Source organism: Sciurus carolinensis, chromosome 1, assembly GCF_902686445.1.
Source record: "Sciurus carolinensis chromosome 1, mSciCar1.2, whole genome shotgun sequence".
NCBI classification, from domain to species: Eukaryota; Metazoa; Chordata; class Mammalia; order Rodentia; family Sciuridae; genus Sciurus; species Sciurus carolinensis.
In genome coordinates this window covers 105,695,239-105,839,417 of record NC_062213.1, presented here as the reverse complement: position 1 = coordinate 105,839,417, position 144,179 = coordinate 105,695,239, and the positions used below count along the sequence as shown (strand labels likewise).

Sequence of the window (144,179 nt, the reverse complement as noted above, 5' to 3'; positions counted from 1 at the left end):
ATAATTTGCTCAATTCAGTTTCCAGTACTTCCCCTACCCTCTTCCTCTGTTCCCTTCCCTCTACTCCATTGATCTTTCTTCTATTTATTTATATTTTTTAATTAGTGCATTGTAGATATACATAAAGGTAAAATTCATTGTGGTTATTCATATATGTACATCGGAAAGATTGGTCAGTTTCATTCCACCCTTAGTCCTTTTTCCTGTCCCTCCTTCCTCCCCCTCAATCCCTTCTACTACTTTACTGATCTCTCTTCTCTTTTCTTGGAATCTGCCCCCGCTTTTATTTTCTCCCTTATTTTGGGGTAGCTTCCACATGCGAAAGAAAACATTTCACCTTGACTTTTGGATCTGGCTTATTTCACTTAACGTGATGTTCTCAGTTATGTCCGTCCATTTGTCAGCAACATGCCATAATTTCATTCTTCATTATAGCTGAGTACTACTCATTATGTATATAATACCACATTTTCTTTATCCATTTATCTGTTGGCAGGTTCCTACACTGGTTCCATATCTTGGCTGTTGTGAATTGTGCTACTATAAACATTAATGTAGCTGCAAGAAAACCTTGATCTTTTTATAAAGGTCAGTCATTTTGGATGATCTTTTGTTGGGTGAGCTGGTCCCAGGTGCAAGGCAAGGAGTCAGTATACCTCCAGACTCATCACACTTTTGAGTGAGTTGCTAGACTGGTTTTCCAGGTGTTGTGTAACAGTGCACTTGGATTGCAGCAATGCGTTTGACAGATACAGACTCAATCCCTGGGGATGAGATACACCCATGACGAGGGCTAAATGCAGCCAAGTCAGGTAAATGAACAACTGATTGGATGCAGAGTTCTAATTAATGGGATTGATGTCAATTTCAATAAAGGATCTTTCACACCATGGGTATCTGGCCTCCGTCTTGCCTTGTTAAGCATTTTTATTAATGTCTTGGATGAAGATAGTGATGGCCTAGTGATAAAAATTTGTGGGTGACATGAAGCTGGAAGGGATAGCTAATACGTCGGACAGCAGAATTGCAATGCAAAAAAGATTTGACAGACTGAAACAATGGACCAGATCTAACAAGATTATGCTTAATGGGGATAAATGTAAAGCCTTACACTTGGTTAAAATAAACAAGCAAATAAGATGAAATAAGCAGCAGATGGGGGAGATGTGGTTTGATAGTAGCCTAGGTGAAAATGATAGAGATGTTTCAGCTGATTATAAGCTTAAAATGAATCACAAACACTCTAAGCTTGCAGTATAATGGGCATGTAGCAACAGAATACAAGGGAGGTGACAATCCTTTTGTACTCCAAAATGATGCCCACGGGGTCTGGTGGCGGGGGGCGGGGGAAGGGAACCGTCCCTGTCCTCATATGTGTAACAAGCTTAGATCATCCCTCCCTGGGGGCCAGGAAGGCAGAGCCATGGCCAATGGGGTGAATTATAAAGAAGTATATTTAGATTGCAACAAGCTGAGACTTTCTAATAATTAGAGCACTCTGACAACAAACTGACATCTCAGCAAGGAGTGAGGCCCCATCACTAGGTGACCTTGAGCACAGGCAGATTAAAATGTTTTCAGGACAAACACTGGACCAGGTGACTTTAGTGTCCTCATTCCACAGAAGGGTTCTGTGCTTACATCTAGACCAGAGAGTCTGGGCATTTTTAGGCACAGGGAAATTCTAGGGGTTTTCCATGTATTTTATTTCAGTGATCAACTTTGATAATCTGCTTTTCTTCAGGAAGTTTTGGTTTGGTTTGGTTTGGTTTGGTTTGGTTTGGTTTGGTGGAGTTTGTGCTTTTATTTCTCAGTAGATGAAGGAAGTAGGAAGTAGGTGTTCCTCTCTGCTCACATAACAAATGTCCCTCAACAGCTGTCCTAGGCCCACTGTGGAAGATTGAAGGAACCTACAGGGAAGAAAACAAACAAAAAATACTCTTGACTTCACTGTGGTGTGACTGTCTTCTGTCTTATGATCATCACCTTATCAGATTCTACTTTTAATTCAGTCAGGATTTTACTTACACCCAACAGTCTTTCATTCCATCTTCCTCTTCCCAGAGCTGGTCTTTCTAAATAGTTTCCTCTGTTTTACCATGGTCTAGTGAAAGAGAAAACTGATACATGAAAAATTAGAATTACAAGTAGAAGATGAGTAATAGGTTCAGAGCAAGGAGCTGAGGACATATTCCATCCATGAATGACTTCCTGTGACCTATAATACATTGACTTTGGTCCATTCACTTTTTGTTTTTGTTTCGTAGCTGTAGATGGACAGAATGTCTTTATCTTATTTATGTTTATGTGATGCTAAGGATTGAACCCAGTGCCTCACATGTGCTAGGCAAGTGCTCTGCCACTGAGCTACAGCCCCAACCCTGGTCCATCTATTTTGATTGCTTAGAGATCTCCTTCTTCCCCCTTCCAAAATTCTGGAGTATTTTCTTTCTTTGTCTTGAATAATTAAGATCTGTGGACCTCTAGACCCATATATAAAATGTTTTAAAATTGTGACCTACCCATTAAGGGAAGAAACAATGACCAGCAGCGTGACTGACATTCCATTCTGCACCCAGCTAGCAAATTCAAAGGAATGGCTCCTATCACTCACCTAGTAGTGGAGAAATCAGGGCTGCCCAGCATAATGAGATGACGCTAGATGCCGTAGGTGAACATGCTTGTGACAGTAGTCGACAGTCCCAGGCCACGGTAGCGTTTTCCAAGGAAACATGCACCATCTTAATCATGCTGCCAGGGAAGAAATTCTTATCTCTCTCTCTCTTTTCCCCACGACATATTTCCCCTGTATCATTTAAACATATTAAATCACTGTTAGCACGCAGAGTGGGCATCATGTTAGCATAAGATCTAATCAGAGTGAGTCTGCAGGTCTCCAAAGGCTTTATTCTTTTTGTCTCTTTCCTCTGTTTTCTTGTTAGACTGAAGAGGCTTTTTTGACATCCTCATTTGTTCTGCTGTGTAATAGCATGGGATCTTTCAGAGCTGTCGACATCTGCTCCACTCTAGAGAGCTACAGAACCAAGCCAGCAGAGCAATAATAATTATGCCCAAATGGACTGAAAAGGATGCAGGAGAGGAGAAGGAAGACAAGAAAAAACATACCCGTGTAATCTTGTACTAGCCTGTAAGTGTGTGTGTGTGTGTGTGTGTGTGTGTGTGTGGCCTCTGTGTGCATGAGTGAGTGTGTATGTATGTGTGTGTGTGTGTGTGTGCATATACACTGAGGCCATCTACTTATGTGTGTGCAATGGGGACACAAATCATTTTCCTGAGAGTGGTAGGCTGGGAATTGATGAGACTCAGAGTCCTCCAGATTCCCCAGTTCTTCCTTCTCCAGAAGGCCATACTCTACTGGGTGCTGCTCTGCAAGTAGGACACTGGAAAGAGGAGCCTTTCTCCTTCTGTCCCTGACCCTTACATGCAGCTAGGTAGAGAAGGCTGCAGATGTTTCTTCTTTGCTGGATGCCATTCTCTGAGGCTAAATTAGGCACACTGGGAATATGTTGTAGTCTCCTGATTGTCATGATGCTAGTTATCAAATAACTAGTCTACCAACCTTATTCTAATATTCAAAATAGCAACTGGCATCTATTAAATGCCTAGTGTTTGCCAGGCACTGTATAAACCCTTTGTGTGCATTATCATTCATCCTTCACAGAACTCTGAAAGCTAGGAGTTTCTATTATCCCCATTTTAAGTTGAAAAAATTAGGATTACCCATATTCCCAAGGGCCCTGCTTGCACTTAAGAGAACCTAGTTTCTCAAGCCTGAGGTTATACAAGAACAAAAGATTGGTCATGTCATTCCTCTGTGATTCTTCAGCAAAGCAGCCAGGCTGCTCAGTGACATACTTACTCATTTCCAAGAAACAGCTTGTTAGTTCAGTCAAGATAACAGAAGTAAAACAAGGTCCCCAAATCACAGAGCCCAGCATTTTTTCACTGGGTTAAGAGACTATTATGCAGAAACAAAGAATCTTACCCAGACCATATGTCTTGAGATCCTATAGGGTCCTAGATGAGTCATGCCCCTGCCTGAGTCTCAATCCTGAACACCAATGTTTCAAGGGTGACCTGGCCCTCAGCAAAGGTGGGAGGTAGATGAGGTTTACTATGGAGAGCATATTCTGCCCTCCTGTGCCTTCCACCTTCCCCAATCTAATTCCCACTCTAGCACTACTTCATAATTTAAACCATAGCACTCTCCTGACATCCCTCTTCAGGACTTCTCCTTAGAAGGCCAGGTGACTCATACTCTGAAATGAGCCTTCTTGAAAAGATTCATTCCAACAAGGGAAAACACCTTAATTAGGCCAAAGTGCTATATCTCCTGTGGTGGCATCTTAGGTGTTCTGGAGCTAAAAAGATACCTGAGAAAGTCTCTATAAGTCAGCTTTGCATCACTGTGACAAAACACCTGAGATAAACAACTTAAAAGGAAAAAAGGTTTATTTCAGAAATTTCAGTACATGGTTACCTGACCCTGATGCTTTGGGCCTGTGGCAGCATGGTACATCATGGTGGGAGTGTGTGGCAAAGGAGGCCTGCTCACCTCACATGGCCAGAAAATGAGAGACAGTATGGGGGTCAGGGATCCCTTCAAGGGAACATCTCACAATGACTTAACTTCTTCCACTAGGTCCCACATCCTAGTAAAAGGTTTCATTACCTCCCAATAGCACCAAGATCTGGTAACAAAGAGTTTATTTAGCTACTGGGCATTTGGGGAACATTCAAGATCCAAACTATAACAGTTCCCGTGGCATTTTTATTATCATACTCCTGTAGAAATAGGATAGAGTCCTTTTGCATCTACTTATATGGCTGGATCATGGTGGGGATGGACTAGAAAGAGACAGAGATATAGAACTTTGCCCAGGGATCATGCCCAAGACTTGACAGCTGGGTTTTGCATGGGAAACACTTCACAAAGTTCATATAAGACACTCAATGAAGTTTTAGTGGTGAAAGGGAGGAAAAGTCTAATCTAAACAATGAAAAGAAAAAAAAGTAAGAAGGGATTACTCTAGGGAGAGAGAGAGAGAGAGAGAGAGAGAGAGAGAGAGAGAGAGAGAGAGAGAAAGAAAGAAAGAACATAGAGATAAAGAGGGGGAAAAATGGCAATGCCATGTCTGTCAGCAGCTGTGCTGCTGAAAGTCACCCAACGGGAAGAGCAGGCAGTCAGCGAGATGGAAACTGCCAGGGCAATAAAGCTTCAGGAGAGCCAGGGCTGATTTGGAGTGCAGAGAAAACTGGAGCACACCTGGGACCAAGGAATAGCCGTTCCCTTACCACATGACCCGAGCATCAGCACACATATGATTAGGCCCAACTTGGTTCAGAATTAACATTAATTAACATCGGTGGTCACAACATGCTTATAAATGGCACACATAAGACTACAGGGGTCCATGGGTGAAAATGCACTTAGCTAACCAGACTTAAGTTGTAGCTTATTCCAGGAATCTTTGGGATGGTTGGTTTTTCAATGCCAATAAAAACCTTTCTCCTCTGTAGAAAGTTCTACACCTACAAGGACTCTAACAACAACTGAGGAATTCATGAGGTCTTTGGAAAATTCTGCATTGCCTTCCTGAGTTAGTCATGTAGATCTAGCAGATGAGTTGGAACATTGCATCCAAAGTGCCTCCCCTGGCCTCTGCACCAAGATGGAGAGGCCTCTGAGACTCCCCGGAGAGAGTGGACACCATGCCTCTGTTCTCCGTACTGTGAGATACACAGGTGTGCACAGAGCAGCCCCTGATATCCTCCTTCGCAGGCCTAGCTCAAGCCTATCCAGATCAGCAAATCTGTATACTGTAGCTCTGTGGGGACTGCTGCTCTTGATTTAATTAATAGTTTGTTTGTTTGCATAATTTTCCTCAGGAAGGACTATTAGCACATCAGAACGATGTTAAAAAGTATCCTCAGTAATGATAGAATAAATACAAACCTAGTTTATCACTTTTGTCGATTTTAACAGACACTACTCTGATGTGCTAACCTTTCCCAGAGAGGCACTCTACATAAGTCAATATCCAGCAATCCTGGGAAAGTTAAGGCAGGCCCAGCTCATGATCTAGCCATAATAACTTCTAGAATTGAATATGTTTTTTAATTCCAAAAATTCTGAAAAATGCTAGAAATCCTTGCACGACTTTTCTTTCCTCCCTCTCTCCAGGGAAAAGCTCTTGTTGAAAACCTGCCAGAGCAGACTGTACTTTTCTTGGTATCTCAAGGGATCATTTTGAAAAATGTTTTCAGAACACTAATTTTCATCATATGCTGGGGAAAGAAAGAAATAAGGGCGGTTTTCACACAGTCAAGGGTTTCTGTACACCTCCTTTCTGCCCCACCTCTCAAAGAAAAGAAAAGAGGGAGAAAGTCAAATCTTCTTTAAAACATGGGAGCCACCTGAAGTTAAAATCAAGAAAGAAAATGCTCCTAAAGGCAGAAAACAGAGAATGAGAGACAGTGGGAGAGATCTTTAGCTGCTCAGGACATCTCAAGGCTCAGTTACCAACAACCTGGGCTGAGGATGGAGCTCAGCGGTCGAGTTACCTAGTACATGCCAAGTCCTGGGTTGGATCCTCAGCACTGCAAAAAATGAACAAAGCAAACAAACAGTGCTCCTATCATGTACACTTTGGGGTGGAATTAGGAAAGTTTGCTTTCTCCAAAAGTATACTCTGCAAAATCCCTCCATCTTTTTTAGCAGCTGAGGGCTGGGGGCTATTCTCAATAACTAAACCTTAACTCCTTTAGCTTAAAAGATTATTAATTTTAGTTCTGTAAGTAATACCATCAAGCCTTGTTTTCTGAGGCAGAAGATACTGAACATAATCTGAATCTTTTTTATGGTCATCAGTTGGCATGTATGAGACTGGTCTTATTACCTGGAACCTAGAGAAATAAGTTCAGAAATTACCAAAATATCCTTAGGGCAACCAGAATGACTTCTGAAGTAGAAGGAGGTTATTGCCATGTTCATCTCCTACATCTGTTTCCACTTCTTCTTATCCAGACTCTGATTATGTTGGGCATTCCCCCCTCTCCAAGGAAGTTCCTGTGCCTGTGGGGAATCCTCCCCAAACCCTGACTCCCACCTGTCCCTGCCCCAGAGGGGACAGCTTCAGTCATGTCAGTCCACACTAGTGGTTGGTTCAGAAATAATCACGTGATAGCTCAGGCAAATGAGGCTCTGGGAAAATTTTTCTGGTTCTTCAGCGATGCCACAGGAAGAGTCTCTCTGGACTTTGCTGTTCCTGGGCATGAGGTCATCTGCTACAGTGGTCCTGCTACTGGGCTGAGGATGAAATTGTGAGTAGGAAGAGGACAGAGTGAAGAGAACTGATATGGATTGGGGTCTAAGACCCCAACCCCATCAACCTTGAAGCCTGACATTCCTCTGTGAGCCATACATGATCTGATCTTACAGGCCAGTTTGAGTTCCTGTTGCTTGCTTGCACGTAAAGGATTCTTAACTATAAGTTCTCAATAGCTGAAAACTTCTAAATAGTACTAAAAATGAAGATTAAAAAATTGCCTACGTGAAGAAGGAATGTAACATTAACTACTGAATGAAAAGGTGAGAAACTGTATTTTGATATGACTTAGGCACTTCTTCAGTGTAAAGCTTCTTCTTGGTCAAGCTGTGAAACAGTTTAGCACTGACTCTGAGCAAGACATTGTCATCATTCAGGATAGTTCGAAAATGATCAGGTAAAATAACATGTTAGAAACAGATATTACTGTGTCCTCGGCACAGGACCTTTTGAAAAGAGTAAGGGAGGTGCAACCAGTTTAAAATGTCTGTCAAGATGCCTGGACAAGAAACCAAAGACTGTTCTAGAAGTCCTAAGAATAATAGTATAGTTCCAAATGAAGGTGCAAGGGCCGGACAATGGCCAGTGTAATTTGTGAAAGCCAAGACCAGTTCATGCCTAAGTAAAAATGGAAAGATTCAAGGAATTGGCAAAGTGCTCCTTCCCCATCTGAGATGGCTTCCCAGATTCCTGATGTTTGGAATTATGTTAACACAGGAATAGGGACAGCCCTTTAACAAGAGATGTAAAAGTTCAAATGCAAATTTCCATTGGAGCACTAATGTGATACTGAAAACCTGGTCACTAAAAAGGGAACATTAATTTACTTTCTATCTTATTAGTCCTAGGATGTAAACTTTCTGAGGCCAGGGATGTTGGTATCTTATACATTTCCTTATCCCTGGTTACTGAAATGAGGCCTAACTCATAGTATATGCAAAATAAACATTTTTGCATGAACAAATGAATCACAGATATCTGAGTCTTTATCAAGAGCAAACTTACAAAAAAAAATAAGAAAGTCTTCAGAGGGCGCTGTGTGACTAAAAGAGATCAAAGAGAAAGTGGACCATGAAGAAGGGAAGGAGCAAGGACATGAATAAAAGATGGAAAGACTTTTTTTCTTACTTTTTATAGTCTAGAACAGTCCTTGACTCAGTTCCCACTCTAGAGCCCACATCGGGAGCTGGAAGACTCTTTTCCATCCTAAGGACAGAGAATCAAAACAGTACTTAAACCAAGTAGCAGAGCCACATTGCACCTCCATTCTGACCACCACCCCCCTTTACCATGTTCTCCCATTTTTAATCCCCCCCAATCTCCATAGGGAAATTTATCATGAAGCTGTTGAAGTCTAAGCTTAGGGACCCTCGATTTAATAAGAGAAACCCTAGCAATGTATTCACTTGCCCATACGTGCTTGCAAAATTGTAAAAGTTAGATATTTTAGTCACAATTGATTAGACTGCTGTCTTATTCTACTCTAACATTTATCAGGTGGTATCAGAATGGCTGCAGTCATTTTGGGGTGCTGGCTAAGGCAAGTGGAATTGGAGATGTGTTATTTTGGGTTTAGTGGAATTTATGTATGTGATTCCTAGTCAAATGTATGGGTAAATATTTCCATGCATCCTGTTGTAGGAATGATTTTCATCAAAATTCCAAGAGCTCACTATGAAAACTCACCCAGTGTTATAACACAAAGTGGCAAATCTCCATGTTATATCACAATATGAATATTTAAAAGACCCTAGTAGAAGAGAAGCAAAGTTTGAAATGGATGAATCTAGAAAATAGTCTGTGGAAAATTCTTTCCAATCAATTGTAACAGAGGATTTATTTAATTTATTTATTGATTTTGTGCTGGGAATCGAACCCAGGGTCTTGTGCATGCTTGGTACACACTCTACCACTGAGCTACATCCCTAACCCCAGGAGATTTAATTTTTATTGACACCTAAACAAAATGAAGTTTTCCCCAATTGAGAATACATATGGAGATACAGTAGTACACTACTGTGTTTCTGTACTATACAATAAAATGTATTTTTCATGGACTTGCATATAAAGGCAACAGAAATTATTGTGACATCTAGAAATAAACTATGTAACAAATAATATACATCATTCCAAAAGTAGGAAATAATTAAGAGGAGAGATAAGTTGCTAACAGAAATAACAAATAGACTCTTAGATTAATTACCCAATCAATGAAGAAGAGGGCATTCTATGAACATATTTGAAAATTACTGAAATTGCTTTACGATACAACAAGAATATTCATATTGACAAAGATAATATAGAGGCTGCGGTGGTAACTCAGTGGTAATTGTGTGAGGCCCTGGATTCCATCTCCAATGCCAACACAGAATAGAAAGAGAGAGAGAGAGAGAGAGAGAGAGAGAGAGAGAGAGAGAGAGAGAGAGAGAGAGAGAGAGAAAGAGAGAGAGAGAGAGAGAGAGAGAAAGGAAGGAAGGAAGAAAATATACTTTACAATATACCACTATGAAGAGGATATTGACAGCAAATCAGTTAGTAGTGAGTGCCATCATTCAAAGCATATTTAAAATCAGGCACTAAAAAGCAAGGACAAATTGGAAATGCTCTGAGATATTACAGTTCATATATAACAAAAATTTGGTAGAAGTTTCTCCAAACTGACTATCATCCTAAACATTTGTGTAATGATGCCAAAAATGAGTTATGAAGCTCACAGATGGTTTTCTAAATTATTAATAAAAAAACAAATTTGATCAGTCATGCTATAGGAAAGACTGATTTATTTTTATACTTCCCTGACAAGATATATTATAAAAATCTTTGTCTTATGATGAGGTAATCCACCATTCTAGACCCAAAAAATGAAGGAAAATTTTTGCAGAGCTATCAGGAAAGTTAAATAACAAAAGTACTATGGTATTTGTTGTTGTTGTTGTTGTTTGTTTTGGTTTGGATTTTGTGATGGTTATGGCATTCAAATATTTTAAAATGTGTAATTTATAGCAATTTCTTTCCACATTTGAAATACTCAAACTTAATTTTGTGTAAGTGATTTTGTCTTTTTCTTCGAAAAAGCCTCCAAAATTATATGAGTGTCAGATGCCAAAAGTAATCATTTATAAATAGGAAGAGATCCGGGATCTATCTTTGCTTCTCATTCCAACTTTGGATTGATTAAACCATCACTCAGGTTTTAAAACACACACCACACACACTAAAATACAAATAAAATTTCTAAAATGGATGAAATGAGCTACAGTGGATTTTTCATATTCTCTGTCTTTCCTCAGTAGCACAGAGACACTGACCCTCCTCTGGTTTGGTAGTGGAATGGTGGGTACATGTTGAGGGTTGGAAAGTAGTTAATGTTTCTGGAATTCAGAAGCCCTCTTAGGGTTTGGAAAGTGAAAAGAAAATGAGAATTACTGCCTCTCTCAGTATGTTTGGGCTGCAGTAATAAAATACTATACTTTATTATTTATACTAAGTACCACTGTGCATTTAGTATAACCACTGTATACTTCTCACATTTCTGGGGGCTGGAAAGTTGAAGGTCAAGTGATCAGCAGATTCAGGGTCTGGCGAGGGCCCACTTCCTTATGTTTAGATGGCGGTTTCTCTGTATCCTCACATAATGGAGGAAAGTTTTCATACAATTTCTACAAAGGCACTAACCTCACTCATGAGGATAGAGCCTTATCACCTGGGAAAGCCCTTCTGATACAATTAACTTAGGGGGTGAAGACTTCAACATAAGAATTTGGAGGGACACAAATATTCAGACCATAGCATTTTTCTCCAAAGAACAAAGAGGGAAAAAAGGGAAGTCTTGGGTTTAAATCACAGTCATGATACTTAAATAGTTTTGTGACCATGAGCTATGTGAGCCTGGATTTCAAAATTTGCAAAAATAGGCAGAATATTGTGTGCCTTTTAAAATTTTTCTGAAATTAAATGAAGCTATAAGAATTAAATGGTTATGGCTGTTTTAAAGAGTAAATGTGCTTAATAATAGATGTTCTGTAAATGTTAGCTTTCTTCTGAAATATATAGAGCAGAATATCAATTTATGCAAAGAATGTAAATTTGTTCTGGTCATAAATGCCAATGCATTTTTATCTTACAATGTCGGTAAGTCTGCACAGACTATTTGGTTTATGTTTTGCTTTTTTGCCTTACCCTAAAGCTAATGCTAAATAGGACAATGACACATATGTGCAATTTCCAAAAGGAGAAATAAGGATGTCTGGAAGCATAGCAAAAATTGTTTAACATAGTTGGTCATCAAACAGAGTAAGAAATCAAGAACTGTTTCATTCTCAGCCTGGCAAAGATTAGGAAGAAAGAAGAATACCCACTTTCTTTTGGTAAGAGGGAAAAAGAAGGCATGTCCACAATAGGTCAAGTGGAATTCAAATTGGTACACTGTTTTGGAGACCAGTTTTAAAAGTAGCCCTTCCCCTGCCCCCACAAAACCCAATAAAAGTATTTGTCCTGCATTTAAAGCTAAACACATGCTCACTCCTGACCTGCTAATTCCAATTCTAGTCAATATCTACCCTGTGATCTTGAAGTTAATATGAATGGAGGTTCAGTGTCTTCTTTTGCTTCTGACTTCTTCAACTAATGTCTGTGGGATTCGTCCCACTGAGGTGTACAGCAGTAGCCCATTCTCCTTATTACGGTGGTGTACTCCATTTTAAATAAACTGTTCCTTATTAATTCATATCATTTTGAAAGACATTTAGGCTCTTATGAATGAAGGTGCCATCAATATTCTTATACATTTCTTCTAGAGTTCATATGCTTATAAAAGGGTAGGTCAACCACATGACATTTAAGATTTAATGCTATATTTGGTTAATTCAGTGTCTCTGTGTATGCATAGAACATACACATATATAATGTTGCACAGTATACAATCCACATGCTTATGTTTATGTCTGACTAATGGAATTGGAGGTGGGTTTTCTTTTCTTTCCCTTATTTTTAACAGTGTCTGACACAGTGTAAATTTTAGTGTTACATTAATCTGAGACACTGGCTAAGAATCCTAGGCTACCAGTGCTAATTTAACTGTCCTTGAGCATCTGTGGAACCAGTTGTCACTTCTTTCTGTACGGAGTAACTAGATCATTGCTATAGATAAGGTGACAAACACATCAGGTATTGGCACATTTAGTTGTCTGCAAGGTCTCATCTGATCAGGGACACTCATTCTGAGAACCAGGTCTCGGAGTATTTTGCAGATGGATCAAATTCCAACTGTTACTGACAGCCACAAGGACACCCTTGTGAGTGTCCCTCAGAGAAGCCTCAAGGCCCAGGTCCTGTACCATTCATTGTCACTATTTGAGACCTAGGCAGAAGCAGAAGGTTAGGGCATGGCTGATTGTCTTCCTTTATTAGGTTTTCTTCCTACAAACTCCGAAGATATATTGCACAATGGAGTTTCAGTTTCATTTTTTCCACTGTATTTCCTCTTTCCTTTATTCCTGCTTTCCTTGTTTTCCATTTCTATTTCTACTCTTTTCTAACAATTTTCTTGGCCGGGGCCACTTCTGTGCTCTCTTCCGCCCCACACCAAGTCACCCCCACCTCCTCTCCTTTCTCCCTCCTTCTTTCCCTTTCTCTTCCTCTTCATCTCTCTTGAGACAGGTCTAGTGGCCTGGTTGCCATCTGCTGCCTTTTTTTTTATGAGGTTGAGATCAGATGGCATCTAATCGATCGTCATGGTCTCCATGGTTACCAGGGTGACAGAGTACTTGGGAGAGACACATTCTCCAGCCTGGGGCTGTCAGACCATTCCTGAGAGGGGGAAAGAAAATAAAACCTCTTCCATCATATTTACACATTTACATCTTTCTCAAATGCAGTGAAACACATGCTCTGTTCGTATTTTACACAGTTACCCAGTGACTTGAGGCTGGGGAATGCAGTGTGTGTGTGTGTGTGTGTGTGTGTTCTTTCTCTATATATATATTTTAAAAACACACAAGGACAGAAGTAAAGAATTTTTTTTTTTGAACCTGAGAACCCCATCCCCCATACACAGGGATCATCACCTTTTTTAGTTTCCCTTTTCCATGTTTGAGAAATAATTTAATCATTCTAATGAGTTGTCATTCTACCAATAAGTCACAGTATAGTTGTAAAACTGACAATTGACAATTATTTGCTTCAGAAAAAAGAAATAGCTACTTATATAATTAGCAGTACTTTAACCTTTGATTAGGATCAATGGTAATGTAAATGTTAGTTGTTCTTTGGCCAAGAATTATTTAAAATACAGGAAGCTATTCTTCCCATGAAGAGCAGCCACAAATGATGAAATCTGAGGAAAATGAACCCATTCTTAATGCAAAATGTCCTGACCACAACCAGGGTCTATAAGACTGTTCTGCCTAGGGGTGGGCGAACTCAGAAGAGACACCCGGGCCTTACTATAATGGAATATGATGGTGTTGATAACCCAGGTCTGGTTGAAAGAAAAAGACCTTGATTCTGAGGATATGAAACTAATGAAACAGACTAAATTTTGAAGTATCTCATAGACAAGAAAACTAAACTAACATATCACTAAATAAAGTTCAAACTGTAAAAGGAATACTGATTTATTTATACACTTTCAATGTTAGACATGGATGACTAGGAGCTACAGGCTGTTTTGCTTCCTTTCTGGTAATATGTTGCATTTAATAACACTTACTAGAAATTCTGCTCTTTTTTGTCTTCTTGGAAAAAAACAAACTTAAGATTTCAACACAGGTATGAGCCTACCTAGAAATAACCTTTTTATTTTCATCTGAAGAAGAAAGGTAGCACCCATCTATGGGCAGTCCTCCCTCCCTCCCTCCCTCCCTTCCTTCCTTCCTTTGTGCTTCCCTTCAGACCTCCTGCCTCTCCTTCTGTACCGAATCTTAGAAAGATTCAGATAGATTCATCTGCAGTGCTTTGGCTGTTAAGCAAATATCACACTGATATTTGAAATAGAAATGATGCCATCAATTGGAGGAGAGACTTTAATATAAAGGGAGAATAATTTGTCATGGACGCAAACCCTCTTATTCATTTCGTACCTCTGCATCTTTGCTAATGCCTGCCTCTTCTTGCTGTCTGCACTTCTTCCTACTCTCCCTCTCCTTGCCGGAGGATCTCCATCATAGAATGGCCAGGAAAATGGTTTTATTTAAGTCTTGCTTCCCTAGAAAAGCTTTCCCCAAACTCCCCATCACACAGACCTGAACTCCAAATGCTCTTTGTGTCTCTCCCTCTCATTCAGGACCTTCCAGGGCTACCTTATACCCTAGCTTATGTATTGGTTATGTGTGTCTGCTGCCTCTTGTTTAATTTGTAAGCTCCAGAGGGTAGAGACTGGGCTTCTTCCTTACTTCGTACCTAGTTAGGCCTCACTAAATGCTGAATAGAACAGCAGTCTGTGGTGCCCACAGGCAATGGGTGGCTGGCTTTCCTTTTTAAGATGAGGGACCAAATGTGGTTCTTAGCAGTTCTTCGACAGCAGTGCTTTTACTGCAAATCAGTCAAGAATCCTTCCTTACCTGCTTGTCTGCTGTAATCTTGCGTAAGCACGCTTCCAGAGAAGGTGAGTTCTACCTGGGAATGAAATGAGTCGTTTGCTCCCTTCAGGACAACTGCCACAGCATGGTGTCAACTCACGCTTGCCTTTTGCAAATTGAGTTTGTCAGTGCTCAGCCACACAGCTGAGTGAAATGTTGTGTGATGCGGGCTGTCTCCTGGGAGAGAGAAACTGGCATAAACCACATCCTAATGGGATCCAGAAACAAAGAAGCGTGAATGAAGTGTTAATTGCATTCATAAAGACATTAACAAAGGAATTAAAATGGCAGAAGCTTCCGTCCCCCACTCAGGATTCACAGGAAAACATGTTATCCAAAGAATGCTTTAACAATAATCATCAAAGTTTATTGCTGGCCCAGTGCAGAGATAACTCTCAATAAATATTAACTTTTCAGAGAACAAACGTTTTATGTCCATTATCTTGAGTATATTAACTAACATATAGTCTCATCCACTCTCATCTCCAGTTCACTTCTTGCTTTTGTATGATTTAAGTTTCCAAAGAATCAAGAGGCATTTTCAACACTGCTTCATTAACCACAAGGATGTCTCTTAACAGTTTGAACCTAATCAATCCTACAGTTCTTATTAGAGCGAAATGCTCATTATCTGGGAGATTTTTTGCTTTTTGAAGTAAAATTATAAGACTGGGGGCTTATTGTACAGTCCCTTTTGAATATTCCCAGGATAATCTGCATTGTGGGCAACCTGGGGCTGCCTCCCCTGCCCTTCCGTGGGGACCCCCAGCTGCTGACAGCAGGCCTAAGCTGGCAAAAGGTCAGGAGGCTGCATCTGACTGAAGCTAGATCATTCGATGAATACTAAGCCTGCTTAATGAAGTCAGGGCCACAGATTTGGGGCCTTTTATGATTCTCCTTGTTGCACTCAATCTCACCTTCACAGACCGCACCACTAATCCCAGCCCATCATTTTGTGTCTGTGTGCAACTGGTGACTGAGGGTCTAGATAAAGGTGAGTGAATCTCATCTAGAAGCCAGGGACTCAAAACCTCTGTGCCTGTAACAAAACTGGAACCCAAAACTGTGTGCACATGGAGTGAGTTGCATGACATTCGCAGTGTGAGATCACAGAGCTGCTCTCCCAATCCTCATTCATTAAGAAAACAAAAACTCAAAGCCATTAAGGAAAGTCCCAGAATTAGAATTCAGGTATTTCTGATCATTGTTTGCTCTTCCTACCAGGGGAGTCTAACTCTCTCAGGATCTCATTTGGATTCTCACAAGAATCCTGTGAAGGAAGACAGACTGTAAAAACAAGTGGGTTGATTTTACCTGGAGCTATAATGCCTGGAGCCCAGGGGAGCACATGCTCTCCAGCCCATCCCTAGGATTTGGTCACATCCTCTGGTTACCTAAAAAAGCATAGTGTTTGCTCTTATCTATGGCATATTCAAAGATGTGGCACCAACTGAACAGCTACAGATTCAAAAGCAACAAAACTCTACCCAGTTGTGAGTCTGGGCTGACGGACACACATCAATCAGTGGAATCACACATTCATCATCTCAGGAGAGCCCATCTCTAGTCATCAAAACCAAGCAGATGGAGACTGTGGTTGCTTCTACCTCTAGTGTGGTCAATGGGAGTTTTTCCTCCCAGACACATCCTTTAGGCTAAATTTGGGGACATCACAGACCCTACAATAAAAATTCCTGTACGATATGCTGTTTTGTTTGGTGCTTAGTCTCAAAGAATACATGACCATATACTCAGGAGAAGATTGTCTTTATTTTTTATTAGAAGACATGATTGACCGAACTTGACTTCATAATTTTCAAATAATGGCAAATTTAACCCCAGTGTAGACATGCTACAAAGTTTGCTCAGCAGCTTTGTCAAACAGTATTCTTAATTATCTAGAGGTTATTAACATTATTTGCATTTACTTGATATTTAAAATTTTTTTTTGTCCTGATTAGAGGGTCCTTTATGTTGATCCTAATATTAAAGACTAGTAAACTTTAATCTTACTTGTCTATGGCTGGGTGCGGGATGAAAAATGTAGAATAAGTGGGAAAAAAGTCAAAGTAAGCATTAGTTAGTTCTACATAGTCAATTTAGAAGATTGAGATTAAAGTTTTACTCTTTCATCATAACAGAAGAGCTGAATATTTGTTTTCTAAATTTCCTGGATCTGAATGCATCACTTCTTTTTGCCTAAAATTGCTAATGGAGGACATGGAAATGTCTTACTCTGTAATTATCTACTGATATTCAAAGTACTGAGGTATTCATCTGGCAAAACATCTAGTCCTTTAAAATTATTTAGGTATTGAGGGAACACAGCCTGAGGAGCCACCTGAATACTGGGAACAAAAGATTTCAGACTTTTACTCATTTTATTTGTGTTGAAATTGTGATAATTGTTTTTCATGTTTCCAAGTTAAAATTGTGTTGTTACCATAGAGCGATCGTTTATTCATTCGTACTCATAGAAATCCAAATGGATAAAGTTATTTTCTACCATTGTGGTGGTCACTAGCCATATGTGACTATTTAAATTAATATTAATAAAAATGAAATAAAATTTAAAATTCAGTTCCACATTTTAAGTGCTCCATAGTCACATGTGGCTAGTGGGTACTGTACCAAACAGTGCAGATTTATAGAACATTTTCATCATAGGGAAAGCAATGGTAGAAGGTGCTGTTCTAGAGCAAAAGATGGAACTCACAAATACCACAGAGAGACATCCTACATCTGATCATATCATGATTTGTAAAACACTACATATGGTTCCAGTGACAGTGACTATGGGGCCAGCCTGCTGGGGTGTGGGCACGGAGGGGTGGCCTGTAGCCTTCTTTAGAGTGTGAACTAGTCCTGTGTGTCATGGGAGAGGATGAGCCAAGTCTCTGGAGAAAGGGCAGGTGCAGATGAGCCATTTCCATTTTCCACTCCTGCAACTCCCACAACCTCCAGTCCAGACCTGCCGCCAAGACGTGCTTGTACAGAAGCCCAAACCGAAGCACATTTTGGATTAATTTTCTGGCCGTTATTTCTCTGCAAATCTATCTTGTGCCTTTGATTAAGGGTTTTCTTTCTTTTTGCCATGAATTTCAATGAGTCTGAAGTTAGCAGTGTTTTCTACGGGCCACGACATTTAGCACAGGCATTGACCAAAAGAAATAAGGCTTCATTCAGACAAGCAAGGATTATAGGAGAAACCAAAAACCACGAAGCAGACCTCCTGCTCTGAACATCTTGAAGTGAACGCCATTGGCCCATCACCATGGACACTGAGCAAATGAAAATGTCCACAGTCTGAAAAAAGGTCTCTTCCTAGAAGGAAAAGTGGGGGGATAATGTCATAGCTTTCTCCAGTCAGTAACCACTTTAAACTTGTAAATACTGAAATCTCTAATAGATCATCAGTCCTACTCCATTCTCCAGCACATCTCACTAGGACTAGCTTCTGTATGTTAAGAAAGAGATTGAAGAATCTTATCACGAGATTGCTCGAAATCAATTGTAGCAAGCTCATAAGATATGCAACTCATTGCTTTTATCACTTAATTCCTCAAAGTAGAATTGGGCACATGTTTTATCTTCTTGGTAGATGGAAAGTCCCTTGAAACTGCTAATTAGGCATCCCACCAGTCCCTGATACAGGGGGAGGTACTCAGCACTTTGGTTCAATCCTATCAATAAATATTAACAAATTAATGTGCAAGAAAGGAAAAACAGTAACATTTCTTTTGCCTGAATTATGATATCTTTCAGTCAATGGCTATAGAAAAGCAGGAAAGAACAAAGAGGTACAAAATTTGAGGGGGAAAAAAAAGACCCATAGATTTTGAGCCGATTGAAAAGTATATCATGTCAAAGATGCCCTTGAATCTCAATAGGGACAGGAGAAAACATACTTAAGGGCAACTGCATGTTTCGATGGAGCAGAGGTTCAGAGGTGTTCACTCAATTCATTCTCTTCTCTACAGAATACCCTTTCTGACATTCCTCCTGGAATGAAGGATACCAAAGTGTTGCAGTAATTTATACCATATTATTTTGTATTAATAGCAAAATGGGACAACAATGGAGTTAACTAACATTGAAAATGACTAATGAATCCAAGCCCACATGCTTTTCTTACAAACTGAATGAAACTAAAGTGACCATAAGAAAACCTGGTAATTCATTCCCATGCTTCAAATCGTCCCTTATAAATTAGGATCCCATCTGATATTCAGTGTTTCCCAGAAAAAAGAACCATGGGAGGTTAAAGGTCATAAAAGGGGGGTTAAAAATATATTTGTAAGCTCTTTTGGGTTTTAACAATGATGGTCACCAACTTAACACACATATTTTGTGATGTAATTTTCCAAGTCATGTATCTTTAAATCACCATGTCTCATATCTGTCCCTGTTCCAACTGTTTTCTGGTGTCTGTCTTGCTGAAATGGTTTCAATTAGAGCCTGGAAAGAGTTGATACAGAACTCTTACACAGTGCCTGCCAACATGGGAATTGGTTTTCAACATCGCTGTTTTTCATCCAAAAAAAAATTCCCCCTTCCCGCCCTTGAGTTAGAAGAGATTATTCTCAGACAGGCGTTTAGCTGATTTTTAATGTCAAAGAAACTTAATTTGCAAACTCGTTAGAAACTCTTTAGTAAAAAGCAGCCTAGTAAAACAGATGATTAATATTGGTAAGCTCCTCATTTGCATATTAATTAGTCTCTACACTCAACTAATTAAAACTGTGCTGCTTGTTTGAGGACTTTCTTCTAGACTGCTGGTCTCATTTCTGTATAAGCTCGTATTTTAACTAAAATAAGGGTTAGTGGTTATTTTGTATTTTCTTAATGTATTAATTTTTCCATCTGTGATACTTAGGACTCCTTGAGGTCCTACTATGATCTCTAAGCAGTCATATCATTTGCCCAACTCACTTTTATCCCTGTTATTTCTGTGCTCTTTCAGGTGTGGATGTGGAAAAAGCGACAGGATTACCCAGGGGCTGGTAACGACTAAGGATACGTAAGAAAGGGACGAAATTATATTTCTATATGTTTCTTTCCAGTCTTGCTATATAAATGTAAATTTCTAGTATGTGTGTATGTATATATGTACACATTGTGCGTATGTGTATATGCATGCCGAGGATTGAAACCAAGGCCTCAGGACTAGTATAATCTTTTTGTTATATTTAACCGTAGCTACTCTAATGATTTTTTTCTACTTTTCATTTTTTGTAAAGAACTACTGGGTGGGAAAGTAGGCTAGTCTGCTTTAGAATCATGCCTGCAGAAAGTCTAGTTGTTTGAACCATAAGAATCTAGCTCCTCAGAGGCTGAGGATGAGGCTCAGTGGAAGAGCACTTGCCTAGCAGGTGTGAACCCTGAATTCTATCCCCAATACCGAAATGACAATCATGATAACAACAAAAATAAACCAAGGACCTAGCTCTTACTAATGAGAATGTATTTCCATTACAGGAAAGACAAAACCAACTAAACAAATAAGCAAACACCAAAAATACTTATGGAAATAAACAATCTCTGAGAACAGAGTCCTCAACTGAAATTCAAGAGAAATTAAGTTAGCGTCAATACCACTGAGTAACATTGGATAAATGGCTGAGTGTTTTATCTATGCAATCAAAAATAAATATGCATCAAGAATCTGCCCCAGGCATTTTCCTGTGACATCTTCTCCCCAGACTGTTAGGTTTTTGGTCCTTCTACAGTACCTTGTGTTTACCTTTTCAGTTTTTTAGTAGCAGGGGTTGAACCCAGGGCACTTAACCAATGAGCCACATCCCTAGCCCTTTTTTATTTGTTACTTAAAGACGAAGTCTTGCTAAATTGCTAAAGTTGACTTTGAACTTGCAATCCTCCTGCCTCAGCCTTGGGTGTTTACCCTTCTTTTTCAAAACATTTTTTAGTTGTAGATGAACACGATACCTTTATTTTATTTATTTATTTTTATGTGGTGCTGAGGATCAAACCCAATACCTCATGCACACTAGGCAAATGCTCTTTCACTGAGCCACAACCTCAACCCTGGGTGTTTACCTTTCTAATACTGGGTATCTCACAGTATGACAATCACATCTTTACTTATTCATACCTCTTACTGGATGCATCTTCACAGGGTCTCTGTCTTGTCCATCATTATATCCCCCAGTGCCTATCACAATGCCTGCAATATAGCAGGTGCTAACTAAATAGGTGAAAAAGTGAACAATAAACAAATTAGTTAATACATGGATAAACAGTAAGTAAGGCATGTGTTTCAATTGCCTATTACAAGCTAATAAAAAGCCCCAAAATTTATAGACTAAAAGCAGACAAGAATTGACCAGTTCTCATGATTCTGTAAGTGGTTTGGACAGCTCTTCTGCTACTCCACCTGGGCTCACTAATGGCATGGCATTCACTCAGCAGGTCTCCAGGGGGCTGAGCTCAGGTGAGACAGCTGGGAATCTGGAACTTTCTCTTCATGTCTTTCACTTTCTAGTTGGCTCCTGGGACTTCCTACCATGAAGGTAGCAGTGTTTCAATATACAAACTCTAGTTAAAGTTACATAAGTTTGCTGATAAGGCACTGACAACAGCAAGTCAGATGACCAAGCCCAGAATCAATGTGGAAAGGGCATAAATATTTGGAAGACCCTTTGCATAGTCAAGCACATGTCTCTTTTGACTTTAAGGGAGCTCCTATTCAAGGCAAAAGAGTGAATACACAACTAACCCAATGTGATAAATGTCAGACCAGAGGTGCCAACACATTGTTTAGGAGAAAGTATAGCAGCATTAGAGTTCGATCTGAATTAGAGCTTTTCCCCTTTTATTAACTTCCTGTGTCATCTTAGGTAAGCTGTTTAACCTCTCGAAATATCATCTTTATAATTCTAAAAATGAAGATAACAACCCTCTTATTTTCTCCCAGGGATAGAGTTTTCTATCCTGATTCTATCAGGGCAACAGTAATGACTGGAAACCACTTTACATTTCTATTTTAAACACAATTTTGAGCTTTATGTAGACATGAGTTTAAAACAAAATTTATTTTTGGAGAAAAGTATGAACATGTAAAAATTTGATTGGATCTTATAAGTGAAGTAGATGCCAGCTAGAATTAATAAGGCAAAAAAAATTGTAAATCTAAGCGATTAATTATTAAGCACCTAACAGCCAAATATAGTACCTGTGGGTACAGAGGCCCTCTTCTTTGAGAAGGCGAAAACTAATTGCAATAGCAGAGTTGCTAAGAAATCACACTGGGAAACATGGGGTGCACATAGCAGTTGTCTTTTCCGTTTGCTGAACCACATTAAAAGGAAAGGTGGAGATCTAAGAAGAAAAGTATTTAAAACCCCTTGGGAAATCTATTCAATAGCTAAGCATGAAAAAAAGTTAAGTGATAATAAGAGCCAGGGAGAAAGGCGGTAAGGGGTGTTTAATCTGGGTTGCAGGAGCTCTGTGAATCCTGAGGCTTTCAGTTCCTGAAAGAGCATAGCCTAGGCACATAGTAGGTGCTCAAAGATAATTGACACAACCAGCTAATGAGTGAACGGATGGATGGGGTTCCCCCCCAAAGTATGAGAAAAGAGGAAATTTGAAGTTTGTAAATATTATTGAAAATAGTGCCCATTGTGGGCTGAATGTTTATCTCCCCAAAATTCAGATATTGGTACTGTAGCCTCTAGTGTGGTGGTGTTTGAAGATGAGGCCTTTGGGAGGTTTTGAGGGCTAGATGAGACTGTAAGGGTGAGCCCTGCCCTGATGGAATTAGTGCCATTAAAGAAGAAAAGCTGGAGAGTTTGTACTGTCTCACCATAAACACACACACACACACACACACACACACACACACACACACACTCACACAGCAAGAAAACAGCCATCTGCAAGCCTCAGCAGGGACATTATCAGCTTGCACCCTCATCTTGTACTACAAATAAGTTACTGTTATTTAAATCATCCAGTTTGAGGTATTTTATTATGGCAGCCAGAGCAGACTAGGATAGTACCTATACTTAAGTTTTTATATAGCTTTAAATCTTGTTCTACTTGCATACACATGTAATATACAATAATACACAGATAGATAATGCATTATGTATTATGTATCAATCAATTTAACTTATAGAAAGCAAAGTTGGGCTGGAGGATGAGTAGTTCAGGGGTGGAATATGTGCTCAACATGAGTAAGACTCTGGATTCAACCCTCAGCACCAAGAAAATATTTTAAAATATGAAATAATGAAAAATAAGAGCCAGGCATGGTGGTAATACTAGTGGCTTGGGAGGCTGAGGCAGGAGGATCTCAGGTTTAAAGCCATCCTCAGCAATTTAGCAAGACCCTGTTTCAAAGCAAAGAATTAAAAAGGGTTGGGGATGTAGCTCAGTGGTAAAATATCCCTGGGTTCAATCCCCAGTACCATAAAAATAAATAAGTAAAATTAACCTTTGAATAGAAAACAACTTCCTAATTGAATGAGAATCATATATTTTTTTTTTCTTTTTAATGACTCAGATGACCACAGCATCTGAATGGAGAAGTCAATATTCAAACCACGGGGTCACACCCATGGTGTCCCAGTTGACCTGGTGGTAGAATATCCAAAATATAAGTGGCACACCAAGGGTGGAAATCAAATTTCTACACCTCACTATACCATACTTCAAAACACACTTTTTCTCTTCCTCCTTCTCCGCCACCCCACACTCTCTTTAAAAGCAGAAATCGTCTCAATTCTGCAGACTAGAAGTCCAAGATCAAGGTGTCAGGAAGATTAGCTCCTCTGAAGACTGTGAGGAGCCAGTCCTCATTCCTGGCTTCTGGTGGTTCACTGGCAATCTTTGGGCCCTGGTCTATGGACTTATTATCCTAGTCTCTGCCTTTGTCTTCACATGGTATTTCCTTGTGTTTGTATCTCCGTGTCCTAATTTGCCTTTTTCATAAGGATCGTATTGCATTGGAAGCTTCCCCTGTTCCAGTATGACTCACCTTAACTAATCACATCTGCAGTCACCCTATTTCCAAATAAGGTTCTGTCGAGAGGTGCTAGGGGCTAGGACTTTACCACATAAATTTGGGGGGAAAAAGAATTCAACTCATAACATCTAGTCCCTCCTAGCTCTACTAGAAACACATTTTTAAGTCCATGATTTTTGTGTTATTTACTTAATATATATTTATTTTTAGTGCATTATAGTTAGTAGTGGGGTTCATTTTGACATATTCATAAATACCCAACAGTTTTCTCCATTTCAATCCCCAGTACTAATCTCTTTCCTCCCCATAATCCCCTTTCTCTACTCTGTTGGTCTTTCTTCTGTTTATTTATTTTTTAATGGTTGCATTATAGTTATATATAAAGATGGAATGCATTGTGGTATATTTGTACATGCATCTAGCTAGCATAGTTTGGTCAGTTTTCTTCCCCAGTTCTTCCCCTTTTCTTCCCCTCCTCCCTCCAGTTTTATCCTCTGCTTCTACTCTACTATTCTCCCTTCTATTTTCATGAGATCCCCTTTATTAATTCCTTTTTTTCTTTAGTTTCTACATATGAGGGAAAACACTTGACCTTGATTTTCTGAGTCTGGTTTATTTCACTTGGCATGATGATCTCAGTCCCTTCATTTACCAGCAAATGGCATTTCATTCCACTTTCTCTTGTTTTCTGTTTTTCTTTCTTCCTTGGGACACATAATAGAAGAGTGGACAGAGCCTAGGTGGCCACAAACTGGGGCGTCCTAAGGGTGCTGTTGGTTACCATGAGAGTTTTCAGAGGGGAATTAAAGTTTCTGGCAGCAGGGCCTTGCTGGGAGCTTTGGAACTGGATTTCTCTCTTCCAGCAGTTAAGAACCACTCAGAGAGTGCTAACAAGGCCTAGCTGTGAGAGCTCACTTACCTGAGGAGCTGTCCCTTCCCTGCATAGACACAGTCAAGGGCAGGCAGCTTTTAAAATATCTGTCATAACGGTGAGTGTCTCCCTGGGAGCATGGTATGATAAAAGGGTAGCAGGGAATGAATATATAACAACGAATCTCACCATTATGTGTAATTATACTGCACCAATAAAAAATTAATTAAAAAAAGAATGAAAGCAAAAAAAGGGAGGAGCAGAATTCTGGAGACCAAGGTTAGATCTGATTTCCATTTCTTATTAACTGTAATACTTAGAACACCATTTAATCCTTTCGAGACTTTTTCTTTCACTGTAAAATGGGGTTAATAATTTCTGTCCTAACTGCTGCCTTAGTGAGTTGATCTCAGAAATAAAGTCACGTATGGACATGCAAAAGCTTTGGATAAAATAAAACATTTTATACTAGCAGTTGGCAGACTGCCCACAGATCAAATCTACCCCACTGCCTGTTTCTGTATGGGAATGGTTTTTATAGTTTTAATTGACTAACAAAAAGAATATATTATGAGATGTGAAAAACTTAAATGACATTCAAATTGCAGTGTTCATAAGAATGAGCAGAAATGTTTGTTAGTTTATATATTTTTGATTGTTACTTGTGTCAAAGTTGAATGTGGCTCACAAAGTCCAAAGCATTTACTGTCTAACTCTTTACAGAAAAAATTGGTCAATCCCTGCTCTACATAATTGTATTAGTTAGAGTTCCCAAGAGAAACAGAACCAGCAGAATAAAGAGGGTGTCTATGAAGAGATTTTTTTTAATGGGAATTCACTCACACTAGTAAGGAAGCCGAGAAGCCCCAGGATCAGCCGTCTGCAGGGCGAAGTACCAGGGAAGCCAGTGGCATCAGCAGACTGATGCCAGACTGAAGGCTCAAGAGTTAGGAGTGCTGATGTCCATGACTGGGAGATGGCTATCTGTTCAGAGTGAACTCCACCTTCCTCCACCTTTTCTGTTCTATTTGAGCCCTCGGTGGGTTGGATGATGCCCACCTGCCTGGGCAAAGCTGGATCTGCTTTACTCAGGTTAATAATTGAAATGTTACTCAAGAGGCTCAGGAATAACCATGGCCATGATGATAGAACCAGACCCAATACACTGCCATGGTGTCTCACACAACCTTGGCTCTGACCAAGTAACCTACTTGTCTCTGAAGGAAGTAAAGCAATGGGAGTTTCAGGACTGGTTCCCCTTTACCCAGAAGCTGTTGGCCTTATAGAATAGCAACGACAACCAACAAGCACATGCTGGGCACTATTCTAAGCACCTCCCCTTTGTTATAACCCTTAAACCACCTTTCAAGTTAATTACCATAATTATAGTAATTTCCCAGAAGACACAGAAGAGAGAATGGTTAATAAACTGCTTCTGGTCACTTGGTTAGCAAGTGGGGACTGAGAACTGAATCTGAACAGTCCAGCTCCAGAATCTGTGCTCATCATTAATATACTGCAAAAAGCAGACTAGGGCAACAGCCCATCCATGGCCCAGTTATGGATCTGTATGAGAATCAAAAGCAGGAGAGGTTGCAATATGGTCCTGGGGAATGGAGTTGATTCTCTGAACTAGTGGCCCATGTGTGGTACCATTTGGGAATACACTCATCTGGGAATCAGAAGGCTGGAAAATTTTCCACATGGAAAATTGTGTTCCCTGCAACTCAGGGCTCCTGTCACATAGAGGTTTGAGAGTCAAAGGAGGAATAGTCCAGGGGATAGAGCAACAGCTCCTTTGAATTAGAAGCTGCAACTGCCACTTGGTCATTCTAGGCTCCTCCTGACCATATGAACAGGCAAAAGAGGAGCTCTAGTGCAGGTCACTGACCAGGATGTGCTCTCTCCAGAAGTGCACCAGCAGTCTTCTTCCCTGGCATTCCCATTTGGCATGATTTGGGTTGTGACTCTCACAATTCTCTCCATTTGTTCCCGGTCATTTTCTGACCCTGATTCTCCAGCCTCCCCCCTGAGTCAATGAGATACCCAATATCTCTTTGCAATATACACCTGCCCCGGCTACTCTCAGCAAGATTTGATTTCTGTTATTTGTAGCTAAGATATCTGACTGATAATATGGCTGTTTAATTCATTCATTAAAATGAGATTTTTCTATTTGTTGTTGCTGTTCTTTTTGGTGTTTTCAATGGGTTTCGAAAGATGATCAGAGAGTAAATACACCCTTTCTGAATTCAGACCATCTTTACTTCATCTCTACTTAGTTTATTTTAATTTTTACCTCTCAGTAAAAACACAATTTATTTCAGTTTTACACTAATTGCCACAATTGGTGAGCACTGGACAACTTGTCTGAAGGTCATTAATTTATAGACTGTCATGTGTTTTTTGCAGTCTGTCATGGCAAGATGGACTGTTCAGATAGCTTTTATCCTAATTACAAATGGAAAACTGGGAAATGGAAGTTTTCAGTAAAGTTGAAGGCAAAGGATGCTCTGTCAAATTGACTAAAAAATCGCATGAGGACAACGGAGAAGCCCAATGGTGGAGCAGGGGGCAGGAAGGACGGAGAGGGAGAGGAGGGAAGCAGAAGTGCTTAGAGAGAGACCTAGACTTGGAGCTCCCTGGTTTTTCTGAATTTCCCAGGAAACTTGGGTGATCTGTTTCTTACAACCACACCATGCTGCTGGAAACTCTTTTCCACCAATCTTTACAAGGAAAACTTGCAAATCAATTATTCTTATCTCTGTTTAATTCTTTCTCTGTGACCTAAGTAATCCAAAGGCTGCAACTAAGAGAAAAGTGGAATAGAAAAGTGAGAAGCCTAGACAGTCTACAAACATAAAAGCCAGACATGAAGAGTAGAACTTGATTATTTCGTGCAAACACCCAGGCTTTTATAATCGCTCTGCTTCCCTCTGTGGATACAGACTGAATTGAGAGTATTATTCATTCTATAAAGTTCAAAAGCAGAAGTAAAATGCAATTTTTAAATTTTTTTTCATGACTACCAACTAAAACATTAGTTCAGTTCCTTATTAAAAAATATAGCTATTAGACATACATGTATATATATGAGTGTATATATACATATATACATTTATATGTGATCATATATACATATGTGTGTAATATACGTATATATACATGTGTGCATATATACATATATTGTATATGTAAATATATCAGTGTATATATAAAAATCAGTGTGTATACACACACACACACACACACACACACAAACACATTCAAAATCCACCCTATTTAAATCTAAGGTGTTCATGCACACACATACCTGGATCTTACCTGTAGAATGCCAGGCAGGTGGTTTGAGTGGGAAAGCAGAGGGGGCAGTAATGTTGCTGAAGGTTTTTCCCTAAGACTCTTCACGAGGAACTCTCTCAGATCAACAGGGTGCCAGCTAGTAAACTGACATGAAAAGGGAAGGCCAGTCCCCCTTTTGCTCCATGACAATGACCCTGAGAAGTTGCTGGAGGCTCTGAGGACAGCTTTCCAAACCTGTCCTCCCACTTGCAGACAAAGGGGCTCCTAACTATTGTCCGCTGCTCTTGGCTATTATTACCTTGTCTGGCACAGGACAGAATGTGGGTTAGTAAAAAGGAACTGGTCAGCTCCTGGACCCTAGAGACAAGCTTCTCAGGTTCAAATGTTGTCTGTATGACTTACAAATAGATTGATCTCTCTAAACCTGTTTCCTCATCTGTAAAATGTGGATAATATTATCAGCTTCTGCCTGTTGGACCAAGTGAATGAATTCACTAAGTGCAGTAGTACTTGTAAAGGGTATAGAATAGTACCTAGTACTTAGTGCCCCGTAATGAGTTGTTTGCTATATCAGTACATAAGCTTACTCCAAGAAAAGCAGAATCCTCCACAAAAAGAACAGCCAGACTGGTGGAAACAGCTGAAAAGAGCTGAACTATGCTTCTTGTAACAGGGATATTTTTTCCTTGCGGGAAACTCCCAATTTCTAATTAGTCTCTACACGTCCACTGAATATTTTAAAGTAAGAGAGTGTTCCAATTTATAGGTGACTCACTTTGTGAAAAAAGGAAATTAAACACAGAAGTGTACCATTTCAGTAGGGGTTAATTAACTGGTCATTTCAACCACAAACATCAGCAAAAACAAAATGAATGAAAGACTTTGCAGTAGTTGTGCCAAAAGACCAGACTGGATCCCAGCTCTGCAACTTATGATTCTATCACCTCTGGCAAGCAAGTCCTTTACCCTCCAGGATCTTCTGTGTCTGCAAAACGTGGACCCTTGTGCCTGTCTCTGGGGAGACCCTGAGGTTGAAGTAAGATAACGTGGCACCATGGGAGCCACAGCGTGTGCACCTAATGACTGCACATAGTATTTGGCTCAGGATCTGATGACTTTAGGCACAATTCTACAGAGCTGGGTCATCTGATTTCCCATCTGCAAGCTGCCAAAGTGGCAGACAGTTCAAGAATGCTACAAGAGACAACAAATACATAAAGAAGGAGAAGACAAAAATGTTTATAAAGACAGGGCAAAACAACTCCAAAATTTAGTGCTTAGGAGTCTTTTAGAGTAGGGAAAAATAGCCCTTCAGATCCAAGTCACCTTTAGGGGACTTGCTATATCACAGCCTACTGTAATGATTGACATTCAAGTGGTCTGAAGACTGTAGGGCACAAAAAGTGTCCCTGAGAATATGCCTGCACTCCAGAGAAAAGACTTCAAGGGGGGATTATATTGTGCCATGTTACTTGAAAAATAAACCTCAAGAAGATTAGGAAAGAAAGAGAACTAGTTCTTCACTGCTGGACCTTCAGTCATTTGAATGGCCTGGGAGGAAAACTTGCCTTAACATATAGAAGAGTCACTTGGAACCTAGTAGAGTTCTGCTCCTATCTACTGCAGGACAAGTTGACACTGGTTCCCTTTGAAGAGGAAAGATCTGAAACATAAAGGACTGCCCAGTGGGAATGGTCAACAACCACAGGGCAGGTGTCCTGCACAGACTCGCAGGACAGGAGGCAGCAGCCCTTCATCATTGGTAGCTCAGTGATTAGCTGTTGGAACTAGAGCAAGCCCAGCTCTGGCTCCTCCTGCTTGCATGATCTCCAGCTTAATCTGTCAATCTCTTCCATGTAAAATGAATATCTCAGAGTATTGTTGCGAGAATAAGTCTGCCTGGCACACTGCAATCATTTGACCAACGTTAGCTGTCACTGAATGTATCCTTTGTGCTCATCTTCCTTCCCGTGTCCCTAGTAATGGAGGATCATGTTGCTTTACTTCTACTCACCACAAACGATGCTACAATGAACACCTTTATGCCTTTATTCAACATATTAAATAAAGGAATACCTAATCTGAACTGGATAATGTTTCTTTTCAGACCCTGCAAAAGTTTACCAGAGGCATATGCAATTTCACATTTCACCAAAGGCTGGCTACCTGCTCACAAATTTACACATGTTCTGGCAGTTCTTGCTTTCCCGCATCTTTGTCAACACTCAATTTTGCCAGACTTTTTAATTCTTCTCAATAGTACCAACATCAGACGTTACTTATTATGTCAAAAGCTACATATCCTAAAACACCCAGGTGGAGATCAGATGTTTTAAGATTTACTGAGCTTTGGTTCTACTGCAATGTTTACATAGCTCACATTCCCTTGATTCATTTATTCATGATTTTAATACCCTTGACTAGCTCTTTCTATATGCTAGCTGCAAGATAGAAATGACGTAGGGTTAAGGAAGACTTGCAGGAAGGAAATGGAGGATTGCTTACATTAGCCAGTCCCCCTTTGTGACATTTCATCAGTGAAATCAATAGGATTTGGCCTGTGGAAGCAGCATATTGAGGCACATTTCCCTCAGGCACAAAAGACACAGTATTTACAGTCTATAAGTTTTTTAAGAACTTTCACAAGTATTTGAGACTTGAAAAATTCTCTCTAAAATGACAAAAGAAAATTATTATTATTATTTTTATTTTTGATTTGTTTTGTTTGGTACCAGAGATTGACACCAGAGGCACTTAACCACTGAGCCACATCCCCAGTCCTTTTAAAAAATATTTTACTTCAATACAGGGTCTCAACAAGTTGCTTAAGGCCTCACTATGTTACTGAGGCTGGCTTTAGACTCATGATCCTCTTGCCTCAGTCTCCCAAATTACTGGGATTACAGGCAGGCACCAGGACACCTGGCTTAAAAAATTATGACTCTGATATGCTAGGGGTCAGGGTTAGCAGAACATGAAAGGATACAAGCTTACAAAACTATGCAAGCCCTAAGCCAGCCTCAAATCTTTCTGGAAATGATCTCTCATCTACTTTTATTTGAGAGCTTTGACTCACTGAGTACAATGGAGAGTGACAGAATTAGAATGTGTACTCTTGAAAGCTATAGTGCAGACTGTCTATCCAGGTTTGCAAACTGTGCCTCCACTGTGGAAGGAAGACAGAAACAGTCGAACCCTGGTCCATTCTGCTCCTGTTCGTATCTCCCCCCATAATTCCCTGTTCTTACTGGTATCAGAGCAGCTCCACTTGGTTCTGGTCAAATGTATCAGGATTCTCTGTAACATTTTGTTTGGAAAATGAGTTCATTGCTTAGTATTAGAAAACCATTGATCTATTCCAACTTTATCATTTTACTAATGAGGGTCCTGAGGTTCCAAGAATTCATATAGATTGCCCAAAGTCTCCCAACTAGCTGAGAGAGTCATGTTTTTAGAATCCCAGTTCAGGACTATTTCTCCCAGTAGAGTCTGGGAAATCATAGATGTATGGAGGTAACTTTGGTCTAAAACTCAGGCCAGAGGCTTATGTAACTTTAGGGAGGGGTCTTTACTGTTCTTAAGTGTTTCTTGACTTTACCCTGGAGTTACATAGTTTAGAAGGTTTTCAGGGTTAATGTATAACATTCTAAAGGGCAAACACCAACTAAATTGATTTTCAAACCTCAATTTGTGGAGTTGAAGCAGAAAAACACAAAATTCTCTGTTGTGAATTTCTATTTCACCTAGGTAAGTGGAAGTAGATCTGGGAGGACCAGAAACACACTGGAAAAGGTGTTGCTCAGTATTTTGCCAAACGGAAGTCTCTGGAAGTTTTATCTTGTGACAGCTCTAAAACAGATCTTTAATTAGACAAAGATTTATTTAAGTTAGCTTTATTGTAGACACTTTCCAAAGGAGACACCTGACCAAACAAAGCTGTACCCTTTTTTCTTATAAAAACAAAATTTTGGGTCTTGTTGCTTATAGTTGAAGTTTGACTCACATTGAAAATTGCTGAAACTTTGAAGAAAAACAACAATTATAAAGCACCCAAACCGAAAGCAAAATGCCCGTTTTTGTTTGTTCGTTTGTTTTGCTTTTGTTTTTAAAAGGTAGTATGATAGAAATTCAAGCTCAAAATTGACCCATGGTAGGCTAGGTAATGGCCCTCAAAGATATCCACATCCTAATCCCTGGAACCTGTAATTGTGCCTTACCACCTCCTTGTAAATATTAATTCATTTATTCATCAAATGCATATTAAGTATTGAATATGCCTTAGGCACTGTGCTAGATCCTGGATTAAACAGCGTTGGGCAAGGTTCCTCCATTTACAGAGTTGTAAGTGAGAGAGACATAAATTCACCAGCTGACATAAGAGCGATGACAGAGACAGGGAGACTGCAGTGGCAGGAGTAACAGAGCTGGCCTCACCTGAGAAGTGGTATTTCTGTTGTTCAGCGGGTGAAGGAAGAATCCCATACAGAGGGGAGAGGCTTAGTGTGGTCAAGCAACTGAAATAAAACTCATCTGGGTGGAGCGTGGCAAGAGGTAGGGCACTGGCACAAGATGAAGTGAGAGAGGCAGGCAGAAACAGATAGCTTAGTGATCAAGAGTAATGACCAACTTCTTGGTTCCTTTTCTCTTAATGAACAGCCCTAAGTGTCAGAACTAGAGAGACTTTAGGTGAAAAAAAAAAAAAATTCCAGCAATTGGGGCTTAACCAGTAAGACATACACAGCTTTAATGATGGAAATTTTATCTGAATCTGCTCCACCTTCTAGGAAGCATTTTAAACCATTTCAGTTCAAGTTTTCCTGGGAATCAGCATTCTGGACTCCTTTCATTTATGCAACATTTTTGCCATGCTGTCTTCTTGCCAGACGCTCTGACTGGGGTGTTGTGTGTGTCCTGGGTGTTAAGAATAGGTGAGCCCCTGCCTCTGCTTCCATGGAACACAGATGTAGCAAAGTGCTATGAGGTAAAATGACAGGGAACAAATGAAGGTGTGTCCCAGTATGTCCCTGTCTGATGTAGGCAAAGGATAAAGGCTTTAGGGAAGAAGTGGTACTTAAGTGGGGACTGAAGGATGAGTCGGAGTTGACCAATTGGTCAACAGGTTGGTGTAGGCATGACAGAGGGGTATTCAGAGGGAGTGGGTACACTAGAGGAGGTGAGAGAAGTGCAGAGTACTGCACGTGGGGCAGAGAGAGTCCTAGTAGGAATGGAGGAGAGAGGCCTGGAGGGGTAGCTGGCTGGCTGAAGAGTGCAGGGTTTGTCGGGGGTTTTTTTGTTTTTTGTTTTTTGGTTTTTTTTGTACCTGGAATTGAACCCAGGGGTGCTTAACCACTGAGCCCCAACCCCAGTCTTTTTTAATATTTTATTTAGAACCAGGGTCTAGCTGAGTTGCTTAGGGCCTTGCTAAGTTGCTGAGGCTTGATTTGAACTCTGGATCCCCTTGCTTCAGCTTCCTGAGCTGCTGGGAAGAGTGCAGGGTTTTGAAGGCCCTAGTCAGTGAACTTGGTCTTTAAGAACAAAGAGAAGTTGTTAATAGGTTCCAAGTAGAGGCGTGATGGGATCAGCTTTGCATTTCAAAAAGATCCTTTATATTTTGGAGTGGTAAATGAGACTGCAGGTAACCAAGAGTGGACTGAGAGAACATTTAGGAGTGACTCCTGGCATTCAAGGAAGAGATGATGCTGGCTTGGAAGCAGATGGTGCAGATGGAGACTTCTAATTATAGGACCTACTTGATCTTTACATCTGGTTAAATATGGTCTTTACCAGTGGTATTGTTCATACACTGAGTAGGATTTCTATTCCTTTGCAAGAAATAGAAATTTTGAAAAGGTGTAATTGAAGTTAATTTCACTTTCAAGCCCCCATTCTTCTGGAAGTTAAAATCTTGACTTTAGTCAGTTTGAGATCTCTCCACCTCTTTCTTGGTTTTGCACCTAGATTTGGGTGAAAAGTAGGCTGAGATCTTGTACAAGGTGGGTACGGATGGGCACTCCTGTTTCCTCATTCTTGTGCCTAGTGTGGATCCACTGTCACAGCCTTGGAGCTATCATCCCTGCAGGCAAAGGCTCACCCAGGCTTCTATAGCACCATCTTGACACCTCTGGTCAATGATTCCTCCCATGGCTGAAGAGTTCTCCAAACAACCTAGAAAATGTTCTTCTTCCAAAACAATCTGACTGTGGACAACACCCTGAGGCTATCTCTTACACCATCAAATGCCAAGTTTATCTCTTCTTCTAAAGAACCAGGACCATTGTACAGGATCAAGATTTTCCTGTTGGATCTTGGGGACAGATTCAAGTGATATTTTGGAGAAAAACTATGATTATATTTAATAATTCAAATTGGAATTCATATCAGGAACGAGGCTTCAGAAATGATTCCTAGATTGTTTTGCATGAGGAACTGAACACTGCCTTTCAATGAGACAGGAACCTTGGAAAAAGAGCAGGTGTACATCAATGACCTGGAATCATTGGAATTACATATGAATTATCACATGTGTTTGAAATATCCAAGAAAAGATATTGAGGAAGTAGTTGGTAATGGGTGGATGTTGAATATTGGGGGACCTCTGGGATAGAGAAAACACACACACACACACACACACACACACACACACACGTTTTTTGTTTGTTTGTTAGTGTAAAATAGGTGGTAGTGGAAGCGTTGGAACAGAAAGGGATTCCCTGGAGAAAGAAAAAAGAACATAGCAAAAAGAGGGGGCACTTGAAAAAAACTTTGAGGAATATTAAAGGCTGAAGAGAAGAAGGAGGACCTACTTAATAGCCATGGAGGGAAGAGGAAAACCAGAAGTATATCAGGAGACACAAGTCACACAAGAAGAGAATTTCAAGAGCATGAGAGTGTTGACAGTGTTAAATGCCATCGCCAAGAGGCCAAGTAATACAGAACTGGAGAATACCCTTTGGATTTAAAAGTCACTGGTGATCTGAGAGAGTAGTTCCAGGGTATGCAAGAGGCAAAAGCCAAGTTGGTATGAGGAGTCTACAGAGGACAGCTGGCACAGTCACTTTAAGCTTCATAGGGGACAAGCCTTTGTAAGAGGAGCAGACACTACTCTAAATTTCAGGAAAGCTTCAAAACAAGCTTCCAAAGGCTCAGACTGATGCCCGAGTAAATGAACTGCCTGCAAGGACAAAGACTATCACTTTTTAACAAACACAACATGATCAAATGCTCAATAAAGGAAAAAAACTTCCCAGTTTCTAGCATCTAATAAAATATTACACCATATGAGAAGAAGCAGGAAATTGAGACCATAACCAGGATAAAAATAAGTCAATAGAAACAAACCCAGAAGTTGACAGACTCAACAGATGAGCAGGCAAGGACTTCAAATCAGATATTTTAAACGTGTCCAGGTATTGAAAGGAAAACGTCAATCTAATAAGAAGTGGTAAATATAAAAAGAAAGTGTAAAGAATCATATCAAAGTTCTTTTTCAGTAAGTCCCCCTTCTGTGTGAATGCCAGTTCTATAGCCTCTTTTCTGTAAGTTACTTGGTGTCACGTAACTTTGTATTTTTGTTTCACTATATGGAAGTATTTTAAAATTATCTTGGGGAACCTGTCATATAACCCTAAAGAAAATTTGAAATGACCTTGACAGGTGTAGGAGTAGGTATGGTTGTGATTGAATTCCAGATGTGCTTCTGCCCTGAATTGTTCATAGAAACTGTAAGACACACTGGTCTCCAGCACAGACCAGCTGGACAAGGGTGCAGGGAATGCTGTTCTCCAGGACGGTTTGGTGTTTCAGATCCACCTGCCTGACTGGGCCATATGAACTCGAGGTCTAACAGTACCACCCCTCATGTACAGGTTCCCATGATTGCTGGTCATATTATATTTTCCTCTTTTTAAAACTACTCTTGGGGCTGGGGTTGTGGCTCAGTGGTAGAGTGCTTGCCTAGCTCATATGAGGCACTGGGTTCAATCCTCAGCACCATATAAAAATAAATAAAATAAAGGCATTTTGTCCATCTACAATTAAAATAAATATATATATATATATTTTTAAAAAAACTACTTTTTAGGAGTTTTAAAGACACTTTTAAAGATACCCTTACAATGAAAAGAGAAATAATAGTTAAAAGAAAAACACTCAAGAGATCATTTGAAATATTTGTCTATCATAACTGTGTTGACTTTGAGTCAAATCAAGCAACTAAGGGCTAAGGCAGAGGAGCCAAATCTTCTCACTTACCCCCTCCCCAAAATCTGGGGGTATAGGCCATCTCTAAAGATATGCATTCCATTAATACTGATCTTAAAGCTAAATGTTCAAATTTGAAAATTTCTCATATTATCAGCTCTTCTGTTTGTTCACATGATGGAGAACTCAGGTGGTCCACATTACATTAGTCCTTAAATCACTTAATTTCCTAAAATGTTACTGCAGGTAACATCCAAATTCTACTACAGGTAGCATCCTATTCCAAAAACTCCACATCTGAACTGCTCCACATTCCAAAACTTTCTGAGTGCCAATACTAAACCACAGGTAGAAAATTCTACACCTAATCTTATGTGATAGGTTGCAGTCAAAATGCAGGCCCTCTAAAAATATTTTATAAAATCATCTTCAGGCTATGTGCATAAGGTGTATGAATTTCCTATCAATGGATTTTCTGTTTAGTCTTGGTCCTATATCCAAGACATCCCGTTACTTATATGCAAATATTCCAGAGACTGAAAAAAATTAGAAGTTTGAAATACTCTGGTCCCAAGTATTTAGAATGAGAGATACTCAGCCTGTACTTCAGAATTTCAAACCATTGGACGTATTTCTATTTACAATCTTTGATGAAACTCATTTATTTCGTCACTGCCCCATGCCAGTAAGGGAATTAGAAATCATGGTTTTAGCTTCTCCCTGGATGCAGGAAAATAAAAACATAGGTCTTAGTTGAGCACATCAAGCTGTCATGCTCGTATTTGGTGCCAGCTGGTCACCTGTTGGCAGGGCCAGCAGAGAGCCCTGGGACTAAATTCATCCTGCCCCTCTGTACCCAATGTCAGATGTACCATCTCTGTCAGAACATCTCCTTATGCAAGTACTTCATTAAGCAGAAAACCCTCTCTGCTTAAGTGATGTTTAGTTATCTGCTTGCATTTTAATATATAGCAAATTAAAAACTAGTATTGAGGCAATATCTTTCCATTATATGTTGTTTTAAGAGACACCCATCTCCTTGACACTGAGCACATTTTTGGGGGGTGGGGGTCATAAACATAGCTGAAAAGGACAATGATAAAAATAAAGCCACAGGACCAAAATGTCTCACTTCAAATCTTTAATATCATTTCTATTAAATTATTTTATGCCATAGATATTTTGTTCCTAAAATTTCATCTCATTTTTCCTTCACCTGTCTTAGTTTTTCATTTCATCCTCAGTGAACTTTGTCTCTACCATGGGAGGAAGATGGCAAGGAAAAGGAAAGTTGGTCACCAGGACACACTGTAAATGGCAAATGTCACATTGTTAGGAACGTGGTCATTCAACAGGTCAGGCTGAGAAAACACCATTGACAACCCAGGCAGAAGTCCATCAACTACCATCATGCTCTGAAATTAAAAAGTGCCTCCAGAGGAACTCTTCAGTTCTTTGTCTGTACAAAGTGCTAGAAACAGTGAACCAAAGGGACAAAACAGCCTTTGGTGGATTGTTAGGGCACTTAAGGAGGGGCACATTGTAATTAGCCATATGCCAGACTTCCATAGACCAATAAGAAACAGGCCTGATGGTGCCTCATTTTGTGGTCTCATTTTTTTTCAGGTCAAAAGCAGAATGGTCATTGAGTCCGGAATGACTCACCAAGGAAAGCTAAAAACGATTCCATTCTCTGGTTTCAAATATAACAGATGAGAAATCTACCTGTATGCCTTTGTGACATATTCCTACTGCTGAGCTCTATATGTGCTTGGGAGAGGGAGAGAAGGCCTTATTCAGCATAAATCCCACCAACCCTAAAATCACTGTGGATCTGGGAATGTTTACAAAGGAATCAGAGTACAGCTGTGTGACAAAGATAATGTTGTTAAGTATAAATATTTCCAGATAAGAAAAAGTGATTCACAGATGGAAAACTACCCAAGGGTGGTCTTTGGTAGCAAGGACTGGAGGAAGCACAAACTTTGGTGAAGTTGGTTTCATGTACTACTCTGCTAATGTATGCCCTTTAACCATTTTACAAATATTACTTAATATTCCATAGCCTCAATTTATCATTTTTACAATGTAGGGATTGGACTTGGTGGCTTTTTAAGAAACATTATATTTAAATTTTATTGGTGTGTATAAGAGCGCCCAGTCCTGTACCCTCATTTTTTTGGAAACAACCCATAACTTTTATTAAGTTTGCAAAAGTTTCCAGGACTAAAAGAAGGTGAATAATCTTGGCCATGGCAGATAATCTGTAGGAATGGAAAATGACACTGAGAATATTCAGTCTTGTGTTGGAACAACTAAGTTACAGGAGGATTTGATTTGTTCTGTTTGGCTGAGAATAAGACACTCTGCTTATGCAAATGAAGACTGATAAAGAAGATGAATTTATATTGTGTAAAATGCAATATGATCTTTTGGCTCAAATGTGTGTATGCCAGTAAATTAGGGATTAATTTGGTTCTGAAAATCATGCAAATGCTCTTTTTGAGTTTGTGCATGAATGCAACTTTCTACTAAGCGAGGTTCACCATAGGGAGAGAAGATTCGACTGCATTCTTCTTAGCTAAGGCAGATAACAATGGGGACAAGAGCCATTAGACTGAGGAAGGCTTAATGGGCACTATCTTTTTTAATAATGTCAGCACTTGGTTAACCGTGATTTTGGGTCGATTTTATGATCAGACAACTGAGAAAATATGCAATTCCCACCACCTACAGCTCCCTCTTCCCTCTCGCTCTTTCCCATTCTACCCTATACTGTTGCCAAGAAGGAAAAGTCCTTCACAGGAATGCTAGTGCCACTTTTCCTGGTTCAGTATTCTATCAATTCTTTGCCCCAAACAAGGCCCAGGTCAGGCCAGGTGCTCAGCAATCGTTTGTGGAATGAATGCTTAGTTATGGTTTTCAGAATGCTTTAGGAGTCGTGACTCCTCCTTTCTGAGCCCGGGTTGACCAAGGGCATCAAATGCAATTCTCTGAGATCAACATAGGCTTCCTATTTTCTGAAAGCAATATGAGTTGCCCTTCATTTACAAAGCCCAGTGGGGGTGAGCCTTGAGATGTAGGGTAGGTTATAACCATTCTTCTGTGATACTCCACCAACTAAAGTGGTTCAGGCTGTTCCAGGGAGTGTCTGTATGAAATTCTGGGAAACTGAACAGGGCAAATTTTCATCCATGGCACTGAATCATAGCCTCGATTTATTGACCCTGTGAGTATAGCCAATTCATCATTTTACTCCTTTTCCCCTAGTTATAGAGCTATCCTAAGTAAGAAAGGGCAGCAGTAGCGACAGTAACAAAAACAGCAATAACACCACTGACATTTTTATTAAAAATGGGCACTCAGGAACGTATTTGTTGAGTTAAATGAATGCCCATTATCTAGGTTCAGCGCCTTTTGGACAACATGTAAAACTGGACTCTTCAGCAAGCAAAACACTCTGTTCAATTCAAGCATAATTAAAGGCTAATTTCCTGACTTTTAGACCTAGCTATATTTACTTATACCCTTTTGTTTTTTTTGCTAAGGTTTGAGACATGAAAATGGCCAATTCTCCACATTAAATTTGGGTCTATTTTAATATGTACTTTTCACTCACTTAATAATGTTTTCTGAATGAAAGTTGTTGCATTGAGAGGCCAGAAGACAGGGAAGCCTCCATCTCCCTGCTAATTCCATTTTCTTTTTGCTTTTCTTCCCTTTGTCTTCTTGTTCCTTCCTCCCAGACAACTACCCGGAAATACTTCCTGTGATCTGTTTATTCCCATCACATTGCTGTGTTTATATCAATTTAGCGTGGATGTGAGGATTCCTACTTTGGCTCTCTTTATTACCGTATCTGCTGTGACAAACTATCAATAAATGTGATCTCAGCATGATGAAGGTTTACACAGAAGAAACACGGTTTTTTGGAATTTTTTAAAAAATGCGGTACCTCTGAATACGTTTAGGCTGGTAGAAAGCACTGATTTCAAGGATTTGAAAGAATACTTCACATACACGAAGTCCATTTATCTCACACATTGAATTTCAGTAGCCATCTGGGTCACCAAATTACCAATGAAGCAAAAGACGTGACAGTGGATAGTAGGTGCAGAGGGTTTGTAATTAAAAAAAAAAAAAAAGTAGCAATTGATTATATTTGCTTCCAAGTTTTATGTAATTTTCCAAATATTGTTTATTTTTTCCCCTTTCAGGAACCAAAGGGTATTTATGTGACACTGTATTCCAAAGTGTTTTAACTTTTTATTTAAAAAAAGATGTGCATTCTTCCTGAGTTCTAATAAAAGAAAGATACAGATACTACAAAATCACGGTAGAAAAAGACTTAAAAAGAAGAAAAATGAGAAAAATGGTCAGATGGGAGAAAGCATGCACTCAAAATGGAACTCTGCTAAGAGACACAGATGCAGTACCTTGAACCTCAGGAGAGCTTTAATTAGTCTGGTTCTTCCTTCAGCGCATGCTCAGATGCTCTGGCGAGGACTGTAAATTAGGGCATGGAAATCCAGCAGGGGCCTGGGTGGGTTAAGGGGGAAGGGCAGGATCTTAAAGGGGCAATCGCCATTTAAAAGAGCAATGCCTGTTGGCCCCACCATTACTGTCCCAGGCCCCTCAACCCTCCACTACAAACCTACTTACTCCACGTCTGTGTGCTACCTATCTCAATTAATAATATCTCTATTCTTTCAGACTGGCTATCATGACTAAATATGGGAGTCAGTCCTGATTTCTTCCTATCTCCAGCTGCAAAATGCAATCACTATCAATTTTTGCAGATTTTACTTTAAGTTTGACTTTACTTCTCCATTCCTGTAGTCATTCTTCTGGCTTCAATTCTTATTGGGTCTTGCCATTAGAATAGTCTCTCAACAGGTGTTAGATGCATTTTCCATTTCCACTGCGGCCAAGTTGTCTTATTTAAATCATGTCACTCCAACTTAGAACAATACCTCAGTGATCCCACCCCAACACTGCCTGTGGGAAAGTGTCCAGCTCCTTTGCACTGCATATCTGTCCTCTGTCAATCCTTGAAATTCCATTTCAGATACTCCCCAGATTTGTTCTCGACATCTGCTCTGGTATATATGTCCCAGTATGAGTGAATAAAAATTGATTTTTTTTTTTTAGTTAAAATATATATAAACTTTAAGGGAGTAAAATGAAATAGTCTAACTTCAAATTAAACACTTAATTTATTAATTTAACTATGTGTCATGTAACATTAATTTTAGTGATTGAGTTTTCACTTGAACATCATGATATAAAGGAAAAAAAATTAAAGTTAAAAATCATGGCTCCAAAACATAATGAATCTATGTAAAGGACTTTATTCAGTCCAATAATTGATGAGGGAACTAATAGGAAAGTAAAGTTGATTCTAAGAGCATTTTAGGAAACAGTTACAAACAGAATAAAAAAGAATATTAGGATTGCTAGATTTGATACAAAATAAGTTAATACCTGCAGGACAATGAAAAGATAGATTATCTTTCCTATTGAATGTAAAAAATAATCTACAAGTTGACCTGTAACTTCAGTGTCTGGGCTCTTTTTAATAATCAGTAGCAAAGTCAAAGACAGGGAAATGATCCTGGAGATCTGTTAAATACCGCTTCATGGCTACATTGAGAAAACATAATGTACCCTTCCTGCTTTTCTATTAATTCTAAGTTAAGAATAATTTTTCTTAACAATGTAAGTAATGGAAGTTTTCTTCCTGATCAAACAACTTCCTATAAATCTTCCACGTACGTACTTTCAGCATCACGATAGTCACTTCTTGACTAACAGAATTTTTCAGAACAAAACACCTTTATGTCTTTCTAAGTTTTCTCAGACATGGTATCCTTGGAATCTTGCATATATAATTTTAGTACCAGGGATTGAATCCAGGTTGCTTAACCACTGAGCCACATCCCCAGTCCTTTTTATTTTTTATTTTGAGATAGGGTCTTGCTAAGTTGCTTAAGGCCTTGTTGAGTTGCTAAGGCTGGTGATCCTGCTGCCTTAGCTTCCAGAGCCTCTGGGATTACAGGCATGAACCTGTAATAAGATAGAAATATTAAATAACAATCAGCCTTGTGAAAAAGTGTATGGTTAAGTGGATGTCAAAAATGTAGGAGGAATAGTAATAATCATATAGCTCCCCAAAATTGCAAAAGCGAGGAGGCAGTATAAAATAGTTCTAATAGTCCAATGGATGGCGAGAAAGTTAAAAGAAAGAAGGTGACGAACAGAAAACACAAAATGAGATAGTGAAAATCAGTTCAATTACATTACTCACAATAAATGTAAATGGATTTAAGTCTCCTATTAAAAGTTGGAGGCTAGCAAACTGGATGGGGAAAGGAAATCCCCTTTCCATAAATATGCCTAAAGCAGAATAAAACCAAAAGGATGAATGTAGAACAATGATACAAGAGTAAAAGATGACAAGGAAAACATGAATAACAACAAAAACAAGGAGATGCAGCAGAGTTGATAGCAGACAAAATAAAAATGAAGACAAAGCATTAAAAGATAAAAGAACTATCTCATCATGGTAAAAAGAATAATCCAGTTAGCACTTTCATGAGCTTATAAAGAGAAAGAGAAAAAGATAAAGTGATAATTTTAGAAGGTTTTGATACATTTATTGAAGCTGATATATCTTCCTTAAAAATTCAGTAATAATATACACCACTTTAATACAATTAGCAAGCTTAATCTATTAGATTATATAAAATTTTGCACCCAACACCTGGAAACCATATATTATTTTCAAGACATATAATACATTTTAAAATGACTATATATTATTGTTTTAGTGTCTTCTGAGAACAATTTCCAGGATTTAATATTAGTTTTATCCATAAAACATTTAAATTAATAATCACCCATAAAAATCTCAAAATTAGAGATGACTTTACAAATGCACTAACCATAGTCAATGAATGAATGAATGAATTTATTTTTTGGTACTGGGGATGGAACCCAAGGGTGCTTAACCACTGAGCCACATCCCCAGCCCTTTTAATATTTTATTTAAGTACAGGGTCTGGCTAAGTTGCTTAGGGTCTTGCTAAGTTGCTGAGCCTGCCTCTGAACTAGTGATCCTCCTGTCTCAACCTCCCCAGCAGCTGGGATTACAGGTGTGTACCCTGCAGTTTATTGGTTTTAACCAACAAATTACAGTCATGAAATATCAAAACTATTTAAACAAAAGTATCACATAACAAAACTAGTGAGACAAATAGTACCTAGAGAGAAGGTTATAGCTTTCAATGTAATTATTTTGAAAAAAATATAGAAAGTAAATAAGTTTTCAAGTCACTTAGCTACTATAAGAGTACAGAGTAACAAGAGGAAATGAAAAGAATTAATGTAATTCATGAACTATATTCTATTAGAATATATTCATATATTTCTTTATAGAAAGAGAACACAAAAGTTGGTTGTTTAAAAAAATAACAGAGCAGACAAACTTCTAGACAAGTTTAATAAGAATGGGTCAATAAAAATGAACAATATTAATGAAAAACGGGACATAAATACTCTCATAGCATGATTCTTGTAAACCCTAACAGAAAACTATTAACAAGCCTATTTCAAAAACAACAGTCAAACTAAACAAGCATTTCTAGAAATAAATAAGTAAAAGCGGTGTTATTTCTCTTTCCCTCTCCCTGCCCCCAATAAAGAACATCCCTGCCCCGGAACAAGCTAAATCCAGGTGTTTAAGAGACCAGCAAAGGGCAGCAACCAAGAAACTATAATAAACATCATAATTTATGCATAATTTCCAAAGCCTAACAAGGATGCTGGCAAGACAAGGATACTCCCAGACCATCACTTCTATTCAATATTGTATCGGGGTCACTGTATGGACAACAGAATATTATGCAGCTGTTATAAAGAAGATTAAAATATCAGGCTTGAGAGGAAGGCACAAGGCGACTAAGGAAGGCGATCAGTGTTCCTGGGCCCTGCCACGTCTTTCCCTACCTCTCGAGCCCGGTACACTACCTTTGCAAAGCTGGGTGACCATCACTTCCTGCCCTACAGACTATTCTTAGCTCTCTTGTTGACTTTGCGCCTCATGCATACTTATATAAGCGAGTGTATCTCAGGGCCCGCAATCACTTGCTTACGTATCTGTGTACTTAACCCAGGGCCAGCACCGAGTAGGAGAGGAAATTCCGCACAGCCCTCCTCTCCCAAGGCTGAACTCCGCGCCCCTTCCACCCCCAAGCTCTCTGGTTACTTCAGGCCCCCGACCGTGGCGGCCCTGTGAACCCGGCGGCGGAGCGCACACGATGCTGCCCCTCCCGGTGTTTCTCCATCCCAAAGGGCGCCTCCCGCCGCACCCACTTCCTCTTTCCTCTCACTTGAGCCGACGCAGACAGCAATCGCTCTCAAAAAATTATTTCTGACAGGAAGCCCGGAGGCCCGCGAGGAGGGCGACCAGCCCCTCGTCTCCAACGTGCTCCGGGGTCCCAGCCGCTGGCGCGCCCCTTGGCGCCCGGCCTCCGCCCGCCGATCCCCGCCGCCTCCGCGGCACCCCGGGCTCGCGCTGCGCCGGAGGGGCGGGGGCTGCGCCGGCTCCCCAGCCCCGACCATGGAGGTGGAGGAGGCGTTCCAGGCGGTGGGGGAGATGGGCATCTACCAGATGTACTTGTGCTTCCTGCTGGCGGTGCTGCTGCAGGTGAGTCCCCGACAGCCCCCACTTCTCTCCTGGCGGCCGAGCGGCCGAGGCCACGCATCCCCTCCCTGCCCGCCCCGCCGAGGCCCGCGCTCCGCTCACCGCCGAGGTGGAGCTCGCGCCAGGGCGGGGCAGGGTGAGGCGCCGCGCGGTGGCCTGGGTCCCCCAACGCCAAGGTCGCCCGCGGGCTGCAGAGCCTCACCCGGGCCTCCCACCCCGCCACCTGGGGTGGTGGCTGGAGTGTTTGGGGGAGGTGCTTCACCCCCTGCGCTGGTTAGTAAGGGAAGCGAAATACCATTCCCTGAAACACGCTGCAAAAATGAAAGGGAATTGTTACTCTAACCTGTGGCGCTGTCACCTTGGCACCTAGGACACAGAAACCGCCCTGATCACACACACTAAAGGTGGGATCTAGGGTGGCCTCCTTCAGTTCCCCGTATCTACTTAACTGGCCTTTCTGGGTTTCGGGGGGCTTCCTATTCCAGAGGCTTTAATGCATAGAATTTATTTCTGAGTTCTGCTGGATCATTCAGCCCAAAGGCCAGCCTTGAGTTGAGAATTTTATAAGCCAAATAGTGCCATCTGCAATATATGGTTACCAGATGGAATCCTTTCTTTATTGTATAGAATTCTCAGAACCTACTTGCACATCCCAGCTTAAAAATGTGGGTTCCATATGCTAAAATATCACTACACGTTAGCTTCCAGGCAGGAGTTTACTCTATTGCCAACTTAAAGGACCCATTTGACATCAGTTGCTTCTTCCAATATTCTAAAGGCATTTCATTCAAATTCCTCGATTAGTGCTTACTATAGCCAGTCACTTATTCCTTCAGTTCCAATATTTAACCTGCTAGCCTTGCAGGTGCTAAGCACAGGGATGCAATGGTGAACAAATCAAGGTGCCCTCAGGAGGCTGGCTTTCTAGTGGTGGTGGGGTGGGGCAGGCTGACAGCAAGCAACTAGTTAACATGTGTTGATAGTTATTCTGCAGAAAGTACAGGGTGATCATGGGTATAACCTGTGGTCCACAAGTTGCTTAAAACTTACCTAAGGCAGTGGCTCAACAGGAAGATGGGAGGAGGTGAAGGTTGACTTTTCATTCTCTTTTTCCATTAAAATGTTTGAAAGTTCAGTTGATTTCATCACCAGCAGAACAAAAATAAAATGATTCCAGTGATGGCCTGATAGGTGGAGACAGTTCTTTCTTGTAGTAGAACAAGTTTTCAGCTTATAAATATGAGGCATTTTGAAGTTCTTTTAAGCTTGTTTTAGGTTTTAATACACTTTTCTGTGGAGGAATAATATTTGTGCTAAATCATGAAAGTATTTAATACAGAGAAAATGGAATCACGACCATGATATTCAATCTTCATTTATACATATATACGTATATTTTGAGAATATTCTTGTTCTAACCAAGAATTCCAGGAACATATTCCTTCTCTGAGCATCCCACTTCCCTATCCCTCCCTTCCACTTCCTGTGTTATCCTCCTCTTAGCAACCTAGCCAGGTATCCACTGACTTGGAATAAGCTTGTCTTTAGTAGAGTGTTGTACTGAAAAGTCCAAGGTTTTGGGTCAGAACCTGTTGAGTTTCTCTTCCTTTTATTTATGGTTGACCTACTTGGTTGGAGCTTACTGAGTTCCAAGCCTATAGCCATGATGGTTCACTAAACCTTGACTGACATATGGTCAATATTTGCCACACCAGGATCAGGTCTTGGAGTGTTTTTGGTAACGAGTGGCTGTTTGTTTTGTAGGTGTGGGCTGGGCAGGCACCTGGGAGGGCCACCTGTGTCAATGGAGGAGTTCAGGAAAGAGTGAATCCTTCATAGTCCCCACATGTTTGTGAGGACTTAACTACTCCATTGAGATTCATGATCTAAGTGGTCATAGGGCCACCAAAAATAGTCCTGGATATGAGAGGGGAGTTCCCCAAACACCTCTCTACTGAGACTTTGGCTAGAGATTTTTGGGGGCAGAGAGTAAAGTGGGAGTGCTGAGAGACCTATGACACAGTTGTATCATGGATCAATTCATTTTTCTGGTAGGGTGGGCATTCTTCTCCAACAGAGGAAAAGTAAGAAACCCTTTTCACAAAATTGGCTTAAATAGAAGGAGATTGAGATTGATGTTTGTTTGCTTTTAAAGTCAAAGAACTTTTCTTACCATTGAGCAGGGAAGGTGCAGACCAGCTGCACAGCAGCTCCAATAGAGCAGGGGACCATAGCTTCAGCCTTTTCACATCTGTGGTGTGATAATGACTAACTGCAACCAGGAGGCACAAAACTAGAGGGACAGAGATGGAAACTTTATAGTCCCTTTTACATTTTCATCCTTGGGGACCATTGTTATTATTCATAATTTTTTTCTTTAACTCCCTTTGCTTCAAATGCATCCAAGTTCTGAGAGGACAAAACCACATACCAAAGCAACTCTGAAGGTCCTAGGTTAACTGCACTCTTGAATTATCAATAGCATTGTATACATTATCAAAAGTGACTGCACTATCCAGTTTCCTTTGCTAAGAGACTTTCCTGCACACTCCTTGCAAACACAGTTTTGAATCTCTGTTGTGGTCGACTCTTAGACACATACAGAATAGATGAAGGTTTTGTCAATTTCTCTTCAGCATGATCAGATGCAAATGCCCTGATGACAGACGTACGTGACTTGAAAGTACATAAAAAATATGAAAAAAAGATTGCCTTACATAAATGTAGTTGACTTATGAATAAGCAATAAGATTTACAATTTTAAACACTTAGAAAAATTCTTACTATCAAAATATACTTGCCTTCCCTAGGGGAAGAGTTATTTGTGGCATTCAGATATGAATAATTCTATTTAGTTTATGCTATTTCTCTTTTCCAAGGTGTGTTAGAGCTGTTGCCATTGTCACTGTGCTGTATTTGTGTATGTGTGTGCGTGTTTGCTATGCTGTCTGGAGGACGGAGGATGCAGTAAAATTCTTGTTTCTTTCTTCTCTTAGACATAAGACAAAAATGGACCGTGTTTCTTTGTTCTAAGCCAGAGACTCCAGACCCTTCATTTTCCTTAGGATCATGAATCTTAGGTTGTAGCATAATTTCCACAGAATTTGAAACATCCATTAACAAACAGGAACGTGTAATCTATAACAAGCATTAGTTTCACCAGCAAAATTGTGATGCTGGGCAGTGAACCTCTTCTCAAGGTATGGTATTCTGATGGGCATGAATGCATGGATTTTTATGTAAACCCTTAAAAATCCCAACCTTATTTTTCAAATCCTAGAACTACAAATGCATTGTTATCTGTGCAATAAGTATAATTTTATGGCATTTTAGGAAGTGAAATGAATGAATAGGTATTTTGCAGAAGAGGAACCTATCATAGTCAACACATGAAAAGATGTTTACCCTCAGTGGTCATCCAGGATGGGCGTATTGAATGACTATGAAATACCATTTCACACTGATTATATTAGCAAACATTAAAAAGTCCAAAAGTGTAAGTGTGATGGAAATGAGGAGAAATAAGAACTACTCAGCTTAGAGAACAATATGGTACCATCTAGTGAAATTAAAACCTAGCGTTCAATACCTAGGCATGCCTGTAGTGTGTCTTGAACACAGGCATAAGGGTTTATTGCTGCATTGTTTTTATTTTTATTTTTTGCCATGCTGGGGATTGAACTCAAGGCCTCACATACTACCACCGAGTGACACCCCCTGCCCAGGATATTTTTTTAATTGAGTTGAAATTCATATAACATAAAATTAACCATTCAAGAAAAATAAACCATTTTAAAGTAATAATCCAGAGGCATTTAGTGCTTTCACTGTGTTGTAAAACTCTCACCTCTACTTATGTAGTACGTAACCGCTCTAAAAGAGACCCCTGCACTCATGAAACAATTATTCCCCTTTGCCCCTCCCCCAGCCCTTTGCAACTACGAATGTGCTTTTTATCTCTATGGATTTATCTGTGTTGAATATTTAATATAAATGGAATCATACAGTGTATGACCTTTTTTTATCTGACTTCTTCTGCCCAACATGTTTTCAAGGTTCGTTCACATTATAGCATGTATCAGTATTTAATTACTTTTTATGGGCAAATAATATTCTTATATATACATGTACTGCAGTTGTTTATCCACTCATCCATTGGTGGACATTGTTTCTACCTGCAGCACTCTCTTTAATAACAAAAACCAAGAAACACTTTCCAAAAAATGTTAAGGTGTGGCATAAATTTGATAGACCACAACAACTAAAATGAATGAACTAGATCTGTATGGATGGATCTCTAAAATAATGTTAAGTGAAAAAAAAGCAGAGATAAATATAATATAAATCTTAATGTTATTAATATATCAAATATTCTTAACATAAAAATTTAAAACACAAAACAATACCATATATGGTTTATGAATGTATAGAAACAATTTAGGCCAAGTCGTGTGATTGGTTGCCTCTTGGGAAGGAAAGGAAGGGGTGGAATTTGGTAGGATATAAAGGCGATTTCATCTGGATTTGTAATATTGCATTTAAAAAAAATCTGAAGGAAATATGGTGAAGTTTTATCATTTGTTTGTTGTCATGGTGGGTTTGTGAGTCTTGTTTTATTCATTTTGCTTTGCCAGCAAAAATATGTAAAGAAAAGAAGTTATGTGTAAGTGGGAGAGAATGCTACAGTTTTCTGGATGAGTGTAGTGTTTATTCTTTTTGGTTGATATCCCTTAGATCTTTTACTACCATAAGTTGTCATTTCACGCAGGAGGGTAGGATGGACTGGTTTTGTGCAAGGTGCTTTATTAAACTTTGTGTAGAACACTTTCCCTTCCTTTGTCACTGTCCCTCCCTCCACAGGCGATTCATAGGTGGACCACCTTTTTGATGAGAGATGACTGAGATGAGAGCTAGTTCTTCTAAACTCCCTATCATATGCCAGCGATGGAGTTCATGCCATAAACAAGTGAAGATCGTATTAATTGAGGTCATTGAGACCAGCCTTCAGCACCACCAGGTTTTGGCCATGATGGGAACCTGTGGCATTAGTAAGAGCTTCTTCATGGCAACTCCAGAGCATGTTGGGATCTACCAGGTTCCCTACTAGGTTGAGCAAGTCTTATGCTGCTCCTACCCTCACAGTTTTCTTTTGATCTTCAGACAGTGATCTGGAGCGTGGGTCCCTTGAGAGTTTATGATGAATTGGGGAATGTTTGCCTGGTGTTCCTTCCACCTGTTCAGGTGGGTGGGGCTCTGCAGGTCAGAAAGACCAAATCCACACTGCCCCCACCCCCAGGAAAAGTTGTCTTTAGATAGACACTGCCCCCTGGTGTAAAGCAGATGAAGTTGCACATCTGTCAGACAGCTTTCCTTCCAGGGAGGCTGTGGAAGGCCCCCAGAAGATGTAGAGGGCCCCTTGGGTCCAGAACATCTCAAAATGCAGGATATGCTTTGAAAAGCAGAGAATCTGATTCTTCTCGAGCACCCAGATCCCTAGTAGCATGCCTGGCAAGGCCACCCTCAACTGTTTGACGTGTACCTAGACAAAGAAGGTGTTACCTTCTGAGACAGCACAAAAGAAGTCTTAAAAATGTGAAAACAGACATGTGACTAAGGAAGAAAGAACACTGGGAATTAGATGCTGTGCCACTGTGCTGGAAGGTGGCTGGTAAACTTGAGCAAATGACTCCTCAGTCGACTGTACTCTCGGAAATGGCTGGATCATGAAAGTTTAATTTGTTTTGTGAGTTTAAGATTTCTTAAAGTTTTGCAGTACCCTGTAATTAATTGGCATAAGTAGTTGACCTTGAGCTTGGTTCATCACAGTAGTTAGAGGCTGACTTAGAAGAAAGAGGTCATCAAATCGAAAGACACACATAGGTTGGCAGTGTCCCCTCTGACTTCTTTGTCCTAACACTCAAAGAAACAAGTGCCTGCATTCATGGGAATCCTACAGTACTCCCCAAGCAGTATATGGCAATTGTAGAGTTGAGAAAAGAAAAAGAAAAAAAAAAAAAGAAAAGAAAAGGATCACCATGACTCACACCACCCAGAAGTAAAATCTTTTTGGTGTATAGCTTTTCAGAGTTTTTATCATGTAAATATGCACACTCATCCTTTTTTTTTTTTTTTTTTTTTTTTTGCAGAAATGCGTATTGCCACTCAATTTTGTAGGGTGTTTCATGTACCTTGCTGAGCTCATAAATGCACACCTTTGTATTTTTTTTTAATGGCTATAGCGTAGAATTCCAGTGTATGGTTATACCAAAGTTTGGTTATTCTGTCCTCTTTTGTTGCACAGTTTGTTCCTCTTTTTCTCATTCTAGAAAACCACACAGCCCATGGTGTTGGGCCATTCTTTTGTTCTGGATTTACTTCATGTCTGTTGATAAATTACTGCTGTTCTTAAGCCTAAACTTCTAGTCCTCTCATTCCCCAGATCATTATTGTACCTACATCATGAATAAAAAAAATAGAGGTTATTTGGTATAAACTCTCTAAACCTTTTGCTTCCGAATTTATTTTTAGCCTCACCTGTCATGTTTCTCCACAGAGAAATTCCTTCCCTGTCAAAGCTGGTGTCCAAGAGGAAGGCATGTTTCTGCCCTCTTTCTTGTGATACTCTCTCACCTTTGTTCTTGATTCTAGCTTACTCCATCTGTTATTTCTAATCCCATCTCTTTCTCCTTTCGCTTGATATCCTAAAGAATAGTCTGTCTACTAGAGTTGGAGGTATTTAGGTGTTGTATTAAATAGTATTAACCTATAAAGTGAACAGGTTATGTCTTTTTTGCGTCTTCAGTCCTTCTGCTTATCGAAGGGGAAAATCTCATTTGGCACTAGCACTTCTCAAAACATTCTCAGATATTTCTATTTGAACAAAGGGAATAAGCTAGAATTGAAGAATTAAAGGAGGTTCAGACTTTGGCAGAAAACATGACCTAATAACATTATTCTGTTTCATCCTATTTGTTATTCATTTTTAAACTTCTTTTTAAATTAGGAAACATTTCAAATGGAAAAATCCAGAGAATAATATCACAGACACACATGCATCTACTTCCAGATTTAGTAAATGCAAATATTTTATCATATTTGTTTACGTTTGTAGCAGTAAACCAGAGAGGCAGGGAGCAAAACCCTTGGAATGGAGATGTGTGCGCGTGCGTGTGTGTGTGTGATTATGTATAAACTGATGAGTGATGTATTATGGAAGTTTGACCTTATGCTCTCGTGGCAGCTGGTTGAGCAGCTCCTTTAAGGCTATTGTCTCAGCCTGTGGTATTGAAGCTGGTTGTCTGCAGGGTAGGTCATTGGAAGGGAAGATGTGCTCTGGAGCCCATCAGAATTGACTGTCATTGGTGCTATTCTCACCGTCTCCAACCTTGATGGTGTGGATGCCTTTTAGACACACCTGACCCAGGAGTCAGAGAGGCTGAAGGAGGATTCAGAAGAAGGGGAAGCAGTTGCAAGCCTAGATACTGTGCCACACTAGTGAGGTGAGCCAGCCAGGGAATGACAGTGTAGGTGAGGCACAAAGATACCTGCCCTGACCTTCTGAGCATGAAAACCAAGAAAAACTGCTCCTTCACCTTCACCCCCATCTCTCCTGCAGATATCTCTAGTGGCCCACCTTAGATGAAAACATACTAGCCAGCATGTGGCTTTTTAACCTTGTGTTTATTGTTAATAGTTCCATCTGGCAAGTGATATCTGTAACAATATCGAATTTTATTTTTATGTTAATTTACTTAAGTTAAAGACATTGAATGATTTAAAAGATTAGTGGACTGGGAATGTAGCTCAGTGGCAGAGGGCTTGCCTAGCATTGTGAGGTCCTGAGTTTAATCCCTAGCACTGAAGAGCAAATAGAAAGAAGACTAGTAAATAATAGCACACAGAAGATGGACATCTCAGTCTCTTGTAGGAATACTTGAATAGCTGAAGTTTGGAAAAGCTGAGCTAGCCCTGTCACGAAACTATAAAAATGTGTTCTTCACTCTCCTGACTCCAATGAGGTGGTTGCTCTTGCCAAAGAACTCCTTCCCCTGAGTTCTGTTTTAATTAATTCCCTAGCAGTCTTTCACTACCTTACTCAAGTGTTACATTCACAACTGTCCCCTCCTTCCTGTGGATAGAATTCACATCTCCTTTTTCCGTGTTCTCATGAACTTTGTTTCTACGGTGGCTCACTGGACTCTCATCAGTCTGCCCTGTGTTCACAGCTTTGGATGTATTTGCTGTCCTCACTTGAATGTATGTGCCTCGAAAGAAGGGACTGCTTCCTGTCCTTGTTGGTTATCATCTGAGGTGCATAATACCATGAGTTCCAAAGTGTTGGCACTTGCTAAAATCAAAAGATTTTCATTAAAATTAAATAACAGAAGGAGGGCAAGGTGTGGTGGTGCATGCCTGTAATCCCAGTGGCTCAGGAGGCTGAGGCAGGAGAATGGCTAGTACAAAGCCAGCCTCAGCAATTTAGCAAGGCCCTAAGCAACTCAGTGAGATCCTGTCTCTAAATAAAAAAGGAAAAAGGATTGGTGATGTAGCTCAGCGGTTAAGCACCCCTGAGTTCAATCCCTGGTATCATAAATAAATAAATAAATAAATAAATAAGAAGGAGGGTGGTCAGGTGGTGATATTTCCATTTTACTTGAGAGAAACAGATGTACACAAAATAATTTGTCCAGTCTTAGTAGTGGGAACAAAAACGAGGTTCCAGAACTACCGGTTTCCAATGCACGATTTTTGTCCCAGCATTCTATAAGGGATTAGTTTAAAAAATACATATGATAGGCTTGTTACATATGATTGGTATGTTGGATGATTTGGATGGATGTAAAAGAAGGTTTTTTCCTAAAGGACATGAAAAAAAAAACTAGAAAATTAGAATTTAATTCTATCTACACAAATTATGATACAAAGCAATGTCTGCCTATAAAATAATCCAGCCAACCGATGCTTCAGAAATTAAGGAGACTGCAGTCTAGTGTAGTTCATTGGAGCTTTCAAAAAGACAGTTGAGCTTGAAATGAACTTTGAACCTTGGTTTAGAGGGAAATAGGAAGGTCATTTCAAGTGGAAAAACAACATTGGAAAAGGTATAGAAGAGGGATTAATCTATGCCCTGGCTACACAGAGTGTAGCCCAGCCAGAAGCATTGTTGGACATGGTTAGAAATGCAGTGTCTTAGACCCTACCCCAGACCTAATGAGTTAGACCCTGCCCATTAAGTTTGGGAAGACTGGCACATACTATCTGTATCTCATTGTACAATTTCCTAGGGAAGCATCCCATTTGACCTTTAGCGAGGGATAGTTAGAATGCCTTAGATAAAGGAGTAACATTAGCATCCAGTCTTATGGCTGGAGTTAAGGTTCAGGTATTCATATGCTTTTCACACCACATAGTGAGTTAAGTCATGTTTGGGGAACTGAGGAGGCCTGTGAAGACAGCTTGAATGTGCATTAAGCCATAGTAGTTAAGCCATAGGAAACTCATCATTTGTCTGTCAATATGTTTTGACCAGAATAGTTGCATGGGGCATTTCAGGGAAGTTGATTTAGTGATGTGTTGTGGGTGGATTAGAATTGGACAAGAGGGTACTCAGAGGCACCAGTTATTCAGGGCGTGTAAGTATGTTCAAATTTTAAACACAAAAAACAGGTAGTATCAGTAAGTCAGCCAACCAGAATTTATCGAATGTCTCTCTTTGTGCTGGGCACTGGGCATGTGGTCCTGCCTTCATGTTAGGGTCTTCTTATGTAATGCTTTTATGATTGGGTTAGTCGGATAACTTAGGACTAATATCAGAAGAGACTAATAGTAATGACAACAATAAAATCATCTTTGATATTTGTCTTCTTCATTTCCCCTGAAAAAGCCTCTGACCTCAAAGGCAGGTAGCTCCCATTCTCTTCCTGGTTCAGCTATTAGTGTTAAATGAGACTGTGAATGATCCCTTAATCGCCCTGTGTCTCATTTTTTCTGCCTACAAAATAAACATCATACCTGACCATGACTTTACAGTGCAAGCTGTTGTGATGAGATAATTTATGGGAGACTCTTCCGGTTTCCTTGAGAAGCATTACAAAAGCTCATAATGGTGATAATATAAAATTACTTTTCAAACCTTCACTTTTTGAAACTTAAAATTTCAATCCCCTAGTACATTTTAGTCATTTCTCTAATTATAATTACATTGAGAGGGAGGGGGGAAAAAAAAACCCAGCCATCTGTGGCACTTGTTCTTCCCTGGAGGTAGAGCAGAGAAGATAATGATTTATTTGAGATGTTGTTAGTCCCACTCAGAAGGAGAATGGATGGTGGTTTCTCGTTGTGGCTTTAGAGCCCATCTGCTGATGGGTGTGATTTCATTAGACAAAGGTATGTGGGTGAATGTGTACATGGTCATGGTAGAGTAATAGTAGGGAAAAGAATGAGAGCATTTTTGTTGTTGTTGTTCTCTGGGGGAAAGGAGCAGGATGTGTGAATTACATGAAATTGTTATAGCAAAAATGGCAAACTAGGAAAAAAGCACCCCCACACTGTGTGTGAAGGTGGTGCATCCCCAGGACTAATTTAGTACCAAGCCATCTTTGACTTCCTGTGACTTTGTAACCCATGGATGTGGTTCTGGTATGGAGGACCTAACATTAGGTTGTTATTGGAGTTTAAGCCTGTCCTCTCTGTCTTAATCTCATGACGCCCCTGGGTAGCATTATTATGCAGTCTCCTTCCTACCTGCCTACTCAGTCTCCATTACTATCAGAAAGACTGAGAATGACATGGGTTTGAACTTTCACTGAGGCAGGCACTGTCTAGGATAGTTGCAGGTTTCTGACCTTTCCAGTAACAGAAGGCTGTGTCCCTGTGTGTTCTGTTGAGGACCTTGGATGTGTGTGTGTATGTGTGCATATCTATATGAGTGCCCCCAAATACACATTCTTGTGCACTGGGTGGGCCAGGGAGATATTGTGAGGGGTAAGAGGAGGACAGAGAAGATGAGATAGGTGAGAAGTGCTTAATCTGTCTGTAGATTGCTAGGAATGAAACTGGATAATGCTGTATTAACCAGCGATTAACTAGGTTTCACTATTCCCTACATTAGAAAAAAATTTTTTCTCTAGTTTGGGCATTGAATTCAGGAACACTGTAACTGAGCTATGTTTGCATCCCTTTTTCTTTTTTATTTTGAGATAGGGTCTCAATAAATTTCTTAGAGCCTCACTAAGTTGTGGAGAGTGGCCTCAAACTTGAGATCCTCCTGTCTCATCCTCCTGAGTCACTGGGATTACAGGTATGTGGCATCACATCCAACTCTCCCTACATTATGAATAAAGAATATGCTAGAACCAATTATTTGTTTTTGAACTCCTTTCTCCAGATTGTGGTGTTTACTAAGAATGGGGTCTTCATAATGAAACAAGCCTCCAACTACAGGACCCCTTGGAGCATTTTCCCTTTTACCCAGAACACTGCTTATCCTAGGACAATCCAGATAAAATGTGAAGTGCTAACATGTATTCAACAGGAACTTACCCGAGTGGTGGTGCCTGGTTAGCATTATAGAAGCATGTGTCGTTCTTAACTAGTGTTCTCTCCTGTCCATTTACTCATTCCCTTGTTAAGTGTGTAGGTCCTGGGTTATTTGCTTTGGAAGCCTAAAGGTGAATGGAGACTTAAATATGCAATGAAAAAAGTGATATGTGTTCCAGAAAAGTCTAGATGGAACTCTGTAGATGAGCAGGAGAGGACTTGAGATGAGCAGGAGGGTTGGAGTGGAAGGCAAGAAGGTAAGGAAGTTGTTTTCTGAAGCTGTATCTCAGAGGATGGGGAAAGTTCAAACATTCATGACAGGAGAAAGTGCCTTCCAGGTGAGGAGAATGGCCTGACAAAAACAGAAAAGGGCACACTTGGAAGACAAGTGGTTTGCTTTGCCTAACCGAAGGCTGCATGTTCACCAAAACATGTGCTTTGAGTCATCTCCTTTGTGTTTTCTTGCCCCCTGTTTTTCATTTCTCTATACCCATCAATTAAATTTCAGCAGATTGTAATCAAGGGGCACAGTTACTAGATGGACGAGAGTGACTTTGTAATTATAGTGATTGCAAAATGGGTAATCTACGTGTTCTTGCAATGATGAGGGTTTTTATTTTTATAAGCTGATTACCTCCTATTCTAAAATGTCCTTAATAGTACGCAAATTGGGGCTAGGATGCATATAAACCTAGGGACATGTTTTCCTTTGTATCTTATAATAAATCACCATACACACTGACCTGTGACTGCTTTGTGCATCTCCAGAGGCACCTATAGTCTATCTACTCAAAATAGATTAGGACTTCCTTGCACCTTTTCAGCATTTTTTTTAAAGATAGTTAAAAAAAAAAAAGAAAGAAAAAGAAAAAGAAAAAGAAATCCATCCTGGGTTTACATTAGCTTTCTATTATGATGTCCACAATGTCATGACTCCTTTCTCTTCCTTTGTCAGTAATCCTGTCATCTAGTGGTGGCAAATTATTCTCCTCTGGCTCTTTAGCTTGTCCATTTAACTGAATATGCCCCTATAGAATGGTGTGCAAGGGGCCCCGGACTGGAGTTCTCTGCAGACTGGAGAGGAGGCTGTTGGCAAGTCTCTCCTGTCTGTGCCTTAGCCAGCTCATCCCTCCACTGGGCACAGTACCATGTGTCATAGAGAAATCACATTACTTCGTGTTTTTTAGACACTTACTTTATTTAAAGGTATTTTAAGACATCAAGTTCAAAGTTAATGGGGATATTTTCTTAAATAATCTTAAATAAGATGCTAACACTCTGAAGCAGACTAATTATGTGTTTTCTTAATAAATGTTAAGCTTGAAATAATTGTCCAATAATGAAAGTAAGATAAATGGAAATCTATAACATATAAAGACTGCATAGGACAGCTTATAAACCCAGTTGTGAGTAACTACAGAGCCTAGCACAATGACAAATGACATGTATGTTCAATAAATATTTCTGAAATGAATGAGTAAAATATTTTTTCTTTGGTAGAGGACAATTATGGTTAGATTAAACCAAGATTAAATACAGGCAAAGGTTGTGAAATGAATACCTATACTTGGGATTTTGGATTTCTTTAAATTCTGTCATATCTTACATTAGTACCTATTCAAGTACATATTATGCTTACCTACTTTAATAAAGCAATATTTTATATATATATATATATATATATATATATATATATATATGTTTGAGACATGCAACTGTGCCACAGTGTCTTCTTTAGATCATGAGCCCAAGGCCAGGATACTCCTGGGCCCTGGTGCCTGTTTATCTGAGCTGCAGATACAGTTTTGGGGAGGAAGTAACTGAAATATTGGGCTTTTAAGCCAGAGCCCATAAAGTCAGATCATATAAACAGAGCCCTTAGCATCAGCTCTGTCCCAGAAGAGGAAGGAAAACACCCTGAAGAAGCATAAAGTGCTCTGCAAGCAGACTGCCATTGTCTCTGTTCCTCGGTCCTCGCAGAGCATGAAGCTTCCTTTTCAGGCAGTTCTCCCTGGTTTCTGCTGTGGCCCATTTCTGTGGCTCATAAGAGCACAAAAGTAAGAAACAGATCGTTCAAGGTTTGCAGGCTTCCTGAGTTTCCCACCTGCAGAGTGAAGTCTACAGCATCTGCTCTTATGTGTTTGCTCTTTCAGCTGTACGTGGCCACCGAGGCCATCCTCATTGCTCTGGTTGGAGCCACACCTTCGTACCACTGGGACCTTGCTGAGCTCCTGCCCAACCAGAGCCACGGCAACCAGTCAGCTGGCAAGGACCAGGCCTTCGGGGACTGGCTTCTGACCGCAAACGGCAGCGAGATCCACAAGCACGTGCATTTTAGCAGCAGCTTCACCTCCATCGCCTCTGAGGTAACCTGATCTCTAAGGGAATGTCCTTCCTCCTCAGATGGAACCACTCCTTTTGTCTTGTTGATTTAAATCTTAGCCACACCTTCAAGTAACTTTCTCATGAATTCAAGATTTGAGGTTTTAATCTTTCAAAGGAGAATATACTATTAGAACACATTCTTTTTCTTTCTTACTACACTTGGGAGAAGCATGTATGTCACCAAAATTAGATGGAATAAGATAGAAATTCCAAAAGAACTCGCTTCGATTATAGTTTCCTATTAAAAAAGTGATTTAAAACTTTCATCTCTCTTTTCTACATGTGCAAATGTTAGCCTAGTAAAACAGGGGACATGCAGTAACCCATGGGTAGCATCCAGCTGTCTTTCATTTTCAAGTCAGTCCTGTGTGTCGGTTCAAGGGGGCACCCTGAATGTACAGTATACAGTATAGAAGGTCCTACCAGTGTGGGCAGGAAGCCCTACCTTGAAGGAAGCTTTGCTAGCCAAGGAGAAGGCTCTCATCCAGAGACAACCAGAGATAAGCTATGGACAGACAGTCTAGCAAGGAGAAACCTGGGATGGAGGGGACTGGAAAGCACTGGCATTGGTTGTAAAAATGTTGAAATATTCCTGTCTTCTTTACTTGCTCCACATAAGCTATCCATATGCCTGTTGCCACCTGCTTTTAGGCACTACGTCTGCCGGGTGCCTTGCTGTCACCACCAGCCCAGGCGTGGAAACCACCCAGCTGTGTCTGTACGCTCCACCATGGCCCCAGCCATCCTTTCCTATTGTTGGAATTTTTGATCACAACCTGTTGGGTGATGGGGCTTAGTAAAAATAGGAGCAGCCTGAGCGTGGTATCTGCTTGGCCTGTCCTTAGGAGTCCCCCATTAGAAGGGATAATTACTAGACTAACTTCTCAAGCTACTGTGAAGCAATATTTTCAACAAGAACCCGGTCATATCCCTGCTCACTCAGAAACCTCCAGTGATTCTCCCACGGCACACAACATGGTAGAGACCCCAAGGCCCTGCACACTTCACAGGTTGGTCAGGGTGTACTTTTCCAACTCCACTCTGCACATCAACCCTGCCCATCCCTTTCCCAGGCATATTTACTGTTCTTTCTGCATGCCCTTGGCCTGAGCCTGGACCTGTTACCTGGCCCATGAATGCCCTCACCATTTACCCTTGCCTCTACCTGTGAGGTCCTAACCTGCCCTCTAAGGCCCCCTTTCAATGTCAACTTCCCTGGAAGTCTTTCTAGCCCACTTCCCAGAAGTACTCTCCTGTTTCTGCACTAGTAACATTTTGAGAGTATTATGTTACAGACTCTTATTTTTGGTTCACCTATTTTTTAAAAGATCTTCGAAGTCAGAAATCATGTTTTGGTCATCTTGGAATCTCCATAGGCTACTGACAGCAGCAATAACCATGACCACCGCTAACCTATTAAAATAACCATAGCATTGCTGAATGGTGCTGTATGCGAGGCATCGTGACATTTTACAGCCCTTATCCTATTTAATCCTACAATAATTATGCAGTAGGCATTATTTTCTCCATTTTACACATGAAGAGATTGAGACTTTGGGAGGTCCAGGTTAGTTAATAAGGTCAATGTTGGCATTTGAACCCAAATTCATCAATTCAGAAGCCTGTGCTTTGTTTCTGTACTTTTTAGAAGCTTATCCTATCCAAATTTGTATTGACATTTCTTAAGTTCTTTTTTGAGAGCTAACAGTAGCAAAGTAATTTTTTTTAATTTTTAATTTTGAACTGACAAATTTCAAGAATAGTGTAAATACCCTTATATCCTTTCGTTTCTCTGTTAGTATTTTGCTTTGGTAACATTATTTTTCTGTTTTTTCATAAGCCATTTTAAAGTTGCATATATCAGTCTTCTTTAACACTCCAATACTTCAGTGTGTATTTCCTAAAAATAAGGACATTCTTTTACAATGCCACAATACAGGTACCAATTAAGTTTTCCTTAAACTATCACCAATTTTGGTTTACCATCTATATCCAGTTTTTGTCACTTGACTCAATATTGTCTTTGACAGGTTTTTTATTTCCTAAATGTATTGAATCTGGGTCAGGATCATGTATTACATTTAGTGGTGATAGCTTTGTTATAGCTTATATATAACAGTTCAATTCCCAGGACTGGGGAGATAAATAAATATATATGTAAAATATATAAAATGTATTTTAGGCAAGTATTTCATCACTGAGCTATATCCCCTGCCCCTTTTTATTTTTTTATTTTGAGATATGTTCTCTTTAAGTTGATCGGGCAGACCTCAAACTTGTGATCCTCCTGCCTCAGCCAAGTGGCTAGCATTACAAGTATACCTCATTGTACCCAGTTTTATGATTTTGGTATTTTAAAAGAATTCATACCCCTTCCCTGTTTAAAAATAGGAGTGTTTTTTATTTGTGTTCTGTCTGATGATTGCTCCTTCTGGTTGGTTACGCATCCCTTATCAGAATAGTACATAAGTAATGTTGTGTCCTTCTCAGGTGTCACATCTGGAGACACACAATATCCATCTGCCCCTTTTGGGTGATGTTAATTTTGAGCATCCATTCCAGACATCCGCTGAGTTCTCCCTTATACAGTTACTGTTGTTTTATTTCAAGGAATAAGAATTACTTTCAGATTATATAAACTTGCTGTTCTTTATCAGATCTTAGTGTCTATTGATTCTTGTGTGAGCCAACCTAGACATGGTGGCACAGTGATGATTTCTCAACCCAGCCTTTCCCACCCACTATTAGTCTGCATCTTGCTTTCTGCTGTAAGCAAGAGCTCTTACTTTTTCCCTTGTGTGTGTCTGTCTATTGGCCTATACATCTATCTGTCAAGAGTGTGTACTCAGAGATTCCTGTTCTTCTTAATGATTTAGGATTTATTATAGCCCTTAATTATTTTGCTGCTCAAATTATCCCCAGTTTACCAGTGGGAACTTCTTCAAGCTGACTTTTGTGTCCTTTTTAAAATTTTTAATTAAAAATTTTATTTTGAAATAATTATAGATTTACATGCAGTTGCAGGAAATAATAAAGAGAAATTCCATGTCCATTTTCCCCATCTTCCCCAGTGGTAACATCTCCCTGATAATATTGTAGCTAAGTTGTTGACATCGATACAGCTGAAACACAAAGTATTTCCATCACTACAGGGACCCCTCTGGTTGGCCTTTTGGAGCTACACCAACTTCCTCCCATCCTTCACCATATTCCTAACTCTCCTCATAACTACCAATCTCTTTTTTAAACCATACTTTGTCATTTGAAGAACTGTATGAAAAGTGGAATTATGTAGTCGGAGCCTTTTTGGATTGACTTTTTTTCACTTAGCATAATTCTCTGCAAATTCATCCAGATTTAGTAATATTATTGTAGTTATTTAATAAGGCTTGGACTGGGATAGATTGATTCCTTCCGCTTTATTCTTTTCCAAAATTGTTTCAATTTCTTTCCATATTAATTTTAGAATAACTTTGTTTATATCTGCAAAAAAATCTTTCAGGGAGAATTGACATCTCTACTATGTTGAATTAATGAATTTGATTTCCTTAGTAGTTGTAGGGCTAGTCAAATGATCTATTTTGTATTGAGTGATTTGTGGTAGTTTGTGCTTTTTAAGGAATTGGTTCATTTCATCTAAGCTGTCAAATCTCTGTGTGTAGAGTTGTTCATAGTATTACCTAAATACCATTTTGATGTCTACAGAGTCCAAAATGAAATTTCTTCTTTTATTATCTGATATTGATGATTTATATCTTCTTATTTAATTCTTGGACATGATATAGGTTTGTCTATATTATGGATCTTTTGAAATCATCATGATTATTTTGTTTCATTGATTTTTCTCTATTATTTTTCTATTTTTAACTTTATCAATTTCTGGTCTTTATTATTTTCTTCATTTTGTTTGCTTCTGCCTGCCTTCCTGCCTTCCTTCTCCCTTTTGTAGATTCTGAAAGTAGTAGCTTAGATTATTGATGCAAATCTTCCTCTTCAAAAATATAAGCATTTTAGTGCTATGAATTTCCCTCTGAGGACTGCCCTGGCCAGGTTGCAAAAGTTTTGGTATGTTGTATTTCCATTTTTGTTTAGGCAAATGTAATTTTTTTCTTAAGTCTTCCTCTTTGACCCATAGATTATTTAGAAATGTATTGTTTAATTTCTTAGTGTTTGGAATCTTTCCTATTAGCTTTTTGTTTTTGATTTCTAGTTTGATTCTATTGTGGTCAGACAATATTTTTTCAATTCTTTTAAATTTGTTGAGTTTTCTTTTATGGTCCCTCTTAGAGTAGGTTACGTGGGCACTTTAAACATGTGTATACTGCATCCTGTTGCTGTTGGATGGGGTGTTTTTTAAATATTGTTTACACCCTGTGTGTTGATAGTGTTGTTGAGTTTTTCTGTATCCTTGCTGATTTTCTGTCTACTGTTCTCTAATTATTGAGAGAAGAGTGTTTATACTTTTAATTAATTATAGATTTGTCAATTTGTCTTTTTACTTTTCCCAGATTTTGCTTCATATAATTATGGTTCAGTTGTTTGTTATATGTATATTTATAAATATGATTGCTCTGTCTTCTTGGTGAATTGAATTTTAATGATTATATAATGTCCCTCTCTATCCCTGGAAGTTTCATTTACTCTGAAGTATATTTTATGTGATATTAATATAGCCACACCTGCTTTTTTGATTATGATAGCATGATATTGACTATTTTCTCCTTTTACTTTCAACTTGCCTGTTTGATTATATGTGAAGTTAGTTTCTTCTTGGCAGCATATGGTTGAATCAGGTTTTGGTGTACTTAAATAATTTAAGTTTAATATAATTACATGTTAAATTTACATTATGGATTTTATCATTTTCTTTTCTTTTTTCCTGGAATTTTTTTTCTCATGTATTTTCCTGCCTGCCTGTGGGTACCTTGAACATATTTTAGAAATCCATTTTGATTTATTGTTGTTTTACTCTGTTTTTATAACCTTTTTAGTGATTCTTTTGGCATTACTTTATATATACATATTTATCACAGTCTACTGATGTTGTCGAATTAACAGTTTGAAGGACATGTAGAGACTCCACATTGCCTTATGTCCCTTTACTCCTATAGTTCATAATTGTCTTAACTACATTTCTATGTAATTTTAGAGCCAAAATGTGCGGTATTATAATTTAAAACATCAAATATAATTTAGAAGAGAAGGAAAGTCTGTTGTGCTTACCCAGGTTTTTGCTTACAGTGTTCCTCTTCCTTAGTGACATTCCAAGATCCCTTTAAAAATGTTTTCTGTCTTTTTAGAGACCTTCTATTAGTTATTGTATTATTTTAAGACAGTTCTGCAGGCAACAGATTCTCTTAGCTTTCCTTCATCTCAGGATGTCTTGACTTCACCTTTCTTCCTGGTTCTCACAGGTTTTAAGCTTCTTGATTCCCATGCTGCTTCCTTCTGGCCTCCTTGGTTTCCAATGAATAATCTGCTGTTATTTAAATTCCCTCTCCCCCGTAGATGGATGTCATTTATCTTTTGCTGCTTTCAAGATGTTTCAGTTTTTTAGTCTTTAGTTTTTAGAATTTAGAGTATGGTGTTCCTTGGTGTGGATTTCTTTGGGTTCTTCCTGTTTGGGGTTCTTGGCCTCCTGAATCTGTAGGATTGTCTTGACCAACTGTGAAATTTTCAGCTATATTTATTTCAGTACATTGTTAACCTACCCTCTTTCCTTTCCTTCCAGAACTCCAGTGGTAGCAATTTAACTCTTTTGTGATAGACTCACAGATCCCTGACACTTTGTTCTTTTTTTCTCAGCCTGTGTTTTCCTTTGTCTTCAGATTGGGTATTTCCTATTATTCTATAACTTTGTTGATTTTGTTCAAGGTTCCTTTCCATTCTGCTGTAGAGCCCATTCATTATATTTTTCAATTCTAGAAATTTCATCTTGTTCTTTTATTACATACTTTTCCCCTTCTTAACCAAGACCTTTTCTATCTTTGACTGTCTTTTTATTTTGTCACTTGTTTCAAACATTTTGTAAGTGCTCCTTGGAGCATTTTTATAATAGGACTTTCAAATCTTTGTTAGATAATTCCAGCATCCCTGTCATCTCAGTGATTTTTTAAATCCCATTCATATAGTTTGATATTTTTCTGATTGTTGGTATGACAGATGACTTTTGTTAAACCTATAGATTTGGGGCATTATGAGATTCTGGATCTTGTGTAGACCTTCTGCTCTGGCTGAGTTTCTGTGACACTGTTCTGGTGGAGAAAGAGAGTGGGGTTCCTTGTTACTACCAGGTGGTGGTGGAAATCCAGTGTGGTCCACACTGACACTGTGGGGTAGGGTTCTCCTGTGTGGTCCACACTGACACTGTGGGGCAGGGTTCTCCTGTGTGGTCCACACTGACACTGTGGGGCAGGGTTCTCCTGTGTGGTCCACACTGACACTGTGGGGCAGGGTTCTCCTGTGTGGTCCACACTGACACTGTGGGGTAGGGTTCTCCTTGTGGTCCACACTGACACTGTGGGGCAGGGTTCTCCTGTGTGGTCCACACTGACACTGTGGGGTAGGGTTCTCCTTGTGGTCCACACTGACACTGTGGGGCAGGGTTCTCCTGTGTGGCCCACACTGACACTGTGGGGTGGGGTTCTCCTGTGTGGCCCACACTGACACTGTGGGGCAGGGTTCTCCTGTGTGGTCCACACTGACACTGTGGGGTAGGGTTCTCCTTGTGGTCCACACTGACACTGTGGGGCAGGGTTCTCCTGTGTGGTCCACACTGACACTGTGGGGTAGGGTTCTCCTCGTGGTCCACACTGACACTGTGGGGCAGGGTTCTCCTGTGTGGCCCACACTGACACTGTGGGGTGGGGTTCTCCTGTGTGGCCCACACTGACACTGTGGGGCAGGGTTCTCCTTGTGGTCCACACTGACACTGTGGGGCAGGGTTCTCCTTGTGGTCCACACTGACACTGTGGGGCAGGGTTCTCCTGTGTGGTACACACTGACACTGTGGGGCAGGGTTCCCATTTGCCACTAGGCAGGAATGAAAGTGTGGGCTCTCTACACGACCTTTCCTGGCACGGCCCCAGTGGGGTTGGGTCACCTGTCACCAGATGGCCAAGTATAGAAGCCTGAGTTCCCCACTTGGGCCTTGCTTGTGTGGATGGGATTGAAAACATGGTTTTTGTGTAGTGATTGGCTGGAGTAAGCAGTGGCTGCCTGAGAACTTTCCATCTTGTCACATTGCTGCTTTCCTAGGCCTTTGGCTAGAGGGAGCAGGTTTTGTCAGAACTCCTTTTGTCTGTTCCTTTTGGCATTTCTGAACTGCTGGCTTCTCCAGCAGTTGAATATGCGAGGCCATAATAAACGAGGGACCTCACACTGTGTCATTCCTTGGGTCCTGAATCCACAGCTGGTCTCCTCTCAACCTTTCAGGATTGTCCTATTTTGGCTTCATATGTAATGCCCAGTTTTTAGTCATGCTTAGTGGGAGAAATAAGGAAAATATTCCTACTTTGTCCTCAGGAAGTGGATGTTTTCCAGTGTCCTCTTGATTTTTTTCTTTTAAAGCAGTTCAGAGAGTTTGGGCATAACAAGATAGCCCATGCTTATCTTGCACCTGCCTGGGTCTTAGTCATTACTCCAGGAAGCCCTGCCTCCATTTAGTACCCCCAGGATTTTGAAATAAGTGAGAGTTAATTATAGGTCTGCTTTCCAACAAATCCCTTACCATGTTATAGACTAAATTCTGCTACACATATGAACATTTGTTAACTTAATTCATATCATCAAAGAGCACACAGTAGGGACTGGGGTTGTAGCTCAGTGGTAGAGTGCTTGCCTCGCATGTCTGAGGCTCTTGGTTCAGTTCTCAGCATCACAAAAAATAAAGATATTGTGTCCATCTACAGCTAAAAAAATATATTTAAAAAAAGCACACAGTGAACTGTCTTATAGCCTTGAGAACCCTGGCTCTTTGGTCTCCTAGGTGTCTTGACCATGGTTTCCATGACAGGTCACTCGAGGAAAACCCCAGTTTTCATAGGTGGAATACTGACACCACCCTCTCTCCTCCTCCTCCCCACACCCCTGCTCACCCCTGCCAACACCAGGCAGTAAGAAGCTTTCAGAGTTCACAATGGACACAGGATTGGTTTCACCTCAGAAGATCAAGAGTATAGACCGCACCGGATTGTCTCATGGCTATGGATGGGTGGGGAGTCTCCAAAATACATTGAGCTCATCCATGTATCTTGAATGCCTTTAATTTCATCAGCAATTGCCCATTTTTCATAACACCACTAGTCAAGACCACTATTTTAGTAGTGAAGTGCCCACTGTTGATAGAGATGATAATTACAAAGGCCCTTTTGGAGAGGGGCTTTCTGAAGTTAAGACCAGCTGACCACTACTGGACAGTGGTCCGGCTTAGGATGCTCATGGTACTGGGGTGGAAGTGTAACCTGGGTAATAAGTGAGCAAGTCCCCCTGTACTTGCCTAATACTCTGAGTTAGTTAACATAGCAGCACTTTGCTTCAGCATAGCAGGCACTTAACAAATTTTAATGGATCCGAATGAAATTAATATGAATGAAATCCATAATTAGGATCCCTTTGAGGTGTCACAGAAGGATACCATTATTAACAAGTGTTCATGGAGCAACTACTGCTTGCCTGGTGCTAGAAAAGTCTCCATAGAAGGAGGGAGAACTGTGAGATGCTATGCTTCAGGACAGCAGGACTGGAGCTCCCCGTCCCACCCATTATGCCAGGTTGCGTGGAAGGCTACAGTAAACAGTGCCTGATGGAAGACTGAAGACGAAGGAAAGGGAGAATCGGCCATAGGGAGCCCAGGGAACTCCTACTCCCAAGATAGAGTTGGTCAATGCAGGAGAAATGGAATTGGCTTCCCCAGCAAGTGTCAATGATCATTAAAGTGTCTGAGGGCAAAAGAATGAAGGGCTGAGTTACGTGGGATGTAGCTGTGTGTTTTTCTTCTTACCACCTGCATAGTAGCCCACTGGGATGCATCTGTTCATCCCTGCTCCTCTCCCCATCTGTCTTTGTCAGTTTGTGTCTCTGTGCCATCGTCTCCTCCCTCTCCCTCCCTCCCTGCCTCCTTCCTCCTTTCAACCCTTCTTCTCTCCTTTTTTCTCTTCCTGTCTCTGTCATTTTGTTTCTGTGTCTGTTTTCTGTCCCTGTCTTTCTCCATCTCATTCTCTCTGTCCTTACTTCCCTGTTTCTGTTTTCCTGTGTCTGTCTTGTTAACTCATATTTTTCTCCATCTCTCTCTCACATTTCTGCCTCTGTCTCTGTCTCTGACTGCCTCTCTGTTTCTGTCTCTTGTTCTCTCTTCCACATCTCCCTTCCTCTCTCTGTTACTCATCTAGCCCTTTCTCACTCCCACCATGTGTCTCCACAGAGACAAACATACTGAATGTATTTACCACTATCTATCTTGATTATAGGTTTATAAATACCTGTTACTTTCTTCCCATGGTATACCAGGTACACATTATATTCCTTGTCCTATCAGGATGTCAATTATCCACCCTCAGAGATGTATTTCAGGGTACCAATTATCTGTGCAAATAGTGAGCCTCAGTTTCCATCAGGTGCTCCAGTCTGTGCCCAGAACTGCAGGTGGGGGTGGGGCTTCCCCTGCTGCACAGTTGCATGATATCAATGTACTGTCCCTCCATGGGACCTCTGGAGATGCTCTGTGGGAGCTCTGGGTCATGATTGAGGAAGGATTATCTTTGGAGTCTATCAGATGCCTAACTGACTGCTTCAGCCTGAATGGTCTCTGATACTTTGCAAGGGTGGCGGTAGCCTGTCTGCTGTCTGATGAAGGAGAACAGGTACATCGCTGGCCACCATTCAGATAGATACCTCAATCCACACGGGCTCCATAGCTGTGACAAGACCATGCCATACTTTGCACAGAGCTGGTGGGTGAGAAGATGCATTTAGATAGGGTTTCCTAGTAGTGACAAGGTAGATGACTCTGACTACCTTTTAGTGGTTTCTTGGGTGAGGTTCTGGCTAGAGGCCTTCAATAGTCACCAACAGCTCTTCCTATAAATTAACAACAGAGATGTAGAGAATTTAAAGAATTTGCCCTAATCCTGTCCCTAATAAGTTACTGTTCTAGGACTCAGTGAGTCTGTGTTCTTTCCTTATGCCAGTAGTAGCCAAACGTTTTTTTGGTATCAGGATTGAATCCACAAAACCACATCCCCAACCCTTTATAAAGTTTTTTGTTTGAGACGGGGTGTTGCCAAGTTGCTTAGGGCCTTGCTAAACTGCTGAGGCAGGGTTTTGAACTTGTAATCCTTCTATCTCAGACTCCCAAGTTGCAGGAATCAGAGGCAAGTGCCGCTACGCCCAGCCTTTTTTTTTTTTATTTTTTATTTATTTATTTTTTTTATAGAGGCCTTTAGTTTTAAATGGTATCTTAGATTGACATGCCAGTGTTTAAAAGAGCTAGAGACTTTGCTATTATCAGTGGACAGGGATGGGATCCAGGCAATCTTGCCATTGCCAACACTCTGTGGAACTTCAGAAACACTTGCATAGACAACAGGGTGAAGAACTCACGGACTGGGCTGTGTGTTCATTGGCAATAAAGTGATAGGGAGTGCCGGATGGAAGTATGTGCCAGTGGCAGATTGGCAAGAATGTAGGCTAGCGCCATGACCGTGCTGGGATCATTTATGGTACAAGCATGCTGGGCTGAAAACTGGGTAAGAAAAAATAAATACTCACCTTCTGGCTGCCAGGCTTGCTCTTGAGAGTGCCTTTGACAGAGAATCCTAGGGGAAACGGAAAGACAACAATAACGTTTATGTTGTGGCTTGCAGATTTTGAAAAGAGCATTGGGTCATCATAGCTGGGTGACTTGCTCAGAGTCACCCACTTGGTGAAAGTAGGGGCTTAGCCACTGATGCCTGTGACCCTTCTACTGTGGCACAAACAAACAGAAAGGCGGGCAGGAGGCTGTCCTGCATGAATGGGGTCATGCACTTGCCTACTCCGAGGGGACGGGACTCAGGTTATTTGTATTTGACTTGTGAGGATCCTGGCAAGTGCTCCTGCACACACAAACTCAGGGATGGTGGAAGCAGAAGTGATTCCGTTCAGCTTTATTAACTGGTAAGCCTAAACTTGCACATTTCCTGATAAAACAGAAAACAACAAGAGGCACTCTAAGTCCCCTGCCTCTCAGAAGTTCACTGTGCACCCAAGCCCAGCAGCGATTTGCCCAGGGGCAATGCTGTCACCCATGTCTTTCCCTTGAGAGAGACCTAACAGGGATCTCCTCTGCTTTACATTTTTAATGCGAATTGCCTGTTTTTGCCTGAAGTCCTTTATTTTATTTGGAGGTACAAGTGCAGTGTCGGTGCCCATACCTTGTGCCCAGTCTCCACGTGTGAGTTACATGTGAGTTCTCACTCACAGCACCTGTCCTGGATGTTGGAGTCCTGTTTAGGTGGTCTTCCAAGTCCTGGGGTGGTTTGCAGTGGCTGGTATCGGTGGCTTCCAGGTTTCCTGCTGCTGCTGCCGAAACCACAAGTCAACAGAAACAGCAGCAGAGCGCAAAATAACAGTGGGGCCCAGGGATCAGCCAAGGCCGGCAGTAGGGGCAGGATGGCACGTCAGCCACTGCTTGGCCAGTGTCCATCGGGAGCTGCTCGCCTCTGCAGGGAGTTGAGTTAATCTTCATCATGGTGAAGTGCAGTTTCAAACCAAATCTCCTCTTAACTTCTTAGCATTAATTCAATTTTGATTGCCTCTAGTTTTTCAGTTGCTCCACCAATCTCCAAAGTGGGAATATTGAAATAATCTTGTTAAATAGGTAATATAATATTCTTACTGAAAATCTTTAGTGTAAAAATCAAAACCAAAAAAACAAGTCCTCTTTAACTGTCTCATAAAACTCCTGAAAATAAATATTAAGGTGAGTCTACAGAACTCCCTATTTAGGATATTGGGTTTAAAATACACATTTTAAAACTTCTGTCTTGCATCTTATTGAACATAGGTCAGACCTTACAGAACTTCTTTATGGAGGGTTTTGGAAAAGGTGAATTAGAAGCTGAGGTAGATGTGATTAACTTGGTATTTAATGCAAAAAAATCCTTTATTCTAGGAGTCCTGACTATTCTAAAATGAGCTAATAGCCATTGGGGTGAATTTATGTAGCAAATTGCTATCTGCTGTATTCAAATTATTCCCTGAGCTCTGACTGATACAGAAAGCACCAAATATCACGGAGACACACAATTATCATGCTTAATTAATGTTTGCAACCAAAAAGTGTAAGGTTGGAATCTTAATATCATTGTGGATATTGAAGAGCTGAAATTGACTGACTATTATCTTGAGATTAATATATTTTTCCCAAAGCCATACCCTGGGGTCAAAAGACAAGAGTATTAAAACTATTTGAAAAATTCACTGCAATTAATTGCTTCAGGGGCTAATTTTTTAAAATGTCTTGCTTCTTTACGCCTGTACCACTGATGGCTATAGCCTGCACACTTCACCCATTAAGCGGTAATTCAGAGTGACAACTACACTGAAATGAAGCAAGTTAGTTAATCACCATGAAACTGTTCCCAAAATACCCTGTCCGAGTTCTCCCTAATCACAGGAGGACCTTGATTACCTGATTTTCTCCTGAAGTGAGATTTTCCTATACAAAGCTGTAAGTCAGTTTTATGGGAAATACAAGACAGGGAAGGGCTGAAGTTTGGTTGGAACTGTTATCAGTACTCTAACAATTTTTTGAGTTCTCAGTGACTGTTGTGCTCAACAGCTACTTATCAGTGAGAAGATGATTCTCTTGGGCAAGGAAAGCAGAACAAATAAGATCCAGGAGTCTACTGTTTCTGTGTGGCTCCTTAATACTGCACTATCAGGTCCAAATGTGGTTCTTACAACTCTTTTTTCTTTTCTTGTTTTAATAAAAAATTTATATAAAATTTTTAAACTTTCTATGTTATTTTTCTCTTATGCTTCAGTGTATGTGAGGTTATAACTTTCCCAACACAGGATCGTGTCAACATGTTGGGTTTAGCTCAGTGGTACTTGTGCACTGTTCTAAAATCCAGATTCAAAGAGAGATACTTGGTGCAGCTATACTGGCTTCTGTAAGTCCTCCCTTGCTTCTCCCTTATCTGATTCAGTTCAACTGCAATCTCAGCTCAGACATCAGAAGAGCCTAAGAGCTGCTGGACCAATGGCACTGTGGCATTCTTGAAGGACATTATTAACATATTATCCATTATCATAATACCATATTACAAACAACTTGCAAACTCAGTGTATCAAACAATAATCGATATTGTCATAAATCCTTGGGTTGCCTGGTCAGTTCAAGTCTTGACTTAGCTTGGTGGGGCTCACTCAGGGGTCAGGTATGGGACAACTATAGTGTTGATTTCAGCTAAGCTTCCACCTGAGGGCAGTGAACAGGACAAGTATACTGACTCAGCTCTGCTCCATGTGGTCTCTCATCATCCAGGAGCCTAGCACTGGGTTGTTCTCATGGTAGAAGCAGAGATCCGAGACAGAGAAAGAAGTATATAAGGACTTTGAAGCCTTAGCTCCAAAATTGGCATTTTGTCACTTCCATGCTACTTATTGGTAAAAGAAGACAACAAAATCAGTCCAGATTCAAAGGAAAGAGCAACAGACTCCACCCTTGCATGGAGGCCATTTCTGCCACAAACTGTCCAATAGTATAATTGCTTCTTTGGGTATTGACAACCAGGGAAGACACCATTACAGTCATCCAGAGGATCAGAAGAGACTCTAAGATGATTCCATGGTGTAGACAAAAGGATTAATCTCTTTAGCATATGCAGACAATACCTGAAAAAAATCAGAACTACTTGAAAATTTATGAAGTGTTCATTTTCTTGAAAAGCCAGAGACAACACAGCCTGATTGTCAAGCTAGTGGAGTTGAAAACTTGGGTGGTATTGGAGGATCTGTAGCCAGATATAACCCAGATCTCAGGTGTTGTACCAAAGTCATGAAATGCACATAGATTGCTTTGTTCACATTTGGAACACTGAACCAATCCTGGGACACGACATGTTCCAGGGGTTGCTTTCACATAGTTCCTATGTAATATGTTTGGATCTATTTCAATAAGTTGTGTCTATTGTGTGTAGCATGACACTTAACTCCTGCAGGTTGCACTGTCTAGGGAACTTCTGGTGAGTGCATTGCCTATTCAAGCTCCCTCCCTGAGCTTTGAGCCTTCTCAATCCTTAGCTCTGTCTGTCCTCCTGTTCATTCTCATTTCCATCCCCTTGCCTCTATTCTTTTGTTTGAGTAAGCAAATAAACTCAGAAAGCAATGTTTAAGAGGTGGAATTCTAAAAACAACCAAACAAACAAAAATCCAGCTGCTATAGTTTAAAGCTCATGAATGCTTCAGGGGAAATTGCTGAGCATAAAATACATATCGGCAACAGTTTTGGAGGGAAATTTGGCAATATCTATCAACATTTAAAATTTCTACACCCTTTGATGTAGCAATTCCATTCTGAGAAATTTATTTTATAAGTAAGCTTATACAAATGTACAAGTGTGTGTCTGTTCATAGACACATCACTGTATCAACTTATAAGAAGTGTTGATAGAAGCATTTTAACAGCAGGAGTATGCAAGTGTCCATCTATAGGACCTGTTTAAATAAACTAAGGCACATTCATATGGTGGATGATCACAAAATCATTTTAAAAATGAGGTTGGCTTATTTCGCTTATTCTATTATGATATTCTCCAACTCATCCATTTTACCAGCAAATGCCATAATTTCATTCTTCTTTATAACTGAGTAATATTCTATCATTCATATATGTATGTATATATATATACACATATATATGTATATGTGCCACTTAATTAGAATAAATAAAAAATGACGTAGGTCAGTAGATACTGATTTAGAAAGATATCTATGATATATTGTTAAGTAAATTAAAATCAAGTTATAGAGAAATATGTCCATTTTGAGCTTAAAAAATGAGGAAGGGAGTCTACTAATACAGTTTAGAAAATGATGCCCTAAAATACGGCACCTTGACACACTGGTCATTTTAAATTAAAGGCACTTGGACACCAGCAGATTCTCCATGAATTTTTTTCTGAAGTTCCCTTATCTACTTAAAGACCAGATCCACCAAAGAAGAGCACAAAGTCCCTCAATCTTCTTATAGAAACTTTGTTTACCAAGAAAGAACACTCATTTCATGGAGGAAGAGTCTAAAAATCAAACATCACACCTAGACCACAGAGGAACTGTATCCAAGGCCATTATCTGTTAATTGAGCCTGTTCATCTGCCCTAAAAATCATGCATTACCCCTCTACGATTGCCTACACCCCTGTATTCCCCTTTGTCCTATAAAGAGTATTTAAGCCTCAACCCTCTGGCCCTTCTTTTAATTTCATATTTTATATGGCTCCCAGGCACATGTGTGCATTAATAAACTTGCAAGCTTTTCTCCTATTATCAGTTTATTTCAGCATACTCAATTATTGACACTCCAGAAAGTTTCAACTTCCTTACGATACATGCACTAAAATTTTCAAGGAGATGCTTAAGAATGATTACCTCTATCAACATGGCTAAAATAGATTTTTAACTTTTTTGCCACACACACACAAATGATAAATTGGTGTGGTGATGGACATTAACTAGTTTGATTGAATCATTTTATAATGTATACATGGATACACTGTTCCCTAAAAGTACATGGAACTATTTGTCAATTAAAAGTTAATTGGTTGAACTTTAAAAAAATTATCTCTAGGGAATCAGACTAGAGAATTATGACTTATTTTTAATTGTATGCTTATTTTTTTAAAAAGGAAAGTTTTATTTTATTTTTTTGACTTTTCAAATATCTTTAATAACATTACATCCAAATGGACTCTCATTTCCCATTTTCTACTAGTAGTCCTCGTCCCTAAAGCTCCCACCTTCATGAGAGGAAGCTGAAGGTGTGAAGCAAAAGGCTTCTCATTGAAACAGTTCTCCCCATAGTCCAGCGTGGGAAGGGAATAGAAATGGACGTTCCTTTGAGGGCAGATGTCCAATGGGTAGGAGGCAGCCGGGGAGCTAGGTTGCGGCGGGGTGGGGTAACGGGTCTCCAGAAAGGTGGGAATGGGGAGTGGGGATCTGACCCAGCGTTGTGGCATCCGAATAGATAGGGGCTGCCCTGGGACCACCAGAGCAGGTTGATGCAGAACAGGGGACTCTGTGGGGGAGCTGCTTCCTCTGGAGGCATAACCCTCGCCTTCAGAGGTGTCTGACTCCCATGTCGAATCCAGAATCTCCACTTTAAAGTCAGGATTGGTAACGGCCTCGGGAGGGGCTGTGGTGATAGCCGCATTCAAACCACAATGCCGCCTCTTGTTTATCCAATAGAGGTGTGGACAGTAAGTGAAGCTGGCAGCCTTCATCACCTCCACCCACTGCTGGGCACGCCTCTCCCGCCACACCTTCTTCCTCCAATGAAGAAACCATGAAGCAGACAGTTATCACAGAACACAGCCCCATGACTCCAAAGTACAGGAGGATCCACGTGCCTGGAAGGCCAAAGTCCTCCTTCTGGGAATCCATGATGCTGAGTGTTGTTACCAGGTCTATGGCTCTGGAAACGGTGAACTCACCCACTAACCTGTCCACCAATGGGGGTCTTTTGAGGGCCCAAGCCCCATTGTTACCTAAGGAACAAGCCACTGGGTTCTGAGCACTGGGAATTTCAAGGGGGGTGCTTGCGGAGTGGGTCTGAGTTGATGAAAGGAAGGGACTCCATCTGGTGGCATTTCATGGGCATAGTTGTCTTCCATCAAATACTGGTCCACCACAGAATTATCTGTTTCCAACTTCTTATAGTGAAGTCACAAAGCAGCCCCCGGGAAAGGGCACTCACACCCCGAGGAGCTTATATTTATGTTGTTGGTTGGTAGGGAGTCATTTCGGGATATCTTTTCCAGCGGGCAGTTGGGCAGGGAGCACAGTCAACATTGGGCAGACCTGCCCTCAAGAAGTTTCTGACCAAGTTGTCAGGGAAGAAGACTGTTCAGGGGAACCACGTGGTCAAAACCTCCTTCTTTGGCTCCTACAATTCACTTTATGCTTATTTATAGTCTGAAAATTTTCATTAATGGGCATAATTTACATCCAAATTAAAAATAAATTTAAATTTTAAAATATATAATCAATTCAGCAAAGTGGTGTAAAACATCTCCCTTGTCCCAAGTCATTTGTTTCAGTCAAGATTCTTAGTTACTGACAATAGAATCCTCTCTTGTCAGTTTGTACAGCAAGGAATTTATGATAAGCTACTATATAAATTGCAGAATCATTGGGAGGGCTGAAGCATTGAGTCCTAGACCATACTTCCAGGAACAATCCAGAGCTGCAGAATTGTGATAAGGGAGCTGTTTTTCAATCCCATCCCAAATCCACACTGCCTCTGCCACTCCTCAGGACCAGCCTTATGCAACTCATTTCAAACCAAGTCATGCTTCGGTAAATTTGGCCAATGGGGTCTAAAGCACATGTGTGTCCTAAGGCAGCAATGGAGACTGGAAAATACAAGGAGGAAAGGCCAAGTTATCCTTGAGAAAGCAGAATACACCATGTGAAAAATACCAAACTGTGGAGAGATGTTTGAAAGATGGAGCAATTGTAAATGACAGATGCCCATGTGAAAGTTCTATAGTTCCCTCCACTGGGATCCTATTCAACTAAACATAGTTTTTCAGGGGAAAATTTATTATAATATTGGACTTGTGTCAGAGGGAAAATGAATAATAGCAGTGGTCTGGACTGTCCCTTAGTTCATCATTCACCAATAAAATATGGACCACTTTTCCAGCAGAAATAACTAGAGTTCAGAAGTCCACTGAAACCCAACTGAATTCTAGATTAGGTGGTTTCTCCCTGGTTACTAGGATAGTAATAACTGCTACCATTTAAATGATGCTCATTATACAATTAGGTATCATGCCTGGGTTTTTATTCATAAAAAGTGCGATGATTAATTTTAAGTGCAAACCTGACTGGGCTAAGTGATTTCAGAGTGTAGTGTGAGGGTGTTTCCCAAAGAGACTCTCATTTTAATCAGTAGACTAAGTAACGATCATCCTCACCAAAGTGGGAAGCATCGTTCGATCTTCTGAGAATGTGAGTACAACAAAAAGGCAGAGGAAGGGCAAATTCTCTCTTCCTTAGCTGGGAAATGTGTCTGCTTCTGCCTCAGATATCAGAGAGCCTGGTTCTCTGGACTTTGGACTCAAACTGGGGTCACACTATCAGTTCCCCTGGTTCTCAGGTCATCCAGCTTGGACTAAATTGTAATATCAGCTTTCCTGGTTCACCAGTTTGCATACAATGTACAGTAGGACTTCTCACTAAATCATGTGAGCGCATTCCCAGAATAAAGCCTCTCGTTTATCTGAATAGATAGTATAGATTTTTTTTCTCTGGAGAACCCTAACACTAATTAGGAAAAGAAAAACTACTTTACCAAATATTACCACAGCCACCATCCCTCACTCTGCCTTATTAGTAAGTGTTCACCAAGAGCAAACAGAACTAGTGGGAAGTATACATGAAAATATTTATTGCAAGGAGTTGACTTGTGCAGTTGTGGGGGCTGGGTAAGTCAATATGAAGTCCACAGGGCCAGGCCATCAGGACAGCAGCCTGGAACTCCTGCCATGGACTGAAGCTACCCCCACAGACAGAATTTCTTTCTCAAGGGGCCTTAGTTCTACTTGTACCTTTTTTCAAACCCAGCCTCGGACGAATGAAGTGTGGTAATGGCTACTCCTGATGCAGCACGCACTTGGCAGCCACAGGTACCAAGAGGGCTGGCAAGGGTTGGGGGAAGTGTTCAGTATTCAGCAAAGACAGCTCATTTGGCAGGGTTCTCCAAAGAAACAGTCAGTAGGATATGTGTGTGTATTTCTTTGTGTGTGCGTGTGCACCTGTGTGTGTGTGTGTGTGTGTGTGTGTGTGAGAGAGAGAGAGAGAGAGAGAGAGAGAGAGAGAGAGAGAGAGAGAGAGAGAGAGAGAGGGGTGAGAAGATTTCAAGAAATTGGCTTAGGTGTTGGTGGGAGCTGGGAAGTCCAAAATCTACAGTGAAGGCCAGCAGACTAAACTCCCCCAACAGGAGCTGATGCTATGGTCTTAAGGCAGATTTGCTTCTCCTTGTGGCGAATCTTACTTTTCTTCTCAAGAACTTTAAGACCTCTGGACTTTTATTTGTTCACATTGTTTTACAATCAGTCAACTGATTGTAGACCTTAACCACATTCTCAAAATACCTTCCTTGCAACACGCGGATTAACGTCTGACTATTGTCTGGTCCTATTGACTTAAAGCTGACCACTACAAAGCAGACAATTGAAGTGATAACCAGAGGAAGCTAAGACTGCCAAATCCTCTGAAAATGGGGAATGAAACTGAAACTTTTGTGACACTTTTGTGAAACTTTTGGAACTTGAGACAGTTTATTTGTCTTTTAGAGTGTTAAGGAAAAAAGATCAACAACTTGGAAATAGGCAACAGGACCATATGTCCTGTGTCATTCTGGAACACTACCTAACAGGCCCACCCAAGGATTAGCGCATTCTCTGGAGGCACGCATGGGTGTTTGACTCACTATTTACTACTTATTAGATTCTACAACTCTGGAAGGATGAATATTAATTTGTTGAAAATGATTCTTATCTGACCACAATGCAATTATCTTTTATCCCATGGAAAGAAAAATATTTCTACCCATAGATAAGATAATCCCCAAAGGTTACAGTTTTATTGCCCTGTAAACAGTTCTGTCATTTAAATTACCTTATTTTAGCATTGTTACTTTCTTTGACTGTAAATATTTGTCTCTACTGGACTCTTTGAAGCAGTCTTATATTCTGCTGCTTCCCTCATTAAAGAGCACCCAGACCTTTGACATGTGCACATTCTACGCATAAGAGGCCTATTCTTTTTTTTTTTAAATTATTTGTTTATTTTTAAATTTTTTACAGACTGCATTTTGATTCATTGTACACCAATGGGGTACATCATTTTGTTTCTATGGTTGTGCATAATGTAGATTCATACCATTCGTGTAATCATGCATGTACATAGGGTAATGATGTCTGTCTCATTCCACCATTTTTCATACCCCCACCATTTCCCTCTATGTAATCTAAAGTTCCTTCATTCTTCTCTCACCCCCTCCCCCCTCCCCCATAATATATCATCATCCACTTATCAGGGGAAACATTTGGCCTTTGGTTTTTGGGGATTGACTTATTTCACTTAGCATGATATTCTCCAATTCCATCCATTAACCAGCAAATGCCATAATATTCTTCTTCTTTATGGCTGAATAATATTCCATTGTGTATATGTACCACAGTTTCTTTTCCATTCATCTGTTGAAGGGCATCTAGGTTGGTTCCACAATCTAGCTATTGTGAATTGAGCTGCTATAAACATTGATGTGGCTGCATTACTATAGTATGCTAATTTTAAGTTCTTTGGGTATAAACTGAGGAGTGGAATAACTGGGTCTAAAGGTGGGTTCGTTCCAAGTTTTCATGGCATATTTTTTTTTATTAGTTATACATGACAGTAGAATGTACTTTGACACATTATACATAAATAAAGTATAATTTCTCATTTTTCTGTTGTACATGATGTAGTTACACCAGTCATGTAGTCATACATGCACATAGAGTAATAATGTCCAATTCATTCTACTATCCTTTCTATGCCCAATCCCTCGTCCCCTCCCTTCACTCTCCTTCCCCTAATCTAAAGTAACTATTCTTCCCTACTGCCCCCACTTTGTGAATTAGCAGCTGCATATCAGAGAAAACTTTTGGCCTTTATTTTTTATGGATTGGTTTATTTCGCTTAGCATGATATTCTCCAGCTCCATTCATTGACCTACAAATGCCATAATTTCATTCTTCTTTAAGGCTGAGTGACATTCCATTGTGTATATATACGACATTTTCATCTGCTGAAGGATACCTAGGTTGGTTCCATAGTTTAGCTACTGTGAGTTGAGCTCCTGTAAACATTGATGTGGCTGTGTCACTGTAGTATACTGATTTTAAATCCTTTGGGTATAAGCAAGGAGTGGGATAGCTGGGTCAAATGGTTATTTCTTACTTTTGCATGATCATATGTTTTTCCTCTCAGTAGAGGTATTTGTGAACCAATTAAGTGCTTTCAGTGGCTACAGATAAAACCATAGTATTATAGATGGCAAATTGACTGTAGGAAGAAGTAAAACCCCTTAAATTCCATATCTCCCTCTATTTCCTTTCTTGAGAATGTCATCCAGTAGCTCCAAGGAGATGACCAGTTCAGTATAACTGAATGCCTATAAATTTTAAACCTCGATGCTTGAAGTCGCGGCATTGAGATGTTGTCTGTAAAGATGCCTGTAAGACTATCGTAGTGACTCCTGTTCCATAAATAATTCAGGAAATATGAAATGAGTTCTGGCAGACACTGTAAGATTAGCACTTGGGATACAAGTATGCCCTTAAGAAGTGCAAAGCATCAGAGGGAGAGAGCAGTGAACACAGGATTCACCATGCATCATGTTAGAAGCAAAAGTAGAGTTGTGGCAGATAGGACTGAGGGTCAACTCTGCTGTGGTGAGTCAGACAAGATTAAAGGAGTGTCCTGGAGATGAGTGGGAGTCACCCAGGTGGTGAGGTGGGGTGGGAGTGGAGAGACAGGGCCCGTGTGAGGAATAGTCAGTTCTTGTCAGGGTCAGACTTCCTGGCAAAAGTGGAATGAAAAATTGTTTTATTCTTTTTGGTAGTCATGCCCTCACCTGGACTTCTGCAGGCCGTGGCCCCACATTATTCATTTGTGAGTAATGCAGGGTCAGTCACAGGTCCTGGACCAAAGTGAGGCGGGCAGGACCAGGAAGGGCAAAGCCCACATAGGGGAGGAAAATGACCAATGCTTGTAAGAGCTTAGTGCCAATCATGTTTTATTTACCATCGCTGCCCCCTGTGTTAGAGTCGTCTGTGCTTACAGCACATTCATCCATTTTTATTGCATGAAATGTCATCATAAACTAGAAGAATAAGAAAATGAAGGAAAGAATGGGGGGGGTGGTTAGGTAATGAGAAAACTGAAGCAGAGACAAACCTTCTGATCTTAACCGAGCCAATGAGAAGTTGCTCAGATACAGGCTGGGTGTCTCCTGGATTTAGTACAGGTCCCTCGTGCTCATCAGTCTTCCTGATCCTCATGATCATCTTAAGAAACATCTGTTACACTCTCTGTGTTCTGGTACTGTAGGGAAGGATGAGGCACACGGTGTTTCAGAAGAGGAAGGAAAAGAAACCTAGGGTCAGTTACTTTGTGTCATGTGGGTACACCAGATGTCATACAGACCCTAAGGAACAATACAAGTACAGTTTTAAAAATAACCATTTTATTAGGTATTTGTATTTAAAATACATTTTGTGGAATGAAATAAACTCTGAGAAAAAAGACCAGCCAAATATAAAAAATAACCTTGAAAACCTCTTTGGAAGTTGACTTTAAAACATTTTTTTCTTCTCCCTTACCTCGGCCTTCTTTGCACTGTTTCCCGAGTGCATAGGCCATGTAACTCTCGCTTCCTATATATATCTTCCACCTTCCTTTTTCTCCCTCTCCCTTCCTTCTTAGCAGCACCTGATTCTGTTACTCTAAGTCAAGGATTAACTTGTTCCTAGTATTCCTTCTAATATTGATTTTTTTTCTCTGTAGTTTCCTGAACGGAATGCATTCTGAGGGTTAAAAAATAGTGTTTTTTTTTGTTGTTGGTTGTTTGTTTTTTTCAGTGCTGGGGATCGAACCCAGGGCCTTGTGCACGCTAGGCAAACACTCTACCACTGAGCTGTACCCAAAAGCAGCCCCCAAAATAGCATCTTTACCCAGTCTATTGTACTTTCTGTACAAAGGGAGGCTGTGGGGATGAGAGAGGAGTAATGTGTGAAAGTTGGTTTGTTACAAATCATTTGGTTGCATGGTGCAGTAGCCTATTTGACCTGACTTTGGAACCTATATGTTTTATTACTCAGCTGGTCATTTTACTTTTAGAATTATATAAACACACAATCCTTTTTTAAAGTTATACTTTATTTTTTCAGATTATGATATTTCTTCCATGTCAAAAAATGATTGATTTGTGACATTTCCATAAATTGAAGCTTGATGAATTCAAGAGAGATGCTTGACTTCCTTTAAAGCTCATCTTCAAGCCTCGCTCCATCTGTGCTCCATTCTAGTGGCTTCAAGTAAGTCTTATTCATGGACAGCTCAGCACAGATCTCCCCTCTGAACTCCAGATCGCCATGTCCAGCTTGAATCCATTCAGTCCTTGAACCCCCACCCTGCCCAGGGCTGGTCTGGGTCGCTAATGACCTTTCCTGGGCCTTTCTGCTGCCTGTTGCCACCTGCATCCCATACTGTGTATTGCAGCCAGAGCAACTTTTTTGACAGACACTGGTAATTTATCCATATTGGGACATGCCGTTTATTCTCAGCCTCTAAGCAGTAGCAATCCAAAGATTAAACAAAAAAACCCTCCCAAGTGCCTCACTAATACCCAGCCAAGAGTAACTCCGTCTCAGTCGTCCTCCCTTCTGCTCGCCCACCTTTTTCCTCTTTTGGAGCTGGAAGGCTCTGCATACACCTGGTGCAGTGCTCACACCTGTATTTGCCATATTTATGTTCCTTTCATCTCTTATGTTAGAGGCACCTGCTGTTGCTTCTGCCCTAGTTGTGCCTGATTTCTTCTCAGGTCTGTTTTCTTTAGACAAGTGAATGATCGTATCAGAGCTTTTAGTGGTATGGCCCTCAAATTCGTTTTGAAAGCTGAATATAATAAATGCTCAACTCATGAACTCAATCTAGTGATTGTGGTGAGCACATGAACAAAAATACAGATGTTGGTTATAAAACAAAAATAGATTTAGATAGGTCAGCCTAAGTGACATTGTCTTTATACACTGCCTTTTCTGTCAATATGTGTGAAAAGTGGACTTTTTGCTTTTTTAATTTGCAAGTGATTTTTCGATTTGAAATTTATTAGTATAAAACATAATTCTAAGGCTTTAGATTTTGGGCTGCCATTAAAAGTAGTAAGAGAGACATCACCTTAACAATCTCTAGACAGTAAGCACTTGAATGAATTACAAATTTGTGCTTTTAAAACCTAAATTCTCATAAAAAACACATTTCTTGGGAATGAAAATCATAGTTAGGTTTATTATAGTTCAGTTTCTAGTGTGCTGGTGATAGACTGGTTCAGGTTTTACCCTGGCACTAATTATTGACCAACAGGGCAAGAAAATGACCTAGTAATTGAGTTTACTCTGGTGGGTAACCTTCTTCCAAAACTTTAAAAGTAAGTTGTCCCAATACATCTTTAATACTGTAGGACTTACAGATGTTATCAGGATATTTTGTCTGAACTTTGACAAAATCAAGCCTTTAGATCACATAGTAGGTATATGATTAACATTTAAATGCTGTTTGAAAAATAGTTAAAATTGAAAGTGAAACAAAACATTTAAACCAGAATCTGAGGAGCATATTGTGGGTGGGGCTTTGGAAATCTAGTTGTCATCAGATTGTTCTAAATTCTTGAGTTGACCACCCTGCACCAACCATCTCTAATTCATCTAGATCTGTTAGGGAGCTCTTCTGGGTCCAGCTTCATATTCTTTAATTTGCTTTTTAAAAATTCACTTTTTCAGGTTAAGTGTGGCATCCACACCAGTAATCCCAGCCCCTCAGGAGGCTGAGGTAGGAGCATCACAAACTCGAGGCCAGCCACAGTAACTTAGTGAGACCCTGTCTCGAAAAATAATAATTAAAAAAGGCTGGGGATGTAGCTCAATGGTAGAGCTTCCCTGGGTTCAATTCCCAGCACCACAAAAGAAACAAAACAAAACAAAACAAAACAAAAATCCCACTTTTCAACTTGTCTTTCACTTCCTGTATGTGCTTCTGGAGAAATAGGGAGATGCATTATCCCAACCAGCACTGACTTGAAGAAAAATTACTAGAAATTACTTTTGACACTTGGAACTGGCAGCCTGAGAATCAGAATTTGGATTTTGCTGATCAAACATCTCATGGGCTATTTCTTCCTAAAACTGCTATCCAAGTTGACAGCTATCCAGTTGCTGGAAGGGTGGCATTATAGCCATTTTGATGGTTTTGAGAAGTTCTGCAAATGTGGCCAACAGAATAGTTGATGATAGAGTAGCCAAATTAGCCATTTCTTATTAAGCATAAAACAGATCAGTGTGAGCCTAAATACTTGGCCACATAAGCAGACAGCAGAAATTGAAGTGCAGAATGATCAATGCTAAAGTTGTAGGCCAGATTTTAAAAGCATGAAAACAAGCGGTAAGAACATGAAAAACATAAAAGTATGGATACCTTGAATTTCAAAGTATTAAAAATAGGTAACATTAGGACTTGTTCTTTGTTCATTGTTAAGAAATTGGACATCCCTGTAGCTGACACGATCCTGTCTTTTTTAGGACACCCTGATATCTTATATGAATTCATTTTTTAGACCTGGAAAAATGTCACCTTAGACATTCCTCATGAGTTAAAAATTCGTCCTTGAAATTATTCAAAATAAAATTTTCATTTATTTATTTTTTTATAAAACAAAATTTCTCCTTCAAATGTCAGAATTTTTTTTCATCTCTTTTATATGAAACTTAAAAATAACTTCCTTTCTTTCCCAGATCCTTAAATCAAGGCATATTAACATGATTTGACCGTTTTGGTGACAGCCATACTTAACACAGAGTTTGGTAACTGGAGGTCTTAAAGAGGTGAGCGAATGTTGTGAAGACACAGAGGAAGGGAAGTAAGGGGTGGCAATCTGAGAGTGTGGGAGGCTCAGAGTCAAGGTTTTAGAGATAATGCTGTTATTGAAGATGATAAAACCCAGGGTAGGGTTCTTAACCTGACTGCCTCTGAGGTCCGTCTGAAGAATTAGGGCCTCCCCCGTGTTCTCAGGGACTCAGACTCCTTCCTACTTTTGCCTTCATAATCACTCTTGCCTGACCACTTCATTATGTCCCCAGATAGAGCTCATGGGCATTCCAAACAGTGTGCAGGAGGAAGCGGGAGAGGGAAGATCAGCCCACTTGTAGACAGATTCTTGGGGGTCATCAACCGATCCCATTGCCTAGAACTTGACAACATGGCCATACCTACCTGTAAGGGATTGGGATATCTGGTCTTCATTCAGAGTGGTCATCTGCCCAGCTCCACCTGTTATTAGTATAGAAGAAGGTAAGAATGAATGTTACAAAACAAGCTAGCATCTGTGCCTCAGATGGGTAGTGGGTTACATTACCACCTGAAGATAATATAATCTTCAGATGAGCTGTTATTTTTGAAATTGTATATCTCCTCCCATCCTAGGCACTTGGGTCCCTGGATGGAAAAGGAAAAGCAACCTCCAGCTAAGAAGGATCTATGTCACCCAATGACTTCCTTTGGAGACAACCAGTTTTCACCAGGGCAAGAATGGGAAAAGTAGAGAAGTTAAAGATAAAAAGTATTTTCTTAATGGCAATAGTTGTTTATTACTCACCCCTCCCCCATAGCTTGTTTTTTTTTTTTTTTTTTTTTTTTTTAGCCAACATATATTACATTATCATAATAATCACTCCTCTGCAAATACCCTTAGTTGGTACCTCTTGCCTCTTATAGTACTCCTGGAAAATTTCCAACTCTGAGTGAGCTTAATTGTCTCCTCCTCATAAAATTAGTAACTGCAGAGCTTCAGAGAGTTTTCCGCAGGGTCTGGCAGCCCTGCAAGGTTTCCCTTGAGCAGGCCATGTCCCACTCTTTAGAGGATCATGTTTCCCATCATCTAACTCCCTCTCTGAGTGCGGAAGTGTCCTGAGCCCCAGCCCTTCCAGCAGTTTTGTAAACCCTCATTACCTCTCCCATGACCTCAAGAAACATATCCACACGCCTGCTTAGCATCTCCACCTACATGTTTTATAAGCAGGTCCAAATAGAGCTCTTGGTTTCCCATCACATACCTGACATCTTTGGCAGCCTTTTCCATCTCCATAAATGTCACAACCAACCACCCAGTGGCTGACATTCAAAACTCAGGTGCTGCTCTCCCCACTCCATGCCATCACATCCCCTCCTTCACCAAGTCCTGTCAACTCTGCCTTCACAAAGAGTCTACCAGCCCCTCAGTCCTCCCCCAGTGTTCTCAGGGACTCAGGCTCCTTCCAGCTTTTGAATTCACCATCCCTGTTCATGCTGCAGCCCAAGTGCTTTGCTGCTTTGAAAGTTTCTCCACCAGATAAACTAGTCTAACACCTTTAAGCTTGGCCTCCTGCAAAGAATCGGGACATGGATAAAATGCATCTTTTTAAAAAAATTTTTTTCCTGCTTCAATCTGACAAGGATGACCTTTTCAGTTCCTGGTAGAATCCTCATTTCCATGTGAAACCTCATTAGCATAACCTTTGCTGTCTATATCAGCATTCTGGTCTTCTGAGCCCTTATCCAATTCACTCATTAAACTCTGCTTACAGCATTCTAAGGTGTTCTCTAGCCTGCTTTTCCAAACTTTCACAAACTCCTGTGAGCCAGTTCCAAAGGCTCCTCTACATAGGCAAAGCTGTGGTCAATGGCTGTGCTTCTCAGTACTACTTTTCTTTATTAGTCAGCTTTCTCTATTGTAACAAAATATCTGAGATAAGTAACTTGTTAAAATAAAAGGGTTTCTTTTGACTTGTGGTTTTATTTTTAATTTTTTATTTATATTTTTGTGGTGCTAGGAACTGTACCCAGAGCTTCACACATGCTAAGTAAGTGCACTGAGCTACACCCCAAGCCCTGGCTCATGGTTTTAGAAATTCCAGTCCATGAACAGGTGGACTCATTGCTTTTAAACTTGTGGTGGGGGTACTTGATGACAATGGTAGGCACACCCTCAGTGACTTAAAGATCTTCCACTAGGCCATACTTCCTAAAAGTTCCACCAGTATTGCCACCCTGGTGACCAACCCTTTGCCACATGGGTCTTTGAACACCAAAACTATAGCAAAGGTCTAGGAAAACTAGTTAACTAAACTTGCTAGAAATTGCATGTGAAAAATAGGGGACTTCAGAGGTAAGCACAGCATTAGCACTGTCCTTATCTATGTCCTGATTCAAACCAGGCTTAAAGGAAATATAAGGGAAGGACAGAAGTCAGATGTGCTTTTCAAGCCATAATGACTGGTCGTCAGAGCATGGAAAAGGGGTGGTTTGAAGGGAGGAGAAGGGCAACCAGGAAGAGTAGCAACGTGCAAGCCCATAGCAACAGGCTCTTCATACACCTGCTATTGCTGGTCTAGGGAAGGGGCTGGGAAGTGGACAGATGAGCAGTCTCTTGGTTCTCTGAGGTTACTTCTGTTACATAGTTGCACTTCAGTGCTTTTAACCAAATACCACTAGCACATCACTAGGTGGGACTTGAGATAACTATGTTTAAGGATGATTGCTTTCTTTTTAAGTTCATAAGTTGCCCTATAGTAGAAAACAGTAGAACTCAAGGAATTGTTTTTATATTTCAGTAAATACATACTCATGACATAAAGATGACTCTTCTAATCATATTTAAGTGTATGATTTAGTGGCCTTAAGTACATTCATATTGTTCACCAACATTACCACAATCTAGCTCCAGGATTTTCTTCTCCCATTAAACAATGACTCCCTGTTCCCCCTCCCCTTAGACCCTTGTTACCACTGTTCAGCTTTCTACCTCAGTGATGTTGACGCTCACGGTACCTCACGTAAGTGGAATAATGTATTATTAGTCCATTTGTACCTGGCTTATTTCACTTAGCTTAATGTCTTCAGAGTTCACCATGAACGAATCAGTTCTTTCCTTCCTAAGGCTGAATAATGGTCCATCATATGTAGATAATTCATTTTTTAATCCATTCATTTATTGATAAGTTACTTTCACCTTGACTATTGAGAATAATGTTGCTTTGAACATGGGTGTACAAAATATCTCTTCATGCATTTGCTTCCATTTCTTTTGGATTTATACCCAGAAGTGGAATTACTGGATCATATGATATTTTGTGTTTAATTTTTTGAGAAAAGCACTCCAGGGATTTTAACCATATTAATTAATCGAAGAAAAGGAACAGAACAGAGCCAACAGTTAGATAAACAATCAGCGCTTTACGTGCTGTGTTCAGTTCCTTAATAAGTTATGTGTGGGGTGCTTAGGAGTATGTTCTACTAACAATGGTTTCTAGAGTTCCCAAAGATGCAGTCTCCATGAATGTCCTTGAAGATGGTGTTCTACAAGTCCTAGTTAATAGTGGAGCATTCAGTGGAGAAGTTACAGTGCACAAGTTTTTGTTATAAATTTGGTTTTGTAATAGCTAACTCAATCCATCTGTCTTTTTCCTATGACCTAAATGTCTCTTATTTTTTCTTCTTCTAGTGGTTTTTAATTGCCAACAGATCTTACAAAGTCAGTGTGGCAAGTTCCTTTTTCTTCAGTGGGGTGTTTGTTGGTGTAATCTCTTTTGGTCAGCTTTCGGATCGCTTTGGAAGGAAAAAAGTCTATCTCACAGGTAATTTGTCAGTGTTAGTGAACTGAATAAGAGGATCAGACACAGACTGTATTTTTATTATACTTGCAAGAGACCAAAATGCAAGCAGAGTTAGTTCTGGCTCGTTGGTGACTAACTCACCTGGTTAAGCCTGGTAAGTATTAGTGTTAAAAACTTTGCATAGGTGATGTGGCTTTCTGCAACCCCCAAATTGAAATTTAAGCCAATTTAAGAACAATGAAAGATTGAGACAGTATTCCACATCCATTTCCTTATATCGTTCTGTGTTGATTCATTTCAAATGAGCTCCCCAGGACTTGGTATATTCTCTTGACAAGCTGAGTATAAGCAAAGATTTTTAATTTCTAGCATTATTATGAATAATTGAAAACTCTGCGTGATTGACAGAAATTGTGTCACAAAGAAAGTAAACCTGTTTTTCTCTGTAGTTTTCAAGAGAAATTGTTAGGAGAAAACATAGCTCAGAAAATTCAAGTTTACAATGGTTTATTTTACAGACTAATGGATATAATTTATTACTTTCATCAAATGCTGTTTTGCCTCTGATTTGTTGAATATTATTCCTTTCTTTCTAGGTTTTGCTCTTGACATCTTATTTGCTATCGCAAATGGATTTTCCCCTTCATATGAGTTCTTTGCAATAACTCGATTCTTGGTGGGCATGATGAATGGAGGGATGTCGCTGGTGGCCTTTGTCTTGCTAAATGAATGTGTGGGCACCGCCTACTGGGCACTCGCAGGTACTGCTTAAATCCATGCAGATCTGAATGTGGTGAGTGCTTCGCAAAAACCTTGCAGGGAACCAGTTTAACACTAGCGTCTGAAAATGCATTTGAACTTGAGGGTCTTGATCCAACTACAATTTGAGTATCCCTTATCCAGAATGCTTGGGACCAGAAGTGTTTCAGATTTCAGATATTTTCAGATTTGGAGATATTTTCTGAAACCCAAAGTCTAACACAAAATCAATTTATGTTTTATTTATAGCTTATACACATAGCCTGAAGGCAATTTTGTATAATATTTTGAGCATGTCTGCAGTTTGACTGTGACTCTTCACATGAGATCAGTTGTGGAATTTTCCTTTGGAAGTATCATGTCAATGCTCCAAAACTTTTGGATTTTGCAGCATTTTGGATTTGGGATTTTCAGATCAGGATGCTCAATCTATATTACATTTGATTTCCTGAATTTGTTTTGTATGACATCAGATGAGTCATTTTCTTCATATTCCTTGGTAAAAAGTCTCTCCAAAGCCTGCGTCACAGATGGTGACTTTGCTACCCAGTGCATGGCCCGTCTGCATATTATTGTGGAGACTGTCCATTTCCTCAGAACAGCATTAACTGCTATTTAACTTAAAGTGGGAAACATTGCAGAGATAGGAAATACTAGAACCTTTTTTCTTGAAGCCTTCTTGTTATATTTTATGAAATTCTGTTTCATAACCTTTCTCATTTTTACTGTTCTTTTCAAATCAATAGATGATATCATAGAATTTCTTTACTAATGCTTAATTTCCAAATTGAGGTCCCATTCAGTATTATTTTTAACAATACAATTATTTTCTCAAGAACTGATATATAGTAAAATAAACGATTTTAAAAGATTATTTGACTTAAAATATAATCTTGGTAGAGTGCCTGTGTCTAAGACTCTGCTTTTTGCATGATAGGTTCACAGTGATAACTTTTTGTTTGTTTCACTTTCATTCACTTGACAATCATTGAGTACTATTGTATTTGTATACTGATATGGGAAACAAGTTAGCCCTGTGACTGACAGCAATATTTCTGAATGAGGACATATTGAGAGAGTGCCATTGTCTTGCCTAAGAACTAATGTGCAATGCCACCTTCCATTTGTTGAGTGTCTGTTATGTGCCAAGCACCACCCTGGGCATTTGACATTCATCTGTAAAATTTCCAGATCTTACCAGTTAAGAATTTCTACCTTCATTTTTATGGATAAGGAAGCTGAGCCTCTGAGAGGTGAGGTGACGTACCCATTTGCACACAGTTCATAACCGATAGGGCCAGGACTGAAGCCAGGGTCCGACCAATGCCCACACGTGCAGCGTTCCTCCTGTTCCCCAAGCACTCTCCTCTTGGAAGTTTAGTTTGTCACCTCATGTGAGTGCTGACCTGCTTGAGTGGTTATTTCTAACTGGTGTTTTGTAGTTGTATGGAATTTCATATTGGGCTAGAAGACAAAGGCTAAAGGAAATAGACTCCTGCTGTTTGTACATCCATGAAGCTGCTGTTGAGCTAAAGGATGCATAGATCCCAGCTGCGCGGACTGCTCCTGGTCCCTCACCTGGAGGTTCCACTTCATCTGTAGCAGCCTCCAGAGTGTACTTTCCCCTAGGCCAGGTCCTAAGCTAGGACCATGAGAAAATTTCCTCTGAGTTTTCAATTTGTAATGAGATAAACTGAATTAATGTCATTTTTCTTTTTGGGGGAGAGGATGGCCCGGCGGGGGGTGATGAATTAGGATTGAACCCAGGGCTTTGGCATGCTGAGCAAATACTCTACCACTGAACTGTAACTCCAACCCTAATGTCATTTTCTAAATTGTAAAGTCAGACTAATTCCAAGGAACTAGTACAGTGATTGCAGCCACTCAAAGGAACAAGGGTTCCTTCTCTGGTTTGGGCTGTTCCAAGGCCCAGGGTCTAGGTCTTGCTCTCATAGAGCATCATGACACCATATTTTTCATGTACCTTGTACATTTCCCAACTAAGAATCACATTTAACTGTAGCTATTCAATGAAGATGCTCTTGTATAAAAGACATCCCCCTGCAAGATTATCTGATTGTTCCTATCCTGTTGCATATGTTGAGCAAAAGGAAAGACCTCTTGGTCTCTTCTTCTCTTGACAGTCACCTAAAGCCCTTGAAAAAAATCCTAATGAAGTACTTCACTTTCACCTCCCATTTTTGTCCTTGAGACTGGGTTAAGATGAGGCAATTAAAATTTCTGTAGCAAAGAAAAAAGGGAGGAAGGGGGAATAAAACTATAATAGTGGAGCCAGATGTGTGCCAAATTTGATGTGAATTTCAGAGTGAGAGTGACAGAGTTCCTGGTGGCCAGGACTGGAACCCTCACCCAGGACCAAAGGAAGACTGGTGGGACCTGGAATGCTTTTGTGCACAGCTTCCTTCTTCTTCCATGAACCAAGGTCTTCCCCAGAATTTTGTCCTTGACCATTCTTTTCAAGGTGGTTTCTCTCCAGCACAGTCTTACACATCCCTATGACTTCAATTACGCTTGTGAACTGCAAGAAGTTGGAAAAATTAGTTTGAAAAATTAATACTCGATAGCTAATATATTCAGTATGTATAAAATAGTGTGTAAAGTATGTACAAAAAAGGCATGAGTATAAATTGAAAGAATCCATTTCTGATTGGTGTTCAATGGTTTAAGAAGGATGAAGCTAAGTGATAGTTATTGAGAATTGAAAAATGCAGTCATTTACTAAAGCTATGAAGAGCCCATGCTAGTACATTGATTATTTGTTTTCTTAATACCTTCTTAGAACAAAAATAACTACACATCAAATGTAAAGAATGCCTATAGTCCCACCTACCCAGAGATGACTGGGGCTCACACATTGCTGTGTGTACTTCCAGAGCCCTTCCTGTGCACTTCCATTCCACAGCATTCACTTACAAAACAGACCTTGCCACGTGTCAGACACGGTTTTTAGAGCTTTTTAGATCAAATGGCTGGACAAATTAAGGATAGGTAGGGGAAGGTCCTTGCTGTTCTGAAGTTTATCCTGTAATCAGGAGGCAATTTCAGATAATTCTAAGGACAGTAGAGAATATTTAACAGGGTAATGGGCTAGACAGAATTGGGGAGTAGTTACATTAAATAGAATGGTTACAGAAAACCTCAGTGCAGGAGTTTCACCTAGGATCAATGATGAGAAGACCTGAAAGTCAGAGGAAGAACATTCCAGTCAGATGGAATGGCAAGAACCAGGGCCTGAGGCAGGAAGGAACTTGCTGGGGGCCTGAAAGGATGCCTGAGGCTGCAGTGTGGAGAATGAGTGGGAGAAGAGTGAAGTGAGGTAAGGTCGGGAGGGACCAGATGACCTAGGGCATGTGATAGGCCAAATGAGGAATTTTTTTTTTTTTTTTTGATTCAAAGAGTATTGCAAAGCCAGCAGGGCTTGTTAAATAGAGTAGTGATCGGATCTCATATACTGAAAGATTGCTGTGCTAGATGTGTGGAGAATGAATGAAAGGGGAAAAGGAGAAAGTGGAAATTGAGGGATCATTCAGGAGGCTGTGTAGTTGTCTGTGTGAAACCGACAATGGCCCCGACTAGATGTGATCCATGGAGGAGAAGGAAGAGGTGCGTTTGAGCTGGCTTTGGTGGGACATGACCTCCTGAATGATTCATGGAGATGAGACAGGGACGACTCAGGGAGACTTCAGAGTTTGTATCTGAAAACCGGGAGGGTCATTGGTGCCATTTACCAAATGAAGTTAAATCTATTTTCCAACTTGCCAAAATTAGTTCTTGCTGAGTACAAATTGAGCAGGAGTAGCAGACTCGAAATTTATTAAAAATAAGCAGAAAAGAAATCTGGAAAAGATGCATAAATACCTAAAGGTCCATGGATAGTAACAAAATGACCTGTGGTACTCCAGGACTGTAAAGGCAAAAGTGGTGATTTGAAATGTTCATTTTAAAGTGAATTGTTTGAACTAAGGAGTTTAGAGTTTCATCACATCTTCAGCTCTGTTGTCATTTCCAGGCACATAGGTGTAGCTTCTTGTTGGACATTAAACGTGACTGTCCATTGTCCCTAAAATGTATTATTTTCCATGTAAAATTAACATTATCTTCTGGGATCTCTGCCTGTGGTAATATCATCACAGTATTTAAGGCCACCAACTAGATACCTTTGAATATCATTTCCTCTTGTCTTGCATATCCAGTTGATGCCAATTCTTACTGATTGTGACACAGACTCAAATTTTAAGAACCTATGTAAGGAGGGAAATCATTTGATTAACCACCAAGCCTTAGAGCCAGGCCTTGGAGATGCCTGGAACCAGGAAATCAGAGGATTCTCATTTCTGCTCCCTATCATCTCTGGAAGCTTCCTTTGCTCAGTCAAAGATGGGACTCAGCTGCTCCAAGTCCAGTATTTGAATTTCTGGGTAAGAACTCTGACTGGTCCAGCTGGGGTCACCCTGCAGCTCAGGGAACTGTGATTGGCAGCACCAGAGTGGAAATGAAGTACATGAGTCAGTTCTCCAACAGACTGAGGTTGGGGGATTCTTGGAATTAGAAGTGAGAGCTAGATAGAAAATATTATGAGCCAGGTGTGGTGGCTCATGCCTGTAATGCCAGCAGCTCCAGAGGCTGAGGCAAGAGGATCACAAGTACAAAACCAGCAAGACCCTACCTCTAAATAAAATATAAAAAGCATTGGGGATGTGTCTCAGTGGTTAAGTGCCCCTGGGTTCAAACCCTGGTACAAAAAAAAAAAAAAAATCTGAAATAGATATGAACGAGAGACTTTCAAATGACTTTTTTTTTTTAAGGTTAATTGACACAAAGGGCTAAACCCATGTTACAATAGAACAATATTTGTCTAATTGTACAAACTAACATTTGTAAAACATACATAATTTTATTTGCAACTAACAAAAACTATTGTCTGAGGCTGAGGTAGGTATCATTATTTCTATCTTAACAATGAGAAAACCCAGTCTAAGAAACATTTAGTGGTTTGTCCAAGGTCACACAGGAAAATGTGGCAAAATTAGTGTCCAAACTTGTTTCCCCTAAAAGCATCCCATGCTCTGGACTGTCCCCTTTTGCCTACATTGTTGTCAGTGGGTACTGTATTCTCAAGACCATTCTGAGCCATGACAAGAAGCCTTATTCTAGGGAGCCAGGTGCTATTTTATGCACTGTAATGAACCTGTAATAAGTATTGATTATCTTAAATTTCCAGGGAAATAACATTGTCCCCATTCCCTTACTCATCAGAGTTCTGAGCAGACTGCACATACTATTACATTAGCTCTTCTTTTGGGCCCTCCCTTTTCCTTGCTCAGGCAAAAGTTTATAGGTCATTATTTTTTGTTATAGAATGATAAGCTATGGGTGATAATCAAAGAAAATGTTTGTTTTATAGGTTTTTGTTGAAATTTTTGTAATAAATAAGCTCTGCAAAACTCTGTGACAGCAGATGCCCAAAGTCGCCTTTCCATAGAAGGGAGATAGGAGAGAGTAGTGGTACAGAATGCAGAACCTCCCTCCAGACAGACCATATACAGCCCTCTGTCCTTAGCTTCCCTTCCTCTCTCTGAGCTACTTTCTCCTTCCAGTATGTGGTTAATAATTGTACCTGCTTCATAGAACAACATATGCAAAGCGATCATGTTCAATAAATAGCAGCTCAATAAATGACTAATAGTGATAACAGCAGTTAGAGAAAGTACATCAAAAGTATAGAGTTTGTGAGAATATTGGGCAAGCCAGCACATGTACTATCTACCTCAAATATTTATTTCAAAAAGCATAATATTTTTAAAAATTCTCTGGTTGGTATTTTTTTTTATCAGTGAGCTGACAAAATTCCATGCTTCAGGGAGTTTATGTTCTAGTTGAGAGAGACAGATAAGAAACAAATAAATACAAAATGTCATACATCTGATGGTGATGAATTAAGGAGGGAAGGGCAATGAGAGAATGGGGCGCTGGGCTGTGATTTAAGACAGGGATTGCAAGGACATCCTCTGTGATATAGATGAAGTCCCAGCACTGCAATAACCATGTGGCCTAAAAAACACATTACCAACATGGTAAAAATACTGCCAAACCTCAGTTACAGGTTCAGGCAGATGTCAGTGTAACACCCAATGCACAAAGCATTTGGCCAAGCCCTTAAAGCTCCTCCTGTCTACTTGTGGTTTGTATTCCTTTCTCCTTCCTCCATTTCCACTAATTTTCTGGCCTCTCTTGTCCTTTTATCCTCTGATGCTGAACATTGGTGTTCATTTTTCTCTTCTGCTATGCGTCTCACCCTTATCAGGTGAGGGCTGTGACCTCATGGGTAGAGCTGGCTCTGTGACCTGGGGCTGGAAGTGGGACTGCAGATGGTGCTTTCTCTGGTGACCTTTCTCTTTTCCCCGAATTAGGCTCCATTGGCGGCCTCTTCTTTGCAGTTGGCATTGCCCAATATGCCCTGTTAGGATACTTCATCCGCTCCTGGAGGACCCTAGCCATCCTGGTTAACCTGCAAGGATCAATAGTCTTTCTCTTATCTTTGTAAGTAGTTTTTCTTCTCAGAGTTTTAATTCAGTAAGCAGAAGAAATGTCTTAAGAGAATGCAGGTCAGCACTTTTCAGGAGCTTGTGTACACTGACTTTGGGGAGGAACTAACCTCTGCAAGTGCTCCAGTTCTTGGCAGCTCCTGGAAAGAGAGATGGATGCTGTTTAGTTAGTTCAGAATGCAGACAGCCCCTGTTTAAAATAACCTTTCAACATGCTACCTTTTAAACTTCAGATTGTTGGCGTAGGGAGCCATTTTTTTTTTTTTTTTAACCCAGTACCTCAAGGTTAAAGATCTCTAGGCTGAATCAGACCATGGGATAGGAGTGCCACCGAGGTATGATATTGTGAGCCAAGTGTTCAAATCGAATGTGTATGCTAAGTGAAATAAGCCGGTCCCCCAAAACCAAAGGCCAAATGTTCTCTCAGATAGGTGAATGCCAACTCACAATAAGGGAGGAAGAGGGAAGCATAAAAGTTCATTGGATTAGACAAAGAGGAAGGAAGGGAAGGGTGCGGGGGTGGGAATAGGATAGAAAGTAGAACGAATTGGACAGAACTTTCCTGTGCTCATGTATGAATACACCACCACTGTAACTCCACATCTTGTACAACCACAAGAATGGGAAGCTATACTTCATGTATGTATAATATGTCAAAAGTACACTCTACTATCATGTATATCTAAAAAGAACAAATAAAAAACTACGTGGGAAAAAACCCATATTGTATAGTAACGACTATTCAACCTGAAGACAAGTCTCATTTCAGGGCTTCTAAATGTGGACTCTGAAAGAGTCTCAGATGTGGGGAATGCCCTTAGGATGAAGAGCAGTATAGGGCTGACTTCCTGGTCAGGGCAGGTTCTATAAATAACTGCCTGCATGTCACACAGTGACAGTGGTGGGTCACCAACCTTAGCCCATTTCATCAGAAGTTTTAATGCAGCCTACAAAGGTCTTTCTTATCTGAAATGTCCATTTTCTAAGTTTAATCATTAAGACTTTGGCACGAACAGGATTTCCAGCCCACGGTGCCACCTTTCTTTTGTGCCATAAAATGAGAGAGACCTGTGGTAAAATTTTAAATTCAGATAGCTCTTTAATTTAGTAACTTTTTATCCTGGTTCTAAATTAAGATTTTATGGGGACTGAACTGAAAATTGTTTTCATATGCAGTAGAAACAGTTAACCTAGATTAAAGAAGCAAAATTCATGAAAGTTACTTTACTATGTGAATTAGAGTGAGGTAATTTTATTAGAAAGGGAAACCAGCAGTACTGTATTAGCTTATATATTGTACATTTGTGAAAACAATAGATGGGTACCTACTATAGTACCTTGATTTAATAAGAATTCATGTAAATATTGATGAATAAATAAGTTTTCTTTCCAGCTATTTAATGGAACTCATGTTTCTCCATCCAGTCTGGCTCTCTCCTCTGAACAGCAGTGTGAATCCAGTGGATAATCTACACCATTCCGCTTCTCTTTTCCTGAACATATAGTCTGAGTTGGTTTCTGCTAGTGCTAGTTGGGGATATCTCCTCACCAGAAAACGAGTTCAGATCATGAGCAGTAGAAAGCAGAGGGAGAAAATCACATGCAATTAAATATCTCCTTACTCCATCAAGCCCAGAACATCAGGCTTCCCACAGATGGCTTCCAGTGTATCTTGCCTGACTTTCTCCTGACCTGTTCCCCAAACCCTCAGCTGTGTGTTATTGCCATCCAGCAAGTTTTTCTTGACCATGCCTCCTACTCCAAGTCATGCTCTTTCTTTTCTGAATTCCACAAAACGTAACTGGGACTCTTCCAGGGGCCTTTTATGGCTGCCTCCTGCTGGAGCCCTGCCTCTCTTTCTGAACTGGAAGCCCTCAGACAGCAGCAAGCTCACTCCACAGTGTACTTCCCCCAGCATCAGAGCCCAGGACCTTCCACACAGCAGAACTTTCCTGTCCATAAAAACAGCCATAATCACTTTCAGAATTAGCCATCATCAACATTTTAGAGTCATATATTGCTTGTTTATCAAAAACATTTTTAACTAGCCTAAAATTTCCTTATTTTTAAAATATTTGAATCTAAATAATTTTATCTTTTGCTGAAGACGAGTGCCTTCTTAATTTACAAAGCTTTGCCACCTTTAAAAATAGTCACAGAACATTTTTTGAGCAAAAGGAACATTGCTTCATTAGCCTTTTAGCTTTCAAGAGGGACCATGGCACAGGTGACCATGCTGCCAGGTAGAGGGCAGCATGTTCAAAGATGCTTTTTCTTTTTAAAACATGCCTCACTGTTTTGTATGTATAATCTGCATGCATCCAAGCTAATACTCTCGAATCTGTCCATAGCATCCTTTGAAAAAGTGAGCTATTGGTCTCTCAAAATGCAGAGAAATATAAAGGACTAAATTACATGCTCAAGATAAAGCTTTCTGAGGAGAAATAATTTTAACTCAGGGTCAAAGTTCCAAAGCCTGAATGTCTCACTAATATCATCTTCAAAAATAATTTTTACAATTTTAAAAGTAATTTTTTATTGTTTATAAACAATGCTGAAAATATAGAGAGACTCGAAGGAGGGTATAATGACTGTTAGTAGTTTGGTATGTTTCCTGTTGATTCTTTTTACTCCTTCCAATCCTGTCCCATTTTACAATTTTATCAACATTTACTTTCTCTACATAGTCTTCACAATCTTCTTTCTTTTTCTTTGTATTTAGACTAATCAGTTTTACTTAGTAGCTCATACATGGCCTAGGGTCAGTTGATTCAACTTATTGACAGATTAACATCCAACAGAACGATTCTTCACTTGATTTTTTTTTGCATGTCAGTAATAATAATCAAATGGCAATAAAGAAGTAAATAATGGAATTTTACAATTTGTCAGAAAAGCCTTCATTCTTGGCTTTTATTGGCCATCAGTGTTATGCATGAATATTCTCTTCCCCAGTTGCAAAGTCCCGGAAAAATTCCTGTTGTTTCCTGTGGCTTTCCTCTCAGCATCTCTCATATTCATCTGAACAAAATGAAAACCCCTTTTTTTTTTTTTTTTTTTTTTTTAACCTTCAGTGCTGGGGATTGAACTCAGGGCATTGCACATGTTAGGCAAGTGCTCTATCACTGAGCTAAATCCCAACCCCTGAAAATTTGTAATAAGTGGTTATTGGCAGACTAGCCCACTATTAAGCTTTCAAATCCTAAACTGTTGTTGCCGATTCACCATCTTATTGAAATGCACAGGGATTTCTAAAAAGCACCTTAAAAGCCTAATATTATTTACCCAAGTTTCATTTTAGGCGGAAAATGTCAAATTAGATGGAAATGTACTTGATGTTGTATTCAGTAAACAAGGCATACGTGTCCTGCAGTGACACTGTTTTTGAGAAGTTTTTGGAAAATATATTCATGATTATGAAGAGGAAAAAAACTGTATAATATCTAAGTCTTGAAACTGTGTAAGATCCCAGTTGAAATATAATTATTCAACACTTCGTGGTTATATTAGAAAACACCTGTTGTTTTGTAACTTGAAGTTAACCTGAAAATAATTTTTATTCTTTAAGATTTTTGTGAAGATCAAGAAAGGTCCTCAGGATGAATTAAAACTGGTGTGTTGGGTGATTTAAATATTTTGAAACAGTAAACACTCAAAAGTAGCTAAGATGTAACTTTCATTTTTATGTGGAGTCTTAAAATAATCTCTCCCTCCTAAATTGCATATGGTGATGTTAAAAACATTCCTTTTTAAAAATTTATTTTTCTAACAAGATGATAAAGATTTCTATCTTCACGTAAAACTTTTTCAGAACTTAAAAATAACCCACTAGCTCTACTATGTGATTCTAACACCACTTGTCCCTGATCCCTGCTTCATGAAGAATTTGCTTTATTCAGTACTAAGGACTTGCCATTAGCTTATTAAGATTGATTTAAAAATAAATGCAAACTGTTTACCTTTATTATTGATATTTTGAAAGCACATTCTTGATTTTGGTTGGTAAGTAGGCCCTCCCTAATGTTGGTGTTACTGTTGAAAGCAGCCCTTTCTCTCTCTCATATGTCATCAGAGAGTCAAGCTTTAAACCTAAGGCAGAGTGCAGTTGATGTGAGGGAACTCATGTTCTAGAGGATGATTTGTGTGTCCTTCCTCTGCACGTGTACCTATATGAATACGCAGCCTTTAATGACGTCTCTTTCAGATTCATTCCTGAATCACCTCGTTGGTTGTACTCCCAGGGTCGACTGAGTGAGGCCGAGGAGGCACTCTACCTCATTGCCAAGAGGAACCGCAAGCTCAAGTGCACGTTCTCACTAACACATCCAGCCAACAGGAGCTACAAGGAGACTGGAAGTTTCCTGGATCTGTTTCGTTACCGAATTCTCTTAGGACACACTCTGATCCTGATGTTCATCTGGTAATTCATATAAAGGGGTGTTTTGTTGATCTTCAGCTGAGGTTGCTAATGGTCCCTGGGTAATCTATTCCTTCTTCAGGATTACAGAAAACTTTACCTTTTATCAGCAGGAAATTGTTTTCCAAAAGACAGGACCCTGTCCCCGGCATCTGTTCACACTCAGCTCTGCTTTTGCAGCCCCATCTCTCTCAAGCAGGAGATGATGGTGCCTGCTGGGTAGCTTCCCTGAATTTGAGTAAACAGACATCAGAAACACATCTTTGCTCATGAGGCATTTAATGTAAATATTTAAGTCCCACCCTCAAGAAAAAGAGGGCTGGGGAAAGCAAGAAAGCATACCAGAAACTGAAGAGTTCTAACAGAATTTAACCTTCCTTTGATTTTGGCACCAAGGGCCTTCCAGCAGTGCCCTGGGACACATTTTGTGTGGTAGTCCTGCTCACTGGCTCATTGAGGTGAGTGAAATGCTATCCCTTGTGCAGATGGGATCCAAAGCCATGTATCAGATCAGTGAATGAGATGATTAGCACTCTTTGCTCCTGATTTTCTAGTAATTTAGCTTATTCCTGTCTCAAAATGCCTCTCAAAATGCTCTCAGCCTTAATGTAAGTTCATTCAGTGGTTCGAGATGGTTCCATTTAAAGAATGAAGGTGTCGAAAAGCAAGGAATAGATGGGCACTACAATTTGCGTTTTGCACACATGTTTTAATATTGTACATTCTGCTATCAATTTGACCCAGTACTGGGCATGATTATCACATGTCACAACTAAAAGATGGTCATGTGGTTCATATGCATTTGCCATGAAGGGTGCATGGAAAATTGCATGGAAATTATTGTGGAATAATAAAGGAAAGTGACTTTATATGAAAGTAATCATATGTATAAAGCTGAAAAGAACAGTTGTCTGATAAGAAGAAGCTGAGAAGATATTTTCTGTAGCATGATTCTCTTTTCCTATCCATATACTGGCTGCCCCCTGTATGGTCAGGGGTCAGGTCCTACCAACTGCTGCCTTCTCCACAGAACTAGCACAGTGTAGGGGTATCACAGATGCATAATGCTGGATGAAGGACATAACTTAGAAATGAAGACCCAGAGAACCTTTGAAAACCTAATCTGGTTACACAGCATAACAGATACTCATTTGGTGTTTACCTATTTAAAAGCAAATACTTATGAAGTCTGTTCAAGGTACATGGGGGTTCTATAGAACTCTTCATTTGCACATCACATAAGACAATAAAACTCTCTGCATTGCAGGAAGCACCTACTTGAAGATTTTTTACCATTTTTATTTTTGTTTAAGTTTTAAATTTTTTTCTAGTTATATTAACTTCTAGGTTCAGGCCTTCACAAAATTAAAACAAACAAACAAATAAAAACCAAGCTAAGGGACGGGAGCCTGTCCCTGTTTATTTTATTTCTTACACAGCCAAATAAGCTCTTCTCAAATAAACTTCTTCCCCCTGGGCTCTGAAGTTAAAAGACATGATAATTGAGACAATGTCATTTCACATATTGCCATTCTTTTTGAGGATGCTATAAAATTCTAAAATCCTTTCTGTGCCTCTGTCATTGAAGAAAGCCTTAACTAGGGAGTAAAATTATACCTCTGTGTTTAACATCTGTTCCTTTGCTTATTTCCTGCGATAGTGCCTTTTAAAATAGTTCTTCAATGCCCTAAATATACTGTTAAATGTTATGCAAGCATCTTAAATTTTGTTCAGTGCACATAAAGAGGATTAAAATGATTTTAATAGCTGTAATTATGGATCCCAACGACCAACTCTGCCATGAAGGCGACTTGCAGATGGGAGGCCCAGCCTTGGGGACTTGGGGATGCTCAGGCCTTTCATACCTAACGTTCTCCTCTTCTCTTTCACTGCCAGCTTTTCACTAAATTCCCCTATTGTCCTGAACTGGTTTTGTGTGTTCTTGATGTGACTCAATACCATTCCAGCTTAATTTAAGTAGGTGCATTTTCATGGCTGGAATCATGTCATTGGAATTTCTATTTTAAATGCAGTCACACAGACAACCCACAAAGAACGTTAGGTTTGAGGAAGGTCTGTCCTACACATGGGAAACATTTAAAAGATACTTTAGAAAACTGCATGGATTTAAATTTGTTTAGCCTTCTGCTCACATGCAAGGTGCCCAGGGTACATAGAAAGCAGGTAACTCAGTGTCCCTTTGCACCTGCCCTTCTGGTGTCCTGGCTACAGGATTGCTTATCTGCCTTCACGCATAAGGGACCACTTAATGCCAGTAAGAAGTAAAGAGAAGTGGTTGTTGCTTCTGGTGCATTTGCTCCAGGGATGCCTCTCTCCCTTCCTCCCCAGTCTTTTCTTCTTATATCTACCACAGCCTATTAGTAGGCCTAGTACTTGGCCCCTTCTCTGTTTCATTGCTTACATAGGAATTTATCGTTTATACAATGTATTCAAATACTAGTAAAACCTACTTTCAGGTTTTAAGATTTTGATCTATTTTACTTTGATTTTAATAATGCAGTTTGCTAGGCATAAATGTTCCTATTACCATTTTTGCTATTTGATTTGGACCTTCAGGTCGGCACTCTGATTGGCCAAGCTCCTTAGCTTTTTATTCCCAACTGTAGGAATATGCTTGGGGCCTAACAAAAATTCCTGCCATCTAGGATGTTCTCCCTCAGTGTGTATTTCAGAAATGAAATGCATCAGTAAATTAGTAGCTTTTCAAAGGGTTCTTCCCCAGTTGGTCCTTCTGGAGGATCCAGCCTCCACTGTGACTCCCGAATTTCTTCCCTGTTCTGGGTTTGTAGCCTGTGTACCTGCTGAATGCAAGAAGAATTAATACCTAGGGTAGGAAGTGCCTACATCCCAGTTGGGTGGAGTGCCTAACATTTCTGGCCTACAGGTGACCCACTGAAGACCCATCACTTCTCAGTCCATGCTCTCCAACCATCCTTTGTTGGTTTTCTCCGTGGGAGGACTTTGCCAGAGTCATTCTGATAATATCACAACACCAGCCTTAGGCAAGTGTTCCTTACATTGTTGAATTAAATAAAGTAAGAATAGGGTCATTGTTTTCTACTCAATGCAAAAAATGCTTGAGAAAACACAAACAATATCTTGCCTCTTACAGGAGCTAGCCCTTCATTTGCTTCATATAATATATAGACATAAATCACTTCCAAAATCCCATCATGTTTTTCTGTTTTTTCTTAGGATAGAAATTTAGATTAACACAGAAAGCTTAGCAGGAGAGTTGAGCTCTTTGCTTGCAGCAGTTTGCATTTTATTGAACCAATTCTACTTTAATCTTCTTTGGCAAACTTTTACACCTTTTCTCTTGTCTTGTTTTTCACTTCCTGGTCCTTTAAACCCACCCCGTCCTGGCCCCAATTGCAGGTTCGTGTGCAGCTTGGTGTATTATGGCCTCACTCTGAGTGCAGGTGATCTGGGTGGAAGTATTTATGCCAATCTGGCCCTGTCTGGCCTCATAGAGATTCCATCCTACCCTCTGTGCATCTACTTGATTAACCAAAAATGGTGAGTACGGATGAACATGAAGTGTAGCTAGAGAATGTGCACATGTGGCACCCTTACATGCTTACATACATAAATACCTAGATATCATTGCTTTGTGTTTATACACTGTATCTGCTAATCACTGTGGTGATTAAAGTTTCTTTCAGGCCAAATGCATATATAATTCATTTTTGGTGCAGTACTTCTTTAGAGTCATGTGTACGAGTTTTTTATTAGTATTATTATTTTTTACAGACTGCATTTTGATTCATTGCACACAAATGGGGTACAACTTTTCGTTTCTATGGTTGTGCATGATGTAGGTTCATACCATTCATGTAATCATACATGTACATAGGGTAATTTAATATAAGGCTTCAATGCAGCGTTGAAAGGCACCTCAAAATGAGGGTTTTTTAGTAGTCTCTAAGTAAATCGCTAGGCCCAAGAGATGGGGTTATCAGCTCTACATAGCTGCAATTCCATCAAGCCAATAGTATTAGTATAGTATTTAGAAGTTTTTGTAAGTAGGAAGAAAACCGAGGGAACTAGAAAGAATTTTCTTTACCTCCTAAGACCTATTTTGTTGAAGGGAAGAAAAAAATACATCCTGCTCTTGCTGCTTACAGTCATTGGGCATAATTTTGAAATATATTTAAAAAGTTATTTTATAGAGCTCCTTTCCTTGGGTTTTGTAAGATAATTTTGGCTATTTAGCCCCTGACCATGGCAACTAAAACCCTTTCTCTGTTTGAGCTAGGAATCAGTTGGATTGTACCTTTTCACATTCTCCAGAAATTATCGTTGTAACTAAAACCAGGTGTTGGCATTACCCTGATGCATGCTGTTGTCATGATGTTTAGAACCTTGTAAAGGGCGAGTCCGGGTCTCTTCAGTCAGACGCTTTTCTCTTAGGCAGCATTCCAGATACCTGGGCTGATTCCTGTTAGTGACTGTTAGCTTACTCTTATCATGGTCCAGGAGACGGGTCAGATAGCATGCTCATGAGTCTTTCCCTAGCATCCCCAGTTTTGTCACATGCGCTCCCTGCACTGCTATAGCTTCTTGTGCATGCCTGACAACCACTGACAGTATTACAAGGAAACTGTTCATGGGCATGTCCTGTGTCTTTACAATCCCTAGAGCCTGTCATGGTACATGTCAGTTGAAAGACACTCAATACTGGCTGTTATGTTAAGCAAAATGACTGGTAAAAGAAGACTCAAGAACTTTCCTGTTTCCCAGCAACTCCCACCCAGACTTAGGATTAAAATCCAAAGCAAAGGGAAGGACGCTGCCTTTGGGGTCAGGCAGACCTGAATTCAAGGCGAGAGTTCACCAACTGTTAGCTTTATGACTTTGGCAAGTTCCCTCACTGAGCCCCCACTGTATTCATTCTCAAAATAGGTATTATAAAATTCCCCTGGAAACACTGTTATCAAAATTACAATATTGACCTTTCTAGCAGGGTACTCGGTATGCTGCTGGCCCTTAGAAAAGGGAGAGATAATATTTTACTTCCAAGACTGAAGCTCTTATTGAAAATGATTTTAAGGTGTTCAATACATTTCACTTAATTCTAACTCACTAACAAGGCATTTTTTTCATTTGCGTTTTGAAGAGAAAGAGACTTTTCAAAACATTGTTTAAAATCGTTAACTAAATAAGATTCAGGTAACCAGAAAATGAAATGAACTAGAAGATTCCTTTTTATTTTTCAGTTTCATTCTCTAGAGGATGAAGAATGTAACTGTGTGCCTATGATTTTATTATTGAGATTATATAAGATAATATGTGGAAAACATTTAAAATAGCACCTAGAACATAGTAAACACTCATGGAAATACAGTGATTCTATGTCCTTCCTGTTCACATCATTTAATCCTGCCATCCCTTTTTTAATGATGGTTATTTATTCTGTGTCTCCAGCAGACTCCTGATCAGTCACATTTGCCACCCACTCCTTAAAAAGAGTTGAAGCTGAGGACATTTAAATAGGAAAGTTGGGAGGAACAGCAGATGAATTTATAAGATTCTTAGGAGAAATGTGTAATTTTTCTATTATTTAGGTTTGGTCGGAAGCGGACATTAGCAGCATTTTTGTGCCTAGGAGGACTGGCTTGTCTTATTGTAATGTTTCTTCCAGAAAAGAAAGGTATGCCTTTCAAATTTCTACAAGGGGTTTGAACAGCACTTTTATTACAATGAATCTCAATATAGTAGAGAGATTACCATATGCCATGCTTCATTTCTGTGATTGCATATTATTTAGCAATTGTGTGGGGTATAATGGGCCAGATTCTTTCCATTCCCTAAACTATTCTGTGGGTGAATAATGTGCTTAGAGGTGCACTATTAATTCTTTCAGGCTATTAAGCTACCATCTGGGGTGTCTGGGATGCGGCACTGGTGATGTTAGAGTTGTTTATTTGATGATGAGGAGGACCAGTTAGTTCTGCACAGAAAGAAACTCCATCCAAGGCTGCAAATTACACTCATTCCAGCCAGTCACAAGATTGGAGATTGGAATGGCATCCCTCAGTATCTCTATCAGTACACCACAATAATAGTAACAACACAACAACCCTTAGAGTAATAGTCCTATTGGTCATGATGAATATGCTCTTGGACACCTTTAAGACACTTGTATTTTTTTATATTCATAGCTTTACTTTGCAGACACAACTTCAAAAAAGTGTCCCTTACCATCCTCATCTAACCTGATCACTGCCTCTGTATGGAAATTTTCTGGATACTGCAGGTTTTCTTCTCTTTTTTTCTTTCCTTTCTTCTTTTTCTTTGGGGAGGTTGGGGTGGGGCTGGCACTGGGGGTGGGGGCAGCTTGCACACCTGAGGCATGCCAGTTCCTGCTCTGGGAACTGTGGTTTTAGTTGTAGTGTTCAATAAACATTGGTGGGTCATAACAACTCCCTATTACGGGGCATATGGTATAACAAAAAACCCTATTTTGGGGGCTTTTGGATTTTGATAGGGCTGTATTATGGAGCTTGCAGTCCAGCTGGGAATGATTATGAGGTGGTTTGACAGAAAGTTTTGACAGCTACTGAAAATGCATGGAGAATTCATTTCACCCTCAGAGCATATCATGTATAAAATGCTCCTCTCATAAATTGCTTCTCCTTGAGGTTCAGTTGTACTGGTGCCTCATGGAGAAGCCTGTGAAGCTGCCTCTTCTCCTGTTCTCCAACCCTCCAGTGTTCCTACTCTGCTCTTGGTCACCACCTGAAGGTCTGAGCCTTGAATCCAGAGTACAGAAGGTTCACTACCTAGAGATTTTACATGGTGTTTAGAGCAACCTAACAGTGATTTTCATGGAATTAGGGAAACCAGAGAATTCAGTAATTTTGCCCATTTCTTAACCTCCAGCCAAACCAATGCCTCTGTCAGTGTCAGGATGAGAGGACAGTCCTCAGTCCTGCTGGGGGGTGTCAGAACTAGGTACCCTGTGCTGTTTATCTGAGGCAAGAACGGATGGATTTCAAATCCTTGTAGCTTTCTGCTCAACTGTTCGTTTCATGTGGGCACCTTGGGAACTCCGTTGTCTTCTACCTGTAGCAGTCTGGTGTTCCATTTATCACTTCACAGAGGAAAACATTTCATTAATAGTAAAAACGTACCTGTAACCATTGTACCTCCACAAAGCCAGTCCAGTCAATGTCTTTCTCCCTCCGACTTCTTTGCACACTGCAAGTAACCCACCCTTAGGACTCTGCATATGACCCTTTCTTGAAATTATCTCTTATTTTAAATAACAAAACAGAAATCCAGGGTGAAGGCAGATGGCTGGTTTCCCATCTAGACAAGAACCCCCTCTCTGCTCTACTCCAGTCTGTTTCAAGAGAGCCATTTGAACCCTTTGTTGGTTGTGCCCCTTAGTGGACACTGAGTGAGAGACAGTGCAGCACAGTGTCTTTTGCAGGCCATTCGGGTGCTGCAGGAATATGATACCTCTATTATACTTAGAAAAAGTGGATGTCCAGTCTATTTATAAAGATTTTTTCTGGGAAAGAAATTCTGTAACATCCCTTATTGAATTATTTCTATTTTTAATAACCATTACTGCTAAAATGATCCTCTTCCACTACAGTTGAGCCCATTTCCTTTCATTTGATTCATCATTGGAGATGGAGAACAGATGGTCACTTTTTTTCCCTGCATAATCCTTTCTGTATTTGCAGAGTCCTCTAGCTGTGCCTGAATCTTCTTTGGGCTAAAAAAAAAAAAAAAAAAAATTCTTTCAACTTTCTTTAAACCATTCATATTTACTCTTTAAAATATGTTGTCAGCTTTCTTTTAATCTGTCTTTCAAAGTTTTAGCTACGTATTATGAAAATTTTGATAAAAACATATGATGAAAAAGAGCAGTTTTAAAAATTCTGTTAGTATCTTCTAAGAACTTGGAGACTGTTTTCTGATTGCTTTTAGTTCTCATTTGTCCTCACTTTCCCCCCATCAAATATGCCTTTATTCTCTCCTTTCTGCCAACTCTTGTGCCCCTTTGCCCACCCACTTCTTTTTAGCATGTAAATATATATGGTTATGGTACTGTATGTTCTAGGGCATTTGTGGATATGGAGACAGTACACCTACAGAAGAGATGATAAGTAAACTAGAAAATAAATTGTTTGGCATTTCACAAACTATGGTTTGTAATTACAAGTTGAGCATCCCTAATGCAAACATTTGAAATTTGAAATGCTCCAGAATCTGAAACTTTCAAGCAGTGACATGATGCCACATGTGGAAAATTCCATACCTGACTTCTTGGTAATGGGCTGTAATCAAAATACAGGTGCACTAAAAATATTGTATAAAATTACCTTCAGGGCATGTGTATAAGAACTATATGAAACATAACACTTGGTTCCCATCCCCAAGATGTCTAATTATGCATATGCAAATATTCCGAAATCAATTTAAAAAAAAACTAGAAAGACTTCTGGGTCCAAGCATTTCAGATAATTGTAATAGACAAGTTTCTTACCCAGCATATGCTTGCATATTGATTAGCCTCCAAATAAATGTTCATTTCTAGGAATAATGTTAGGTAATTTTAGCAGGTAGCCACTAATCTTTTTCCCCACAGATGGGTCAGCAGACATTTTGCCTGATCTGTATTCTCCTTTGGAGGATCCTGAGTGTGTTAGCTTTCTGTTGCTGTGGGAAAACAAAACAAAACAAAACAAAAAAAATCTGAGAAATACAACTTAAAAGGAAGGAAGATATATTTTCACTCATAATTTCAGAGATTTCAGTCCATGGTCACTTGGTCCTATGACTTTCAATCTAAGGTGAGGCTAAATGTCATTACTGAGAGTACGTAGTGGAACCAAGCTTTTCATCTCATGGCAACTCGGAAAGAGAGAGAAAGAGACAGACAAACGGAAAAGGGACTGGGGATCTTTCAAGATCCCTAGTGATCTGCTTCCTTCAACTAGGGCCCAGGAAAGTTTCCACCAACTCCCAGTAGTGCTGCTAGCTTAGAACCATTCAACACATGACATTTGGGGGAACATTCCAGATTCAAACTATAACATTCTTCCCCCAGCCCCCAAAGTCTCATGCTCATCTTACAATGCAAAAATGCATTTAATCCATCTTCAAGGGTTCCCATAGTCTTCAACAGTTCCAATATTGCTCAAAAGTCCAAGTCCAAAGTCTCCTCTGAGACTTGAAACAAACTCTTAGCTGAGTCCTTTTCAACATACAATGGTGGGACAGGCACAGGATAAACTCTCATTCTTAAAGGGAAGAATGGGGGCATAGAAAGGAGGGAGGGCCAAAGCAAGACTGAAACCCCTGAGCAGGGCAAACATTAATCCTATAGCTCTGGGTCCAAAATCTGGGGCACATGGTAGTGAGACGTGGGCCTCAGTGGTCTGGGGCAGGGCATCCCTATGTTCTTGCTGGTTGAATCCCATGTAACCTCTTTCCTAGACTGACTCTTTTTGCTGCCTATAGCTTCCCATGGCAGGTTTTCCACATTCCTGGCAACATTTAACTTCCTGGGGTCTCCACCGCAGTTTTTGCTTCACCCTCACAGCATAACATATTGCCCTCTCAGGGGCATCCTGCAGAGACTCCAACCATGCTACACACTGCCTGGCCTCCCAAGTCTTTCTCTGAAATCCAGGTAGAAGTCTCTGTGACTCCACACTCTTACATTCAGTATGCCAGAAAAAACAGCAGCAGCCAGGCCCTCTTGGACCATAGCAGCAGTGACCTCTGTGTGACTGGATGGTTGAACACAGTGAAATTAGTCCTAGGAAATAACTTCCTAGGCAGCCCTGTGAGGGCAGGGCTCTTCTCAAAGCAAAGTTTTTCAGACACATTGGTGGAGTCTGGCAGATTCTTGAAATCCCCTCCGAGCATCTTTCCAGTTTTCTCAGTGCAAAGTTCTTGGCTTCTTTTTCATTGAGCTAATCTCTTAAACATCCATACCCTCCTAATCCCGGTTTTATTTTTGTGCTTCTTTTCTGGGCAAACTGCAAGTTTTTCAAATCTTCCTGCTCTGCCTTTTGTTCCCAATTCTGTCTGTAAATCTGGCTGAAAGCAGCCATCAATACCCATACCACAGCCTAAATGTTGTGCTGCCTTGAAATTTTCTCCACCAGATTCATTAGTTGGTCACCCTTAAAATCAGCCTTGCACAGAGTCTTAGGGCATGATCAAAATATAGACAAGTGTTTTGTCAGAATGTAACACAAATGCAGGTCAGTTCCATATAGAATCCTCATTTCCATCTAAAAACTTACAAACACAGCCTTTGTTGTCTGCATTCCTATCTGCATTCTGGTCTTCTGTGCTTACATCTGCTTACAAAATTCTAAGATTTCTTTAGCCTGTATCTTCAGACTTTTTCAAACTCTACCCACAAACCATTTCCAAATACTACATGGCCAAGTACAGTCATGACAATGATGCCACTTCTTGGCACCAGTTTTCTGTGTTAGCTTTCCATCACTCTGACAAAACATCTGAGACAAACAACTAAAAGGAGCAAGGATTTAGTTTGGCTTACAGTTTCAGAAGTTTCAGTCCATAGTCACTTGGTTTCATCACTTTGGGCCAAAGGGAGGGGTGAACATCATGGCAGAGAGCTTGTGGTGGATCAAAACTGCTCAACTCCTGTTGGCCAGAAAGCAGGAGGGAGGAGTGGGGACAGAAGGGGAACTGGTAACAAACTATACCCTTCATGCACACATCTCCAGTGACCTACTTTCTCCAACTAGGCCATACCCCCTAAAGTTTCTACCATGTTCCAGTGCTACCAGCTAGGGACCAGGCCTTCAAGGCATCAAGGACATGAACCTTTGAGGGACATTCCAGATTCAAACTATAAAACTAAGCTCAGGCTGAGCATTCTTTGTTCTTCTGAATTCTCTAATGTCTATAATGTTCAAGATTCTGTTTATGAATATTATCTACTTCATGGCCTCAAAGAACTTGCAATCCAATAAGGAAAATAAGCAATCCAAAAATAACAATAACAGAGACAGTACCAGAGGAGAACTGACAACAAACGCTATGAACTTGAACTCCAAACCATCATAAAAATGAAGATGAGCTATCTTCCTGCTTTAAACAACCATAAAAACAGATGAAAAATATTTAATAAATGTTGATTTTCAGATATTGAACCATATTGACTGCAAATGACAGTGATCCCTGAGAAGAGGCAGCTAACCAAAGTGAGCCCTCAGTGTTCTAGCCTGGGTTTCCAAGACACAGTGCAGGGAGCAAAAGCAGTAAGTCCTAGCATTATTACTGAATTGTGGAAATACTTACTGAAACCTGGAGAGGCAAAGGTGGTTAAAATTTACTGGGCAAGCCAGGTACAGTGGCGCATACCTGTAGTCCCAGTCGCTCAAGAGGATGAGGCAGGAGGATTGAAAGTTCAAAGCCAGACTCAGCAATTTAGTGAGGCCCTAAGCAACTTGACAAGACCCTGTCTCAAAATAAAATGCAAAAAAGGCTGGGGATGTGGCTCAGTGGTTAAGAGCCCCTGGGTTCACTCCCTGCTACTAAAAAAAGAAAAAAGAAAAAAGAATTTACTGGGCAAAATATTGGCGAGGAGTAAGATACACAAAGGAAGACCTCCAGAGATGTGCAGAAGGAGCCTCTAAGTTTGGCTGCTTACTGATCCTTGCATTCACTGGGATAAAGTCCTAAGACAAGGGGGAGGACTCCAGACAGGGGCAAGCACAACAGTCCTTGGAACCCAGAGCCACGAAGGCTTTGGATTCTCTTCAACCATACACTAAGCATTCAACAGAGACCTTTCAGGTCAAAACAGCATTAAACTAAAGACTGTTCTCCATTTGCACTAAAAGTACTTACAAACAAAACTCAAAAATCAAGTGATTCCAATTAACTGCATCAGATGACAAAGACCAAACAATATTTAAAGGACACAATTAAGTCCAACACCCAGCAGTTTAACATTCACAATATGTGACCTCCAATCAAAATTACCAGGCATGCAGAAAAGTGGGGAAATACCTCCACAATGGGAGAAAATTCAACAGAAACAAATTCCGAAATGGCACAGATAGACAAAGGAGATAAGATCATTAAAATGGTTATTTATAAATATGCTTCATATGTTTTAAGAAAATACAGGCAAATGTGATCAGAATGAGCAGGGAAATTAAAGCCATAAAAATGCATGTGACTTTTAGATATAAAACACGAGATATATGAAAAATTTAGTATATGAAACTAACAGCATATTAGAAACTACAGAGGAAAAAACTGGTGAATTTAAAGACATACAGAAGAACCTGTTCTGAATAAAGCTGAAAACAAAACAAAACAGCAGTTGAATAAAAAAGGCATCCATTAAAAAGATGATCTTTTCTCCAACATGTATTTTTGGCGCCTTTGTCAAGTATCAGATGGTGGTTAATATGTGGGTTTGTCTTTGTGTCTTCTATTCTATTCCATTGGTCTTCATGTCTAGTTTGATGCTGATACCATGCTGGTTTTGCTACTGGAACTCTGTAGTACAATTTGAGATCAGGTATTGTGATGCCTCCTGCATTACTTTTCTTATTCAGAATTGTTTTGACTATTCTGGGTTTCTTATTCTTCCAAATAAATTTAAGGACTGATGTTTCTGTGAAGAATTCAGTGAAGAATGTCATTGGTATTTTGATGGGAATTGCATTTTATCTGTACATTGCTTTTGGTAGTATGACCATTTTGATAATATTAATTCTGCCTATCCATGACCATCTCCTGAGATCTTCTTAAGTTTCTTTCCTGGTGTTCTATAGTTTCCATGGTAGAGATCTTTCATCCCCTTGGTTAGATTAATACCTGAGTATTTTATTTTAGGTTATTGTGAAAGGGATGGTTATCCTGATTTCTTTCTCAGCTGAATCATTGTTCAGTGCTGCTGGGAAAACTGGATATCCATATGTTAAAAATGAAATTATTGCCATCTCTCATCCTGAACAAAGTTAAATTAAAGAGAATCTAAGACTCAGGAATTAGACCAGAAATCTTGCAACAGCTAGAAGAAAACATAGGGTCAATATTCCATCATATAGGTTCTGGCACTGACTTCCTCAACAACCCCTAAAGCTCAAGAAATAAAATCAAGAATCAATAAGTGGGATGCCATTGAATTAAAAAGCTTCTACACAGCAAAGGAAATGAATTAGAAACTGAAGAGAGAGCTTATGGAATGGGAAAAAAAAAAACTTTTCCAGCTAATCCTCTGACAGGGGATTAATATCCAGAATATATAAAGAACTCAAAAAACTCAATGCCAAAAAAACAATAACCCAATCAATAAATGGGGAAAAGACCTAAACAGAACTTTCTCAAAAGAAGAAACACAAATGGCCAACAAATATTTGAAAAAAATGTTCAACATCTCTAGCAATCAGGGAAATGCAAATCAAAACTATACTAATATTTCCTCTCACTCCTGTCAGAATGGCAGTTATCAAGAACATAAATAACAATAAGTGCTGTCCAGGATGTGGAAAAAAGGGTACACCTACACATTGCTGGTGGGATTGTGAATTAGTACAACCATTCTGGAAAACAGTGTGGAAATTCCTCAAAAAGCTAAATGGAATCATCTTCCCCAGCTATACCACCCCTCAGTTATTTATCCAAAATACTTAAATCAGCATACTATAGTGATGTAGCTGCTTCAGTATTTAAAGCAGCACAATTTATAATGGCCAAATTATTCAATCAACCCAGATGCCTGTCAATAGATGAATGGATCAAGAAAATGTGGTATTTACTCAGCCATAAAGAAGAATAAAATTGTGATTTGCCAGTAAATGCATGGAAATGGAGAGAATCATGCTAAGTGAAAAAAGTGGGAAAAACAAAAAAAGAAAGCCAAAGAGAAGTGAAAGGAATTGTGGCTCTTTGTCCAACCTGGGTATCATAGTACATGACATGTAGCTATCCTAAAGATGTTAAACACATGAGCAATCAAAATTTTGCTTATAATCATCCAATGAACCGAATGAGTAAACTGAATTTTTGCTATTTTGGGCCAGTTAAATGTACTGTAACATATTGGCACATTTTTTTTCTGGTAACCCCAAAAGGGCTCTCTGAGAACTAATTCTGAAAATGATATCCTCAGTACTTGCATTATTAGAATAAATTTATAACCTCACCAAGTTCAGGACTTTTAAGGATTACAAGTGTTTGGAGAATCTCCTTTTAAAAATAGATATTTTCACTTTAATTTTTCCCTTTTGACCATCACTTCAAACATTGATTAGGAATAGCCAGTCTTATGTGATTTTTGTTAACCCAGGTGAGGAATCCAGGGCAACACCCAGTGGTCTGATAAACAGCTATCTGAAGTTGATACGGCTACCTTGGGGAAGAATTGAATCCCCCCTTCTTCAAGTAATGATGGCAGATCTGTTGGCAGGAACACAGGAGAGAAGTTTCAAGCAGCAACTGGGGTGTGAGACTGATGGGAGCATTCTTGGGCGTGTGGCTGTGGCCAGGCTCCCCAGATGTACCAAGCTGGAGGTGTCCTGAGCTTCACACAGGCATCTTCTTCCAGCTTTGGATCTTGTGAAGTGGGTGTTTAGAAATAAAGTTTCTGCATTGCACCATTTGAATTTAAATTTCAGGAAGTAGTCCTCTATTGTGTTGTCAAAGATGTTGTCAAGTGCCTGCGTGCAATCTGAAAGATGCCATCCCAGATGAGTGAAAATCTGTTTCAAAAATAATTTGTGTACAATGAATCAAAATGCAGTCTGTAAAAATAAAAAAAAAATAATTAAAAAAAATTGCAGTCAAGCAGATGTGCATATTTTTGCTTGCTTCAATGGCACCTGAATACCTTTTTCTGACTCAGTTTTCTGGAAAATAATGATCAACTTAATTTGCCCTCATTATTGATTTCAATGAAGAAGTTTTTAGATCTCGAAAGTCAGTAAGCAAATCTTAGGGTAAATTTGAAAAGGCCTGATTCTTCTTCCCCAGAGACCTTGTATCTTAAAAATACAGACTACTTAAAAGAGCTAACATCTTTTTCCTAAATATCCTGGCAAAAGAGGAAAAAGCAGCCCTAGTGGGACCACTGTTTTAAGATACTATCTTAAAGTAGGTGTAGATTTATTTTACAGGCTGTCAGGGAAGGTACAACTTATTTTTTGGAACAAGTTATATTGTATACCTCCCTCCCAAGAAGTTGGGAGAGCATGAACTATTGTAGTTCTTCCACTTGTTAGTTCAACAAATGATGCATGAACAACAGTGTACCTAGTCCTGTGGGATGTGCTGAGGAAATCAAATGAGATTCCAATGTTAGCCTTGGGTGACTCAAAATATATTTTGAATTGGCAAGATGGAAAAAGTAAGTAACCACAAGGGAGTATCTGAGGCACAGCAGTAGAATGAATCAGGAAGAAGGGATAGTGGAGGTCAAAGGAAGGAGAGAATATATTATTGGAGTCATTTAAGAGTGGTTTATATGAACCACACAGTCCCAAGGAAGGGACAAGAGTGCTCCGTTGGGCAGAAATGTCAAGGAGGATTGGAGGCAATTACTTGTGGTGATTAGAACATTGCTGTTGACCTTCAAGAGTAGGAACATCAGAAGGGGATGGTATTGGAATCAGATAGCTGTATGTTTTAGAGCAGGTGCATTTGAGGAAATGGAATGGCAGCCACTCACTGGTGACATTTTGATAGTGAAAGGAGGAAACACAACGAGAATCATTTTTGCTCATAAGGAAAAAATTGCTCTTTGGAAGATACAAGTGAGTGGATTATAGAAGAGGAGAGGTTAAATGTGTTTGACAGGCAATAATTAAATTGTAGATTCTCAGAGAGCATAATGTTAACAAAGGGAAGAACCATGAGATAATTGATAATGTAACTGATAAGGAAATGAACTGGCATAATATATATTTTTGCATTTTATGCAAAAACAACATTAACAAACTTAAATACCATTATTGATTCAGGTGAGAAGTTGGGGAGAAGAAAAGATTAGAAGTTTTCCCCTATTATGTCTCTTGTGTTATTTATAGAACATTAGTGTCTTATATGTTCTAGTAATGAAGGTATCTTCTCACTTGAACATTTCTATGGTTTGGATCTTGAGTGTTGCCCAAAGGTTCATATGCCTAGGGCACTGCTGGGAAGTGGTGGAACCTGTAGGAGGTGAGGCTTAGGGGGAGGAGGTTAGGTCATTGAGGACATGCTCTTGAAGGGGATATTCAGGCTCCTACCCCTTCTCTTCCTTTGTTTTTCACTTTCCTGCTGCAAAGAGGTGATCAACTTTGCTCCACCATGCACTCCTCCATGAGGTACTGCCTTACCATAGGCCTGGCACAACATGGTCAACCAATCATGAACTGAATCTGCCAAAACTGTGAGGCAAAGTCATTTTTTCTTCTTTATCAGCTTATTATCTCAGGTATTTGCTACAGTAACAGAAAGTCAACACAGACACCAAGGAATGGGAACTGTTCTGGAGCTTACTTCTATCTTCTCTTGTCAGGGCAGGTCATGCTGACACTGTTTTACATCACTGATTAAAGAAGACTATGAAGAAAAGAGTCAAGTAGTACCCATAATAGATGAGTTTACTTCTTCCTGTACAGAAGTTTTCAGGGACTTTCAAGAATGAGTGCAAATTTCATCTCACCAGTACATCAGATTTCCTGGGGATAGCCAAGGCATTGAGGAAATATTGCATGTGTTTGTTTGTGATTACTAAACCTTCCAAACCTGTGTTCAGTTATGCTGCCTCTTTGCTATTGAGTTTCATGTGAAGGACTCACCCTCCTTCAAAATGCAGTGTGTCCTTTAAAGGTATTGTTTGCACTGTGGACCTCACAGGTGTGTCCTGTCCTCCACAGATACAGGTGTGTTTGCTGTGGTGAATAGCCACTCCTTGTCCCTGCTGGGGAAGCTGACCATCAGTGCTGCCTTTAACATTGTTTATATCTATACCTCCGAGCTCTACCCTACCATCATCAGGTACGTGTTGTCCTCAACCACAGCACCCTTCAGACATTCTGGGTTTGCTTACATCAAAAGAGGAGCGACTCTCCATTCCTCTGCACTGAGAGTCAGTGTGGGGCCAGCAGCAACTGAGCACGTGCCTGTGGCTCAGAAAGAGGAAACTACAACTTGGTCCCAAACTGAATTCCCTCTTGTAAATCATAAGTGCTCCACCCTAAACATGCCCTGTCACCCAAACAGGACTTGGTACTGTTGTTATTTTGTTGAATTTAGTTTATGCATTCACCCATCCAGTGTCAGACATATAACTGACGAGCGGACAAGGTCCCTCTTCTCACAGAGGCTTTCTTTTAGCACAAAATATATTAAATATGTATAAATATATATTTCAAACCATTTTGGGGGGGGCTACCAAGGATTGAACTCAGGGGCACTTGACCACTGAGTCACATCCCCAACCCTGTTTTGTATTTTATTTAGAGACAGGGCCTCACTGAGTTGCTTAGTGCCTTGCTTTTGCTGAGGCTGGCTTTGAACTCAAGATCCTCCTGACTCAGCCTCCCGAACTGCTGGGATTACAGGTGTGCACCTCCACACCCAACTGAATGTTAGATTTTCAATGTGTGTTGTTGAAGGTGGTTTTTAATGAGTAGGAAGTGCATTTGTCAAAAAGAATGTATTCTGTCCTAAATTTCCCCTCCTAAAATAAGTCTGAAAACAAGAAACAAATTCAAATTTAAAGGGTGGCAGGACACGCTGCTTATTCCTTTCAGAATGACCTCAGTGGACTGGGTCAGGTTTTCCTCAATCAGCCCTTTGCAATGTTTTTGAGGATCATTCTAAGTGGATCCTTCTCGTTCCCTTTTCCATGCAAGAAGACTAAGGATTCTTTCTTCCTCTTGGTTTAAAATCCCTTTTCCCAGTAACAGATGAGATTTCTGAGATTGACAGCTCATTTCCTGATTGTTCCTACAACCTAGTTTTCTGGCTACTGCCCATGAAACTAAAATGTTATCCAAATTAGGACAACTTGAAAGCCAATGTGGACATTATTAACAATTAGACTGAGTTAACAGATTGATGTATGGGCACCCTATCTAGAATCTCTACCATTCTCCCTCCCTACCATACTCTTTTCTGTCCTGCCCACAAAAGCAATATTCTGGGTCTGACAGTGTACACACAATCAATTCCATATTTATATTCTGAATTTTTAATAGTTGAGTTTAAATAAATGGGCAGAATTTGAGGAATATAAAGCCTTGGATCTCTATGGTTATATTAACTGATAGGAGACTCAAGACACAAAAACCCATAAAAGCATTAGATAATAAATATTCAAATGTTCATTTCTACATCATCTTCTATAGATGCACTAATACAGTAGTTACTTTCCTCATGTGATTATTTAAATTAATTAAAATTACATGAACTAAAAATTCAGTTTCTTGTCCTTGCTAGCCATATTTCAAGTACTCAGTAAGTAGCCTCATGTGTTCATTGGGTTCTATATTGGACAGTATAATTACTGAACAATTTCTAGCATCACAGAAAGTTGTAGTAGGCAGCACCGCTCTATAGGATCCTGTGCTTCTGCTTTAGGATATACTGTTCTGGGTCCAGTATGCTCCCTGAGCCCCTACACACACAAACACATACACACAACTGTGTGTGCTGTGCACATGATCTTTAAATTGTCCCCCTAGAACCGATTTGATTTTACTTTTTCTTATGCTTTTCAGGAATGTTGGGCTTGGAACGTGTTCTATGTTCTCCCGAGTTGGTGGGATTATTGCTCCCTTCGTCCCCTCACTGGTTGGTTTGTACCTCCTAGTTTTTCTTGATTCTCTGCTTTGGAAATTCTTGTGCTTTTGCCTAGAGAGAGGTAATGCAGAGATGCTGGTTAAGGTCAGCAGACACAAATGTGAACCATATGCCTCTTAGGTTACGAACCCAGTGCTCTATCTAGACGAATGGACTGGGATGCTTTTACCCATGGTGGATCTGAGTTTCTGTTCCTCTGATTTCGTCGGAGGGTCAGCTGATGCCAGATAGTCTCCTATCGTAAGTTAATCAATTAGTAAATCTTTATTAAGCTCCTGCTGTATGTGGGGCTCTGTGCTAAGCTCTTGATGATGCATGTCACCACATATAACCCTGATGATAGCTAAATGTGGTAGGCATCATTGTCACCCCTTTATTAAAGATGGGAAATGCTACAGAAACAGATTAAATCTTCCTTCCACACCCTTGGAAAAGAAAATTAGAGGAGAAACACGCCTAGCAGTGTGTCTGTTCATATACAATATAATATAATGTAATATATTTACTTGTATATGTATGTATACACACACATATACTTATGAAAATTTGGGGGCATTTTCATATTGCAAAAAAAAAGGGGGGGAGACTAAATGACAGATCTAAAATCCTTCCAATCTTAAAAATGCTCAGGTTCTGGGAAGGATCCTGGGGGCCCCATGAAAGGTCTATGTTCGGTCTGATATGGGAATTTCCACCAAGGCCATTGCAAGGTAACCAGTTTTGGTGTAGGACTCACATACCTTCTCTGTGGACCACCATTCATTACTCAGGCAGCTTAACCCCCACTTCTAGTACAGGGCAACTGAAATTCCGCCATTGGAATATACTTCCTTTTCTGAATATCTCTCTCCAGGTCCCACTCTCCATTTTAGGTTGCAAGACCCTTCCTATGAGGGAGTCATGTTAGGTCCATGTTTCATTCAGCAAAATACCTGTGGGACATGAGGTGTATATTGTTAAAACTACCTGACTTTGGGTGGCTGTTCCTGAATATTGTAATCCCCAGCATCATGTCTTCCCATTCCTGAGAGGAGGGAAACTGCTGTGTTCCCCTTGCTGGGAGCCCACTGTGCAGGCCCTGGGTTTGTGTGCAGTAGGTAACTTGTGATGAGAGGTCTCCCTCCTCCCTCTTCTCCCTTTCCTCTCTCCTGACTCTCTTTTCCCCTCTCACACCCTGCCCTCTCCTGCTCCTTTTATCCTCTCCATCATCTCTTCACTTTTGAAAAATGAGGAAAAAAATGGTTTGAGGGAGAATCCTCATTAGTACCCACAGATTTTGGAAATCCAAACCAGAAGATCATAAACCTTAGCACATCCTGTACAGGAATTCTAGAATATCAATAATCAGCTCCAGTGGCTCTGAAGTAGCATCTTGCCAGCAATTCTTTCTTTGTGTTTCTTTGAACCTATTTGTATTGAAAAAAATTAACTTTTCCTAAGAATCTCTTTTGAATCTCTGAAACAATTGCTTGTATGACCAGCATTGCACCATGTTCAATTTCAGTAGTTTAAAAATCATATGTATGTGTTAGCATTTTTTTTTCTTTTCAGGGTTTTTACCTCTTTAATTCCTGGTTCCCTCCATAATGGCGTTACAGTACATGGGGTTGTTTGGATGATTTCAAAATTGAGAACTTTAAAGTTCATCATCAGCAAATATCTTGGGTTGTCTCCCACGTGAAGAGCACTTGGAGATCACTTTTATAAACCACTATCCCCAGAGAATAGAAGCTGGGTGCCAGATTTCCCATGAACCCTTGCATAGCCTGCCCTGCCTCATCTCCCACGGTACCTATCACTGCGTGAGATGGTTCAATGCTGCTGGTCCACATTCCTTTGCTTCCTCTTGATTTACTCAATCCCAACTCTACATGCTGGAGGAATGACTTAATGATTTCCCAGAATAATTCTCTAGGAGAAAAGAAAAAGTGGATTATAGTGTAGTCTAGTGGGAAGCACAGAATGGATAATAAACATGACAGTTCTCAGTCATGAGACTGCTGATGTCATCTGCAGAGGAAACTGACACAGAGTTTTGTTTGTTTTGATCCCACTCTGCCCTTGCAGAAATATGTGCAGTGGTCTCTGCCCTTCATTGTATTTGGAGCCACTGGCCTGGCCTCAGGCCTCCTGAGTTTGTTACTGCCAGAAACTCTGAACAGCCCATTGCTGGAGACATTTTCTGACCTTCAGGTGTACTCCTATCGAAGGCTGGGGGAGGAAGCATTGTCATTACAGACCTTGGATCCTCCACAGGTATGGCGACATTTATCTTCACTGTTTGTATCTTCCACTTGGATGTTGATAGTTGTTTGAAAAAAATAATGGTACACTTAGATTCAGTAGCATGGAAAACAAAGGTGGGATCTAACAGCAGCTGATTTTCAGAAAAATAAAGAGAACTGATGATTCATTAGCTCTCTTAGAACACTTCAGGGACTACTTAGGGGAATAGATGTCATCAAAACACATTTGCAATTTGAATAACTAGGTGATAGTTTTTCATTTTAGGAATGTCATGACATCATTTCCTTGCCCTCTATTCCTTTCCTGTTTCAGCTGGCAGACAAGGAGAGCCCTTTAGGGAGTGAGAGTGAGGAAGAGGAAGAGTTTTACGACGCAGATGAAGAGACTCATATGATAAAGTGAGAAAGAGTCCGGACCCCTGCTCAGAAGTAAAGGTTCGTCTTGTATGCCTCTGGCCAAGGCAGGTTCTCCCATGGGCCCTAGGAGAGCTGCGCAAAGACAGGCTTGACTTGAACATGCACAACTGGTACTCAGCATGAACTGATTCTTTTCAGGTACAACGGAAGTTGGAGAAGAAATTTCATAAGAGAATACCTCACTGCACTGAGGGACTAGTTCTTAATCTGTCCTAAATTCAAGTTTAGTTCAGAATCCTCACCTCTGACCACACAGCTCAAGTCCACCTTCCAGGGTATGAGGCTGATATATGTGGGAGTTTGTTCATGCTGCTTTTCCTTTGGCATGATCTGGAAGCAGATATGTAAAATTCCTCACCATTTGGATAGGATTTGATAAATTGTCTTTAAACTAGTCTTCGTATGATCTTGACATCTGCCCCTATCACTTGTTCCTCCTCCCTAAGAATCTTCTGGTGCAGGTTGTTACTTTAATTTTGTGTCTAAGGAAAAGGTCTCAGAGACCATATGTGTGTCCCAGGACCCCCAGCTTTATCTAAACTGATGAAATTTGAGTCTTCAGGTTGGTTCACTCAGCCTGATGGCTGACTTGGCTTTTTGTGCCTTGAATCCCTAAGATGATTCGCTAGTAAAAGCCCACAGCACCAGAGCAATTTACTAGAGTCAGAGGTGTGGCTGTGGCCTGGTAATGACCTTTGTTACTTCAGCGATCTGATTTCCCACTTACAAGCACCTCCAGAAAAGTTTCCTTCTGGGATTCTAGTACCAGCAATAACTTCAAAATCATGTAAACAAAACTTTATAGAGGGCAGTTAAAAAGGGCTTGTTGAGGATTTTCCTTAAAAAGAAAGATGCAGCTTTTAATAAAGGAGCAAGGAAAATTATCTTTCACAATTTCTATTTGTTTTGCTTTCAGTGTTATGCAATGAGGAACTTGGGCAACATTTATAAACTTGAACTCTCGGCCCTTACCTGTTAATCGGAACAGAAGGCACAGTAATTTCATAGGAAATGTTGGTTTTCATAAAGTGCTTCCCATTTTCAAATGAATTAAAATCATACTTGTCCTCTGAAGTCACATACTGGAAATAACTGTTCCCCATGAAACTTGAGTACCATCTCTAATAAGAGTATAAACCAGGAGTCAACAGCTTGGACCGCATTTTTCATGGTACTTACAGTACTTTTCCAACCAGGAAAGTTTCTGTGTTTTCAGAAATTTCATTTCTACTAATCTCTTGGAGAAAGAGAAATTGTGTGAGAGGTAAAGAGAAGGTGTCACTCTGGGTGCTTCTTGATAAAGAATGTATCCCTCCCAGTTGGCTCCTGATACACTTTTGTTCTCTTCCACATTGACTTCTTGGTTTGTGCTCTACCTATCTGTAACTTTGGATTTGTAAAAGTGTATTTATGTTCTCTATGTCCTTGATTATGTATATAGGATCTTCATAGACAGGTATCGTCTCTATTATTTCTCCCTGACGTGCTTAGAACATTGGCCTAGACACAGTAAGGGCACACCAAATCCTACTGTTTTTGGCCATCAGGGAGATTGTGGGATGACTCCTTGTATCACATTTGCAAATCCGACTCACACCACCAAGTTGTGAAATCTTGCTTCTCTTTCTCTGGAAAATGGAGATCTGCCCAACCATCAGGGGAGGAAGACACACTTAGAAGTTCTTATTAAATGGTTAAGTATTTAAAATAAAGCAACAAATCAACACACACACACATACACATGCATATATATACACACACATATATACACATATATACGTATATGTGTGTATGTGTGTGTGTGTTTATACATATGTATATGTTTTTGTTTCCTGGAGCTATCTTTATATAAGAGCAGTGTATCCTTTTATAGAAAATTTGGAAACTATACATTAGAAAATGTACCCGTTGGCCCAGCACCTGGAGACAACCAATGTATGGTTTTACTCCTGTGAAGATTAACTGGGAGTCCAACTCTTTTAAAAAAGAGCTAAAGCACTGAGTCTCTTGCTGCTTCTAGCTAAATAAATGAGAGTTCAATTAATTCCATCCCTGGGTTTCCTCCTTCCAGGTGGAGGTAGAAGTAAGGACGGAGGGATCTCTAGTTTGAATACATATTGTTTAAAAGACTGGATTGGCTGTCAACTACTCATGTCAGATGTATTACTAAATTCTGTTTCTGGATAATCCTTTAGCAAAGTTTAATCATTACTATTTTTTATTTCTACTGACTTTACAAAAATAGATTTTTTTCCATTTAGTAATGGTGAAGAACATTGTTCTTAAAGAATGTGCACATGAGTTCATGTACATCAGTTAAATTATTGAAAAATTTGTGGTAACATGTCATTTACACAGATGATTTGTTAAAAAGAGTATCATTTTATTTTTTTAAATTTTATTCAAAATTAAATTTCTCTAATCCTAAAAAGTAGCAGGAAAAATGTAAGACATAATAAGAAATCTTAAGGTGTTTAGAGTCCAAGGTCTAACTGATTAATGTTGTCATTTCCTGATTTTTTGAGTTAAAACCATGACTCATTGAAAAGCCAATGCTTATCTTTTGGCTGCTTTCAAGCAGTGTAGACTTTCTTTTTAACTTTTATAAATGAGCAATAAGCAAAATATAACAAGAAGAAAACAGGAGTTTCTGGGGCACTACTTACATTACTATAACATGAATAGACATTTTATGGTTGCCATTGATGGAGCTACTTTTAGTAGATGATTTATATTCTTAACAAATGAATACTGAAATAATTGTCATTATTATATCAGAATTAAAGTATAGGTTTTCAGTAGGACTTACTTTTTCATATAGATTTTTAATCACTGATCCTTACATTGAAAAAATATCGAGGAAGCTTTAGATTTTTTTCACTAAGTAAAATGCAGGTATTTGGGCTTCTTGTGAATTTAATCAAGGATCTTGAAATAGGCCTTTTCTTTTGTTCTTACAGGATGTGTCAAGATGCTCAGTAGCATACTTGACAAATACAGAATTTGCTAGAAATCATGAGCAATGTTTGGGGACAGGGATTATAGCAAAGCTGGGGAGTCATAGTACAAAAGATAACTATAAAAACATTTTTAGAAAGAGAAGAATGCAAAGATGATGGGTTGTGGAAAATCCATCAATATAGCACATCAGAGGAGAAAGGCCTATTATCATATTAATAGATATGCAAAGATTGCTGACAAAATTCATCACTCATTCAAAATAAGAACTATCATCAGACTAGGAATACAGGAAGCTCCCCTAGCAAAATAAGGGACATATGGTAGTAACTATGGTGAATTGTCACACAGCATCTGTTCGCCCTCCTGCTACTTTGGCCTTCAAATTTTCTTGATCCTGACCCACAGTAAGTAATGCTTTTTTACATATTCATTTTCTGTTTCCTCCCCCTTACCAATATATACATATATGTAAAATATTCATAAAACACTTGTGTGTACATGATGTATATAGCTTTCATAAAACAATGCTTCTTATTGTGAGACACACTGATAATTTATAATTTGTTCTGTTTTGTTTTGTTTTTAAAATGCCATTTGTGATCTACCCACAAATTGCAGTTTCAACTGCAATCAATTAGACTGCAACCTGTAGTTTGAAATCCACTCTTCTATCCTGTGTTCTTGTATTATAGAAACTTTAAGGCTAAAATGTACATTTTCTGAACTCCCTTGCAGTGCAGCTTCTCAGTACAATTTAGTTTCAGTTAGATACAATAAAATTTGGAATGTGAGAGCAACAGGGAGGTCTCTTCTGCTGGGATTCACAGTGATGAAGCCATTTGGTTTCTCTGAGGCAGGATAGTAGAGATGTTGACAGGAGAAATATTAATTAAAAATTTAACAAGATTTTTTCCCCACAGAACTTGGAATAATAATTCTAGTATTCACATGGGAAAGCAAAGATCCCAAATAGTTAAGACAACCTGAAAGAGAAAAGTAAACAGAAGAAACTAAATATCTCATATATCAAACTCACCAAAGCTATAGTTTTGGTCTGCAATAGACAAACAGATCAATGGAACATAGAGAGATTCTAGAAAAAGACAAGCACATGTAACAATTTGGCAATTTTTAAAGATAGCATGACACATTAGAGAGGAAAGAGCAAACTATCTGATTATTGATAGGGGAACAACTGGGTTTCCATATCAAAGAAAACAGAATTAGGTCCTTCTAACAACAACAACAAACATTCCAAATAGATTGAAGACCTAAGTGAAAAAAAAATCAAAACTTTAAAATTATTAGAAAGTGATGTAAGGAGAAAGTTGTAGGACCTCAGAGGGATAGATGAATTTCTCAGATAAGAAGTGAAGAATCACAAAGCATTAAGAAATGATATATTTGACTCTCTCTAAATTTAAAACCTCTTTGTGCATCAACAAAAATACCACAAAGTTAAAGAAAATAAATACATTAGGAGAAAATTTTTGTGAATTCTATAACAGACAATGATTAATATATAGAATACATAAGAATTACTCAAATCAGAAAGAAAAGTGATAGGAAAGTTTACAGGAAATATGATTAGACAATTCAAGATAAGAAAATGTTCAACCTTACTGGAAGATCAGGGAAATGCAAATTGAAACAACATTAAGACATCATTTAAAATCCATTAGATTGGGTGAAAAAATGAGACTATCAAATGCTGAAACCATGAGGTAAAAAGAATTTACTGACATCCTGAGAGAAGCATAAATTGATTCATCAACTTGATTGTCATTAGGAAATCAAGTTGAAAATGTGTATATTCTACAATTCAGAATTTCTGTTCCTATGTATATATAATGGAACAATGCTTTTAGAACTTTTTTTTGGTAACTTCTTGTAAGAAAAATGTTTTGCACAGTGACACAATCCCCACACCTATATTCAGATCCATATGTTTTATCTATATATACATATATATGTATTACTGAAATCGTTTTGTAAAACAATAAACTACCTGTAGTATCTACACTGTTATATTTTCTATTTCATTCACTTAAAAATAAAAGAGTACTGATGATGACTCCCTAAGATGATTTCACAGTTTATAAATAAGCAAAATATGAAGTTGGAAAAAGTGAAATCCTGTTTCATGATTCCTATTTACCTTATCTTGTCTAGTACATAAGCAAGATATGGACAAAGTCCATTGCAGCTTTATCAGGTGTAAGACGTTGAAATTACATGCACATTTCTGTATACAGCAGAGAAAATGTACATGTACAATTTTATGTTTATGGGATGGAATAAAAACATAAAAGTTCTATGTATTAAGGTAGATGGATCTCAGAAATGTTGAACAAAATGTTGGCTAATTTTTACTAACTCAAAATTAGGTCAGGATTAAATTCTGTACTAAGCGACTGGAAATACTTGCTAAGTAAAGAAGATTCAGTGCTTTTTGTGCCACACTTTATGGTCAAGATGATATTCTGGAAGTCTCACTCTTATTCCCATCCAGATAAAGAGTATCCCTCTTTTCCATGAACCAAGTCTGCAGATGTAAGCACACGTTGTTCCAAATTTCTTGTAAAAGAGAGTTTTGCATCTGTAGAAATATCTGGATAACTCCTCAGTCAAGACTCCTAGAGCTCTGTATTTTAAATTTGAAAAGATATTTGTCAATAAAATATTTTTTATTCTTCAATAAAATCGTGTTAACAGGACCTCAGTCTAGACTTTGCAGAGCAATTGGTTATGAATAGAATTCTTACAGAATTGCTTTGGTTCAAAACATAATTTCAAGAAACTGACTGAAATGATTGTGGTTGGTGGGCAAAAACTGCACACACTCAACTTAGAGAAGAGTTTAAAGAATGAGTAATTTACATAAGCAGATCCTCTAGCAATCTTGGAGTAGTAGGGAGGGAGCGTGTGAGAGGAAGCCCAAAGAGTCTGTGAGGGTTAGCCTTCCTGAGCAGCAAGCAGCCCAAGGACTGAATCCAGAGGGACAAACAAGATACTCACCACTAAGGAACACTCAAAAGTTGGTGAATATCTGTCACATCAAATAAATAAGGTTTTAGAATTTTTGAGGCTAAGCTGTTTTCGATGGTGATAATACAACAGATCGATTTTTTTTCCCAGTAAATGCAGATGCTGTTTACCTCAAACCATAGGATATTTGTCTTCTTACTTGCTATTGTAGGTCGCATGCTTCCATTTAACTGTGTAGCAGGCTTATGTTATGCATATATGAATAAAAAGATGAGGAACTTTATTGTCTGCAACTGGAGTGTGATCTGCCCAACAACCTCCTCCTTTGTTCTCTGTAATTCTTTTGCTAAGTATTGAAGTAATACTAATAACCTGGAGACTCTATCTAGGACTCCATTTTGTCACACTGATGACTCTTTGAGGAAAACAAAGATTGACTTGGCTTAGCGAATGCTTTATAAAGCTTCAGGCACACACCCATTTTCTTGGTATACAAAATAGGAACAGTGAAGGGAATCGCTATGCCTGTAATGTGCTTTGCCTCTAATGCAGCATAGTTAGATTAGAAAATTTAATTCTGAAGTGTATAGAGAAAAATTGTCAGAGAACAACCAGTTTGCTTTTAGATAATATTCTTTTCGAATTATTTATCAAAATTAGGTTTTTCCATTACAGTTTACTCTGAGTGGACACTGTAAACAAGGAAGAGGAAGAAAAAGGGAAATAATTTACTCTGACAGAAGAACAGTTTTCTAAAAAGAATAGTTAGGATATGCCAATCAAATCAACTTTTCCTTAAAAAATTCTCCCTAGGGTCTTTCTATTTTCCATAAGTAATAGGGTATTGTATTAATTTCCTACTGCTGCTGTAACAAATTACCACAAGCAGTGATTTTGAACAAGACATTTATTCTATGATGATTCTGGAGGTCAGAGTACAAAATGAGTCCTAAGACTTTCAAAATGAAGGTGTCAGCAAGGCTGGTTTCAGATTCTTCAGGGAAAAGTTCAGTCCTTGCCTCTTGACGTCTCTAGAGGATGCAGCATTCCTGGGTCCTGAAGGCATCAGTCCTATCTCGTCTCTATCATCACGTAGCCTTCTTCCCAATCTGATCTTCTACCTCCCTCTTAAGTGGACACTGTGATTATATCAGTCCACCCAGATCATTCAGGCTAATCTCTGAATCTGAAGATCATTACCTTAATCACATCTGTGAAGTACCTTTTGCAATAAAAGGTAACATTCATAGGTTCTGGGGATTAGAATGTGGATAATTTGGGGGCCATTATTCATCCTACCACAGATGTCGTAAGTGTGTGTCACTAACATATCCTAGACACGCAGAATCTGGCAGTCATCAATGTCTATTACAAATTGAATGGAATGATTTAGTCATCACCTAGAGAAGCCAGACCCAGACCATATGCAAACCCCAAATCCACAATTATTATTGATCTTCTCTGCCCATTCAGTTATGCCTGAAGTTCCCCATGGAGAACTATTGTTTCTTACTTGAAAGAACAATATATTAATGAAAGAATATGAACCTAGTAAGTCTTTGTTTCTAAGTTTCATTTCTTGTTGTATCTTTTGGTTTTTGGTGCTGGGAATTGAACCCTGTGCTTTACCAGTGAGCTACAACCCTGTATCTTAATGTGTAGCAGTTGCTTTATCAAAATCCATTCTGGTATTACCTATACTTTTGTTATGTTCTCCTAAAGCATTCTACTTTTCCATTATGGTATTACTGAGTAATTTAATAAATGATGATGTCTTCCTTACTGGGCCATAACCCCTAAGAAGGTGGGGTACATGCCTTTCTTTTTTCTACTACATTGTAGCCCATAACAGTGGGCAGTGAGTACAAGGCATTCCTATATTTTTGAAGGAATGTGTGAATCTCTCACAGTTTTTTTCATATGTGTTCTAATATAATGTTGATCTCAGAGGCAAATATGGACTGTATCATATCCATCTTAGTAACCCTAAGAGTTCACACAGTACCTGAAACACAGTAGGCATTTGATTTTTAAATGATTTCCAGACAAAAGACATTGGTTTAATGGATCTATCTAACAATGTACTTTCCCAAAATCAATTTGAGAAAATCCAACGGGTAATTTAGCTCTTAGATAACTAAATGACCTCATTCCTCCCTAATATATCATTAGGCAATCTCACCATTTTCTGCATGGTTATAATTAGGATTAAAATACATTCAAAAGAAATATTCACTTTTAACAAGGTTGAAAATGTCCACCTCAAAAATAGAGGTAAGCAAAGAAGGATTGATTCTTAAATAATAATCTTGTCTATGTACATATAAATTTATTACCAAAATACCATTTGGTAACTGAGTGCAGAATAAATGAATTCTGTTCATATGCATTTGCACATCATTTGTGTGTGTGTGTGTTAAGCTGATATCTCTGTCTTCACGGAGAAGCAATCCTATGAAAGTATGTTTTAGGGGAATTGTTGGCTTAATCACCAACCTTTGTAATATTCATGTCTCTTAAAATAATTCATCTAATAATAACATGTAAGAAGTTCAGGAATGCTGTCGGTTTGATTCCAGGCATTTGAGGATCAATACATTTAAAAAGAATCATTAAGCGTTAAACTGGTGTTTAGATTTTTCTGTCTGCTGGCTCTTTTAGTTTAATTAGACTACAGGTCACCTTTGATGTGTCCCAGGAATGCTCGGTCAGAGGAATGAACACCTACCTGAAAACAATTGGGAAGAAAGCTGAAGGGGAAAGTGGACTGGCTGGTAATGTTTATTTCTCCATCCTGCCACATCCCTGAAAGGTATTTATTAGTTGGTAAGTAGGTTCCAAAACATCTGTAAGACCAGAAAATGCATCTAGATGCCATTAGGCTGTTGAATTCCATAGCTGTTGACTCACGGATGTAGCAGAGACACAATACAGCAGACACGCTTTCTCACGAAGGAATTTACGATCTCCATCTAGTCCACCAGGAGGGGGAAAGACTCGATAAGGAGTCAGCTGATACGAGAAGAATGGCAAGGTGAACAGCTGGAGGCTGGGGTGGTGGCAGAGGAGGTTGGGGGGAAATGTGATGGAGGAGTAAAGTTAGTGGAATAATGTATTACAGTGAGTCACGCAAAGGAATAGAATCATTAATTTTAAATAAGCTTAGCAGGCAGAGGTATCACTAGATGACGCCCAGATGAGAAATAAAGGGACAGGCTAGGATTTGTTTGATTCCTTTTAAGCATTTCAAACCGCCCCACAGCGCTGGAAGCTTATCCCTAGGTAGATATGCATAAAAGATCAAAAGATTTATTGAACTAGTTTCTAGTATTCAAGAGATTATTTCAGGGAAAATCACATTTATTTATTCATCAGCTATTTCGGGTACCCACAGTTTGCCAGGTCTTTTTCTAGGTACTGGATTTAAAAAGATAACATGTAATTTTGTTTTCTTGGGCTTCTTTTTCCTTAAGCTGTTTGATAAGGAGGACAGCGGTATCGTCCCTGCCACGCACTGGGTGCCAAGCAATGTGTCACATGACCCTCACAGCCCTATTTGGTAGGTTGGTAATCCCTACTCTGTTGATGAAAGCAGTGGAACTAAGACACAGAATAACTTTCTTGGGGTCACAGCTAGTGAGTAGCAGTGCCCCTCCTAGATCCTATTTTTCACAGGACAAGACCCATGCACTTAATTGCCCCTTCTGCCATGCCTCCTGTGGAAGAATTAATTCAAGAGCAGAAGGGCCACTTCTGTTTCAAAAAAATATCAGAAATGACTCTAACTCCTCCCTGGCTTTTAGGACAAGAAAAGGCGATATTACCAATTTTAAAAATAAAAAATTAAATAAATAAAAGAAAAAGAAAAGGCAATATTGAGAAGCAAAGATATTGGTGGAATCCTTATTAAGCTGTTTTGATTAGACTCCTGAAGGTAGACTATTTCAAGAAGAGTTCTAATTAATTAAAGATGCCCCCTTATTTTTAGAAACATGAGGATTTTATTTTTCCCAAATTAGAATTAAATTAACTTAAAAGAATATATTTGTCATCCAGTAGTATGGATTGACTGAGAAGCTTGTCAGATTCTTCATGAAGGGTGGAGTCCAGTTAGGATCTCATGGAGAAGGTGGCAAAATTCCCCACAGCCATCTCTAGGGTACCTTTGGGACTGCTCTCATTATTTGCTTTGGGGAAAAAATTGATCTGCAATTCCACTATGTACCTTCAGGAAATGCTCACTGAGGGCTACAGAGGCATTATAGTAGGCTCAGGACTGTCAAAGATCAGTGAAGTGTGTTTCTCGAGCTGGGAGCTTTCCCACAGTGTTTGACCTGAGTGGGATATGTCGCGGTAGGCAATGGGAAGGTTAGGGGGAAGAACTTTAGTACCACAAAGGTGAAAGGCCATAGTGGAATTAGAGAAAGCCTCAGATATCCAAGTTTGTGGAACTGGTTAGTAACGGAAATTATTTGCTTTCAAGGAAGAATCTCTTGAGAAATGAGATCTCAGGTTGAGATTTCTGCTAGGCTTTCAAGGCAGTCTAAGTCACATAACTTCTAAAGCTGTACCACACCCTGTGCTTTGATCATGCCCCTGCCTAAAACCTGTTATTGACAGAGAAGAAACACTGTCCGTCAAGGGGTGTAAATGTTTCCTCTTGCCATGCCTCTCCCCTTACGCATCAGCCACATTTCAAAGCCCAGGGCAAACAACTAGGCCTTCCCAACTGCCATAAATTTTTCTTTCACATTCCTCCTTAAATATCTTTATTTGATACTCAATAACTTTTAGTTTTGGAATAGAGATATTCCCAAAAGGCGTTTTGAGTACTTTCTGAAGTCTTCATAATCAATACTGTGTAAAAATAATGGGTTTTAGAATCAGAGCAACATCCTCACTTTTCTCAAACATGATATAAAATGTTAATAATACCATCTGTATTATAAGTCTGTTTTGTTGATTATGAAGTGATGTATTTGTTAAATCCCAGTTGTCACATACTACAGCTTCAATAAATTGTTCTACTTAAGAGCTGTCAAAGGTCTTTTTTTCTTTTCCTTCTCTTTTTTTCTTTTTGGTACCAGGGATTAAACCCATGGGAGTTTAATCACTGAACTACATCTCCAGACCTTTTTATTTTTTTATTTCGAGATAGGGTGTCAGACTGGCTCTGAACTTTCGATCCTCCTGCCTCAGTCTCCCAAGTTGCTAGGACTACAGGCATGCACCACCACACCTGGCAAGAATGTTAAAGATTTTTAAGCACGGCTTTAATGCACACATTTTTAAAAGCGAATTTTGTCTTGTTTTTCACCAAAACACAGTGTACGCATTTATCCCCAGCTACTTAAAAGGCTGAGGTAGGAGAAACACTTGAGCCAAGAAGTTTAAGACCAGCCTGGGCAACTTAGTGAGACTCTGTCTCGTATAAATCAATCAATAAATAAATAAATAAATCAATAAAGATTTTTAAAGTTTTTTGTTTGTTTTCTATGTTATGACTTATAGTGTAGTGCTATATTTTTTCCAGAAATGCAAATTGTCATGAAATATTTTAAGAAAACATATTTTCACTTGATCCACTCCGTTTGCCAACTAACAATGGAGCTGAGGAAATATGACTTGTGTGTGATTGTTTGCCTCCTCTTTATTGCCCTTCAAGATCTCTCATTTCTGTGGAGGAATGTCTGTAAACTGCCTTTCCCCTGAGGGAAGCAGACTTCTCCTCCCTCTTCTCTGAGGAATCCTGGTTTGGAGAGGAGGCTGCAGCCTCCTGGCGGGGAGGAGTGGAAGGATTATATAAAAAACAGCTTTCATTGGGCCTGAACAACGGACCTTCTTCTTTGTCTTTGGAAGCAGGTTGGAGGGGTAAGTGTGGGAAAGAGGTAAATGAAGACTCTGTGTGTGTGTGTGCATGTGTGTGTGTGTGTGTGTGTGTGTGTGTGTGTGTCTAGAGCCCTGCAAGGGACTTGGGGGAGAAAGCCAGAAACAGAAGCATTGGTTGCATCATATTCAGGAGAGAACAGACCCTTGAAGATTCTCTCTGGCTACAGGTGTGCTCAGGACATGCGATCTGTCCAGAATGCCATTTATATTTAAATTTTGGAAATCCAAGGGAGCCTTAGGCGAATGGACAGAAAGCAAATTCTTCTACACATTACAGATACATCACTTAAGGTTGAGGGACAGGTCTTGTTTTTTAGGGAAAAAATACATTACCAACCTTGGGTTTTAACCCAAGGGTAATTTCCACTGAGCTACAGCCCAACACTTTTTAATTTTATTTTAAGACAGGGTATCTCTAAGTTGCCCAGGTTGGTTTTGAACTTGCCATCAGCCTCCCAAATTGCTGGGATTATAGACTTTCCTTTTCCACCACACCCACCAGCTCTATATTATTTTTAAAGGCTGTAAAGTCTTGTGTTATATGGTTGTGTTATAACTTATTTAACCAGTGTCTAATGGTTGCATATTTAGTTGTTTTCTCTACTTTAATGCTATATATGGAGAGCTGGCATATCTCCAGTGTTTCCTTCAGATAAATTCTAAAATGTAAACTCGGGTCAATGAGTGAAATTCTTAAAAGTTTGTTGGAAGTCTTTATATTAGATTACACCGCCATTGTTAATACATGAGGGGCATGTTCCCTGCAGTCTCCTAAATGCTGGGAACTTTTTCTGATCTTTGCCAAACTCAAATAATGGAACGTGGGGGATTATTTGGTTAGATGAGAGAATTCTCACTATTGGGAGCTTCATATGGACCTTGTTGCTAACTAGAGATGTAATTGCCTTTTGTGTTTTTAAACCATTTTTACTTTTTCTTTTATTCTCTGCTCATTCCATATTTTGAAGTTATGTTGCCTAATTTTCAAGTTTTAAATTCTTATTTAGTAAAGTTTTTCTGTACCTTTAGCATAAACTTCTTGTGTATACAAGTTCAGAAAAATATTCATTCTTGTTTTCTTTGTGTTCCTTTTATGACTCGTCCTGATATTTAACTTGTTAATTGACTTGGAATTTGTTCTGGTGTATGGTGCCATATGGGAGCCTGGCTCTCCTTCTTCTGACTGGCTGAGCATTTTCCCTTCCAGAACTTGTTCATCATTCATCTAGTCCCACTGATTAGAAATACCATCCTAACCTCAGCTCCCCAAGGGTCCAGTGCTCCTGGATAGTCATAAAGGTTTAGGCAGAAAACTGGTGGGGTAGAGGGAAATGGACCAGAAATTAAAGAGACTTCAATTTTATGATTAGCATGTGTCTACTATTTTTTTTTTTTTAATGAGCAACACAAATCACAAATGTTTTTATTTGTAAAGTCTGGACATATGGGTCCAGGATTATTTTCTGTGTTTCTCTCATGCGGTATTTTTTAAAAGTTTAAGAATTTCCTGGACATTTAAAAGAATCATCAGTAAACTGAGCCCAGCATCTTCTAAAGAGGAAAAACATTAACAGTTTTATAACTCCCTCTATAGTGGTTTCCTTTAAAACATTCCTATTTCTCTTGTGTCAGGTTTCCCAATTAATTTTCTTCAGGGACACAATTCACTATATTCAGTTTTTAAATTGAGTGGTATAAGGTTTAGCAGAGTAATCTCTCCATAATTGTGACTGTATCATTCTGATTCTTAATTGTGTGTTGTTATTTTCTTCTTTTTACCTGACTAGATCATCCAAAGTGTCTTTGAATGTCTCTGCTGTTGTTTTTTAATTAATTTTAAAAATTACAAGTAGTTGCAATTATTTTGTATATAATCATGATTTTTTTTTTTTTTTTTTTTGCTCAATAAAGGATATTGCAATCACAGTTTCTTTTTAGAATGTTTAAGGGTTTATTTGCCTTGATTTTCCCTTTTTATAAGCACTTGATATAATTGTCTATGTTTTTGTTTTAATAATTCTTTGCCTACTTAAGCTGTAAAACTGAAAAGAGTGTGTTATAACCTTCAAGGAGCTTAGCATGGGAATGTATACCTGTAATCCCAGCTACTCCAGAAACTAAGGCAGGAGGATTGCCAGTTTGAGGTCACCCTGGGAAACTTAGCAAGACCCCATCTCAAAATCATACATATATAAAATAGTCTTGGGTTGTAGCTCGATGCATATGTGAGACCCTGGGTCCAATATCCAGTACCAGATAAACAAAGCAAATGAACAAAAAAACAAACAACAATAAAAAAAAAATCCAAAGACCATTGTGTTCTTGCCAACCATTTTTTGCACTTTTAGTAGTTTATGTCTTACATGATTATACATAATATTGAAAATGGTACATATAAATTATTGCTTGACTCTTGTATCGTCATAATTTTTATGATAGATAGTAGAAAACTGAGATCCTTGTTTTCCACCTGAGGGTCTATAAAGGAGTTCAACTCATTGATGTTGATTGTCACAATTGATAATTTGAACTTCTGTTGTGTTTTTACACTTATATTTCCTTGCAATATCCTGTATTTTCCACCTTTTTCTATTATGATTTTTTATTGTGAATTTTTATGCTGTGATAAAATAGGCATAGCATAAATTTTTCCATTTTATCCATTCGTAAGGGTGCTGCTGTGTGGCACTGGATAAATTCATACTGTCGTGCCACCATTGTCACCCCCATCTCCAGAAATGTTGTCATCTTCCAGAACTGCAGTTCTGTACCTAGTAAACACTGAATCCTCATCCTCCCTCACCACAGCCCGTGGGAACCATCAGCCCATTTTCTCTGAATTCTACTGCTCTAAATACTTCATGTAAGTGAAATCATACATTATTTGTCCCTTTGCAGCTGGCTTTATTAGACTAAGCATATGATGTTTTTGGGTCCCTCATGATGTAACAGGTTGTCAGAATGTCTTTACTTTTTCAGGCTGTATAATAATTCCATTGTGTGTCTGCGGCATTTTATTTACTCATTCATCTATTGGTAGATGCGGTTATTTCCACTCTTTAGCTTTTGTGAATAATGTGGCTATAAATGTGGGTGTTCAAATATCTGTTTGAGTCCCATTTAGATTTCTTTGGGGCATATACCCAAAAGTGGAATTGCTGGATCATACAAGGATGTTGAATTTGTTGGAAGGATTGCCACATCAGTTTCCAAATGTACCATTTTACATTCCCATCAGCAACACACAAGTCTGCCAATTGCTCCACATCCTCACCAACACCTGTTATTTTCTAATTTTTAAATTATAGCAGTCCTCTTAGATGTAAAGTATTATCTTGACTGTGATTTCTATTTGTATTTCCTTAATGATCGGTAATGTTCAGCATCTTTTCATGTGTTCATTGGCCATTTGTTGATCTTATTTGAAGAAATGGCTATTCAAATCCTTTGACATTTTTAAATTGGGTTCTATTTTTGTTGTCGAGTTATAGGTTGCTTTAAATATTCTGTACTTTAATCCAGTGTCAGGTATATGGTTCACAAATGTTTTTTTCCATTCTTTTAAGTTTTCAGATCATTTTCTTGGCAATGTCCTTTGATGCCCAAGATGTTAATTTGATGTGGTCCAATTTATCTGTTTTTGGATTTTCCTGATACTTTTGGTGTCATAGTCAAGAACTTATTGCCAAATCCAATGCCACGGAGCTTTTCCCCCTATGTTTTCTGCTAAGATTTTTTTGGTTTTTAGTACATACATTTAAGTCTTCTATCCGTGTTGGTTTATTTTTGTGTATGATATAAGATAAGGGTCCACCTGCATTCTTTTGAAAGTGGATATCCAATTTTACCAGCATAAATTTGAGCAGAGTTTTCTATGGTTATATAATTGTATACTTCCTGAATTCTTGTCTATCTGAGAATATTTATGCTGCCGTTGCAAGTGAATGAAACCATATCCTTTCAACATTTTGCCAACATACTTATAGTCCATCATGTATTGTCATATAGAAGTCTGAGGCAGCTCAATTTTTGTTCCTTTTTTAGTTATTTTTCTCTGTTCTGCATATTTGTAGAATGCTTTCTTATCACTTAAGTTTTATTTTATTTTATTTTTATATTTATTTATTTTTGGTACCAGGGACTGAACCCAGGGGTGCTTAAGCACTGAGCAACATCCCCAGCCCATTTTTATATTTTATTTTGAGGCAGGGTCTCACTAAGTTGCTTATGACTTTGCTAAGTTGCTGAGGCTGGTTTAAACTCACAATCCTCCTACCTCAGCCTCCCAAGCTGCTGGGATTATAGGGGTGTACCACTGCACCCGGCATCATTTAAGTTTTAAGCGTTGCCTGGACATGAAAATAATATGGTCTCTTCATTTATGTTGTATGGTGCTTGTGAGTCCTTTATTCTGTGGATTTGGGTCTCTTTTCACTGGAGGAAAGCTTTCTTCTATATTTATCTATTAATTATTGATTCTATTGTACTGTTGACTCAATTTTCTGTATGATAGGTGTCTATTTTTTCTATCTTCATATCTCTTCTAATAATTTTAATATTTTTGTCCTTTTCCTTTGCATTAGGGGAGGCTTCTCACATGTGTCCTCCACATGATTTTAGTAATACAGATTCTTCTCTTTCTGTTTTTAATTCTGTTTTGTTCCTTTTGGATTATTGTTATTTTTCTCATACTCTTTTTTTTAACCAAGTTCAGCCAGATGCCTCCTTATCTGTTGCCTTAGAACATCATCATTCAGGGTAACTCCATATCAGGTACAACCACAAGAGTGGGATCATAAATAAAATAAGCTATACTCTATGTGTGTATAATCCACCAAAATATATTCTATTGTCATGTATAACTAAAAAGAAAAGGAAAAAAAGTAAAGAATGTTATCATTCACCATTTTTGTCATCAATTCCTTGTTTTCTTGGATTTTTTTTTAATACTCTGTGAAGCAAAAGTTGCCTAAGTGTTCTTTCTCAGAAAAAAACCTTTATTAAGCATCTTTATATTCCACCTCTAGAAAAGTATTTTTCTGCTGCATTTTAGGTTATGATATTTTCATAGTCCCCTGTTAATTATTCACTGATTTATGAACCAAAAAGACAAATTCAGCCCTGATGCTTGCCAGAAAAGGTGTTGGATTCTTGTTGGGTTTGCTTGTTTATTTGTTTTGTGGTGCTGGAGATCCAAACTGATGGCCTCCCACTTGATAGAGAAGCACCCTACCACCGAGCTACACACCCAGCTCAGATTCTTATTGGATCCCCTTACCTGAATGTTTAGACTTCTGCTCCCTAGATTTTGACTTTGGTAGGTGGTTAGTTAAAGCTCCCCTTTCTTCCCAGGACTTGAACAGAGGACATACAGAGCGGGGGCAGCAGCAGCAGGCCGGGTCAGCAAGGAACTTTGTCTCTTCCAGCTCTGGAGAAGCCACTGAACCAGGGTCTGGATTGCTGTCTTTAATTATCTGTTTGGCCCAGCTGCTGTTTCAGTGGGTGGTGTGGCTCCGTGTGGGTTCTTCCTACTTTATTCTCTTCAACACCAGAAGGATCACTGTCTGGCTGGACTCTGTCCCTTCTAGGCATTTCCAATGCAGCAGCTTCTGAGACTGGTGCTCACAACTGTGGATTGTGAATTGAGGTGAAGTGCTTTTCCTGTGTTACTAATAGGTTTGCAAAGAACTCATACCAACCTACTATAACATGTATTCAATTCTTACTTTTTCAATCAGTTCACCTGGGGTGAGAGTGGAAGAGATTTTGATGCTTACATTTATTTTGCCATTTAATATAAAGTCTGGTGTCATTCAGTGGCCTTAGGCCTTAGTATCTCTACTCTTGTAACATTTTTTCTTGCCATCAGAAGGATTTGTTTCTAGAAACAAATGTTATTATTTTACTCCCTAGTTTAAAAACTTCCAACGGTTAGAGGAGGGAGAAGAGAGGGGAAAAGGAGGGGAGAAAAGAATGGGGGGGATGGAGATTGAAATCCAATTCCTTTCATAAAACCAACTACTATCTCTGATTATAATACTCTCATTAAAAAAAAAAAAGAAACTCAGCAGTGGGGCCATTTACCATTGAAGGATCTGAGAATCCGAGCTTCTTGAGGTAGTGGTCAGGTTGCTTAGGAGGCAGGTTTGGTTTTATTTGGACTTAACATTCCTGCCAGGCTATCTCTGGGTAGGTGGCACCAGGGTCCTCCAATTACAATCCAGATTGGGTAACTACTACAGTATAGGTTACTAGAATACATAGAGAGTGCCTCCATTTTTATTAAGATATAATTCACATGCCACAAAATTCACTCTTTTGAAAGGGTTTCAGTATACTCACAAATTTGAGCAGCTATCATCACTAATTCCAGAATTTTTTTGTCAACACACTCACATACACACACACACACAGGACCAACTTTGTACCGATCGGCAGTTACTCTCCATTCCCACCTGTCCCCAGGACCTGGTAATTACTACTCTATTCTCTACCTCCATGAATTTACTTATTGTACACATTTCATACAAATGAATCACACATGTGGCCTTTTTGTGTCTGGCTTCTCTCACTTAGCATACTATTTTCAAGGTTTTTATGTTACAGCATGTATCAGCACTTCATTCCTTTTTATTGTAAGATGATAATTCCATTTTACGGACATGCCACATTTTAATTCATTTATTCACCAGTTGAAGGACATTAGGGTCATTTCCACTTTGAGGGCTATTGTGAATAATGCTGCTGTGAACGCTACTGTGTGAATTTTGTGTGGACATATGTGCTATGGAATGTTCATGTACCCTCAGATTTATGTTGACATTTTAACCACTAAGTGATGATGCTAGGAGATGGTACGTTGAGGAGGCGATTAGGTCACAAAAGCAGAGTCTTCATGACTGAGATTAGTGCCCTTGCTTCTTCCACCACACGAGGTTATAGCAACAAAAGAGCTATCTATGAACCCAGAAGTGGGTCCTCGTCAGACATCAACTTGGCCAGTCCCTGGACCTTGGATTTCCCTACTTCCAGAATTGTGAAGAATAAATTTTGTTGTTTATAAGCCACCAAGTCTTGGTATTTTGTTACAGTATCACAAACTGAATAGGACAGTAGGTATTGCCTAGTCACATGAGAAAACCTCTGTGTAACTTTTTGAAGAACTGCAGAATTGTTTTGCAATGTAGTTGCACCATTTCTGTTTTCACCAGCAATGTATGAGACTTCTAACATCACCCCATGCTCTCCAACATTTGTTAATGTCTTTTTGATTATAACCACCCTCGTAGGTGTGAAGCGGTACCTTGTGGTTTTGATCCATATTTTCCTAATGATGTCTAGCATCTTTTCCTGTGCTTTTTGGCATATCTATGTGTCTTCTCTGTTGACATGTATATTTAGATTATTTGCACACTTTTGAGTTATTTGTCTTTTTAAGTTGAGTCTTAAGAGTTCTTTATATACTCTGGACCCTATCAGAAATGCAATTTATCCCATTATGTGTTGTCTTTTCATAAATCGTTAATGTTTATTGAAGCACAACAGTTTTTCATCTTTGTGAAGCCAGATGTATCTGTTTTTTTCCTTTGGTTTCTTGTGTGTTGGTTGTCAAATATAGGAAGTCATTGCTATTTCAAAGTCATGAAGATTTGCATCTATGCTTTCTGCTAAGAGTTTTATAGTTTTAGTTCTTACATGCACAACTTTGTCTCATATTTAGTTAATTTTGCACAAGGCTCAAGGCGGGGACTAAAATTGATCCTATGATATGTGGAAATTCATTGTCCCAGCACTGTTTTGAAAGGACTCTTTTTTTTGGTACTAAGGAGGGAACAGGGATGCTTAAACACTGAGCCACATCTCCAGCCCTTCTTTAAAAAGATATATTTTTATTTAGAGACAAGGTCTTGCTAAGTTGCTGAGGCTGGCTTTGAACTTGCAATCTTCCTGCCTCACCCCCCCCCCCCCCAGCTGCTGGGTTTACTGGCTTGCACCACTGTACCTGGCAAAGGACTGTTCTTTCACCTCAAATTTTGACACTTCTGACCGTAGATATTTAGTTTTTTCTTGGAACTCAACTCCTACTCTATTGTTCTTCGTGTCTGTACTATGCCAGTACCACATAGTCATGATTACATTTGCTTTGTAAGAAGTTTTGATTAGGAAGCCTTTGCCTTTGTTCTTTTTCAAGATTGCATTGGCTATTCTTTGTTCCTTGTATTTTCACATAAATTCTAGAATCAGTTTGTCAGTTTCTGCCAAAAAAAGAAAAGATAGCAAGATTTTTTTTTCTTTTTCTTTTTTTACAAACATCGTGCTTTATCTGTAGGTTAGTTTGGAGAGGATTGCCATCTTAAAAAATAGCAAGTCAGTCTTCCATTCCATGAACAGGGAATATTTTTGTACTTCTTTATGTCTCAATTTCTGTCAGTGATGTTTTTTAGTTTTTCATATACAAGTCTTGTATTTCTTTTGTTAAATTATTCCTAAATATTCTTTGTGATGCTATCATAAATTAGTTTTCTTAATCTCATTTTCAAACTGTTCATTGATAATGTATAGTAATAAAACTGACGTTACTGATTTTCTTATAATGATTTTTATGTTGTATCCAACAACTTTGCTGAACTGATTTGTTAGCACTAATATCTTGTGTGGTGTGTGTGTGTGTGTGTGTGTGTGTGTGTGTGTTCCTTATGATTTTCTTTATCCAAGATCATGAAAATAGAGATAGTGTTGCTTCTTCCTTTCCAATCCAGATGGCTTTTCTTTCTTTTTCTTGTCTAATTACCCTGACTGGATTCTATAAAACAATTTGAATAGACTTGGAGGAGTGAACATCCTCATCCTGTTCCTGATCATAGGGAGGAAACTTTCAGTCTTCCACTTTCAAGTATGTGTTAGCTGGGATTTTTCATAGATGGTCTAACCAAGTTACCATCATTTATTGATTTTTTAATTTAAAAAAGGTGTTGCACTTTATCAAATGCTTCTTCTGCATTTTCTGAGAGGATCATATGAATTTTGTTTGTTTATTCTACTAGCATGGTGCATTACACTGATGGATTTTCATTTCTTAAAACAAGCTTGCATTCTGGGATAAATCCCATTTGATCATGGTATATGATCCTTCTTGTATGTTACTGGATGTGGTTTGCTATTATTTTAAGAATTTTTGAATCCATATTGATAGGAGATATTCTGTAGTTTGCTTTGCTTTCAGTGACTTTGTCTGATTTTAGTATTAGGTTAATACACTTCTCAGAAGGTAGGTTGGGAAATGTTCCCTCCTACTATATTTTTTGGGGAAAGTTTGAATGGTGAGTGAGTTTTTTTTCCCTAAATCATTGATAGAATTCATCTGTGAAGCCTAGTAATCCTGAGCATTTCTTTCTATGAAGTTTTTTGATTACTAATTCAATCTCTAATTGTTATTGTTATTCTGATTTTCATTTCTTCTTGAGTCAGTATTAGAAGTTTGTATCTTCTATAAATGGATCCATTTTATTTAGATTACCTATTTGTTGACACACAATTGCTTAAAGCCTCATAAATGCTTTATATTTCTCTGAGGTCAGTAGTGATGCCCTTTCATTTTTGATTTTAGTTATTTTGAATCTTCTTTTTTTCCTCATCATTCTAGATAAAGGTTTATCAATTTTATTGTTGTTTTTTACAGTTTTTCTTTCTTTTTTTTTTTTAATTCAGCACTTTATGTATGTCACCCCTCTGGCTCTGGCCTCCATGCCTTCTGATAATGGTGGTTAATCTCACTGAGTCATCTCTCTTGAGACTTGAAGAGTTTCTTTGTGTTTCAACAGTTTTATCTGTATCTAAGTGTGAATTTCTTTTGAGTTTTTCCTACTTAGAGTTCATTGAGCTTCTTAGATGTGTAAATGATTGTTTTTCATCAAATTTGGGAATTTCTTAAATATTCCCCCCCACCCTTTTTCCCTCTCTTCTCTTTCTGGAATTCCAAGTATAAATTTGTTGATATGCTTGATTGGGTCCTACCAATCTCTGAGGCTCTGTTAATTTTAACTTATTCTGTTTTTCTTTATCATTTGTCAGACTTGATAATCTCAATTGATCTATTATAATATAGTTCAGATCTGATGTTGATCCCCCCAGTGAATTCTGCTCTTTAGTCATCATACTTTTATCTCCAGAGTGTATATTTGTTTCCTTCTCACAAGTTTTGTCTATTGATAATCTCTATTCGGTAAGACATTGTTCTCATAGTTTCCTTTAGTTCTTTGTACTTAAGGTAGCTGATTTAACATCTTGGTTATAATAAAATCAACGTCTGGCCTACTTTTTCCTGTGTATGGATCGTCATTTATTGTTTCCTTGCATGTCTCATAATTTTTTGTTGAAAACTGGACATTTTAAATAATGTAACATGGCAACTCTGGAAATCAAAGGTCTCCCTCTCTATTGTTATTGTTACTATTTGTTATGATTATTTGCTTAATGACTTCTAAACTAATCTGCAAAATTGTCCTTGGTTGTG

At 39.4% G+C, this 144,179-nt stretch overlaps 1 protein-coding gene and 1 non-coding gene across 4 annotated transcripts; one reads left to right on the top strand and one right to left on the bottom strand.

The window, feature by feature from the left end:
• The first annotated feature begins 44,468 nt into the window (after positions 1 to 44,468).
• On the top strand, positions 44,469 to 126,863 carry Slc22a15 (solute carrier family 22 member 15). Of its 3 annotated transcripts, XM_047520406.1 has the most exons (13): positions 44,469 to 44,992; positions 58,681 to 58,893; positions 88,478 to 88,610; positions 89,186 to 89,350; positions 95,780 to 95,909; positions 100,119 to 100,334; positions 103,731 to 103,871; positions 105,920 to 106,005; positions 117,236 to 117,356; positions 119,084 to 119,156; positions 121,233 to 121,421; positions 121,725 to 121,846; positions 122,745 to 126,863. In XM_047520406.1, exons 1-12 carry the CDS (start codon positions 44,906 to 44,908, stop codon positions 121,812 to 121,814), a joined length of 1,644 nt encoding a protein of 547 aa, XP_047376362.1. In that variant the 5' UTR covers positions 44,469 to 44,905; the 3' UTR covers positions 121,815 to 121,846; positions 122,745 to 126,863. The 3 variants fall into 3 exon arrangements, 2 of the variants coding, with proteins under 2 accessions (XP_047376362.1, XP_047376352.1); XR_007104301.1 differs by having other exon boundaries at positions 119,084 to 119,160; positions 121,725 to 126,863; XM_047520396.1 differs by having other exon boundaries at positions 121,725 to 126,863.
• Trnaa-agc (transfer RNA alanine (anticodon AGC)) lies at positions 81,800 to 81,874 on the bottom strand. Its single transcript has one exon. It is a non-coding gene; the product is annotated as a tRNA-Ala (tRNA).
• Positions 126,864 to 144,179: the final 17,316 nt, after the last annotated feature.

Coding starts and splice junctions, on each gene's coding strand:
- Slc22a15 (XM_047520406.1), top strand. CDS start 44,906: ATGGAGGTGGAGGAGGCGTTCCAGGCGGTGGGGGAGATGGGCATCTAC. Junction 95,910..100,118: donor ATAGTCTTTCTCTTATCTTT/GTAAGTAGTTTT, acceptor CGTCTCTTTCAG/ATTCATTCCTGAATCACCTC. Junction 106,006..117,235: donor GTTTCTTCCAGAAAAGAAAG/GTATGCCTTTCA, acceptor TGTCCTCCACAG/ATACAGGTGTGTTTGCTGTG.